General features: G+C 37.3%; 1 long non-coding RNA gene across 3 annotated transcripts; it reads right to left on the minus strand.

The window, feature by feature from the left end:
- Window positions 1–18902: 18902 nt before the first annotated feature.
- Window positions 18903–83371, minus strand: LOC309439545. 3 transcript variants are annotated; one of them, XR_014184025.1, is made up of 8 exons: window positions 83011–83371; window positions 52188–52301; window positions 31949–32175; window positions 22569–22848; window positions 20435–20947; window positions 19695–19762; window positions 19536–19607; window positions 18903–19451 (listed from the first exon to the last, which is right to left on the minus strand). It is a non-coding gene; the product is annotated as an uncharacterized lncRNA (long non-coding RNA). The 3 variants fall into 3 exon arrangements; XR_014184024.1 differs by lacking the exon at window positions 31949–32175; XR_014184023.1 differs by lacking the exons at window positions 22569–22848; window positions 31949–32175.
- Between the last annotated feature and the right edge of the window lie 60808 nt (window positions 83372–144179).

Genomic DNA, 144179 nt, shown 5'->3' on the forward strand with positions numbered 1-144179 from the left:
TAGAATAGTGTATAATATATAACTGTAGTCCCTGCAAAGCCAACAGAGTGCTGTCTTTCTTGGCGTTGAGAAACTTCTTTGGAAAAAAGAGGGACAAGCTGTACAATAACTTACATAAAGTATAGCTTCCCTGAAAATGTTTCAACGGTTTTACTTCAGTTTGGCCTCAGGATAATTTCTTTTAAGCGTGGATGCACTTGTAATTTTTAGAAATTCATGGGACTACTGTGGGTAGACAAAACACAGTAAGTTTCAGGGTTGTTTTCCATGTGGATTATCCATTAATTGTAAAATTCGCATAACACAATTAGGGTTGATTAACTGGTTGATTAGTTATCTTCTAAAGAAGCACGTAAACATCTGGGGAAACAGGTGGTGCCTCTCCTAAATGCATCTGCAAGAAGTGGAAAGCTGCATTGAATGTCTGCCCTGCTTGAATCCAGGGACTTTGTCTTTGGCTGCCTATTAGCATTTTCCTGTAGCTGGTCCCAGCTTCTGCCTCAAATGGGATTTTGTCTGGATCTGGTGGTGTAACTATTTAATATGCCACCCATGTTTCCAATGCCATGGTAAGAGCTCCAATGGTTAAAAGCCTCTTCATAAGAGCTTTTTTAACCCCTAATGGATTAGATTCAAAACAGTTTTAAGTAGATATCAAATTTAGAACATGGACAGACAAACTCAAGAGAAATAAGAGATCCGCAGCCATGTCTCCATAGGGGGGATGGCTGAACGGATATGAAATTAAGCATTGTATCACAAGATATTTTTGTGCATATACATTTACAGTAGTCTCTGGTTTATATATGTATGTTCTGGCAATACGGGTGCAGATGTAGTCTGCCACACAGCTTCCTCTCGTCAGCAAATGTGGGTTTTGAGAGAGATATAACATCATGTTCATAAAGACAGCTTTGCTATAAAGCTGACTCTGGGAGTTTAGGGCACATGTTTGTTTATTAATGGTGTGCTTTGTACTATGTGTATAAAGAAAGGCCATAAAAAAGTCAATTTCTGATTTGTAGCTTGAAATTCAGATCTTTAATAAAGTTTGTTTCTGTGCCAAATAGTTGCTCATAAAGATATATGAGTTTGTGTGCAGCCTAGATAGTCTGAGATTAAACTACTGAAAAGAAGCAAGCTCGACTGCTTTGTTTATTAATGGGCAAAGGCACTGTCTGAAAATTTTACAATAGAAGAGTAGTTCTAGAGAGATAGTAAGGCATCACTGTGGGAGCTGATTGCTCATTATATTTATAGATAAGCACAGAAGCAATGTGTGAAAGATCGCTTTAAGGGGTGAAGTTTTCTAGAGTGTGATATGAAGTACCAGTCATTTCTGAGAGCTCTTGAGAATACAGATTTGGGAATGGGACCCTGTGTTTAATAGCTGTTTAAAAATACCAAGTGATAGTTCTTTCTTTTTAAAGACGCGTTTTTTTGAAGTTATAGCAGCTCTTATTGTGTGAGTGAGGAGTTTCTTAATTAACACCTAACTCTGCATGCCTGATGAGCAATGAGGAACTTGTGAGCTCTTGAATAAAGGTTTATTGGAATGTTGCATAATCAAATTGATAATAATTGATAATAATCAGCCATACCTTGACTTAACTGAATTGATTATTTGATTTACTTTAAATAACGTGCATTTGAGGCATGGTGGGCAGTCCAATAAAGATTTGGCTTCCCACTCAACCAATTCAATACAACACATATTTAAATACTACTTGAAAGCTGGGTATTTTATCTGTGTTTTCACAGGGTCGTTTTCTGTGCTTGGAAAGTTCTTAGACTTATCAAAGAGTAGTAAGGTGGTTGGTTTTTTTTTTAAGAGTAAACCTTATGTAGTATTAAGCATGATTTTGAATCCTCAGACTTTAATTTCCATACTCTATTGAACCTAACATGATTAATTCAACTTATATTAACCTTTTTTTCCTGAATCTTGCATAGCATTAAAATTGCTGTAGCTGACACATAAAAAATTTCCTGTATTTTCTCTTTTCAACTTTGTTTACCATGTGCATTTTCCAGCCGCTTCTTTAAGGGAAGACCATTCAGGAACATCTTTCTCCTCCAATGACATGTTAAAATAGAGGCTTAAGGGTAGTCTATGACACAATTACTTTGTTTCCAAAATTAACATTCTGCATTTCATATTTGCTCTTTTTTTCAATAGATCTGTTATGCGTTTGAAGTTCATAATGATATTGTCTATGTCATGAGGTTGTGTGGCTTCTTGTTGAAAAGCTTTGAGATTGTCTCAGGAACACAAGCTGCCAGTGTTATCACTGTTTGTGGTTTGGGAGCTGACTGGAGGGCCAGCAAACCCAAATGTGCTGAAGCGCTCCTGGTATTACTCATGGGCTGAAATGAAGGTCTTCCAGCAAGGGGCTGCACGACTCCTTCCTTGATTGTGTAGAGGCCATAGCAGACACAGCAAAAATATTCCAGTTTGCAACATACTCTATCAGGTTCTTTTGGTCTCCATTTTGATAAGGTCACCACTTGCTGTGATTCCTTAGTGATGCTGCTTGTATGTGTGTGCGCAAGTTGAAGAAGGTGGCCTGAACAGCAAACTCATGTCTTTAACTTCCCTGCGTGCCCAGGATGTTTGGGTGCTGGCTTGCTCAGTCACTAAGGCAAACTCCCTGCTGAAACCAGTACAGGCATGTTCACTGATTCCTTGGGCCACCCTTATGTCTCAGCAATGAATAAAGTGTTCTAAGATTCAAAATCTTGTTCTGTGTAAGTCTGGACAACTTTATACATACTGTAATGAGATAATATGCAACAAGAATGCATGATAAATTCTCTGTTGCAAACCAGGTTCCAGAAAATTTTCTGATATCCGACTTCTGTCATTTTTTCCACATTGTATTTTCAGAATATGTTAAGGAATTAAGACTGGGTTTGGTTTCTTTTCTTTTGAAGAAAAGTGTGTACTTTGTGTACTTTGCCAAAGAAGCTCTACCTAGAATCCCATGTTCATTTGCTCTTTGATCTTAACACTGCCCCCCTAAAAAAAAATCCACAAAATGCCACAAACCAAACAAACCCACCAACAAGACAAACAAAAAACCCACAAACAACAACAAACAAAACCAAACAAAAACCACAACAAAAACACAACAAGAACCCAAATAAACAAAAAAACCTCACACACAAAACCCAACAAACTACAAGTTACATTAAATTGCAGTCCAGATTTCTAATGCCAGTTCATGTTCTCTTCTGTCTTCTGCTGTGTAGATTTAGTTGTTCTGTGCTCATATGTGCTATCATTTGGGGATTTTCATATCAAAAGCATTCAGATGGAATGTTGAAATGGGTATTACGCATCAAGCAAAAACATTTTCCAGAAGCAGTGAGGAAAGAAGTACCACTGATCTCATTCCAGTTTCTGTTTTTAGAGTAAGGGTAACAGCTCTGGAATGAGACTGAATGGGGTGGTTTTCCCTGTATAATGGAAAGTGAGCAGGTCATCTTGCCAGGTTTCCAGTACCTGAGCAATTGCCTGGGTAGAAAAAAGCAAATAGTGGATTCTCAGATCTAAAATAATGGATTGCGTTTATCCAGATTCTTCTTGTTTACTTTATTATTACTTAGATTTTTCAAAGGTGACTAAGGTAGCAATGTATTCAGTTTTTACTCCTAAAACACTGAAAATCCCAGTCTCAAAAGTAAATTAATAAACTAACAGCAAGTTTTCTGTGTCTCACACAGACCACCGTAGTAGTTGAAATCACCCTGCAAAATATTACTTAATTTGCCAGCTTTCATCATCCCACAGTTGACTTCATTCTTTATCTAATGCAGTAGAACCCTGGTTACCCTCAAATAGCTTTGTGAGACATGTTTCCATGCTGCTGCTTTTGAATGATAAAAGCTTAGCTCTCTCTCGTAAGGACCTTACTTTTTCAAACTTCTTAAAACTGGCAAATGTAGAAACTAAATTAATTTTGGTCAAGCTGCAAGTGAATAAAAATGCTGCTCTATATCACCTTGTACCATGCAACCACCACTCAACCTTGGAGATCCAAAGCAGGATTAACAGATGCTGTGTAGTTTGGACAGGCTTTTCAGATTTTGAATAAAGATTCATACAGGAAGGAGAGACTTGCTTGTCAATATGCCTGGAAATTGTTGGGAGGAAATGGAATGAGTGGTAATGAGAGATCATCGAATGACATATTTTATCCCTGTATTTTCATATTTTGGTTGTCATTGCCTTTCGCATTTTTATTTTAAGCTTCGTTATGAGTAAATACTATTTTTATGGGTACACCAAAAATGCATAGATTCTGGTAATTCCTTGATATGAAGGGAAGTTGAAACATAGCAGAAAATTCTTTCTGCATTGACATCAACTTTTTGATTATGCTTCTGTGCTTTTCTGTAGTGTTTATAAAGCAAACAGACATCTGCTTTCCTTGCCTCAGTTGTAGCCTTGGGATCCAATGAAATAGCTTTTACCATGTGATATTTAATTTGTCCAAGTGATAATAGTGCTGACTTTTTACGTGAATATTGGTTCTTATGCTTTTGGAGGTCCTGCATGACTCTTTGGGTGAAGAAGATACAATCTGGGGTGTCATGGTGGCAACAAGGGGCAAAGCCTACTGCAGTGGAAGGAGTCTAACAGGAGCAAGAAAGTGACTCAGTTCTGTCTCAATTTATTGTGCAGTACGTTCCCTGAAGTGATGGTTTGTCCACCACCAAATTTTTTCTTTGGTGGTGTCTAGAGAAAATTAATATGTACTCTGTCCCCAGACTACCAGTTATGTTTACTACCCATGTCAACATGTATCAAAATCCTAACAAATTTAAAGGTGTTCTTTGCAAAATATAATTGAATACTGCTTAGCAAAAGGCTTTGCAATCTCCCAGTTACATATGTGCATTGAAGTACAGATGTTAAATAAAGCTGGACTTTTTCAGTTCAATGATTGAATTAGTGCATTTGAGAGGAAGAGAGAGGAAATGGTTTCAGGACAAACCAAACCAGATGGGAGAAGGTGGGGGTTAGCTTTCCCATCACTTACTTTTGGGTGAACTCAAATATATGGTCTGAAAATAATATTTTAACTTAGGAATTATTTTATGTGTGTTTAATCTGTATTAAGAAGAGGTTATTCTAGATGAAAAATGTTCCATGGTTTTGCTTTAAAATACTGAAACAAATGCTTCTAAGCTTCCAATTTTTCTCCTGTCTGTTTTGATTCACATTTATTGTGCAATTTGACTGGAAATCACAAAAGTCTTGTTCTTCTGAGCAAATGTATTTTCCGGTTAATTCATTATTTTGTTGTCAGGGGACAGGGAAGTCCAGTTGCTATACTAAATGCTTTGGTTTGTTTATTGCATGTTTAACTGCTGTTATATGTTCCTCAAGACTGTGATCTGAGAGAAGAATGATTTCTTAGCTAAAGTTACACTGAATACCGGGTCTGTCCATATCAAATGACACAAAAAACAAATCTGTCATGCAACCTTATTTTAATTTTCCCTAATGTCTCGTTGGTGAGAACTGAGGGTTTTTTTGCCTCAATGTTCTTTTAAAAAATTTAGTAAGATACCAAATTACTGTACATTGTGTACAGTAATACTAGATTTGGAAGCATTCATTTTTTATTTCAAATAGAATTTTCGATGAGAAGAGAGATGTTAAATCTTTCTGATCAGCAGAAATACCCTCTGTACTTCTAATTTTGAAATCTCACTTGGTTAGATGGTAAAGGTAATACTCACACTTGCTAGTTGATGGAGCTGTTTTGATCCCAGTCATAAAAGTCACCACAGACTGATGCTACATATTACTCCATTTACTAGAGGCTGATGTGTGTAGACAGTTGGAAAGGTGAGTGCTGTGGTTACTGCATCGTTGTGGCTCAAGACATCTATGCTTTTCTAGATGAAAGTAGAACATAAGTTTGCTGGAAGCCAGATTATTTTTTTTTAATGAACTCTTAACATTTGGGGGGGAACAAAACAAAGATGAAGTGTCATTGGGGACAGATCCAGTAACTTTGTATGTAGTAATACCTTTAATTAGACTAACAGAATAAATATTGCACACAGACTCTAGGGATCTCATAAAAGCTTTACCCTGACAAAGAGGAAATTGGTGCAACTGGAGAATATATTCCAACAGGAACTGCAAACTGGAAAGAACAGTATCTCCTCGCTTCTTGTGCATTGATTCTTGCAGCACCTACAGATAAATTTAGCATTCCTTTTATGACCTTTCACCAAAAAAAAGCCTTCCTGTGAACTTGGAAAGTTTAAGAATAAAATTTGTCAGTCAAATGACAAATGTCAGATGACCTTCTGCTATCAGTGTACCTATATCAAGGTGTTTTTTTGTTTTTTTTTTTTTTAATCTTTTGTAAGCGCTGCAGAGACAGGTTATTGGAGCAGAAAAATACCTGAGACTATGCCGTGTCTCTTCTGGGCTGCACTGCCCGAGACACAGAGCTGAAGTTTTTGGGTATGAAGGCTCTGAAGTTAAAGCATAACTGGCTTTTGTTTTCTCTGTTTTCATTGCCATTAAAAAACATGTAACTGGAGTGACAGAGCTCAATGAATAGATGCTTTACACAGCCACCCATTGCAACACCTGCGGGCAGCTGATGTGGCAGCACCACAAACTTCTACCCATGGCACTGGGTGGGACACAGAAACCACTTGTTCAGTTTCAATGTTTTGTAATAGTCAGAAATATACATGTAGTAGGTTGCATTTTCCTCATTCTTAAGTGATTTTTTTTCCACATGTTTCAACCAAAGCGATGCCGGCAAACATTTAGACTGATTTTCTAGCTCAATACTTTGGAAGAAACGATGGCAACGCTACAATCGTACCATGTCATCTTCAGCTTGTGGGGCTGATTTTGATGACCTTACAGTGGTGGGCAGGCACAGTTAGGTAGATTGGGTATTTTCATAATCTGTGACTGTTGATAGTGTCTTGTAGTTTGTGTTTATCTTGAAATAAAAGGCCGATTGGTCAGGCTCCGGAAGAGAAGATAAATGGGATTTTAAAATTGGACTTTTTTTGCATGGTTGTTGCAAATTGAGGACTTCCACTTGAATGCTGATTGTCAGCAAGATGATAAGGGAATTAAGCTACCAAGAGCTCTGAGCTGAACCTTGTGGGTGGACTGAAGAATGTATGCTTGAACTGAGGAACCCCAATAGCCTCTGCTGTGGAACCACTTGCATGACTTACCAGACTGCAGCTTCAAGCTGTGTTCTTTCTGTGCTCTGTTATCGTTTGCATGGCTTGATCCATTAACATTTTTTTTTTTTTTTAATCAGAAAGGTCTCTTTGTCCCTTGAAATTATGAAAACTACTCTTACAAAGAACATATCTTGTAGCAGCCATCAGATCTTTTTCTGACTTTTTTTTTTTTTTTTTTTAACGTTCATCTCCAAATCCAGGTCTTGAAAACATAAAAAACCTATGTAATTTTTACTCAGTAGACACCTCTGAGCCCTGTTGGGTATGAAATACACTTTTTTTTTTTTTAGAATTTCTATTTTAAGTCTTACCTTGAGAGTAAATATCTTAATTTATTCACAAAAATTTCTATTTCAAGTGAAAATTGATGTCTCTATTTTGCTGTTTAATGTTTTAGCTGAAACAGCACCAGTGGTTATTTGCATGAGATACAAGCTAAAACCTTATTAAAAGTAAAAGCTGAGCACCTACTGCAGTACTTAATTCTCTTTTTAGTTTTATTAACAGTTGAGAGCTTTCTTGGTCGGAGAAGTATTTTGATAATCATAAGAAAAAATTCTATATGTGTATAAATAAAACTGGATGATGAAAAGTAGGTCAGTCCTTCAGCCTGGCTTTTAGCTTCATCTTAAAGATTTCTCTCTGCAGTGATTTGCTGATCCACTTATTCTTAATATCATAATCCTTAAATGCATAATCCTCAGTGATAGATAATGATTGCTAACATGTTTGATTTTCCTCATCCAGTGTCAAGAGTGCCAGTGATGCATTTGGTCATGTGTTTCTAAGTGGCTGTCTGTTTCAGAATCTGGTTATTTAAAGGGTATCTAATTTAATTACCAAACAGCAAATACACTGTCTGCAAAAGTCACTGGCCTAGAATGTTGCCTCTAAGCTTTTGAGCATGGCTGGTAGTGGAATGATGTAAAATGACATGAAAGCTGAAGACATAATTGCTCATTGCAAATCTTTTTTTTCAGTAGCTGACATTGTTCTGAAGATGAAAAGTGACAGTTAAATATTTTTGGCAACTTTTCCCTGTAGGAAAGGAACATGCAACCTACTTATTTTTGCTACTGTTAGGGCTGACTCAAAATTATATTCATAAAAAGTTTATTTACTGACACTATGGACTGAATTTTTGAGTGGTCTCTACCCAAGTACTAATTTAGGGCTCTTATAGTCTAGGTATGTAGTCAAGAAAAGTGAGCTGTTAGAGGTTTATCCGCAAAATATCACAAGAGTTATTTCTAGGAACAAATGCTGTGTTTTGGGAGTATCCAAAAAAAATAAAGTGAAGCATCCAAAATTCAGATGCTGCTTCTGAATATCTTGCTGCACAAAACTTAAAAATGCCATCTGGTGACAGCTTTACCTTCTATACGGATTCCATCAGACTGTGTGTGTGTGTTCCCTTTGCTTGCAAATTTACACTTGTAGCTGATGGAAATGATACATATGTGAAAGCTTGGAAAGCAGTTAGTGAGCAACCTTATTTTAGAAAGAGCTGATGAAATGTAGCAGCCAACAATCTGAAAGTGAACATAGAGCCTCAGCACACATTGCAGTTTTCTGTGCTTGTAAATAGAGTCTCTGCTCTCCCTTTAGAACTGTTACAGCTTCAGGTGATAACAAAGGTATGTAAACTGCAGTCAGCTCGGGAACCCACCAGCTTCATCTATGTGCACTGCAGAGACACCAGCTTTATTGCTCAACATGAAAGGAGGGCCTGTTAAAACTGTGGCTCCTGCTGTTATGAGGAAGATAGTGGCACCAGTGCCCTGTGAGCTCAAGCACAGAAAGCTGCTAATGTAATTTTATCGATTTGGGCATCCAAGTCAGAATTTCTTTGTAGATGATTTTGTCAGGGGAACCCTGAGCTAATCTGGCAGAGTCCTCGTGGAAAATGAATGAGACAGGAATACTTCTTCAGGAAAGTATGGCTCCGGTCCCTCATCTCAGTAGAGAAGAACCACTAGCACTAGACAAAATGAGCTGGAACGCTATGCACCTAAGCTCTATCAAAAAAAAAGTGTGCAGGTTTGCATGTCTCACTTTGATTACTCCTCAGCAACGTGCCTGACTAATTAGCAACAGGTACAGTAGTGTCCCCGAGAGATCAGTACAAGGTTTAAAGCAAAAGTCACACTCCCACACAGATAAGTCTGTATAAGGAAGAAGGAAGCCCAATGTTTTGTTGTTTTTGTGGTGGTGTGTGGGTTTTTGTTTTGTTTTTATGGAGTGTTTTAGGTGCCTGACTGCATCCACATGGGATGGATGGTGTAGCAAACAGAGAGAGGGGTAAAAAGGGAGGTATTAATTTTTTTGGTACTTTTTTGTTTTTTTTTTTTTAAATTTACTATTAACCGTCAGTTTTTAGTATTCACTTTGTACAGACCTGTAGTTTGGTTGTCTTACTCTTGATGCATGTGATCTCATTCCAGAAGACACTTCAAGTCAGCAGTTTTAAGCATTTGTACACATACCTGCAATGTCTAAAATTTTGTAGAATATAAGACATCTTTTGTCTAAAGTCAGTACATAGTTCTGGACCAGAGGGGGCTGCACCCCAAATGAAGAAGATCCTGGATATTCTGACAGAGATATTTCAAATGACGTAATGATGTTTTGCCTTTTTTTTTTTTTTTCTCTCAGTTGCAACCAATGAATGGCTCAGTTTTACTAGCTCTGTATCAAAATAATGTGCAATGACGTAAACTGCACAATGTGAAGGGAGAGGGAGGAAACTAGCTGCCATGGCTTCAAGTAGATACACTTGTGCTGTGGGAGCCACTGTCAGATAAAAATACACTGTGAGCTCTTTCCCACCCACATACCTCAAGCTTCATGAAGTGAAGGAGACTGTCATGTGGTGGCAAAGGCCAGATTACCATAGTGTGGGTGTGATGTTTTTGCCCCAGAATACTCTCCTGCCTGTTGTGTTCTGAAGTTCCTTATTGGTACATGCAAAGCAGTAATCTGCACAAATGGAGTATTTAGGCATCCAAGTGCTATGTGTCCAGGGCCACCCACAGATTTTCTGCGGGCGGAAACACTCTCTGTAGGTGGGAACACGTATTTTTCGAGTACGTATTCTTTTGTTTCTCTCTCTGTGTTCCCCCAAGAGTGACATCTACCTCTGATTGCATTTTTATTTAGTGTAAGATGTGCGACTATATTTTTACATTTCTCTTGTGCTTGCCAAATCCTCAGCTTGTACAAATTGGCATAATTCCACTGAAACAGATAGAAGCATGTTGACTGAATCCAGCAGAGAATCTGAGTTCATTAGTTAGTAGGTGATGATCCACATGAACTTGTGGAATTATCTCCTGCAGTTGTTTTGGGGATGTACAGATATCTTCCTGGAGAGGCTACAAAGATTCCTTGAAGATATTCTGTAGGCCACAGCTGGCAGCCGTCTTCAGGTACTGTCTTTTTTCCCTTTCCTGAATGTCTGTCTGAAAGTGCTGTTAGTTTTGCTATCACTCTAGCAGTTTCTGGCCTCTGTAGTCTGCTGGACAGTGGATGCAGTGATTTCATCATGCCTGTCAGTGTGGTAACCAGCAGCATATTGATACCAAGACAGTGAGCTGGATGGCATTTACACGTAAATCTATCATCATGAACTCCAGGCTTATCATGGCTCATTATTTTGTGGCAAACACGGTAATTAGCACAGGGTGTACTTTATGATAATTAGGAATGTTTTACACATCAGATGGTGATGTTGACTTTTGAGGGCAACCACCTGGACTCAACTCTCACTAGCTAAAATTAATATTTTTGTATTTCTATTTGTTTCAGTGTTTCAAAATGCCTATGATAAAATATCTTAACTGTTTAATCGCTAAATAATAGATCCATGCAATCAATTACAGAATCACAGAATGTTAGCTTAATACCATGATTATTTGGATAACTTGCTGTTACTCATAGGTGACAGTGTAGTTTCACAGTATCACACAGTATCACAGTATGTTTGGGATTGGACGGGACCTCAAAAGATCATCTAGTCCAATCCCCCTACTGGAGCAGGAACACCTAGGTGAGGTCACACAGGAACATGTCCAGGCGGGTTTTGAATGTCTCCAGAGAAGGACACTCAACAGCCTCCCTGGGCAGCCTGTTCCAGTGCTCTGTTACCCTCACTGAGAAGAGGTTTTTTCTCAAACTTAAGTGGAACCTCTTGTGTTCCAGCTTGATCCCATTACCCCTTGTCCTATCATTGTTTGTCACCGAGAAGAGCCTGGCTCCGTCCTCGTGGCACTCACCCTTTATATATTTATAAGCATTAATAAGGTCACCCCTCAGTCTCCTCTTCTCCAAACTAAAGAGACCCAGCTCCCTCAGCCTTTCTTCATAAGGGAGGTTCTCCACTCCCTTAATCATCTTTGTTGCCCTACCCTGGACAGTCTCCAGCAGTTCCCTGTCCTTCTTGAACTGAGGAGCCCAGAACTGGACACAATATTCCAGATGGGGTCTCACCAGGGCAGAGCAGAGGGGAAGGAGGACCTCTCTCGATCTACTAACCACCCCCCTTCTAATACAGCCCAGGATGCCATTGGCCTTCCTGGCCACAAGGGCACAGTGCTGGCTCATGGTCATCCTGTTGTCCACCAGGACCCCCAGGTCCCTTCCCCCTACACTGCTCTCTAATTTCCCAACTTGTACTGGAACCTGGGATTGTTCCTGCCCAGATGCAGGACTCTAAACTTTCCCTTGTTAAATTTCATCAGGTTATTCCCCGCCCAACTCTCCGGCCTGTCCAGGTCCCGCTGGATGGCAGCACAGCCTTCTTGGCGTGTCAGCCACTCCTCCCAGCTTAGTGTCATCAGCAAACTTGCTGATAGATGAGGGAATAGAGTGTACTAAATCATTAATGAATATATTGAATAATATTGGCCCCAGCACTGACCCCTGAGGCACTCCACTAGATAGTGGCCTCCAACTAGACTCCGCACCATTGACTACCACTCTCTGGCTTGTCTCCTTAAGCCAGTTTGCAACCCACCTCACTACTCTATTGTCTAGACCACACCTCTTCAACTTAGCTGTGAGGATGCTGTGGGAGACTGTGTCAAAGGCTTTACTGAAGTCAAGGTAGACCACATCCACCGCTCTGCCATCATCCATCCACCTTGTTACATTCTCATAAAAGGCTATGAGGTTGGTCAAGCATGACTTACTCTTGGTAAAGCCATGCTGACTGCCCCTAATAACCCTCTTATCCTTAATATGCCTTGAGATGGCACCAAGGATAAGCTGTTCCATTACTTTTCCAGGGACAGAGGTGAGGCTGACCAGTCTGTAATTACCCAGATCCTCCTTCTTGCCCTTTTTGAAGACTGGAGTCACATTTGCTTTCCTCCAATCCTCGGACACCTCTCCTATTTCCCAAGACTTGGCAAAGATGATGGAGAGCGGTCCAGCAATGACTTCAGCCAGCTCCCTCAGCACCTGTGGATGCATCCCATCTGGACCCATGGATTTATGGATGTCCAGACTATTTAATTGCTCCCTAACCCAGTCCTCATCGACTAAAGCAAACTCCTCCATTGACCTGGCTTCATCCGGGGTCTCAGGGGTACAGGGCTCCCCAGGACAGCCTCCGGCAGAGTAGACAGAGAAAAAGAAGGCATTCAGTAATTCTGCCTTCTCTGTATCTTCTGCCACCAGGGCACTCACCCCATTCATCAGTGGGCCTACGTTGCCTCTGGTATTAGTTTTATCTGCTATGTATTTGAAAAAGTTCTTTTTGCTGTCCTTGACCCCTCTCGCCAGTTGTAATTCTAAGGAGGCCTTGGCTATCCTAGCTGCCTTCCTACATCCTCTAACAGCAGCCTTATATTCCTCCCAAGTGGCCAGCCCCTGCTTCCATGACCTGTAAACTCTCCTCTTCTGCTTGAGCATACCCAACAGATCCCTATTCAACCACACAGGCCTCCTGGCTCCCTTCCTTGACTTCCTACGTGTGGGGATGCTCTGATCCTGAGCGTGGAAGAAGCAATCTCTGAATGCCACCCAGCTATCTTGGGCCCCTTTTCCTTCAAGCAGTCTTGCCCATGGGATTTCCCCCAGCAATTGCTTGAAAAGGCCAAAGTTAGCCCTGCTAAAGTCCAGGGTTGCAATTCTACTTGCTATTCTGTGCCTGCCACACAAGATGCTGAACTCCACCATCTCGTGGTCACTGCAACCCAGGCAGCCCTCAACCTTTACTGCTTCGACCAGACCCTCCTTGTTAGTGAGGATGAGATCCAGCAGTGCACCTCTCCTAGTTGGCTCCTCCACCATCTGCATGAGGAAGTTCTCACCAATGCACTGGAGGAACCTCCTGGACTGTGGCTGGCTGGCTGAATGGTCCTTCCAGCAAACATCAGGGAAGTTAAAATCACCCACAACAACCACGGCCTGTGACTGTGATGCCACTCTCAGCTGCCCATAGAAGGCCTCATCAACTTCCTCAGCCTGATCTGGTGGCCTGTAATAGACGCCCACAACAGTGTCACCCCTGCCAGCCTGCCCCTTAATTCTGACCCATACACTCTCAACTCGCTTGTTGTCTGCTCCTGGGCAGAACTTAGTACATTGTAGTTGCTCTCTCACATTGACCACATTCCAGTCATGTGAACTGTCCCACCATGTTTCTGTAATTGCCACCAGATCATAATCTCCTGACCGAACATAGGATTCTAACTCCTCCTGCTTATTCCCCATGCTGCACGCATTGGTGTACAGGCATTTCAGGGAGCGAGCAGAGCACACCAGTTTCTCCCTAGGGGCATAGGAGGCCACCCGGTCCTCATCAGTTTTAGAATGCAGCTCCACTGGGACAAGCCCAGCTACAACCCCATCCCCCTTCGAGCCTAGTTTAAAGCTCTCCAAATGAGCCCAGCTAATTCCTGCCCCAGCATCCTTTTGCCCCTGCGAGATAAACCTTTCCCGTGTAACACTGTCCGGACTGGGCATAGATAAATAGTTTATGTACTTTGTAGTTTATCTTGAGTGCAAAGTGAAACTTCCACTATCTTAATGGCCAGGTGAAAGTTACTTTCAGCCTCTCTTCCCTCTTTGCCTGAACATCGGTATCCTAGAATTGTGGTATCCAGTCCACTTTAGACTCATATTTCATCACAAACACCTACTGTGACATTTCAAACAGAGAAAAGAATGGTGATTTTAAAAACCCCAAACCAAGTAAAAAAAAGCACAAAACAACCAACAAAAGGCGACACAACAACTTACATCACCAGGTCTCATGATAATCTGTTTTCGAACTTAAAATACATTAAAGCGGCTTTGTTAAAACATCATCAAAAATTTTAGGGCTATCTTGAAAGATGCTGTATCTCATGAAACAGTGAGGAAAGGTTAGAATATGTATCAGGGGTGTATACACCAGCTGCAGAGATAGGCGGCTTATTTCTGATCTACTGTGAAACGTAGACAAAGTTTCTGTTGCAATTTGTGGTTTGTGTGGATTGGAGTTTATGCACCTGAAGCATTCCTTAAATTTTTGGTATTGGTTCAGATCCAAACCTGGGAGAAGGAGACTATTTTTGGTTCCAGTGACAGTGTGAAGGCAGTCTCACAACCAGCAGACATAGAAACTGGCCTGTTCTATCAGTTTTTTGGGAAGAGCTGTATTTGGAAGCTGCACAATTTGAATACTCTCCCTGCTTCCTCCTCAGATCAATACTTCCTAAACTTAAACATAAATGTTATCTTACATAATATTGTCAGACATATTTGTGCATTCAGATTGTGACAATTGGTTGTTATAAAGTGAAGAATCTAACACGGCAACGTAAAATACTGAACTTGTAAATACACTTTGGATGCAGACAGCAGGAGGGGCAGTTAACCATTATGCTTACTATATGAACAAAGAATGAGATGCCATAATGTAAATAGTGCTGTTATTTTACTTCTAATACATTTCTTATTGGACAGCACTGAACTTTTGCATTCCAGAAATTGTTTGCTTAAATTATACAACAGTATCTGCAATATCTCCTAATAGTGACAAACGGCAAATGTTTTAATGGTTCTCTTATGTCTATGCACATTGCAGATGCATCTCATTTATATATGAAAAACTTTTTTTAATTTTTTTTTTTTCTATTGACTCTTTTGCAGTCCGTACTTTTAAAATTAAAATAACGGGGGGAAATGAAATACAGTGACAAGTTTAAATGTTTTTTTTACTAAAACGTGATTGGCTTCTGCTTGTATTCAAAGTTCATTCCTACTATTACATGCTGCCATAGATTTTAAGTTTCATCCTGAAGTTTATCTTTATTTTTATTTTTTTTTTCTCCAGGAGAGAGTAGGAAAAATATTCTCTAAGTTCAAAAACGTGCAAGTGCTGCATTTTAAGGGGATTAAATAATGTATTTCAAACTATGAAAGAATGTGTGTGGACACCAATGTAGCTATGGAATAATGTTAGATAAATTTAAATGTGTTAACTGTATAGTGCCATTACAAATGCTATTTTTGGCTGAAAAGATCAGTGATTGCTTGTAAAATAAGGAGACATTAGACTATTTCAGCTGGCCTTGGCTGGACTGTTTGGAATGTGGTCTGTGTTTCTGGCACTTGCACTTAAGGAGGACGCACAAGAAGGCTAACAGGGAAAAAAAATGAAGACAAAATTATACAAACCTAAATAAAGAAAAGGGCAAGAGATAAGAATTAATGTCACTATGGCTGAATGTCACTATGCAAGTGCTTAAAAAAAGCTATCCTGTAATTCTGGCAAAGTAACAAATATAGACATAAAACAAACAAAACAAAACCAAACAAACAAAAAAGCAAAACAAACAAACAAAAACGAAACAAAAACCAGGGGGCGGTCAGCAAGAAAAACATGGTGTTCACATTAGGGCAAAAGCCACGATTACAGGGTTCTTTTGTGTTTGTTTGTTTTTGTTTGTTTTGTTTTTTGTTTTGTTTCCAGAAAGACATGATAGGAGTCCAAGATCATCTAGATACTGCTTCCAGTTCAACTATAGACTACTTCTATATTTAACTTTTTAACTTACTCTGTGTCACTTCACCATCTGTAAAGCAAGAGATGTTAGTGTGGTAGTGTTAGGCTGTGCCAAAAAGTGAGTCTAACATATTCATCCTGCCACAGCCCTGAATATCACAGACTTTTTTCTATCATAGGAATTCTTTAACTTGTAGTTTTAGAGGTAAAACCAAATGTATTTCTGTACTTCCTAAACAGAAGCTGTAGACTTAATGCAGAAACTGTTGGGTTAGATGTTTTACCCATCTTATGCCAGAAGTCAGGAAAGAAAATGAGCACTTAGAGGTTAAGTAAAGCAAACAAACAACTCCAAACCTTCTAACAAACCCTCAGTACGATCTCTGCTGTCGTCAAGCACAGTATCGCGTGCACTGGGGAACAGCAATTGATGTCTCATGGATTGGAAGTATATTCCTTCTCCTTCTTCTCTGCTGCTGTAAAACTAGTGCTCCTATTATGTCAAGCTCCATCGCATTTACTGCAACTTTGATATGCTTGACCTAAAAACATTGCTGTGAGTGAATTATTTAGAGTGACACTGAGGAGCAATTTTCTAGAATGTCTATATGGCCTGTGGGCATTGCACTGAGTACATATGTATCATATTAAACAAACAAGCACAAACATGAAAATGACCATGAAGCCTTTCAACAGTATTTCACAGCTACTGTTACCAAAATGGGATTGTTCTGTGGCTTTACATCATAAGGAAAGATGTGTGTGAGACATTCTCTTGTGGGGTGTGGAATAACGGTATTGTTTTGCCGGTGAACACTCTGTAAATTACTAATCTGTAGAAGTTGACTTCTAGTTGAGTTGTGTGAAATATTGTGTATCCATACACTAAGAAGTCCTTTTTCTGTCTCTATATGAAAACATAGTGTCACTAAAATCACTGATAAATTTTATACCAGGCACCAATAAAAGTGATCATTGCTGTCGAGTCTGTTTGTCAGAAACCAGTGAAAACTTGCAGTCCAGGTGAAAATATTTGTTGAGTGTGGACTGATGGATCTGTGCCCAGGTCCATACTGGCTGAGGTTTCTGCACCCTGTTCTAGTAGGATATGGATTGTTGCTGTTTAGTATTTAGTGAGTGCATGAAACAAAATTATGATAGAAATAAAACTATGCTAGAAGTAAGGGGAAAACCTGTATTTTGAGGAAAAATACCACCTTAGAAAAGGATATAACTAACTTTATATTTTTCCTGCGCAGGGATCTGTCCTGTCAGTGCTAATCATTCAGATGCTATCAGTTTGCATCAAAAACATATATACAGAACCATTCACGCTCCAGGGTGCTGATACTTTCCATTGTTGCCAAATTCCAGAATCTTCTATTTTGATAAGTATTTTCTCTGTTAAAAAGAAATAACAGAACTATAACATTAATAAATGTATTGCAGAGAGAAGACCTACATTTTTAGTTTCCAGTGAGGAACCTTGATGCATACTCTTGCAAGAACATACTGGCTACAACTTAATTTGAAAGCTTCTCCTTCTATCTAGAATATATACCTTTGAGTCCTGCTCTTAATATGATTTTATCTAACTGCAATATGTAAGCTGGTACTAATTTTTGCAGAAATGAGTAAACTTAAAGATACAAGCTCATCTCTGAACAGTGTTGCTGAGAAATCACACATCCATAGCAACCCTTCCTTTTAATACTTACCTCAGGTTTCTCTGACCACAGTAGTATCCAGGGAGCCACAGACCCCAGGGGTTCTTCTCTAGTAAATATTGCAATGAAAAAAAATAGTTTTCTGGAACATCAATATTAAATAATATCCAAACAATTCCAGGATTTCATTTGTTAGTATGGATATGTCTTTGAGGAACTCATGTTTTGTTTTGGTTTTCCTTTATTCCCTCTCCCTCCCAGCCCAAATATCAGTTTCACTGATATGGTATTGAGGACCTACCTCTTACATACTTGAAATACACTTTTATCATTTAAGTAGACTGGTAACACAAAGCTCAAGATATATTCTCAGATGATAGCTTTGATGCTTCTATCCTGTTTAGTTGCTGCATGGTGAAATCTGGGCGAAACAAGCAAAGTACAGTAAGCGAGGTGACTGTTGTGTAACTGATGTACTGAGGAAACTTTGCAAATAATCAAACTAAACCATTCTTAATGGACACCCCATTGTGAGGAGGGACAATATGAATGCTGTGTGATTACCTAACTTTTGGAAGTAGTTCCTACTCCAGAACACTTAGTTGCACTAAGTCTAAAGGCTGAACTTACCTTGGATGACTGTGTGATGTGAGAAACGTAGACTGGTCCATCTGTGTGTTTGACTCAATTAGCAAAAGGGTTGTAAGGAAATAAGGACAAAGTTGTGAGGTTTTTTATACTTTTATTTTCTTATTACCATCAGAGTGTGACACAGGTACCCAAAGTTTACAGCAATTTTACAGTTTAACTACGGTTCTGTTACTATTACTGGATATACATTTCTCTGCTATCTTTCATCCCTAAAAAAGATAAATGAAATAGTATTTGCTGTCTAATAGTATTTATTTAGGTGTTTAAAACAAGTAATGTAAAATTAATTAACCTTTTATTTAATATAACAATTTATCTATATGTTTGAACTCTGTCTCCCATATGTATTTGTCATGACAAGCACAGAAGATATATTTGAAATATTCTACAACGCTTAGTTAAAATGAGATTTAAATATTTTTTCCTCTTATGCTCAGAGTCCTTAGGAGTGGATACACACAAAGTTCCCCATATTATTGCTTATTTCAACATAAAGAAAGAATAAGAATTTTTATGGCTTCAATGATGCTGAATCCTGGGAGGACAATATTCAAGGAAAAGGCAGTGATTTTTTTTTTTTTTTTACATTTGTCAGCTAAATTAAACACTTAAAAACAAGCAAGCAAAAAGTGAATACCCCAAACTATTTTTTTTACCAGAAAAATGTAGCCTATAAGAAGTGTTTGCTTCTCATTACTGCTTTCAGAGCTGATGTTCCTCTCGATGGCAACTGTAAAATGTGGGGCCACAGTTGCATTCATTGTTCAGTGAGCTTGTCCACATAGTTAAACCCACCGACAGCAATGAATGTTGATTGTGACCTTTTTTTGTAAAGCTTTGCAGGGTGGGGGAGAAGTATCATGTGGTGGTTAGGTTGCTATCTTCGGTGTTAAGGCCTGAAAGCATGAAGTAAGGAGGAGGATGGTTAGCTGGAGGGTACAATCAACGGTCGATGGTTTTCACTTTAATTCCAAACTCACCGACAGCGTTGAATGTTCACTGAAGCAACCACTACAACAGAACTCCATTGACTTGACAGCATCTGAAAATGTCTGAAAGGAGGGGGGGAAATCAACATTGACACAACGATTTTAATCATGCAAACGATGCAACTTCAGTCACTTTTCTCTTACCAACACCAACACCCTTCTCTGCTCGTCCTATTTCTGTCTTCGTGCAAGGAGTTGGCAGTTTTCCAAACTTCTTTCTATGAAAAATAAGATATTTCACTTATTCAGGCTTTAGCAACATAGGTTAGAGGTCCAGGCACAAATGGATTAATTCTGTCTATTATTTCACAAAACTGAACTTCACAGCAAACCAAAACACAAGATCCCATATATGAGCAGAGCTGGCTAAGAGTTTTATGAATTACTGTTGCCAATTACAGATTGTCCAATTGAGTAAAATTTCTTTTGCTGACATGGTTCAATTGGATTTAAACTTGCTTAGGATTGATGAAAACTATATTTTCTTTTAAGAAGACTAAATTTCTCCATTAACATCTTATAGAGAAAGAACGCCTTTCTTCCTTACCGATTGTCATACATGCAGAGCCTGTTATAATAGCTTTCAGGAGGAAAAAAGACAAATGTACATCAAGGCTTGATTACTTAAATTTCTATTAATCTATTTTTTTAGGTGGCAGCATGCTGTCCATATCCAGAACTTGATCATTACACAATAAAGTGCTTATTCTTAAAAATGTCCATAGTAGCACCATTTCCAATCTTCTGAGCCATTCAACTTAATTGTCCTTATTCTTAAAATAAATATTTTTTTAAAATTATACACATCTGTGGGATTTCTATTTTTGTATTGGGGGAAGAGTTCTAGAGGCTGGATCAGAAGGCAAAACATGGTAACCTAGGAATTTTACCTTATTTGCATTTGTGGGCAGAGTTCTGCAGAAGGTCATCTTGCAGCTCAGCTGGTCTGGGTTCTTTTTTGCTAGGTCCACTCTTAGCTTGGTGTATAGAAATGATTGTCTTCTATGAATTGCTGTTTATCTTGTCATTTGGTGAAAGATGTCTTGTACTCTTTTTCATCCAGTTCTGATTATTTTAAAAATCACAATATACCTAAAGGCTGGAGTGTCATTAATATAGCCTGTTGGGGAACTAGACAAGAAAGGAAGCAACTAATTTTCTCCTGTATGGTAGATTAGATGTGTTTTTTATAGGAAAGCCACTGTGGTTATGAATACATCTGAATTCTAATCAAATGTGGCAGTCAACTTTTTTTTTTCCTGATAGAGCAGCATGAGATGTTTTGTCTTAAGCTCCAAAGTTTATTATTTCTTTTTTTTTTTTTTCCCTCCATTTATTTCATTTATTTGTACTTACTTTTTGACAGTTTAATTCCATGGTGTTACAAAAGGAATTCCTCATACCTGCAGGAGTGATGAGAGAATAAGGGTCTCCAACTCAGCAATATTTTGTGCACCTGTTCAACAGGGTCACTCATGTTTGACACCCATCCTATTAAAAGCTGTCTTGCCATACACTCATTTCTTTCATTATTTACTCCTATGCCCTTGTTTTGTGCTTCGATCTAGCGCTTCATGTTTCCATATGGGGTCTTGCCTGGCTGATACCTGGTAGTTATGATGGGCTGCAGGGAAGGAGAGGAGCTATGGAGAGCTTGTGACTGGGTGGATTGCATCTTAGAAGGAATTACTTCCACAGGTTTTCCCTCCCTGGCCCCATAACGGAAAGACCTCAGTTACTTGGTTACTCAGCCTCCGTTGAAACAGGCTGAAACTTGTAAGTACAAAACCACAAAACAGTATTCCTGAACTCCAGCTCTGAACCCTGATGTGTGCAGGTTATGCAGGGTAAAAATGCTTTCATCTTCTCTCATCTGGTTTTAATTAAAAAAAAAAAAAAAATCCCTTAGCAGTCTTAGCTAGCTGTTACAAATGCCAGCTTTATTTTAAGTTTTATTTCAGATCTGCAGGCTTATGTGAACATTCAGATTTGATGTATGTTTTTTTTTTTATTTAAGGTTAGTAGGTCATAAATAAACCAAAGCACTTTTCTTGCTATGAGCAATAGGGTCATGGTGTACATGAAATATCGCTTTAAAAAAATTGGAAGCTAACATGAATTGACAGAGATACGTGAGGAAGTAGTTCGTTGTGTTGCTGTAAAGGCCATAGGGATTTGGACTGCTGGAGCTGCCTGTCTTAGGAATAGATTAGATATCTTGTCTGATGACCTGTACTTAATTTAAGTGACTGCCTTTGCCAGTCCTTCCAGAGGGCAACTGTGTGAAGTAGAGCATCTCATCCTCAGTCTTCAGACCTTTTCCTTCTCTTGATGGCCTGACCTAAATCGAAGATATGGGTGTTGCACTGCACAATTGCTTCAGTGCTATGTGAACTGCATGTTTGGTTCTAATTAGTTAGCCTTTGCATTTTGGCCTTGATTTCTTGAATCAAAAGACTAATGTTCAACTTCATTTTACTGGTTAATACTGGCAACTATTATACAGTACACTCATGTTTAACAGCTGCTTTATGTAAAGCAATAATAAAAGCTCCCTCTCCTTATGTAGAAATAGTGGCTGGAACGGTGAAGTGCTGCTCTGCCCTGCTTGGTGCCCCACCTCTTCCTTTTCTTCCTTCTCCCTCCCCCAAATACTTGATGAAATATAAATAATAGATGTCAGGTCTGGCTTGCAGACTACTTCAAATAGCTGTTTTAGTACTTTAAACAATGTCACTGCTTGTACAGTGGTGAGATCACTTAGGAAAAAATATTTAGGTCAATACAGACGATCTCAGGTTTGGGGAGTTTCTGAAGATTTTAGATAACTTCCCTAATGATGCATTCTAACATTCTATTCAGATTGTACACTGATTAAAATAGCATGTTAACTTATTTATATGGTGGATACTCTGCATTGTTTACAGCATCTTCTTTAGCTGGCATTGAATTGTTACTGGAGTTAAGACCTTTTGAAGGCAAATATCCATTTGTATAAAAGGAAGACAGCAGAACAATACTCACACTGCAAAGTTATCTCATGGATACAGTTGCTGGCTACTTCCACCTCCCACTTGCCCTCTCCCACAGTCTGTCAACAGGCTTCCAGTTATACACTTGGGGACAGGAAGAAATGTAATGCGTGGATGTATTTTTAATTGTGTTGCAAAAGTGAATTCCAGTGGAAGTGTCTAAAAATGGAACTAACACACTTGGGATCAGATTCTCAGCTAGTGTAAACTGACACAGCTCCACTGACGTCAGTGGCATCTGCGTTTACACCAGCTGGCACCTGGATATTCATCTGGAAAAAAAAGTGAAGTAGAATGATCAGTTATCAGTTCTTATCACATTTTCTGGTTTTTGTGTTGTGTGTTCATCTTTTTTATTAAACCTTTCTCCAATGACAAATTTTCATGTTGCATTGACACTTTACCTACAATAAATTAGCAGTAATACTAAGTCTCAGTAAGTATTGACACTGCTGTGCTTCCAAGGGGAATTAAATCCAGCTGACTGTAGTTATTAGAGATTCAATTTATTCTTGGGTGACTTTGAGTTATATACTGAAAGAAAAACCCTGTGCAGCTATCAAGAGGAAGTCCTATTTCTGACAAAATGAAAAGTGTTCATTTCTTCTGTGGACTTAACTGCAAGAACAGAATCCAATTACCTTCATTGTAATCTAAGACTTTCACTGTATTCCAGAAATGCTAACTGCAGTTGTTTCTGTAGTGCGTTGGAGTGTAGCATCAGCTTTTAATTACTAATGCAGTAATTCTAAGGCCAATATTTTTCAAGAAACCCAACTAGACAATCACAATATTTCCATGTTGCCTTCAACCTATGGAAATGTTTCTGTAAACCTCTGCTGGAAAAAAAAAAAAAAAAAAAAAAGATGTTTTAGGGAGTATTTCATGATTTACTGGAATACAGCCATCGCTGGAGAAAAGTAGCAGCTGCATAACGTCTTGAAGCAGTAGGGCATGCAAGCCTGAGACAGGAGGGAGAATTGTGATTGACCTGTTTAAATTCTGCATTCTACAAGGCTGCTTTTTGTACATTATTATATGAAGAAATCTAAAGTTATGCATAATCATCCTTGTTCTTGCTTATGAAATAAACAAGCTTTCTGGCACACCAGAAAGCACTTTTTGAGGTTGAAATAATAACCACAAGTCTGTCTTTTGATTTAAAACAAAAAACAAACGAACAAAACCAACAACAACAAAAACAACAAAAAAACCACACACACACACACACACACAAAAAAAAAAAACCCAACCAACCAAACAAAAAACACCACAAAAAATTTGTTTGACATTCGTCCATCACAGATCAATCTGCAGTTCTTTCAGTCCTATCAGAGTTCTGCTGGCCCAGAAACCAGGACACCTCTAGGTATGCTAGTTCATGTGTTTGTAGCCTTAGCTGACTTCATGTGTTTGTAGCCTTAGCTGACTTTGTTTTTTAGTCCAAAAATTGACAGTGCTCTTGAAATTAAAGCCATCAGATAGCATTATATATTGACAACGCAGGCGATGAGGTGGGATCCTGATTAGCCAAGTTAATTTAGGAACAGAACACATGTGAGGAGCAGCAATAATATTAGTTCAATCAAATATTTGATTGCATTACCAGAAATAATATAATTGCAGAGTTAAAAACTATGCTTTGCCCATTAGAATTTTATCTGATTAGTATTTTGTTAAATTTTTGATATTAAGGACACTTCCTAAACAAAATTTAGTGTAAAAACACCCGAGGCAATATTTGCTTTTTTACTTATTGCCTTAGACTTACTGTACCTTAATAAATATAAATTGTTACTCTTACTTACCAAGTCATAGTTGCATTCATGTGTTCTAAACAGACCTTTATATCTGAGCTACTGAGCCTGACTCTGCAGTTTATTACTTCATTTTGTTAGTCTTTTTTGAAATTGTCAGAGATTTATCAATGTACAGGATTGTGGTACTGGACCTATAAACACTGCTTTGTATTTAAAGCCAAGAAATTGGTGAATAAATTCTAATACTGCCTATAGTTTCCCAGCCCTTTGGATGACAATTCTCTACTCTTTTATACTGGAGCACGTTACTATTTATGGAAGATATGTATATATTTCAGTGTCTATAAATCATATGCAAACATCTGTTCTTTAGATCAGTAGATGGAGTATGGTAACTGCTTTTTTCATTAATATCCATGAAATAATGGTCATCCACTGACATTAAGCTTAAACTTTAATATTTTAGCAAATATTTCAGTAGTTTATAATTTCAGGCAATGTAAGTCAAAACAGTAGAAATTGCAAACACAGTCTGGCATAGAGTTCTGTGTGGCCTGGACCCAAAAAATGTCAAATGGAAGCTGTATGATTGAGGGGTTAAATATTAAGAGCAACACTATCAACTCAGCTAAAACAGAAGAGCTTCTGTTAGTAATTCTACATACTCACTACTGCCTTTGAAGAGCATTTCTTACCCTCCTCCTTCCTGTGATACCCTTAAACAGGCATCCTTTTCTTATTTGATTAATCTAGACTGTATGCAGAGGTCTACATTTTGTCTTAGTAGCATATCTTTCCCATGTGATCCTGCAGGCAAGATTCTAAGACAAATAACTGTGAAGCTGCTCTCAGAAAACATATGGTACCTGTGGAAACCAAGACTGTGTACAAGTTAAAATGCAAGATGTGGGAAAGACAATACTGTATGATACGGTGGGTGCTGGATGGAAAGGCAGAGGATAAGAATGTTCTTATTGTCTTCAACATCTGTTTTAGTATTTTTACATGAAGTGTTATCAGCTATAAGGAGAAGAATATTCAGGATGTATTGTGTTTTCATCAAGCATTTATTTGTTTGTCATATGTACCGAGACCGTGGATTCATTGGTTGTTTTTCAACATCTCCTTGTCTTTGTATTTATTTTATGGGAACACAGATATTTTGACGCTAAAGTTATGTCAGCATAGCCATTCAATTTTCATAGAATTAAACTATTAATGGAGAGTAAAAATACTCTAGATTTCTTAAAGTTATTGAGTCCTATTGTAGTGAAGTGTTAAACAACAGATTGCGGTTCTTTATCTGCAGAAAATGGGCTGATTACTTTTAACTCACCTACTGATCCTCTTGGTTTTTAAAAGGGAAAAAAAGCCAACAAAAACAGAGAAAACAAGAAAGAAAACAAAAAAACCCAAACACAAGTGCTTCAAGATGAATGGGGATCCTCATCTTAAGATTTCTGGAGTATTTCAGTACAGATTGTCTGTTGTCTTTTAGGTTCTTTACAGTGCAATATGAAATACATATATTCAGAAAAGCAAGTTTGGGGCTTTAAAAACTATTGTTTAGTTGGTGCTTTTGATTTTTTGTTATTTTTTAGAAGTTACCAGAAAAGGTTTTGTTTGAGTGCAAGTTAGCTTAGGGATTCTCCATGTGTCTGCATCTCGCTGCCAGAGCAGATTGCAGGAGCAACTGGCTTTAATATCCCATCGCCTTCCTCTTTCTGAGTCACCATGGGAATGGACTGTGAGAATTCCCAAATTCAAATAATTATGGTCCTGCTGCACAAAGTTTCTTTTGATCAAGAGCAAGTCATTTGAACCCTAATGTTTAGTGGGTAATACTTACAGCCTCATAAAAGTGTTGTGATGGCTGATATCTCATAGTCCTTTGAACATGTGAAGTGCTATATAAACAATATAGGGCTATTGCACACAACTCAAGCTATTAGCGTTTGAGGCACACTGCCCCAGGCCCTTAGAGGGGAAATCACATCTTCACTGGAAAAGAGGCACCTTTTTGAATTCTCTGTCTGCTTCCAGATTAAGTATCCGGAGCTTTCTAGGTAGCCAGCAGATATGGAAAAAAAAAAAAAAAAGACTATATCTTTTCAAATACTGTATTTATTATTCATTACTGGATACTAGCTAAAGGTAGACAGCATTCAGTTAGAACTGAGATTCTGAAAATGTAAGGATGGTAAATCATTGCCTGTTTGCATTATTTCCTTTACTGAAATTGTACTTTGGCATTCTTGTGTTTTCTCCTTTGTGAAATTTGTGCATGCAAATCTACTTGTTGCTAATATCTTCAGTATTTTTCATGTGTAATTTGAAACAGATGATTAGGTTTCATCTTTCACCCTAAAAATATCACCATACTTTTCAGAATTTACACTACAAATGCAGCTTGAGAATATGTGAACACTGTGGATTTCTGTGTGTAAGTGTGGGTGAAATCTTGTTCTTAAGATATAAATACAAATTAAGAAGATAGTAGGGGGGCACTTGCTCAACAGTTGACGCAATATCTGTCTGTTAGAGCTGAAGGTACTGCTCAAGTGGGAACAAAGTTTTCATGGCATTGGTGGAAGTGTCTGATTTGCTTTTTTCTGACTCCATCCCATATTCTCTATGCCCTGATAAATGAAGGCTACTGCTTAGGTCTCTCAATACAAGCCTATCATGCAATCACTCCAGTGTCCAGTGTGGGATGGTAGAAAGGCTCATAGCTACCTTCAGGGAGAAGAGGAAATTCCTTGAAATCTTTTTGTGCCAGTCATGGCTCCAGTTTAAAAACAAAAGTATTTGGTCCAGAGCTGCCAAAACATTCTTTTTGCCTTTCGATGGTGTAACTTCTTATTTTCAACAGCAGAGATCATTCTAAAGAATTGAATTTTTTTTCTGGTGTGTGTGTGTTTGCTTGTTTGTTTGTTTTTTATGTTTTTTTTTGTCTTGAGCTAAGATTTTAGGCATGCTAAATGATGTAAACAAGTTTTGGATTTTTTTTCTGTTATCTAGGAACAACCATTCAAAACAAATATGCTATTGACTCAACCCTACAAAGCTCTGAACACAGAATAAGCTCATACTCTGAAGGACTGGGCATGCAGTTTAAATATTTAGCATAGCAAAACCCATTGCGATACAAATTACTTGTACTGGATCCAGTGATTTACAGCACAAATGTGAAGCATAATCCTGTGTAGTCAGGGAGCAAATGTCAGTTTGTTTACTGTTTTCTGTTGGTTTGGCTTTTGTTGATGGTGTTTTTTTTTGTTTTCGTAAAGACCAACACACACAAGCTACTTATTTTCTGCCCTGGCAAAGGTATTTTTAAGTAATATATATTCTAAAGGAAAATAGCCCACAGTAAATGCATAGAAGATTGCAGGAACTGTTATAAAAGCTTTATGAGAAATGGTGCACCCTTAATGTTTTTAATCTGCTTGTATTTTTGAGGTGCTCTCAACATCCTCTTCCCTGTCCCTGTTGAGCTCAGTGGCCCTTTGAAAAGCACTTTGTGCTCCAGTGACCACTTTAAACTTTCTATTGACAAAATTAAACTGGACTCTTCATTTATTTTTCCAACAAAGTGTGAGTTGAAAGTGGTCATTGGCGCAAAAACCTGTGGTGAGAGCAAAGATGATTTTATTGGGAAGGGGGAATGATGTTTGGTGTCCTTTTCTCTGTCCTTCAGTCCCCTTCTCCTGCTAATTTCTTATAACCCTCTTGCTTCCTCACCCCTCCCAGAGTGCTGGGAAACTGCAGCTCCCACATCCCTTCCTGAAGTTTCCCTTTTCCGGCCCCAGAGCACCCAGGTTTCACTTTTTGCAGCCACCTGATGCAGTAAAGAAGGTAGGCCAGGAAACAGAGCCGTGTGTGAAACCTTGACTGAAACTGGTTTGTGAATCCAAATCCTGTCTCTTAAAACAGTGGGGAGACTGACTGGGAGACTGGCAATGAAGTAAATGAGTGAATGGGCTGAGGGAAAGTATGTATAGGCAAAGGAAGTGGGGACTGTTAAACCATTCCTTTTGCTTCACATGTGCTTATGTGTGTTTCAAAAATACATGTGAACACTTATGTAGACACAGTTTAATGTGACGGAAGACAGGGAAATGTCTCTTCCTTTTGGAGATTTAAGGGGATCAGATTTGTAGATCCGTAACATCCAGAAGGCTCAAACATAAAGTGTGTTTTTACACAACTGGGTCTTGTTTTTCTTAAGTATCTAATGCATTTTAACACTCAACCTGTAGTGAATTAATAGTTTTTGGAGTAGGTGGATGGCATTTTATGCAGTCAGCACCTTCTCTGAAAATATCTAGGGATCCACTATTACCACCTCAGTAATCACTCTCAAAAAACAAATCATCATCTGAAACACCATGGGTGACATTGGCTATTCTGAGAAGTTTGGTTTCTGCATCAAATCAGATTTGTAAAACCTTTCTTGTTTAGGTACCTACCAATTTTCTTGCTAAGGGTAATAAAAGAGTTTGAGGTTCACAGATTCAAATTTCTGTGCTGCTTAACAGTGTTCTGTTTGTATTTTTCTTCAGAAAATCTGGATGAAATTCCATTTGATGGGAAGGCTCCATCTTTTAAGTCCTCTGGTAACTCTATACTCTGACCACCTAATGGAGAGACATTATGCTGGCTTTTAGGAGATAGGGTGAATTTCATTCTTGGGGAATATGACCCAGGTGCTAAAAAGCTATATCTGAAAGTGCTAGGTTAAAAGCACAAGTCAGCTAGGTACATAAATATTACATGGCTATATTTTTAATGGGTGCCTGTTGTAGACTTGCTTTGTTTAAAGATCTCAATAACCCTGCTGATTTATTGCGTCTTTTCTAGAAGTATACTGTTAGCAGGAAACTCAGCTGAAGCACTTTCAATCATGTTGGAGGATCATTATACTTTCACTTGAATAACTAATTAGTTGCAAGAAATTAACCACTGCTGTTAAGCACAAAAACACTTCCAAGAAGGGCTTTCATTTTTGTTGTGGAAAATGACCTCAGGCACTTGAGGAGGGGGGCAGAAGGGAGAAATAACGATCCTGCTGTCTTTTAATATAGCTTTTGTTTTCAATTCAACCTGATAACTAGCAGGCAGCATAGCTGTCTGAATAGGGCACTGCTCTTGGACTTGGGATAAATATGTTCTAATCTTGCCAATCCCATGGATCCGATGGCTGACCTCATTCCATTGATTGAAACTGGTTTAAGGTTCCAAATACTGTCCCTTAAGGCTGTGGGAGACAGAATATGAGACTGGGGAAGAAATGAATTGGTAAATAGGATGGAAGGAAGAATATAACATGACCGAAGAAAGGATATAACCAGTCTGTTCATGTCTCTGAAACTTCTTTTTCTTGTTGTGAAATGTGGATCATGTTTAATTGGCGTGTGAGAGTCTAGTCTGAGTGTCTTGCATAAGAGCTCCGGTATTGTCATATGCTGTTCACAGCACTGCTAATATAATGTAAGACACAGTGAAGTGTGGAAGGCAAATGAAGAGCAGCTCAAAAACTCTCTGTTGCTGTTATGTAACAAATACCCTTTCCTAGGGCAAAACCTGGAGGGAAATGGAAGGCATATGGCTTTGGAGATCTAGATTCTTCTCTGAGACGTAAAATCAATTTAATGAGGCGATAACAGAATAACAAATCCTAGTCATGTTGCTTTTTTTTCTTCTGGAACTGCAATTTCACTCCTGCTATTTGAGAAAATATATATGAATATTAAATATATTTTTAAATTCTAAAATAAAAAGTTAGCTTATGATGCATATACAAATTGGTCATCTCCTTTCAGTCTTCTCCTCCTGCTATTGCAGAGGCAGTGAATTCAAGTATTTGAGAAAAAGAGAAATATTGCTCAGTAATGTGAGGCCAAAGGGGAGGGGAAGCTTATTGGTGTTTCTTGCTCTCCCCTTCTTTCTTGCTACCCACACTTGCAAGATCAGAAATTCAAGTCTTCAAAATGTGTATCTGAGTTGTGGTGATACAGAAACACTGGGAATTATTCAGTGCAAAAGGGAGTGGGTTAATGTAGTCATGACAAACTCCTCCTGAATATCAAAAATAAGGGTAGCACTCCATTCCTATAATACTTTTAACACTTTCCCCATGTCCTCAGGCCTTCTTTCCAATGGTTACTCTCAATCACTTGTTTTGAGTACCAGAAGGTTAGGATCAGAATCTCATTCAGCTGTTTATGTTTATACTGAATTACCTGCAAAGTATAAGTGTCATCTGATAGTACTTGCTGGATATGGGGTTGGTTGGTTTGGGGTGTGTTGGTTTTGTTTGTTTGTTCGTTTTTTTTCCAAGTTTGCAACTTATTGCAACATTGAGAATACAGTAGAGAGGAAGGTCATGTCTGACTCTTTTGAGGGAGAGCTTGCATATGTGCCTGCCAGGAAATCTAACTTAATGTGAAAGAAAACAGCAGAGCTGCCTTCTAGAAAGGCGACATGAGCAATGTCGTAACAGCCTCAATCAAACCCATGGTAGCATTTTTCTTGAGGAGCTATGGGGCAGACAATTTCAAATAGGGCATGCTGCCACTGAAACAATTCAACACCAGTATAGGCAGCCAGGAGCTTGTGTGTGTGTGTGCATGTGCTCTTACACATCTGCAAGCCACTCTGCTTTAGGATTGTTGTACGTAAGAGCCCATTAGGAAAAAGGAAGGGAGAAAGGATTAGTGAAAGTTCTTTACTACTTTTTAGAAAATTACCTTCCAGACTTTTAAAACACGTTATCCTTAAACTCCATGCAGGGGATTTCATCAGGACCAAGGGATTTTGAAAAATCCCTTCCCTTGACACCCAGTGGAATTTCTGCTAAAAAATCCAGTGCTTTCTTTGTGCAGCACTGAAAAGGGCAATCTGAGCACAAGAATACCACAAAATGTGTTAAATTTAATGCAATGTACCTTTCAGATGAACACTATGCAATAGCCTAGGATTATTTAGTTCGGTACCTGTGGTTCATGCAAACTATGTAGACATTCATGCTTTGTAGTAACTACAAATGAATAACGTATAACTGAATATAAAACTACTAACAGAAATCCAAGATATAGGCTGTTGACAGATGTCTCAGTTTTCCTTCCCCCTCTATGAATCTGTTCTTTGGTTTGTTCCTATTACTTAATTTTGTTTTACTTGTTCTTCCATTTTGATCTGCAGCTGTTCAATGAGATGAGTCTTTAGATAACAGGTACTGATTTTGACAATACGTTCAAACTTTAGTTTGGACTTCTGCCTACAGTTCAGATTGGGTTCGAGTTCTTACTCAGATCTTAATCTTTAAATTCCTTCCCACTTGGACACTCTTATTTAACCTACATCAAATATTGACTTGCCTGTGTTCAGACATCAGCTGTCCCTATGCTGTGGAAAATATTTGTCCTTCATAGTTTCATAAAATCAAAAGAAGTGGAAAATGTGTAGTAAAAAACCACAAACAAACAAACCAAAACAAAGCAACAACAAGAACAAAAAAACAAAACAAAACAACCCCCCAAAAAAACAAAAAACAAAAGAAAACAAAACCAAAACCAACCAACCAAAATAACCCAACAACAAAGCCCACCTTAAATATCTAGGAAGAAGAGAATGTAAGACTCTTCTGTAAAGGAGAACCTTTGAAATACAATTAGAAAGAACATGCAGCGATGTGTCCCCAGCATTTACACTTCAGTTATTGGATGAAATCACAAGATGCAAAAGCCAATCACGAATTAATCAACAGCAGAACAACTCTAGACCTCTTCACTGAAAAACTGTTTCTATACAGATGGAGTATGTTGAGCCAAGAGACTGGGGGAGAGGCAGAGAAATAGCACTTTAAGTCAATTATAGGAAAAAGCATGTAACTGCTCCATTCTTTCCATCAGGAAACTCATATGTATTAGTTGTGTGTAAATGTAGTTAATTTCCTTTTTCACCAGCTGTGCATTCATGTAGTTGAGAAGATCAAGTAAATGAGAAAGTGGGTTGCATTGGTCGTGCTTTAGAGAACCCTTGCTTTGATTTGGCCTATGTTGAGCAAACCAAATGTGAAGGAATTAGCTCCCAAAGTGTATTCTAGATGATTTCAGACAAACGGAACGTAAGTTTCACTGAGAATTAAAAAGGTTCTGAACTGGCCAAAGTGTGATTGCTCGCCTAGTATAGTCCAGTAAGATTTTTTTCTTTTTTTTTTCCTCTTTCCCCGCCCTTTTGTCCTCTACCGAGGACATAAACCAAGCTTTTTTTGTCTTCCTTTCTGGTTTCCCCAGGTTTAAGTCTGTAAACATGTCTTTATACTGATGAGTAAATATATTTCTGCAAAATTTTACAGTGCACAAACATTCAGAGCTTGTACATCTTGTCAGTTGATTCCACTTCGACATCAAGAAAAAAACATGGCTGCTTTTCTCAAGTGATCATTAGTTTTTCATGCAAAGCTGATGGTGATGAGTTGGAGTTTCTATAGTTCAAGATTCCTTACAAGTGTAGTGAGTGAGTACAAATTCACTTACTATACGATTACAAAGGCTTGTTGGAGTTTTACAGCTCTGAGTAGAAATATGGATAGTTTTATTGGTCAATAAAGATCTGTACTTTGCAGATTACACCATGCTTCATGCAAATTAAGAACCAACAGTCTTTCTTGCATTATGGCTTCTCTGTACCCCAGAATGTTTGATATATGTTAAATGTTTGTCAGGGATGTGTAGTCAGAAGCCGAATGATGAATAATGTCCCTGGCGTTCTGTCCAGGATTTTTTTCACCACTGTCTTTAGAAAAAAATAATGTAGTCTTGGTGCTTAGGACCTACTCTTTCTCATTCTTTGTTGTACTGTTTTGAGCCCTTGTATAGCACTAGTATCAACTATTCAATCAGCATCTTTGAAAAGCACCTACCAGACTGCCAGATTCCTGATGCACAGAAGCTAGATGGTGCCAGAAATCAGTCACTCTGTGCTAAATATTGCTGCTGGCTCCACTCCCTGTCTCTCAGAGTCTGTACAAGTCTAATCTACTTTTCTTCAGTGAAAAGATGGATTTAAAAACACTGTCTGAAGTTGCTGTTACATAACTAATGTCTTGCCATCCTGCATGGGTAAGGAGTTAAACTGGTCTCTGGTCTCAAAGGGTAGCAAGGTCCTATTTTGTTTCCTTTTGGTTTTATGTCACATGGAATGACTTCATGCTCAGGTATCATGGTATTTGTCAATCAGTTCTTGACTTGCCAAGACTTAAGTTTAGTGAATATAGAAATTCTTCTATTTTAAACGAAGTGTTTTGCTGCCAATCACTTCTAAATATCAGCATCAAACTGCCTTGCACATGCACAGAACGTCAATGAGGAGAGTACCAATAAAGCAGTTCAGCTGCCTCCAGCTTTCACCACCCAGATAATGTCTCTACAGAGTTGGCGTACCGAAAATTAAAATGGTGTAATATTAAAACTAAAATCAGAAAAAGTAATGCCAAAGCTAATATGCAAACAGTTCATTTTCACAATTGCAAATGCATTTTAATGGCGTTTCCGTTTTTTATAGGATACAGGGGCCTTCCCAAAAACACTGAGACATGTTTGACTGTATCAGAAAGTGTAGAATGCATTTTCTAATCACACTTAAAATATCCAAATAATTTTAGTAGGCATTTAAAACAATCATCACAAAATTAGTCCAATGTAAACCTGATCAAATTGCGTTATTTTGCTTAAATGTGGTCCACAGCTGGCTAGGGTGCTTAAGTAGCACATACCAGCTAAATTCAAAATCTGAATCCTCAAAACACATTATTCAGTGCTTGTCTTGCTATGGAGGTGCCCAAAACCCTGACCACCAAAATATCTGCCAGATGAGTTCCCCGTTGCCCCGGCCAGGCTGGCGCTGAACTCCCCCCGCAGGAGGGTCCCGCTGGCCTCACTGCAGCGTGTCTTGCACAGCAGGCTGAAAGAACATGTGGTTCCCTTCCCTGTGTGTTCTGCTCCTATGAGCAGTCATTGGAGAAAGTCCTAAAGATGGATATAGTTGCTGTCTCAATTACCAGGCTGTGGCTGAGCATATTCTCTGTTGCCAACTGAATATTTGATTACTCTTTGCAAACTGGGAAAGCTTATTGAGGAGGCATTTGAGAGCATCTCTCAGTTGGAATATCTGCTCATAGGTAGGGAGCGGGTATGGGTTCAAAATCCCATTAGTGAACCTGGAATTAGAATCCAGGTCTTCCATGCCCTGGGTGGGTAATCTCTTCCTTGAGACAGAGGCAGTAAAAGTGTCAGTTTCTTTGTCAGCTGGGTGAGGAGCGTTTTCAGGGTCAGACTGCAGGAAGAGAGTTCCTGGTCATGTCGCTGTAATGATACCAACATAAAACCCAAAGTTTCAAGGCTGCAGCTCTGGACCTCTGACTCTCGCTATTCTTCTGCCTAACTTAGGACCACTCTCTTCAACCTGCTGACTTCTGACAGCCCTCTTATGTGTATAGTTCTTTAAATAATATGCATAGCTGCCTCGATATAAATCTCTATGGATATTTTGGATATAGATGCTTGGAAGATAACTTCAACACTTATTATTTCTATAACTTCAGCCCTTTGGTTTCTCTAACCTCCCTTCCTCTCCCAATTAGGAGATGGATGTAATTATTGTGGGTTTTGGTTTACTCTTTGTAACTAAGAGGCTAATATATTCTTTGCTGGATGTTCTACTTCCTTCTTAGGCCTAACTTGATGTTACTCCTTCTGCCAAAGTGACAGCTCCTGGGTGACATGTGACACAGCAGAGCCAAGATATGGCATGCGCTTTCTCCAGCTGCACCGTTCTCCAGGAAGAGGCTTAGCAGGTAAGCCGGAGTCACAAAGTCTCTCTCACTTATCAAAGGGTTTAGCTTCAGCTGTTAATTCTAGACATCTATTGTGTGAACCCAGTATTTATGCATATGACTTTAATGGCTGAAAATGTCAGCATATGAATCTGAGGGTCTGAGACAGATTTTTACTATGCAAATTAGCTTTTAGCTAAACCGCCCTGAAAGTAAACCTGAGAAGATGAAAGAAAATATTCCTGTGTACCAGACTGCAGAGTTTATTTCTATTTATTACTCTGCCAGTGAGTAGTCAGATGGCCCAGATGAATACAGAAGGCTCATTATGTCTTACAATTCTTTTCTGGATTTAAAAGGATGTGAAACAGCTCTGAGATAAATTTCTTGTGTTAACATTAATACGGAGAACTACTAATGGGAGCATCCTGTAATTTCAATGTAGTTTTTCTCCTGTATGTTTAGGAAAGAAAAAAAAAAAGCTTTGATAACCCTTATTCTGATAACGTTATCATCCACCTTCAATGTATGGGAATCTTTAGCTTTGCTTATCTGCAGAGTTGAACCTTAAAAAGTGCTATTCAGTTTTCTTCTATTCTGAATATGCTAACTAGAGTCTGTCTTAAAAGGGGGGATTTTTCTAGGAAAGGATTTTCCTTTTCAATTGACCTTGGAAGGAGTTAACTGTGTATTTTGAGCTTTCTTATCCATGTTCACCTGCTTGAGTCTGTTGTTAGACTGCTTTATTACTGAAACTTTACGCTTTCTTCTTGTTGTTTATTATTCAGAAGACTGGGAAATTGAAAATAGTCTAATTACTCCTCTCTAGATGCCTTTGGGAATACTTGGAAAACCTAACTGCAAAAATTTGCTGTAGTATGAATCTTGCTGACTTTAATTTGATTTTTTCATTCATTAACTTGAGACAATGAAGGGAAACATTGTTTATGTACAATGAGACTGAGCTTGTGGAAACTTGGAAAATGTGCCTATTCTTGAGAGATAGGGTGTGCAATAGCTTATGAGGTGCAGTTGAAGAGCTGCCACAACTAAGATGGGTGCTGCTTAATACAGGTCTGGTAGAGCTGCTGTTTCTAGTTGAGTTTCTTTTCCCTTTGCCTTCCATGCTGCTTCTCCCACTGCTGCAGCACTGTCCTACATTTTCCCATCATGGGGGAGGAAGAGTTTGTGGGGGAATACTAGTTGGCAACAGAAGCACGCTTCCAGCTGGAGTCTAATGATAACACTCAGAAATATGTTGCTAAAATGCACTGCAAAGAGGGAAAAAGAGAAATAACAGCCTCAGGAGTTATCCTTCTGTAGTGAACTGTGGCAATGTAGATTGCACTGCAAGGGGTTGCAACTGTGACTTCTGACAAGATGGTAATTATAAACTGAAGATAATTCAGTGCACTATTTATATAATTTTTTGTTAAACTTGTCATGGATATTTGCTTGAGGTGTGATTCTATTTGGGTTTGACTTTTTCATCATACTGTATTCACATTGTTTCCCTGTTTTCTTATGTTTGGGGAAAAAAATTGTCTGAAATCTTGTCCTAAATTAGGCAATAGAGATACTCTTTTCAGGACCAGAATACAGGCACAGATGTTTCAATGGGTTTGAGAAATCTTTTTGGGCTTGTGCCTGGCTTTGGTTTCTTTCCCCTGAACAGGGCTCTCCAAATTTCTTTCAAATCAGTTGTAGGTACTCAATAATGAAAAATGATAATGTTTGAACTGCCAGGCACATGATAAAAAATGCGTTTCAAAATTTGCAGCTTAAAAAGAGGTCTCTGGATGAGCTCAGCAAAATAGTTCACAGATTATGCTAATTGACGTTCACTCTAGAGAGTATCTATGGCAAATTGTCTGATTATAAAAATAATTATTAAACCGATATGGAAACTCTTTATTATGGTGGCTTAAATTTTATTCTAATTTGTTTGCAAATCTACAAGAGTATTTAAAAATCCTAGGTATGGTAGCCCTGCTACAAGTGTCTCTAAAGCCTCATGCTTTTGAGTTATAAGCAGTGAAAAGCCCAGAGAGGACAGATATTTCCATTTCCTTGTCCCCTTCAGTCTCATCCCATCTTTGAATATAGGTGCCTGCTATTTGACCATGCAAGGAAATTATTAAATATGTATGGCTGGATTTTTGAATATACAAATTAGGTATTACAGAAAGTTGTGCTACTTTTGTATGCAAGTTGAAAAATGAAAGAAGGCAAGGAATTTATTTAGCAAAACCAGGCAAAAATGTCTGAAATACTTAAAATAAATGAACACATGGATATTTTGTCAGAAAATCTAAAATTTCATCACTATGAACATGAGTAAATGTAAGCAGGTTTGAATAATGGGAGATCTTTGAGACACAAGCATGATAGACTTTTTGATGGTAAAGAGTGAGAAAGGTTTCACAGCGTCATATATTTTGGTCTGTTTGCTGAACCTCCCAGAGCAAAAACTTTCTATGGAGTTGAGAAGCAAATCAAAATATTCTAGCATTGTTTTTTTTTTTTCAAAGGCTCATTTCCACCACCACTCCATAAATAATATCTGTTTGAAAATGTGCAGACTTAGGCATTCAATTTTGTGTCTTTTGATGTAAATATTGAAGACTGCATGCACTGGAGAAAGTAGCATACCTATTTCACTTTGATACATTCTAAATTAAATGATGGATTTGAAAAGGAAGAACATAGGAAAATAAATATATAGCAAGGTGTAAAAATGGAATGTATTTAATCATTAATATCCCTGACAATCATGGATATATGCAGTCTAACTTGAGACTTGTGATTTATAAGAAGGGATACAGAGGGTACAGACCATTCTCATTTGATTTTGGTTTGTATTTAAATGCAGTGCTCTCACTATTCTGTCATAATAACCAGTGAATTTCTATTGATGAGGTCAACAGGGAATATATCAGTAAGTTTAATAATGGACCTGATTTCCCAGTTCAGAGCAGGGTTAGAGAGGAAGGTATTCTAATGTTTCCCCAGTAAGTTCTTTCATTTTTCACCTGAAACACAAATTACAGCCAGCTAGCGGTCAAGCAGGTATTAAACCTTTGCCATCTAATACCACATCTTTTCAAGCAGATGTCTGAAGGGGATATCTAGTATTCTTATCCTTATTTAAAGGCCAGCAATCAAAATCTTTATTGTACTAATTAAAGGAACCAAATACTATGCAGAAGATCTCCAGTTTCTTTTAAATGGATACTTCTGGGGGCTTGTCATCCACTTATAAACGATGAATTGTTCTAGGGGTAGCTTTGGGCTAAACAGTTTGTCTTCAAAGTAGATTCTCAAAAGGGCCTGATGTTACTGTACTCTGCTCTCAATGAAGTTAAATGGATTTTTTTATGCTGACTTTTAGAGTTGAATTCAGGAAAGGCTAATTACTTCTGTGCAAGGAGGATTTTCAGATCAAATCGTCAGAACAAACCATCAGTACTTGGAAGGAATCCAATCCAGGCTGACTGCACCAGCTTCTGAAGAACATTTGGGAAGCAGTTCCAGTGAATTATGTTAATGTAAAAGAAATGAAATATTAGGAAAGCACTGATGAATGTGGTCAGATTAAAATGATGCAAAAGCTAAAGTATCTTCAAAGGATCATCCATGGCTAGATTCAGTGGTCATTAATAAGTCATTTAATACACCATTACATAGTGGTCTAGACTAAATTGAGAGTATTTACTAAGAGTTTCCGTGGGTTAGTATTGGACATATCACAGCTATTTCTTTTTACAAATGAGACCGTAAGTCATGAAAAACAGTTAAATACTATAGCTAAAATGTAGATGTTCTTCCACTTTAGTCACTGGCTGATTACATAAGACTATATGTAGTGTCATTATTAAATAAATGATCAAAGTTTTGTGTCTGGTTATTACTGACATGTCAGTAGAGGCTAGTATCTCAATTCTTGGTGGTATGTAAAAATTGATGGGACGAGGCACCTGGCACAGGGTAATGCCAGGTTTTCCCCTGGTTTGAGCAGGACATTGAACTGGGTGAGGTACTGAGGTCTGTTCCGACCTCACTGATTTCAGAAGTCTCTCCAATTTTGATCATTCTGAGTATACACTGATGAGGCTTGATGGAACTGCTTTAGAGGCACCTCTGTTAATGAAGATATTTCAGACAGCTCAGGACTTTTAAGTAGCTCTATTTCTGCATGGTTTTATCTGCTGTTGGAGAATAACTTGTATATCCAAAGGGTGATCTGGCCTTCTGTTTGAAAGGTCAAGAATAATAGATATACCTTTTAGAGTATTGACACTTTAGAAAAAAAATATTTGGGATCTTCATATGTATGTGTAACTTCCTCCAATGTCTATAGTGTGGTGGAGTTTTTTGTTGTAGTGGTTTGACTGTGAGAAGGAATGAGTGAATAGCTGGGGGAAGTTTTGTTTTACTTTGATACTCTGCTATCCAGTGTCAAATCACAGGGGCTTTGGATGATATTTTAAATGGTGTGCAGGGGGGGAAATATTGTAAAAGACATCACATTGGAGAGGAAATATAAAATTAATACAATGAAAAAAAATAAATAAATGAAGTCACTCTTAAAATATAAAATACTCTTTTCATTTAGGAAAAAAAAATAAAATAATTTCAACATCTCAAAAGGTGTAGGCTGATTTTTCTTCTAACCAATGGAAACAGTTTTAGAAGTTTAGCTGAGCTGTTGAATCTATTCAGTTGTCCTAGATAATCTTGGCAAGTTCAGAACATGCTCAAAAAACTTCATGGATTCCTGACACTTAGCTCTTCTGAGTTGAGACTATGTCTTTAATAAACAAAAATCACTGTTATTTTGCATGTGGCATTAGAAATGAGAAATAAACCAATACAGAATACAATTAAACAACTGTAGTTTAATAATGTTGTGGGGTTTTTTTTTTAGTGTGAAAAGTTTGAAACACTAACTGGAGGATTTGAGTGTTCAGACTGATGAACTGCACATAATTTACATTGCAGAAAATAGGAAACCATGAAATCCTGAAAATTCTTCCTTAGACAAATGAATTCTTTCATCTTAAGTGGAACTAGCTGTTTGAGGGCTGCAAGCAGCAGACAAGCTTATAGAGGCAGACCCCGCAGAAAAGCAGTTTTGTGACCTTGAAACAGATTTCTTCGGGCTTTTGAGATGAAAAAAAAAAAGTTTATAATCTGGACTAAAAATCTGGATTGGGTACCCAGCTCTATTTGTGACTTCATATGACTACTTCAAATTCTGCAAAACAGTGTTTCAGTACATCTGGAATATTTTACATAAAGTGGAAATGAAAAATACCTAATATTAAAAAAAAAAAAAATCCAGCCTGATCTAGTTTAGAAGCTAGTTTGTTTAAAGCACATTATTTCTATCTGACTCCCTAGCCACTTCTGTATTTTCATTTTAAGTTCTCCATTAATGTTTTTTATTTGTCTCTCTATTATTTGTACCTCTAAAAATTTTGTTGGTGTAAATGGGAGTCTTGGCCATGTGATAAATGAAGTATTGCAGCAATCTGAGTAAGAAATTTCAGTGGAGTCTAAAGATAGACTCATCTCTTTTATCTGTTCTTTGGCAGAGAAGAGAGTGATTGACGAGAAGTACAGTATATGAAAGAACAGTTAAAACACAGACACACTGACATTATAATAAAGTGTCTCATTGGGTGATGTGGGTGTTTTGACTATATGGCTGCAGCAGGTCTGTAATTTAAGTGCCATTAATGTCAGAAAAAGCAAAAGCGTGGAGACAGAAATACTGTAAAATCTCTGGGCCTGTACTTACAATGCAGATAAAATAGCCCTTTGAACTTGTGGTGCCAAATGTTGTCCAAAGTTACCATTCTTTCATGAGGAAAGCAGTTTTTGTTTTGGTGAGGTTTTGTTTCTTCCCCCCTTACCAGCACAGACAGACATTTTCTGTTTAGGTCACTTGGCTCGTGTCACTGCAAAGGTCCCAGGCAAAGGGAGGCTGCTGGTGTTTTGCCTCACTCATGTCCCGTTCACACATTCGGTACAGAACTCGCTATTGTGAATAGTCATGACTATGTTTTCTTTGTGCTCATTGGCTTTTGAATATGCTTCTTTATATTTTTACTGAAGTAGCACACAGAACTAATTCCACCAGAAGCTGTTGGTGTTCAGCTGTAACAGAGTTACACATAGTCCTGTGACTGCATCCCCGTTATAATATCACATTTGTTTCCACTCGGCTGTTGTAATGTTCTCTGCCTTTCAGACTTGTTGTCCTTTCCCTTGCTCTCCTTTTTTCTTTTTCTTTCTTTACCCCCGTTCGAAATTATAACTGACTTTGTTTTGCTTATTGAACTTAACTATGGGTAAGCACATGTTTCCGTACCCTCACAGAAGCCGAACGTTTAATGCACCTTAGTGTAACGTGTGCTCTAATTGTTTGCCAAGTTGGAGTGAGTCTTTCCAGAAACAGTTCCTGATCTTTGAGAACCTTGCAAAATGTGTACAATATGTTAATTGTGAAGATTTTTTTAAGCATGTATTTCAAAAGAGGAGAAGAAATGCTGTGTGATTGAAACTTGTTTAAAGTGCTCTGCCCTTTATAGCAGGAGACTGTTGTAATAGTTACATTATTTCTTTACACTGATAGAATGCAAACAAAAGAATGAAGCCTTTGTAAATTGCGTGTAGAGGGTTTTTTTTTTCCTTTAAACTCGTTCTTTGTATATCTCTCTGATACTATACCACGTATATACTAGGTATGTCTAGTTTTGGCTAAGTGCGTGGGATCCTTTCAAAATATTCATGCAGTGTTTACAAAGTTTAAATCCTGCTTCTGTTCCATGAATAAATAAAAAATAAATAGTAATAGCAGCTAAAGGAATAAGTAGGGGGTTTAAGAAAAGCTCTCTTTATAGTATGAGCTTCATATTCTAAACGTGGTGTGTGCATGTAGGCATGTCTTCCCTCACTTAAAACCAAATCGTACCTAAAATTCTCTGCTACAAAATATGACATGGATCTGCTTTATATTCAAGGTAAAAAGAAGAAAAATAAAGCTGCTGCATTAGTTTAGAGACTTTGGATCTTAGAAGAAGTCAATTATTGAGAATCGCCTTTCTCTGGTATCTTTCATGTGTAGCTACAGCTACTTCTTTTGAGCAGGGTCTTTCAAATCTGTGAAATGGCTTTCTACTGATCCTGTGCATTCATATAACAACTCGGATTCTTCCAAAATCTAGTACTAGGAGGTGCAAAATAAATCATGACTGCTTTGGTTTTAGAAGGAATCTTGATCAGAGCAGTCAATAAAATGTAACAAGGTACATTGGCCAAATGAAAGCAATTGTCTCTGTTAAATAACAGCCTTTTGAATATTAGTCAAGTAAGATTTCACTTAAATCACTATGCATGGCTGCTACAGTCTGTGATTTTTAGTTTTGGCAAGGGGCAAATGTAGTTCTTCAAAGAAGTATTTAGTGGCTCTAAATAAAGTTTCTTTGTTGGGCAGCCCAAGAATTTTAACTAGAAATTATATCTATAATTTATAAATTTCAGGTTATTTTTTCTCAACTTCTATCAGCAAATGCAACAGATATAACTTTGGAGTATGTTGGGGATCTGCACCATTTCCAGCTTCTGTCTTGCAGAGATCATTGTTTTCTTTCTTATTGTTTGGAAGTGTCAGGAGTAAATTACAGAAATTCTGTGTCTTGGGGTATAAGAAAACCTGTCTTCCCTTGGTTTCCTCTTCCTGTATTTGTTGCTAGTTTCTTCTGTAACTGTCCTGCCAATTGACTAATACCTCACTTTTTCTTACAATTTGTCTTTCTGCTTGAGAGTACAACAGAAATCACTCAAGCAGAAATGATAACTTTATTTTCCATTCCTACTGTACATTTTTTCCTTGCTATCTCAAAGGAATCATTACTTAAGAAATCCTTTGGCTTAGTGTGACTACACTTTCTCAGTATGGCTAGTCATGGTGATTAAAGCAACTTACTGTGTACCCAGTATTGAAAAGAACACTCGTACAAATGACTAGAGGCCTCTGACTTTGTGTGTTGAACTTTGCAAATTCAGTGTTTTGCAAACAGATTGTGTGTCTCTGTCCACGTGAATCAGGTTTTATCATGTCCTAGTCACACAGATGTGCAACCTACAGGTGTGAATTTGGGGTAAACTTTTGTTTCATTAGTTTCTATGATGCCTTTCTATGAGAGATAAAAAATGACAGGAAATGCCTTTCCTGTAAATGTAGAATTTACGTATGTCAGTTGCTGAAAGTAGTGTTGAAGGGGACTGTCTGCAGACTTTTGAAAAATAATTGTTGCTTTCTTAGCACTCTTGTCACAAAAGCTTGGCCTATCAGGCTATGAATTCTTTCTCCCTCTTGCCACCCATAGAAAACTAGAATTTACCTAGAGCTTAATTAGCTGCGCTGGAATCTCCTTCAAGTTAGTGGCGGTGTTTGAAAGAATAGTAAAAGTCGGGGAGAGCTTAGGACTATTGTGACAGCTGCTCATAAACCACATTGCTAATACCTGTGAGGAGTCACAGAAATTGAAAGAAAGGCCTATTTTTTTAATATTATAGCTATAATCTTCAGGTCTTTAAATTGCAATATGTTGTAGTAGGAAATTTAGGGGAAGTGCCAGAAAAATCACCTTCCCACACTTACTTTGCCATAATATTCTTCATAATGCTCAAAGGGATGGAGCATAAGTATCAGGTGATTTTTAAGAACAGAAGAAACTTTGAATAGGATATTTCAGAAATGATCATATATTTGCCCATATTAAGTTATTAACATATTTGAAACTATCAGCTTGAATAGCACGGAAGCAGTATTCTGATTTCTTTGTAAATTGTGCCCTCAAGATTGGAAAATATATAATTCATTAAGATGGACTGATATTGATATCTTAACTGTAGCATTATTACTGATACTGCTTCAAAGACTCTGAATGGAAGAATGGTCTTTAAAGTAATATTGCATTTCCTGTTCTGTACTCTAAAAACTGTTGTAACAGCATAATCAGCAGAAAAATTAATCAGTTGCTGAAAAAAGTGGAAAAATAAATATGAAGAAACCAAAAAGCTGAAGGATTAACAATTTAGTTAAGAGCATTTGGAAATGATAAGATGGTTTACATGTATTTCACACAGAACACACAGATAGTATTTTGAGTAGCATCTAGTGCTGGGGGAATCTGTGAAGCCAAATAAGCAGTAATGTAATATTTAGTGAGCCACAGTCCTGTGATTTACCTGCACAGAAAAGAAAACTGTATAAAGATGTGCATGGATGTTGCAAAAAGCTGGGGAAGGTATGAGAGCCATTATGGTAAGAAGTTAATCTGACCTGGGTTCGTTTACCTCATATGGATCAAGGTTGCAAATTGTCACTTCCCTGTCATATAACAGAGTTCGGCCAAAGGAAAATTAGGGTTTTTTTCCATGCACTTGTTGCCACAAAGCATCTATAAGGAAAATATAAAACTAAAGCACAACTTGAGAGAAGTAATGGCTAGTGTTTTCTCAACCTGTTTTTTAAATAAGATCAGGACATGAGTTAGTGATAAAACTCTTCTTATTGGATGGTTTGGTACTTAAGAAATAATTACTGAAATGAAAGGGAACTATTCCTCATGCTCAACTGGATTTTAAATATAGCGTGGACATGCATAATTTCTCTTTGTCACACAAGCTTATTATGCACTCAGATAACTTTTTCCTAATAAATGCATTGTATACAAGGATCTTTTTCAGTAACTAAAATGATTGTTACTTTTCTGCCAAAAGCCTAGGGTATATTCTGTACCAATTAAAACCCCGAGGAGAGCACAGATCACTTCCTGGTGCAGTGATGCAGCCCCAGTTCCCCTCAGGAGAGCACAGTTCCAGATGTTCCCATTTTGCTCTATGGAGTGGTGCTGTAACTGTTGGACAGCAAGGATGTGATTTGGCTCCATGAAAATGTTCTATCTGTTGAAATACTTTCACTGTGGCTGTAGTGATCTGTATATACGCCATGAAGGAAAATATATTATGGACTGCAGTCTTTTAAAAGCATTCATACTGCTCAAGTGAGTGCAAGAAGTGCTTAGATTTGAGGATATAATAATGGCATTTCAAATCCCATGTAAGAGGGGAATTAGTATCTAAAGTTGCATATAAGGCAACCTAGCCAATGATTTGAACCTGTCATTCATAGAATCATTTAGGTTGGAGAAGACCTTTAAGATCACAGAATTCAAGAGTTAATCTAACATTGCCAAGTCCACCACTAAATCATGTCCTTAAGCAGCATGTCTACACATCTTTTAAGTACCTCCAGGGATGGTGACTCAACCACTTCCCTGGGCAGCCTGTTCTAGTGCATGAAATAAACCTTTTGGTGAAGAAATTTTTCCGAATATCCAATTTAAACTTCACCTGGTGCAACTTGAGACCATTCCCTCTTGTCCTCTCACTTGCTACTTGGGAGGACAGGCTGACACCCTCCTCACTACAACTTCTTTTCAGGCAGTTGTAGAGAGCAACCAGGTCTCCCCTTGGCCTCCTCTTCTGCAACTAAAAAACTTCCAGTTCCCTCAGATGGTCCTTGTACAGCTTGTTCTCTAGACCCCTCACCATGCTACTTGTATGATTATAGTGTATATATAGAGGGGAAGAAGAAAAACCTATCTATGGAAGTGTTTCTAGGTGTTCATCTCTAGTGTTTCTCTCACTGTTTCATAGGGCTGTTTTTATAGGACACTAAAAGCTTAATATAGCTTGGATTCAGTGAAAACAAAGAATGGGAGAAAAACTTCAGTTGTGTTTTTTCTCATCTTTGTGGTATTGTTTCAGAATAAGTTCTACTTGGCTGTGGGACAAACAGAATGTGCGGGGTCCCTGTAACCAGCCCCCTCTTTCTCCTTGGTGTAGTGGAATGGCTGCATCTCATGTGGCCCTTTGACAGCTGTAGGTATCTCTCCAGAATCTTAAAATGTAAGCTGTGCTTAAAAGGACGATGCTGGGGGGGGGGAAAAAAAATCATTGAACAGCAAAGAAATAAGTGAGTTATCTTCCACTACCTGATGTGAGATTCCTTCAAAGTAGAAAGAATACCAAATGGGGATGTGCATTGTGTAATATTGAAATTATAGGTTGGCCCAGTGTGTTTCTTCCACACAGCAACCTTCTGAGGCTTGTGGTCTTCTGTAAAATGCAAACTTGAGAGAAAGTGACCCTATCACAACTATTTACTAATACAAAGAAGTGTCCTAAGAAAATTGCTGTTCACAAGAATAACAACAGATTAGATTGTATTTAACAAAGCAGTAGAACTGACATGTTTCTATTAAAAAAAAAAAAAAAAAAAGTAACAGAAATGAAAGCAGAACACCTAACAACGGCCTGAAGGAAAAGCCCCTTTGTTAGTGTTCAAGCACCAGAGAATACTTGGCCTGTTTTGAACAGCAGTGTTTTTATAACATGCTTTTGTTGGATCGCAATCTTGTCTCTCTTCTCTGTTTGATCTAAAAGTCCAACTGTGTTAATTTAACAAATTAATGTAATGCATTAAGCTTGTAATATGATTAAAGGTGTTACTAGAACTTTCTATAAAGAATGTTTTTATCCTCATTCTGTTAGGAATTTTTCCCTGCAATTGCAGATATACACAGAACTGTAACTACATCTGGTTGAAAATTTAATCTTTTTTTTTCTCTTTTTTTTCTTTTTTTTTTTTTCCTGTGGGGAAAACACAAATTGTTTTGAAGAAATATATATTTTTCAATGGACATTTTTCCTGGGAAGGCATTGTGCATGAGAAGAATAAAAAATACCCCTTGCTGCCCCAGAATTGTCGATAGCGTGGTGTGTTTGCTGTGTCTCCAGAATGTCGTAGCTCTGTTTTTGTTGGAGAAGGGCCTGGAAACCTGGGTTTCCAATACTCTGTGTGAATGATTGGACTACTATTTATCTGGAAAGCAATCATGCTGCCTGGGCTTTCTCCTCCTCTCTCCTTTGTTATGACCTCCTTTCCCGAAAATAAAATGAAAATAATTTAGACTCACTTCTCTTTAGTCTAACACAGAAAAAAAAGAAAATTCAAAATCTATTTTTATGTGAGAAAGATATTATTTTCTAATCAGTCTTAACTGTAATGCTTCGATCTGTTGTTCATGTTGTCTAGTAAAGAAAATAACAATATAGAGTTTGCCCTTAGCAATGAAGTGGAACTGTCTGTGTATGGAGAGAAAGGTGCCATATCTGTGGCTGAAGAGCTCTGGAGCAATGGAAAATCATTGCATTCATTTCACTCAGTCTTGCAAAGAAGCATCTTGCCGTCTGTGCACTTGTGTATGTACTTAATATTTTGTGTTATTTGTGCATAGTGAAAGCTAGAGCTAATGTTGACGGCTAGAGGGCTGCTTTAAAAAAATACAAAACCAAAAAAAAAAACCAAACCAAAACCAAAATCCATGACACACACACAAAAAGTGGGGAAAACCAAATCATCTTCATAAGGCCAAAGTGACTCTTTATGGGATAATAAAAGATAATTAGTCTGACCCTCTCTTCCATTCATACAAAAACATGCAAAACCTTAGCTTCATTTTATTGTTGACTATTATGGCATCTCTTTTGAAGAACAAATTCTAACTGAAATCAGTAAAGTGTCTTTCAAAAAGTTCAGCATACATGCTAAGATATTGCAGATTATTTTTATGTACTTGAACACAACTATGTCTTCTTTAAAAAAAAAAAAAAAAAGCTTCTATGAGTGTGGAAAGAAAGGTGATGATCGCATCATGCTCCCATAGGATGCACCTCATTTTTAGTACTTGTTTTAATATTCATCACTGAAATAAGTTTTTGGGTGTGCTTCTGAATCATTACTTTGCAAAAAGAAACAGACATTGCCCCACACCTCCAGACGGTTTTCCACCTTGCTTAAAGGTTGGTGCAGTTCTACTTCATTCTTTAGCAAATATCATTTTTAATTAGACTCTTCATTCCAGATAGATGCTCTTCATTTTTAATTCAAGGGAACATGAGGAGTTAGAATTGGCGTATGTTAGATCTCTTTGAAATATTTCAGTCTGTCTTTAAAAACTTACAGGGTTGTAACTTTCTCTTGAAAGGCTGCTGTGGCATTCAGATATTTGTTGGCTGGACTTGAAAGTATGCTTTGGACACTGTTGAGAAAAATCCAGTGCCCCATAAGTGCAATACACAATGAAAGGAAGTAATGCTCACAACCTTTTGTGTATGGATTGCTGCAGACTGCTTTTTCTCTTAATGCTTGCTGTTGGCTGACCTGGAGAAAAGGTAGTTTCTACATTTTATTCCAGTTATCTATGTGAAATTCTTCATTTCGTGTCCTTTTTGGTTTTGCTTTGACCTGCTTTTACAGTCTTTAGTGGTGCCTGTTTAACGTGTGCAGTGAACAGCTGCACCGCTGACTTCCTGCAGATGTTGGGAGCCAGTGTGAGTTTGTAACTGCCTCTGTGATGTTCCACCATGGAAGCCTTGATTTAGGAAAAAGAAAAATCATATTCTCTCATGGATGTCTTCAAATGTCCTGATCTAGAGAAAAACAGTGTGCTATTTTCTGGCACACTCTGTACTGAGCTGTTTGGGATGGTTTTCTTCTGTGGCTCCTAAAGGCATCAGATAAAGTCTGCAGCCATCCAGTAACTGCATGTTCCAAGTTCCTTTTCATATCTACAGCAATCCTGTTAATGTTACCTCTTTTAAAGCTCTTTGTTAGTAAATATCATCAGATAAAAGGCTATGTACTCTGGATTTCTGCTCTGTAAAAGTCCATTAAGTAAACACAGTGTTACCAGCTGTCTTCTGAGCCTAGTTTTACTGAGAGTTTTAGTGTGCTGTTAACAGCTACATGGCTTTTTTGATTTCTTGATTTGAAAGGCAATTTTGCCTATCAGATCACCTTTGTTTTCCTGATTCCTTCATGTACGAACTTGCCTAAAAGAAGAGCCATCTCTAACTCTATTTTCTATATTGTGAGTTCAAAATACCTATTAATCTGATAATAATTTTAGAAAGTGACCATGGCACTGTTATTTTGTATCTGTACTTTAGTATAAGAATTTCATAGATTTAAGATTCCTAATTGAATTTCTTTTCAAGATAAATTTCAGAAAGACAACCCTTAAGCAGACCTGTATCAGTGTGCTTATATGAGATCTTAGCTGGTGATTAGGGCCCCACCTGAAGCGGGGAGTTAAACTGTAGTGGCAATCTTTCACTATGCAGTTGTTTCCAGGACCTGATATCTTTGTATAGGTTTCAGCTGGGTTTCATGTTCTAGCTCTGGAAAAGCATTTTCTGTGGCACATCCTAGTTTGTCTCGTTTCTCTCATCTCTACCATCAAATTCCTATATCATAGGTATATGCGCCTAATGTTGCCAAGTTTGAGTCAGAAATGTAATTAGTGCTCTACGCAGATTTTTTAGAAACTGAGATTGAAAAAGAAACAAATAACAAAATCAGCGCTGCTAGTCAAGAGTTGCAATGAGGTTTTTTTTTCCAGGGGAAAGAATAGTCACAGTAAATCCAGGGCTCATTGATCCTCTTCTCTGTGCTGGTGCATAGCATTCTCTTTTTCTCCTTTCCTTATGCCCCCCCAAAATATCTTGGCTGCAGGCCCCTCCAGTTTAGGGGGAATTCAAAATATGAAGATTGAATCTTCACTCTTTAACTTTATAGTGCTTTTTCTTGCTAAGATAGAATGGAAACCATAAACTAATGGTAAATGTCAACTAACTGCTAGACTTGAAAGAACCAGCAGCTGGCTTCTGCTTATGCAGCAGAGAAACTATGTGGGAGGGAATGTAAAGAACCTCCTCAAATACCCACTCCAATGGTGGGGGGGGTGGGGAGAGACTGTGCTGAATATGAGTTTTAACCTTTAGAATTCTTTTGCTGTTCTCTCATTCATAGACTTGTATGAAAATGCAAAAATAATTGGTTTGTTTCAGGTAAAGGCATCAGACAAAGGTCCCATGACACCTAAAATTAATTTCTGATAAGAAAAGGGGCACTTAATTTGTCTGTATAAATTTTGTGTCTGTTAAAGATTTATTATGAATCTCATAAATGTTTTTTGAAATGTATTTAATGAATAATTACTTTCAACGAGCTTGAGTGTGCCTCAAATCGGATGCAATGTTTCAATGCAGCAACATTATTAACATCGTTAGAGTAGTATTGAAATGGCAGCTCTTAAAAAATGCATCTACCACAAATCTGAAATGATGGGTTTGAGTACAAATAAACAGAGGGGAAATAGATTGGGTGATGTTCATTCATGTGATGCATAAACTGAGATAAAAAATAGTCCACAGATTTATATTAATATAAATTGAGACAAATTCTAGGTTGGTAATGCTGTTTGACCTAAAAGCTGTCTAAGCAAAGCAACTAATGTTTCTTCTATTTCTAGACAGCAGGAAGTCCATACCTGCTGTCAAGGAAGACAAAGGGTTGGTTTGGAGTGTGGTGGTGTGGTTTATTGTTGTTTGTTTCTAGTAACTTATTTTTGCAATAATTGTTAGATCCTCATCACATCTGATATAGAAAACAATACATAGCTTAAGTTCATGGCACAGTGATTTTTAACTTATTGTAAAAAGGTTCAGGGGAAACAGACTAGAAACTAAAGAGAAAAGTTTTTGTCTGAAAATAGTCACTTACAAGACACTTAACTAAGGTATCTTCAAAATGTGGTGGCTGTCTGTCTGGTTTTTAATTGACGAACTTTCTGTATCTGGATACTGGTTTTACTGGGCTGATGAAACTGCTTTCAAGGAATAGTAAATATCATTCAGTATGGGAAGATTGTTTTTACATGTTTGAGGAACAACTCCCAAATGTGGGGGGAAAAAGAAAAAAAAAAAAAAAAATAGAACTCTGCAACTCTGTTATTTCACCTGCTCTTCTTTTAGAAATGTCCTTTCTTGTTTGCTGACAACTCCCACTATGGAGCACTTGTCCCTGGTCCTGGGAATTGCTGTTAACTCCCCAAGATGGGGGTGGGAAATTAGAACTGGTGAGCAAGGGCTGGAAGGGTACCAGCTGGAGGATATTTGTGACAGATAAGAATAACAGGAAGAGAGAGGAAAAAAAGAAATGGTCAGCGCTTCTGCCTTTTTAAAAGTGAGGTGCAGATGACTTGCTGTGATGTTTTTGCAATGTCTTGTTTCCAGACTGCTGGCTTAGTCAGCCACGTCTTTAATTTGCCCAGTCTATAACAACTACTTCTGTTGCTACCACAGAAAGAGAAATTATAGTTTTCAAGCCTTCATTTCATCCCTCTTACCTATAATCCTCAAGTTCCAGTCTGTCTGACCACTTGACTAGGCTTTTTTAATTAGCAGATCTTTTTGGGAGCCTTTAAATATGTTTTGCTTATACAGAAACACTAAATAGGCTTGGAAACTCTTGATGAGATGAAAAACATCCTGCTGGGAGTATAAAATGGCACATAGTGCCTAGAATAATGATTTCTATAATTGAGATTTTCATGTGCTGTATTAGGAGGCATCATTTACCTGAGGTCCTGTTCTTAGAAAAAAAAAAAAAGCTTAGCCGTTTAAAAACTCATCTGTTTAATTCAGTCTCTACACTGTGGTGGTGTTTATTTTGAAGAAGGCTTATGGGCTTGGCATGAAAGCCACAAAGAACCTGAGATGAAAACTACTATTCAAATATTTCTGTGCAATCTGTGGCTCAGATACACTTATTTGATTTGCCCAAATGAGGCAGGTGGAGTTTCATAATGATATTTTCCTTGTACCTAAGACCACTGTGCTGCCTGATCATTTGGCTGAGGTGGCACATTGTTAATGAAGTGCTAATAAGCAGCATAATCTGGGAAGGTATACTCTTCTGTAGAAGGTAGTAGAAGGTAGTAGCTTTCACCATTGCAAGCATCTGAAACCAGCTTATTTTAATCAATTACTAATTGTATGGCACAACCAGCTAATGTCTGGGAGGTACCTTGGAGACCCGATAACATGTTTCGTTGACTTCTGGGTAACCGACACAGAAGATGTTGGTCAAATTGCCCTCCTTTCACTTCATTTGCTGGTCTGCAGCTCTGTGGTGATTTGTCTAGAAGACAAAGAAATAAAAGATTTTCTGTTATAGCTTAGTATATGCTCAGTAGATCAGCCAATAATTGGAAAAAATTGCCAGTGTCACTGTAGAGGTCTGAGTGGTTTTGTACTAATTCTTTCATTTGGATTTTTCAGATGAAATATGTTGTGCTTCAAGCTAGCTCCGAGTGAAATTAGATTATTCAGAATATTAAACTGAGACACAATGCTGTGAATAAGCCTTATATTTTCAATAATTTAAGCTTCATAAATACATATGTCTGTGGTGTTTCGTTTCATGCTGTTCTGGTTTGCTGTTCTTGTGAGATTATTCAGACATATAAAACAATCCAAATTTCCCAGAAAATAAGCTCTAGGATTACTCTCAGTGTTGCAGATAAGTGTCGATAAGATCCTTCTCTGAAAACTCAAATATTAAACCTGTGCACATCAGTCTCTTTCTGTAGTGTAGCTTTGAATTAATTTTCTATCTTAAAGAAAAACAATCCCATTTAAATACTCAAATACAGGTCTTAGGTAATAGTCTGTTCCCTGTTGGTACCATGCACCAATCCTGATGAAATCTGCAAAAATCCTTCAGTTTTTCAATAGCTCTTAAAATTGTTCCATCCTTAGCCTGCAATGTCCAAAGACACTCGAGGAACTACATAAATCACCATGCCCTGTCCCCAAGGTGCAGTGGGTTAGGTGATGGGATTCCCGAAGCCTTCAAAATTCTTGGCATTTGGGATTGAAAATGCCAGGACTCAGGTAACAAATATTTGAGTCCCTTCTTTTAAACCCACTTTATTAAAACTTATTCATCTGAATAAGCTTAGTACCAATTAAGTATGGTATATTAAATCTAAAAAGAAATATTTTCAAATCTACTCTATTCAGTGGTCTAATGATTACTTTTCAAAGAACTCATGGTCTGCAAAATACTGTAATTATACAAGATATGCTTAAGAAGAATGGTCCTTAGCGGTAATTTTCATGTAGTTTCATGGAAGACATTTTGAGAATTTCCAATCCATCTTGTTCACACAGAATCACAGTACGTTAGGGATTGGAAAGGACCTCGAAAGATCATCTAGTCCAGTCCCCCTGCCGGAGCAGGAACACCTAAATGAGGTTACACAGGATGGTGTCCAGGTGAGTTTTGAATGTCTCCAGAGAAGGAGACTCCACAAGCTCCCTGGGCAGCCTCTTCCAGTGTCTGTCACCCTTACTGAGAAGAAGTTTCTTCTCATATTTAAGTGGAACCTCCTATGTTCCAGTTTGTACCCATTGCCCCTTGTCCTATCATTGGTTGCCACTGAGAAGAGCCTGGCTCTCTCCTCCTGACACTCACCCTTTACATATTTATAAACATTAATGACATCACCCCTCAGTCTCCTCTTCTCCAAACTAAAGAGACCCAGCTTCCTCAGCCTTTCCTCATAAGGGAGGTGCTCCACTACCTTAATCATCTTTGTTGCCCTGCGCTGGACTCTCTCCAGCAGTTCCCTGTCCTTCTTGAACTGAGGGGCCCAGAACTGGACACAATATTCCAGATGCCATCTCACCAGGGCGGAGTAGAGAGGAAGGAGAACCTCTCTCGATCTACTAACCACCCCCGCTTCTAATACACCCCAGGATGCCATTGGCCTTCCTGACCACAAGGGCACGGTGCTGGCTCATGGTCATCCTGCTGTGCACCAGCATCCCCAGGTCCCTTTTCCCTACAGTGCTCTCTAACAGGTCGTTCCTCAACTTGTACTGGAACCTGGGGTTGTTCCTGCCCAGATGCAAGACTCTACCCTTGCCCTTGTTATATTTAATTGAATTTTTCCCTGCCCAACTCTCCCTGTCCAGGTCTCGCTGGATGGCAGCACAGCCTTCTGGTGTGTCAGCCACTGACAGTGCACTCTATTCCCTCATCCAAATCGTTGATGAATATATTGAATAGTACTGGTTCTAGTACCAACCCCAGAGGCACTGCACTAGATACAGGCCCCCAAGTAGAGTCTGCCCCATTGACCACAACTCTCTGGCTTCTTTCCTTCATCTATACCTTCTCCATTATGATTAATAGAGGAACATGTAAGTTTGAATTCTTTGAATAGCTTTGAAAAATCTCACATTTGTTATTTGTCTGTTTATAGGACATGAGAAAAAAACCCTGACATCCCTCAGGGAATTAAAGCATAGGGCTTTAATTACATAATGTCCATTAATGCTAATAAATTAAATGCTGAAGACCTATGCTCTACCAGTGCCAACTAAAGCATAAGTCTCCTTGTTTTCAAACCTGGTGCCTGGACATGCAGTCATTAAAATGTAGTGGGTTGCAATGACAGGCATTAGACAAAGATGCAAGATTTCATTTTGAGTTTCAACAGCTTTCATAGGTTAAAATAATTCTAGGATTTGATCTTGAAGTAATCTTTAAAAGCATTCAAATAGGGATAGTGTCAACTGAGTGAGGGAACAGGCCACTATATATGTGAAATCAAGTGACAATATTTTTCAACTGCTGCAGTGTTTCTATAATCTGATATGACTTGAGTTTTCTCTCAAAAGATTGCTTTGTAATGTTAGTCTGAAGAATGAGTTTACCAGCTGTATAAGATAAAGCATGTTTGTAACTCCTTATTCACAAATCCTGTTCTTATTTCATTCTCTGCTCTGTATCTGTCACCTAGTCAGTAACTGTAGACCTTTTATTATTATTATTATTATTTTTAAATACAGTTGTACTGTTAGTCCTTCTGGAATTTGACTCCAGAACTAGGTCTTCTGTTGCAATACTTCTGGAAATCAGACAATCAAATCACTCTTGATCTACATGTTGAAGTGCAGCAGTTCTACTTTCTGTGGGTGGAGTACATGGGAAGGTTGGGATTTGCTTTATAAAAATTGGAAGGAAAAAAAAGTATCAGTAAGAGGATCAAATTGGCAGATGTAGACTTTTTTCACATCTCTGTAGTGAGCCAACATTTAGTATACCTTTATGCTAACACAACAAAAATGTGATAGAGGTTTGGTCTGGTCAAGAATGGAGACCAAATAGGAATAGCTGTGCATGAGGAGGATGGCATTTTATCAGAGCAGATGAGAGGATTTTGTGGCAGCAGGAACATGAGATGAGGAGAGGCTAAGTGATAGTTGGATGGTAAAACGCATAAAAAGAATATAAAGCATTTAGATACTGTCTGGCTATGAAGACCTAAAAAATGTCTGGTCTTAGCAAGTGGGAGGATAGTGGGATCAGACAAAGGAATGTGAAGAAATTTAATGAAATACAAATTTAATGAAAAAGTCAACTTGTAACTAAGTGTATAATATTAAATGTTCGTTCTTGTGTTCCTTGTCCTTCACCTCAGGTGTAAAAAGGAAAACAGGGTTGTTTCTCAGCACAATCTTTGTTTTTTTCTTATATTGTTCTTGACTATCCCAATCCCTGTATAGTAATTATCAGTGTTGATCTCGTGACGTGGTTTTAGTAGTTACTCAAAGGATTACCAACCCTTTCTTTCCGAAGCCCATCAGCAGAGCAGGCTCCAGGAGCAGACAGAAGGGAAGGGCGAGGGCTGGTGGGCAGCTCGCGTGCTCGGAGTGAGATCCATGCCGCAGCCTCGTGGCCTGGGGAGCTGCCCTGCTGCTCTGCCTGCCCACCATGCTCTCCTCCTCTAGAGAGCTCTCGGCACTTGTGTTTTATCCTCGATTGCAAACCTATTAATTCAGGGCATCGATCACTTTTGTAGTATTTTTGTTATGTAATGTTTCTTATGTCTCTTTTTTATACTGCATCAGTGTTTCTGCTGAAAGGCTTTGGCTGAATTAGAGGGGCTCTGCCACCAGATATGTAGAAACAGCCTCACATAAGAGAGAAAAAAGGGCTATTATAAAGCAGAGAGTTTGTAAGAATGCTGTATATTGGTGAGCGTTTTGAAAACCTTACTGATGACTAAGCCTCCATTTTACACCTCTGCTTCCCAGTTCCCAGTCTGGTGGGAGCTCATGTTATTTTTAACAGCAGCTACTTTTGCCACTGAGTCCTAATGGACTGGAATCACTCTGAATAATTCATATTTTTTAATCTTATATGCTGTTGTTGTAAATATTCTTTTTTATTTTTAAATTAATGAGAAACTTGGATTGTCTCACATCTTCCCACAATCAGTTTCACTTTTTCCCAATTTTCTGACCAGTTTCAAAGAGAAATCTTGTTCTCCCTATTCCTTCCACTCTGTTTGCCTGCGTTCACCTCGCTCCTGCTCTCCCTGCTCACAGGCAGACCCGTTCCAGCTCAGTGATGGGTGCCAGTCATGATAACATAACAAGCCAAAAGTAGTAAACTTGCTATGAAAAGCTTGCAAACTTGGAAGTGCTTAGGTGCCAGGGTTTTAAACTCATTGCAACTTTATTAATGACACCCTGGGGGAAGAATCTTTTAATAGTAAACACATTCAAACAGATTTGAGCTGAAAAAGCTGGATTTACTTTGCTTTGGTTGCATGTGTACTACAACATTATCAGGAGATGATTTAGAGCAACAGTGGTGAACTCTTAGCGTGGATCGTGTTGAACTGAAGGTTCTCTATGACTGAAAATGTTTTTTTTTCCAGCCTTAGGGAAGCTTCCTCCCTCCCACCCCTTGTAGCACTTCGCAGTTTAAAAAGAGCCATATGTTAAACAGCATTTGTTGAGCTTACTGAATAATCAAATATTATTTCATTTTTTCTTGAAACATTCATTCCTACTCTGCTTTTGAAACAACACACGTGCTAGTGTGTGATTCTTCTCCCTGGTAGTTTCTACATGAAATCTCTTTTCCCTGAGAAAATGGAATCTTTGTGTCTTTGTCTCCTCACTAGCTTTCAGGCATGTCGAGGCACTGGAGAGGAGGGGCCTTGCGCTCATTTGTCAGCTTCTCTTGCATCTGTAATTTTTGTCCACTCAGCAGTACTGGAGGGGCTTAGAAAGGGGGGAGAGCTCGTAGCTGTTGAAAGTTAAACTCTTGAAATAATTGCTGGACTGTAACAGTTTGGGAAAGGGGTGTGTAGGGGAGAAACTACCAATGTTTCAGCTAAACACAGCTTTAGGTTTAAGGTTTTAGCAACTCTCCATTTGATGTAATTGCATGCCTTTCCCCCATATACCTGTACAGCCAATGGTAACTGCGTTTATAGGCTTGTTTATTGTGTGTTGATAAACTGGCTTTTTTTTTTTTTTTTTTTTGCTGGTGTTCAAGAGCTGGTTCTTTCCAATCACCAGCTTAATTTGAAACATTTCAAGTAATCTCTAACTTTTGTCCTAATCCTCTGCTGCAATCTTCCTTCTCAGACCTTGCGCTTTCATCTCCTTGTATAATGTAACCAAACAGAAATCTGTTAATTTTTTTCTTATTAGAGGACAGATCTCTTCATACTAAAGAAAGAGTTTTTCGTCTTCAGCTTTTTATGGAATATTAATGTTGATCTCTCCTCTTCGTTTCAGTAGGCTATTTAAGCTTGGGGCTCATACTGTGAGCCGTTAATTAATCAGTGTGACAGATGAAAAAAGTATCCAACTATGAAAGAAAACCTAAGTTCGGTGACTAACAATAAGGATGGGAACCTGAGTGATTGAAAGGATTTCTTTTCTTTTGTGAATGTGTGATAAGGAGTCTTAAGCTGTTTGAGGTAACGATGTTTTTTTGCTCAGTTTGTGTCTTTGCACAAACATTAAAGGGCTCATCAATATTTGTCTTGAAAAGTCTAGACAGGAGTTAAAAGAACCTCTCCTGCAGTTTGAAGAGATCCTGTTTCCCATAATTAATAACAGGAAGCAAGTAAATAAGGCTTTACTGACAAATGAAACTGCAACAGTACATGTACCCAGAAACATTAGCTCCTAGCTGAGAAATGTAACTGAGGTCTGTTGGGTTTAGTGTACAGGAAAAGATTGCTGTGGAAATGCATTAGAGCTTTGCTCAAGTCTAATTTGGTTATGCGATAGCATTCTGAAAGTCCAAAAGTAACGATAATGAATTTTAATTATTGAGAGTGATTCCTGACCTTTGTTTACATCTGTGTTATAGACTAAGAACTCTTCCCCCATCATTATTTGAAACTCTTTGAACTCAAAAGGAGATTTTCATGTTTACTTAAAAGCTACCAGAAAGCATTTCAGACATTTCCTGGAACAAACTGTGTGTATATATATTTTAGGAAGATAAGAAATGAAAGGAAACTTGAGGAAAAGCTTTTAATTTTCTTCTCTTCTGAAGATAGTATTTTCCCTTCAAAGATACTTTTTCAGAAAGTAGTTGGAACCCTTTTCTCCCCCTCCTCAGATCCTCTTGTTAAAATCAGTTAAACAACAAAAGGGGAGGTAGATCCTCATCTCTTCTGTACAAGTGTAAAACCAGAGCAGTGCTATTTATCTCACTGAGCTGTTAAGATCATTTCAGTAACTCCACATTGCAATGACAAAAATTCAGTCTTGCCCTTGCCTGCCATACTTATGACTTTCTTTAGTTTTTGGGCTACAAGGAGGGGAGGTTGAAGGGGGTGAAATAGGAAGAGGTGGTTAGGAGGGGGTGGTTGTTTTCCTGGGGAACAGCAATGACTGAGTATTCAGAAGCACTGGAAAGCACATTTAACTCCTTGTTTGTGGGGGACCTTAAGTCTGAGCTTGTTGAATTATGGGTTCATCATGGGCATGTCAACTATATGATACAACTGTATAATACAGACTGCATGTCATCTTAGTGCTGGCCTTGAAAAGAAAAGTGAATTTGTTTCACTGATTCATAGATATACTAGACAGTAAATTCCTACTTCAGCTGTTTAATTTACAGTTAACTACTATTTTTTTTCCCCTGTAGAAAGCTCTACAGCTCATCTACTAAAAATGACAAGATAGGCCAAAATAACCCTATTTGTAGAGCTAATGTTTTTCCCTTTTCTGTACATTTTAGAAGATTAACAGCCGTTGCTGTACAGGAGCATGGTGATGAATACTAAATAGTCCGTCCATAAGGCATTTTGGAAGGAATTCAGTAAATTCAAAGATATCCTGACATTGTAGCCCATAACTTCATTTATTTTTTCCACTGACTATGAAAGCACTATGCATAGTAGCACTATGAAAGCAAGAGACTATATCCAAAGAGAAGAAACAGTATTTACAATACCTTGTCAGGTTAAAATGTTTAGTGTCTGATGTGCTTTTATTGTTCACTGAGTAAATGAGAGATTTGAGCATGTCATCCTAACTTTAAGTACAGGCTTTTTCTGTTTAACTCAATGACATTATATATTTTCATAGTTCATAATTGGACTTCTGTTATTTTCTAAATGCATTTCCCTGCCCTGCTGAGTACTGAGCTCTGTCCCATTGAATCATGCACGCCAGTATCCAACTAGACTTACAGCTCTTAAAAGCGACAGTTTATGGAAAATGGTGCTACTTGACACAAGTTCTTGGGTTCTTACTGCAAATAAATATCTCTGATGTCACTTCAAATGACTATAGTAATAGGAAAAAGTCAGAAAGACAACTGATGAAGGTCTTCTTTCAGGGTGACTGTAAGTTATTATGTCAAGTTTTTTTGCTAGCTCAGAAATGTAATAACTAGTTGGCTCCTGAGAGACGTTTTTAGTGCACAAGGTGCATTTTCTGTACTACAAACGAAAGTCACGTTACACAGCAAAGCTTTGAAGAAAATTGTGTGAATTTTTCATTTATTTGGGACCCTTGAAAATCAGGAGTTTATATGTTGCACATGATAAATCTAGGGTTACAAATTTCTCTAATCAAAAATAAAACAATATACAAGACTCTTTAATAAACAATTTGAGTATCTTCAATTGCATATCCCGAAGAGAACTTTACATGTGAAGCCTAATCTTTGTATTCAGCTTTTGATGTGTATTTTGCATAACTAAGGGAGAAATTTTCATGTTTAGGGTACTTCTTTTAGAAAGAAAGGTGATCCATCAGTGGACAGTTTGAATTCTCCGAATTGTCAGATTATACATTACTGGTATTGTGTGTACTGGTACATGGAGATTAATGAAATACATATTTCAGAGGGATTAACAAGTATAGTAAATAATAGAATACTGTAAAATAAGGTTACTGATATAGACCCAGTTTAATCTAAAAGATGCTAATATGAAAAACTACAGTCCTAACAGGGCTGGCTATTGGTAGCAGAATTCTGTTATCTTAAACCTTATAGGTACATAGTTGCCAAATGAAACTCTCTTGATAACTAGTAGTTTCCAGGATATTATCTAGATTTCCTGTTTATATTATGTGGCATTGGAAGTATATTCTTGTGCCTTTTTCCAAAAGAATGAAGACTGTTTTTAATAGGGTATTATCCAAAACCCACTCTGTTGAGGTTGTAAGGTTCAAAGTAACTGTAGGTACCCTGATAATGTCACACCTTTTAACACCATTTTTCTTTTTACCTTCTAGGATTTTCAGTTACTTTGAGCATATTTTACTTTGTGTGCATTTGGGATTAGACCTGATGCATTCCTTCTCCAGTATTTTAAAATATTTTCGATTATCTAATTTACTTAAGGGTAAAGAGAAGTTTATTTCTGATTCAGTTGTAGGCTCCTTATATGAAATCTTACTAGAATAAAAAGGAAGGAAAATGCATTTGCATTCAACTTCAAAGTTTCTAATTACATTCCAGACTATTATGTAAGTATTCTAAGGGTTTATTCTTATAGTGCTTCACATTAGGGTAGGAACTGTTTTGCAAATCCCTCACAGTTGGTTTTTCAAATCAACTCACAGAAGCTGAGCTGCTCTGCTTATTTCTTTCAAGCAAAACCCTAATTTTGGCACACAATTTTAAAAAGGTATTCCCATTCATCCTTCTTTTAAAGGAAATAATAATTGTATAGTTGAAAATACTGTAAATTACTGTGAACATGTGAAAGTAGACACATAGAGATGGATTATGCCATTGTTCTAAATGCTGATTCTGAAAGGACAGACTTTTGCTTTACATACAACAATAATTTAAAAACAAAAGTAAAATTTCTTGCAATACCAATTTCAACCATCAGAGACTCAAACTTCCATGCACGACAGTCAATCAGAGGAGACAGTACTCCTACAGTAAGAAATTGCATCTTTTTTTGACAGCACAGTAAGGGAATGCCTGCTGCTATTATGTCTTCAGGCCCTGTTTTAAGCTCAGACTCATCAAATCAATGTGTATGACGTTCGTACTCCTTTAAATACAACTTCCTGTATTTTACTGAAAAGCCAGGAGATGGGAATATGAGATGATGAAACTGTTTTTTTGTTTGTTTGCTTAAAAGTTTTCATAAAGCTTTTTATAACTAACTTGGTTTCCTTCTGTCCAGGAGCATTATTTCTCCAAGGTAACCTAAACATAATGTGACCTATTAAAGAAGTGGATTTTTTGTTTTTATAGTAAAGCATCTAGGAAGGCAGGATAAAGGTCAAGGATATTTTCCTCTTCCACTGTGGTGGGGTTTTTGTTGTTGTTTGTTTGTTTTGGGTTTTTTTTTGTTGTTTTGTTTTTGGTTTTTGTCATTGTAATTAGCCAGTTTGTTTGATTTTTAATTTTGCATCTTTTCTTAGCTTGCATACTTGACACAGATGCAGTAGAAGCCTTCATTGATGATACAGGAAGGGATTTTTGGTAAATAAGAAAACCACAGACTTGACCCCTTTTTTTTTTCTTTTTTTTTTTTTTTTGCCAGGGTCTGTATGATATTTCTTCATTCAGTAAAGTTAATACAGCAAGTGGGACTGGTATGGGAACTTGTTTCATGAGTACATTAATCATAGCCTTCAACAAGAAATTTTGAGTAAATAATTTTCTTTGCAGTGTGTCAAGTAATATTTTGGTGCATGTAGTGAGTCTTGCTCTGGGTAGTAGGGTATAGAATACCTTCATTTTACTAATTAAATTAGCGTATATAGACATGACCATGTAAATGCTCCATGCCTTCAAGTTAGGACATGAAATACTTTTCAACAGTTCAACTCCATCTTGCTTAACTTTCAGAATTTAATTCTGCTCTTCCTCTGCAATTAGGTCAAAAAGGTGACAACCAAAAACTTATGGGGGCATATGTTATTGTAAACTGAGTCTTGAATTGTTGAAAGAATTTGGTCTTTGGTTCTGTTCCTCCATCACATTTCGCTCCGATGATGGTGGCAGAACAATGCACACCCTGGCAAATGTCACTGCCACTGCAGATACTATAGTAGTGATGTTCGCTCATTGAAGTGGTTTAAACAGTTCATTTTAATTATTTTAAACAGGAAAAAAAGCTTTAAATAATTCTGTATTAATAAAAACCAGTGTACCTCATGACACTGAGTTCTGACATTACTGGAGTGTTCTATGGCTGTAGACAAAATTTCTTTCTGCAAACACAAGTGGTTTTTGGTGAACTGAGACCTGCCCTGTGTTCCTTTTGTTACTTTATTTGATTTGCTGTTAATAACTTTTTCCTTCTTAAATACATACCTATGTATATTTTTAGTCATTATTTCTTTAAAACTCCTATACTGGTCCTTCTACCTTAAAATGCATACAGAACCTTGTATAAAAATCAATGTAATAAAAAGCAAAAAAAAAACCCAACCAACCAAACAAAAACCAAAGAAACACCTAGATTACTAGAATGATTTGAAGTATATAAAAAAGTAGAATGTATTCAAGTTATACTGATTTTTTTTTTTCCTCCTAAAAAAAAACCCTGAAGACATCTAACCTTCACAAGACACCTATGAAATTGAATTTGAGGCCAGAAGAAATTTTAGTTAATCTCCACCTTTTATTCCTAAGCACATTGTCATATATTTGACTTGCACTTGATAGAGGAAGATATATATTTGTTAAATATTTACATTGTTCTCTCTTAATCATGGAAACCTTTCTAATTTTATGGGGTTTTGTCTTTGTAAAGAAATAACTATATTATTTGTTGGACAATATTCATTTTTATGATACTCTAATAAACAACTATCATTTTTTATCTTCTGAGGCAACTTTCTAGTGTTAAAAAACATGAAAATGAGTTCAGTACATGATTCACAGTAAGAAATTTCTTTTAAGGGATTTGTCTTAAGTATTAGCTCAAAATACACACAAGTTTTGTACTTGCTAGAATTTTTTATTCATTTCACACCTCAAACAGATCAATCTTTACTGATCCTCTCAAGCATTTCCCTTTTTTTTTTTTTTCCTAAGCACATGCCTACCCCTCTTAAACAGATACAAAATGGCAGGTGAAGGCTGTGCTAATAGCTGGGCTGTTCTGTCAAATTCCTGTAAACCTGGGCGTTTTCTGGGTGAGAGGTCCCCTGCAATGCCTGACATACAAACAGCACAATCCTGTAACTGCCATAATTTTAGTAACTGTTGAAGATGCTTTTCAGCAAGACTAGCACCTCTAAGCCTTGTTATCTATAATACTATGGTGAATGTTTTAAAGACTCCAGAAAAGGTTATTGAGTGCCCTTTGTTGGCTATGTGTTTGCTTGTCTCTGGTCATAAGCAGAGACTGAGAAGATCTTTACCTTCTCTGGTTTGTTCCAGGTATCATCTATGTTGTGACCATAGAATCTTCTGGCAGTAAAAGAATTATATTAATACGGAGACAACTCTGTCATTCCTTTTCCTCTTGCCCTCAAAATTACACTAATCAAAGTCCGAAAGTCATCCTTCACATCCCCTGAATAAATTTGCATACTGCTTAAAAAGTGCAATATTTCAAAATACCTAAAAAGTGGATTTGGTTCTGTGACATGATAGTTCTATTATTAAAATTAACTGCTTTCTCTGGAGGACTGGTTAGGGCATTTTTTATGTTATATTTACTGGTGTTTCTGGATATTTATTTGAAAAGTTGGCGTGTTTGTCCAAAATGGATGACAAGCTTTTTTTACTAGAAATTATGCAGTAAGTATTGTTGCACGTAGGATTTCTCACAGAAGTTCCTCACAAGCTTGGCACTTAGTTCTGTCTTGGGTGGTTAATTACACCAAGCAACTTTGAGGTAGTTCTGATCCATTCTATTAAATGCTGAATAGTTGTTGTTATTATGCTTGTATGAGGGTGAGATAGAGTAAGATGACTCAATATGTTGAATACATGTGACCACTGAATGCTAGATTGCTAAATTGTTTTAAGACCTTCACATATAGAAATTAATCACTGTGTACCATTCACTGCTATTTTTTAACTGGCAAACTGATAAATATTTCCTGACCACAGGTAAGCAGAAAACTTACTTTTTCCAGCCCACAAAACACTGAGTTCAAAACTAGTTCTGTTCTGCACTAAAACCAATTCTGTTCTGCACCAAATTTCAGTGAAATTTAGGAAGAATGAAGAGATCTGTCTAGAATAGTCTATTTGCTGTTGAATGGGAAACAGCTATTTTGGAGTCAATGTGTCTGGTTTTGACTATAAATTCCCTTTTAATCCTTAGAAATGTTTTCCACAGGAGTTGTCTTTATATATGTTACAACCACACATGAAGTTTAACTTCATGAATCACCATCTTCTAGCTTGACAGAAAAGCTGATATTCAAAAACTGCACTACTTGTGAATTAGGAAGCGAACACGAAGTGAAATCTTCTTACATTTTTGGTGAGAAGTGGCATTTGATCCTTGAGGCAAACAACTTCAACCTACATGACACATCACATTACTAGCAAGTGCACCGGCAAGGCTATAAGATGAAATGCCATTTTCTGTTAAGTTAAAAGTAGGACACATTTTTTCCATTTCTGAAGGTTCTATCACTTCATATAGTTGCTTTTGAAAATGCAAAATGGCAGTGGTCCTGTACAGAAGTAATGTATGAATTACAGAAAAGCAGCTTATGCTGAGTAGTGTGGCACCAGAAGATGCCAAGCATTTTATGAGGAGCAAATGCAGCACAGTCGTGAGCAGATTACAGAGCCCACCAAATTTAGTTACGACAAGTCTCTAATTCTTAACTAGAGAGAAGGATTAATAACATATAATTATGGTTATATTTTTATTTTAGCAGGCTTAACAAATATGGTGATCTTGTAGATGGTCAAGATGCTTACTTGGTTTGTTTTAGTTTTGTTAACTTCATGTGTTTTATCAGTATTCCGATCTAGATTACTACTGCCAAGTGTTGAAGGTGATATACAACTGTATGTATGATATACCCTATAAAACCGCCTAGGTTTTTTTTGTTACTGAACAGCAGTGTCCCCAAAATAGTCTCAATTTGCTTTGTTTTATGGTAGAACGAATAAAGGGAAAATAATCTTAATATACTTTCTCTCACAGTCAGATAGTCAGGCAGTCAGATAAAAAGCAAAGAGGAGTTTCATCATTCTGGATCTGGAACAGGAGCCCAGATGAACCTGGGTCTCCTGCTGGCTTCACCAGTAACTTGCTCTTTCCTTCCCCGAAAAAGAGGAAAACTAAGCTTTATAAAAATATTTCAATCAACACTAATAGGTTTTGTTTATTAGATATTTTAATGAAATTCCAGTGTCTATGTTGAAATTGTGTTCTGCATATGAATAAAAAAAGTAAAAGGTAATGGAATGAATCAAGAGGATTTTGTTCTTTGTTCTATAGTTCAAAAAATTGCTTCACTGTAACATTTTTTTGCTGCTGTTTCAATAGCTTGGGCACAATTTTATTTTCAAGAGTTTGAATCAGTGGAAGAAGAGAAACAAAGTAAAAACAAGAAATAAGATGTAGTGAGGAATGTAACTTTAGCTCACAAAAGCTTTTGCTTATAATAATAAAGACTGGAGTTGTAATTAGCTTTTTTTGGAGTGTTTTTCACTCCAGCTGCACTAGACAATACTCTGACTTGTAGTTAATACATACAGACATATCTACTTATTTTCCTTTGCATCGCAGCACATGTACTTCCCTAATTGGCAGCTTGCCATTTAAATGTGGAAAACAATATTGTACTAGCAAGAGGGAGAGACTGAGATTTCCAATGTCTGCAGTGCACAAATATATTAATTACATTAATGAAGAAAGAAGATATTTAAGATATTTCAGTTTGAATTTAGTTATTTGGATCATAAAGTGCTTAGAGCTACAAATAATCAAGTTCCAGTTAGCACTTTGACTGCCCATGCAAGGTTTACTAGTTAGTTTCAGTTGACAGTGGTGGCTCTATGTAGATATCTAGCAAGAATATGTACATTCAGTAAAGCAAATTATTCTTCTCTTAATGCTGAAACTTAAACTGGTGAGATACACCTCTCTCCCAAATGCCAAATAAAATAGTGAAGACATTCTATTTTTTAATAAAGTTAACATCATAGGTAGAAGCAAGATGACTGAATACAATCATTAATATCCCACACTTTCTCACAAATCGGAGAACAACTGGTGTAGTAACGGGAGTTCTCTCAGGCACTGTATTACTGCCCTCTGACGTGGATGTATTGCTAATCTTTTTGAGGATTATTTGGCACCAAGTTTGTGTTGTCTACCTTGGCCAGCATGGTCTAACTTGCAGTAAATCACCTGAATGAATTCTGTCTCCCTTGGAAACTCTTGCTACATCTTAAGTGACACCGATCATTAGTAGAACCAACTAATTCTAGATCTTGTCTGAGAAGTCAAACATTTCCACTATAAAAAGTCAATTTGCACATAAAGCTTATATGGAACCAAAAATATTTAACTAAATTCTAGAAGTCAGGATTTTTTTTCAGTTATTCTTTTTAAACAAGGGTCCTGCACGTGTTTCTTGTCTTAAAGCCACAGAAATCCAAAATCTTTTTAAAAGTGCTTTCAGGTAGTCTCAGTTTAGGACTTCAGTTTCCTGAAGTCCCTTTTTCTGTTTAGTGCATAACAAGTGTTTATAGTCATTCGGGTGTTTCAGATGATGGAGTGAGGTACCTAACATTTTCTGTTAATAATTACAGACAGAAAAGTATTGTGTATTTTGGACTCTGTGCCTGCCAACATAAGGAACTGAATGAGTAAATTTTGAGTACTCAAAAGCAATGCCTTTCTAGACAGAGTATTTGAATTAGACAGACTTCGGAGACTTTCTGACATAGGCTGTCTGCAATAGCTTGCATAAATCTGTGCTGAATGAATACTCAAGGACAATTATTTGAAAAGAGTTGATAGAAGTACTGCCAAATGAAACAAATGATTCTTTATTAGTTCTGCAAACCCAAGGTGGACATCAATGAAACTTAGTCACTAATATATTAATGATATCATTAGAATGATAGGAACAGTGGGGTGCTACATTAAAAAAAGCAAAGTTTGATCGTCTCTATTCCAATCTTACATTTAATAGTTCTTATCATTAATTAGGGTGTTCACTACCTTGCCTGCTGTAAGCAGCTAGAGGCGACACTATTGAGTCCTTATAATTCACTGGTTTAACCATCTATATGATCTCCATAGGTTTAAATAAAATCTCCAACTGATACAGCTAACCTTAAGCCCAGCTTTGCTGTGAACTGATTAGGTTCCTCCTGCAAGGAACTCATTCACTTCCAGAATGTAAGCTGGAGCACATTTCTTCCTCCTTTGCTCCTTTTGTTTCCAAATACAGCAGCCCTGATCCTCTAGATAGGTTTTGTCAACTGAAACAACACAGCAGGTAAACAAATTTTCCAGGCAATGAAGTGATCTTTTAAGCATCATCAGTAGCCTCTTAAATTCTTTTGATTCAGGTGTTGGTGTGAAAATCCTGATGTCATATGCTTTTCTGGCCCACTTTTATCTAACTGCACCCTGGGAGCTGGCTGGTAAATATGGTAACACTAAAGAGTGAACACATTTCAACAGAGTTCAGAAGAAGTCAAATGGTGTAATTTAATCTCCTTTATCAGTCCCCCAGTTCCCCCGAATTCTCTTTGTCTGTTCTTATCAGCCAAATCTATAAAGTCTCGTTATACAGCTCTGATTCTGACTAGTCCCTCTTCCTGGTCCAGTTCCAGAGATTTCTGATGGGAAAACAAATCTTGAAGAATCTTAACTCCGAAAAATAAAATGGGACTTGAGATTCAGCAACCTGATTTTTAAAATGATATGATCACCCATATGTAAATTTTAAATCATGTTTGCCCTGCTTTGTTTTATGTTTATCTCCAAATCTCTGTATTTACTTCTCCATCTTCTTGCCTAGCAGGTAAAATCCATTCACTTTGCCAAGTGCTCAAATGAAGAAATCTATTTTATTAGACAGCTAAAAGGACAGCTAGCAAATACTTAAAATAACTCCTTACATTTGAAGTTTCTATGATTCTCTTTCAGCCTGAAACCAGTTCTATTAACTTTTCACAACAAGCCGCTTACTGAATATTTGCTTCTACTAGCAATCCTTTAATAAATACAGGAAATACCTGTTAGTCAGTGTTACAGGACAGTGGGTGAATCATACTTGTGAAGAAATAAATGTAAAAAGTGTTTGAATAAGAAATGTTATTAACTGGCATTTGAATTTTCATTCAAGAGGAGTGAGAGAAATGAGATGTTCTTTCGGCATCAATGAGACAGATTAGTGCTGCTCTCTTGTAGAAAAAGCTTACTCACCATTTGTTTTGAGGAGATACTTTGTAGGTTTTTGTTAATCTCAGTGAAAGGTGAAGTTACCAGCTCTGGAAGGCAAAGATGCCCAACTTCCATTTGCCTCATGGCAAATTTGCACATTCATTTTTAAACAATATGGAAGCAATTTGAGGATGAAAATGAGTGTTCTTGTGAAAAAGTCTGTTTTAATGTTTCTTTTCACCGCCATGTTTAGGAAATGTGTTCTTGATTTATCAAGATAGGTATTATGACAGCTAAGAAAATGAATGGCACTGTAGGAGGGCGTCATTGTCTGCTTGTCTTTCTTAGAGCAGGATAAAATGTGAGACTTTTCTGAGGCTATGGGAAATAAGTTTTCAGTACATTAAATGTTTTGACTTTTAACTAGAAGGTTGAGTTCTGCAGTGCCACCATCTTTTAAAGATTAAGTCCACATGGCACTATATGGAATACAATATCCATTGTTCATAATTCTTGAATAACTTGGAATCATGTGTTAACATGATGAAACCAGATGGGATGTTCAAACACCAAACTCCATTCAGTCCTAGCCAGATGTCTTTCTTGGAGGATGGGGGAGGGATCCTCCAAATAGCAATGTCAAAAAAGATAACAACAGTCAAATTTTGAGCAATTGATACAAGTGATAAATACGTGCTATTGGCTATTCAGTAATTGTTTATCTGCTTTTAGGTGAGCTTGGTCTGATTTAATCTTCTCGCTTCAGATGTAGATGTATCATCTGATCCAAAATGTGTGCGTGGTTTTATTTTGTTTTGTGATTTTTGTTTTGGTGGGTTTGGTTTTTTTTCGTTTTGTTTTTCCTCCTTCCACAACTGAAGTAAGACGAAAATTAACTTAGCAAGTACAGTGGGAGATACAGGGTTTGCTTTTGTGGCTTAACTAGCATCTTACAAAGAAAATAAAATGGGAAAAGAGGGCAGTAGAGAACGAAGTAGGTGAGTTGAAAGTAAGCTGTAGAATTAAAAAAAAATGCTGAGCAGTCACTCAGAAAGGTTGTATCTCTAAGTTAGATTAACTAATGTTTCTATAATGACCCAGCTATATGTGTAGCTATGTTTGCATTAAAATGCATGGCTATCTTCTCAGTCTTAAAAACCAAACCAAACCAAAAACTTTTCAGTTATGCTACCTTTGGCCCTTACACAAATTCCAGTACAGTGGGCTTGCAGCAGTGTGGAGAGACTGTAAATATGTTTAGACAGCTGGTACAGTTTGAGGCCTTTTTAAGGAAATGGAAAACAATACAGAAGTTCTTAATTCAGAAATATTCTCATATAATGAGAAATGGCCAATGTGTTTCAATGCAGAAGGCCTTTTTCAGTGAATCTTATTGCTTGTCACAAAGTATGAGTGTTCAAACAGAACAATTGAGGAGCAGGTCTTCTCCCCCACGTTTCTCTTTTATGCTACGTTAACCTCACTTATTTTACATTTCTACAGTAGAAGAAATGCCAGCCAAGTTTCGTTTCTAAATTTAAAGATACTGGATGATAGATCTTTGGCAAGGAGGGATGCACAATTCTAGTCTTCCTTATGCTAGCCACCTCTTGTTGTAGAGAAAAGGAGAAAAAGGAGCACAAAGTTCTTAGTGATCTTGTAGCCAAAGGCCACAACCCCATCTCCCATAAAATTCTCAAATTTTATTGAATGTCTGTTCTCCCTTTGCAATGTCCAAAACCACACAGTGAATCCTGAGGGCATCCAGCAGGAAATCATTGCTGTCTATACTGTGTAAATCCCAAAGAATGGAAGAAAAGGACAGGACATGGGCACCGTGTAGTGCTGTGTTCAGCAGAGACCCATTGAAGGACAACAGAGTAGAGAGCTAGGTCTCAATGCAATGAAAAGTTTGTGAATTCCGCCAAGTCCCTCTGGTGATTTTAGAGGCCGTGATGTTCTCATGATCTGTGTATGCAAGGGATCAGTCTCCTTCTCCCGGGGATGTTCCATGTGTCTTGGAAACACGTGATGGAGTCCTAACCCATGGAATCCTGCTGGGATGATGCTTAGTGTGATCCCCTGGGCTAGTTGCTACAAAGCGACCTGCATGGGTACAGATGTGTTGTCATCTCCCTTGAGGAACCAAGTCCAGCAGTTATGCGATCAAGAAATATGTTGGTGAACTTGATGCACATTCAATGTTAGTACCTGTTTCCTTTGACATATTTCTTAAAGTTCAGGAATTTTCATATCCTACAAATTTAAACAAAAAAACCCTGCAAAACTGCAAAAAAAAACCTGCTTAATTCTTCTTTGAAAAAGACATGAGCTTTATTTAGCTTTTTAAGTAACTCAGGTTTCACTTCACTAATGTGGCAAACAGATTACTTTTTATTTTTGTTTTTTTTTTTTTCTTTTTTTTTCATGGAAAGGTTCTTAATTAAGTTACCTAAATTTTGCCACTGAACCTGAAAAATTCAGCTAGAATACCGATGCTGATAGAATAGTCATGATGAATGACTCTCTAAATTACATTACGTAAACTTTGTATCCCGAATATAGGTACAAAACTGACAGAAGATATTGGCTAGCAGGATCTTTTTTTCTCTTTTGTTTAAATGATGTTTTCTAGAGTTGGAATAAGGATTTAACCATAAAACAGTAAAACTTAGTAAAAATAAACAGATAAAACTGAAAAATAAAGTATGAGTCATAAATGAGATGAGGAAAGAGGAAGCTGGGATTTAGAAACAAAATGTCAGATGAATCCCACAGATTGAAGTAACAAAGTCCCATATTTTGACGCAGTGAAATTTCATGAGACAATGTTTGCTTTACTGAACTATTTTGCATTTTGAGGGAATTTATCTCTAATATTGCAAATAGAAAAATTATGAAAGAGAGACTAACCAGATTGCAAGCTGATTATTTATTGGAAATTTCCACCAATAATGAAAATGCAGATTTTGAAGTCCTAATGATTCTTGTACCAATTTAATAAGAACATTTATGTATCTTTGAAAATGAACTGCCCCACAAAAAGGCAGAATGAAATAAATAAAGATATTATCCTATCTAGAGTAACTTTTCATATTTACGGCAACCAGATACAGTTTTTAAATCTTTAGGTCTTACATGCTCTTTGTAGAGGAATACAGGAATTCAGGGCAGCGTGGTTCCAAGCAGCAGGTTGGATGGGGGTAGGAGAGCTGGGTGCAAAGCTGTTCACCAGTGAATGGATTTCATGAGGGGAATCTGAGCTCTGATCCTGACTGTGCACAGGATCTGGAAGGAAGGATTTATTCTCTTCCATGTCTGAGATACACTAGGAAGTCGTTTACTGGAAAACAACTGGTTTTAAGTGTTATGCAAGACTGAAGTATTATATAAGAATTACTGAAGGAGACACCTGTGGGTGTTTTTGTTTTGTTTTTTTGGTTTTTTTTGGGGGGGTGTTTTTTTTTTTTAATGGCTTTTTTTAACTGACATGGAAAATAACTTAAAAACCAAACACAAAGATGACTTGCTTTAATTTCAGTTCTTCAGGTAAAATGCATATTGAAGGCATTAAGAGTGATCATAAGTTAAAGCATGAGGGAAATACATGTTCACAGAAAAAGCAGATTCAATGGACAATTTCCTGTCCATTTTAGGTGCACTTATTTCATGTAGAAGGGACTAAGCAATGAATGAATAAATGAATTTTTTTAAACATTTTTTTTTTTTAAAAAAGGAGAATGAATCAAGACAAGAAGAATAGTGTCATACCTCTATCATGCTATTTTTTCTGAAGATTTGGTATGGTGTGCAGTAGTTGGAACAAATCAGTTTAGAATTTATGGAACATAGGTTTTATATGAGTTTTCTCTGAAAAGACATGATTTTGATGTTCCATAATTGCAGAAGTCTAAATGAATTTATATTTTTGGTTATCTATCTTTTTCTCTACTTGAATTGGAAACTTGACTAATTTCAGTTTTACTCACTTCTGTACTTGCAAATCATTGTAAAATCAGTACTTTACAAACGTTACAAGAAAAATTACTTCAATTTATTTCAAATCCAACTCTTCAGACCTATGTGTTTCCTTCACAGAAACAATGTCTGTTTTCAGTCTAGAGAAGTGGTTGAATTCTCAGCTGTGCAAAAAAATACAATTATGACAAGTACACTTGACCTTCAGTGAAATTAAGGCAAGTACCACCTGCACTAAACATGTCTTGTAAACAGTGTCAGGAGCAAAGGGATACAGTCCAGCTAGAAATCAAATCCAGTTGCATAGCTTACTACAACAAGAACATTTCAGGTTGCTTTAAAGTTTTGACTTCTAATTGTACGCTAGTCTTAAACAAGGAGTGTTGATGAGTTGTTAGCAGCTGCACTGTGAACAGGAGCAGTCTTTGTGCTGAGATAAAGCTGCCTGGCTCTAGAAATAGTCTGTCATGCAATAAACAACTTTTCATTTTTTTCCCCCTTGATTCTCTTGTAGCCCAAACGTTACAAATGAAATCAAAGAACATAAGAAAACTGTTACATGGCACTTCCCAGAATATTTTGATTCCTTGATCTGTGCCTGCTTCTAGAGTAACCTAGCGTTATTAATAGTATGATCCATGAAGTAAAAGGTTGTTTTGTGTTTGGTGTTTGTGTGTTTGGTTGGTTTTTAAAGAAAAAAATTTCAAATCTGAGCCCCTTAAAACTATCTAGATAATGAAGATGGCCTAAATTAATTTGCATATAAATATCATAGGGAAACTGCAAAATGCTCTTTTAGAAAGACACAGTATACTGCAGGCTGCTTGCCATATCTGAAAGACAATGAAGTAAAATAAATGCTTTTGTCCAGATCCAAACATCTCTGTCATGGAAGTTCCCTCAATGTAAACCCTCATCAGACCTCTTTTTATGCAGGCATCACCTTGAAGTAATGCTGGACCTAGAAGAAGCATTATCATGGGTTGTTTTGGCCTAGACAGTTCTGGCTAGTAAGATTCTCCACAAAGACCACCTGCCGCTATTCTCCTCTTAAAGCAATCCTTTTCCTATTTTCTATCAGCTTAATGAACATTTCACAGCATAGTTCAGAGAGGAAGGTCTCTGGGTGAAGTCAGTTAGTTATTTAAAGACTTTAAATACCTAGATCATAAATTCAGAATTTTTTTTTTATTATTTTTAGGCATAGTTAGCTGGTATAGATCACAAAGTGCAGAAAACATGTATTGGACAGGATTGCATTCCCAGTAGGTTTTATACCGCAGTTGTACTGAGTGTATTTTAGTACATGGTATCATAAGGTGGAAAATTTATGCATCTTAAATGCCAGGTTCACATCTGAAGAAGCCATCAGTCCTGTAGCATAATACGAGTGGGGAAAATGGTTCCTTGCCCACAGGGCAGGCAACACCCATGGTAGGCTTTTTGGAAACAAGACAAAATCTGCAGTGGTCTTGAAGATGGTGGTACCCAGCTTATACTTTCTCCCCAGCAAAGTCAAATTGCAAGCCTCTAAAATCGACCATCTAGCGAATACAAGACATAGATTAACAAATATTACATACGTGTGTACCGTCTTTTATATTATCTGTATCACTGACAACTGTAGAATTTATAGCATCTCACATTTAATATACATTTTACTACACTCCTGAAACTGAAATTATACAGACTTTGTCGTTTAGCTCTTTTTATTATTAGTCCATAAAATTGTTGTGTTTTTCTTTAAAATTTATATCAGTCCAAATATAATTAATAAGTGTACAAGAAATCAATTTATTTCTGAGGAAAATCAGCTGAAGTGCCTGGGCTGTATTGTAGCAATGGGTTCTGGTTTTGTCTTCCATTTCCATAGCAAAGAGAATTAATTTGAGAGAGATCAATAGCTTTGCCAGCATACATTCCATACTCCTGCTATAATTCACAGTGCTGGGGAACACACAACATGAGTTTAAGCTTAATCTTGTATCTTGTATAGAATTATGCAAATAGAATACCCTTACAAAGAGGCTTTTGTTTTTATTAATTTAACACAGTAATAACTAATAAGGAAAAATGTGGAAAACAAATCGTGTGTATTTAGGACAAAAAAGCCACTTAGCCTTGATATTGGGTGTGTGTAATGGATGTTGTTGTGCGAAAGACTCTGTGCACTGTGCAGCGTGTGAAACCTGCACAAACGCTGCGATACTGTCAGCACTCACACAAATGCTGCACCTGGAGCAGGGAGGAGTGAGGAGGGCAAAGGTCAGCCCTGAGCATTAAGACACTGACTAAACAGACTTTACACTCGGTGAAAAGTCCAGACAACCCCTGCAGTGTCATCTTATAACTTTGGTTTTCTTCTTTTCAGGACATAGTAATCCATAAATACACTCAAGTCACCAGCAGCTTAGCTCTTCCCCCGCTTCTCCCCCTTTGTAACTCTCTTTTCATTTTTAATTCTTACATAAAGATCTGAAATTTTAACCCTTTCTATGCTTGAAAGCAGTAGTGCAAACTCGATGTATGCATAAGACGCCCTGGGAAATTATCAGATTTTTATTTCTAAAAAAAGGCAGTTATCAAACCCTGTAGACAACTTAAATGCATCCTTTTTTCTGAAGCTTCTTAACCAGAGACTATGTAAAATATTTCATGGTATGGAGTATAAGATTTGTTTTTACAGCTTCTTCTGCACTTATTTGTTTGGATAGATTAAACCAGTCTTAACTGGGGTGCTGCAAGAAGACAATCATCTTGCTTACCACTGTTGTTTCATTTTTTGGTGTGTGTCTGTTTGTTTGTTTTTAGTCAAACAAACAAAATTCCACCCTCATAGATTATTTCTTTAAACTGGAAAAAATGTAGAGGTAAAACACAAAGGGGTGTTTGTACTTTTATCATACAGTTAAGTCTTTCAGTTTTGCATCTATTATGCTTACTAGCTGAAATCATGAGACCAAACTGATTTTAATAATTGTATCTGATCCCATTATCCACATCCCATAGCTTAAGAGACTGGATAGACTCCTAATATAGTCTGGAGCCTTGACAGTAAAAATAGGCTGGTGAAATACAGCCCATCAATTGCATGTAACTGTGCACATTTTGCTGACTTCCTCTCTTCGTTCAGAGCACTGCACAGGGCTGTACTTCCATGCAGGATATTTCCCTTTTGCCTGCTTCTCGCTACCCCAACCCCTCTGCAAACCCACTGAGGTGACCAGCAGATCTGCCGTGTTGTCTCTTTCTTAATTAATTTTTACAGCTCCTGAACAGCACTGACAAAAGATAGCTGAAAGTCTGAGTATTTTTTTCATACTGTGCATTACTATAGTTTAATAGAAACATTCAGCAGAAAAACATTGCTTTTTCTTTCACACAGAGATCCCTTGTATTTGGTCATGAGGGAAAACAAAGTTTTCAGTGCCATGTGTGCGACACCATTTCAGTCAGTCACAAAATGGCGGCCTGAAAAAAAATCTGTGGAATCTCCTGATCCTCTTCAGACCCACTGATTTCTGTTCTTGTGCAGCAATTTTTAGAGTTGCTGCCCAAGGGTTTTCTAACCCGGTTTCTTCAGTGGTGGGAATCAAAGAATTGTCAACAGAAACAGAAAGGTGAAACTGGGAGCACAATTTAATGATGGCCAGTGAAGGAGGCAGAAGCCAGCAAAGGTATTTACTTCTCATGGCAAAGGATTCCATAGACATTAAAGTCCTATTTCAACAGAGTGATATAAGCATGTGCTGAAATTTGAGCATGGAAGTGGTTTGCTACGTCACCTTCAAGCCTCAGAAGTAAGAATGTGCTCAACACTATTACAAGATCAGATCCTTTGTGTGCAAATACTGGATCAGTAAATGTCTAGGGCTGAGGGCTGGTACTCCTTGGCACGCAGTGCGGCGTTCCAGCCCGCAGGTAGTGCCGCTGGTACCACCGGACAGTCTGTTAAATCAGCCATTACTCTACAGGAGAAAGCGTTTTAGAGCTAGGCCTTGCATGACAGCACTTTATGGTGAATATAGAGCATCATTACAGACAGAGTAGAGTCTTCTGTTTATCCTACATTCTGGTGTTTTGTTGCATGTTAGCAAAAAGTAAAAAGTGAATGTTCAAGTACATTAAATACTTAAGAAAATTAAGCTAGAACTGAACCTCTTGAGGAACAGGTTTTGTACAGTTACAAAGTTTCTTGTCTAGTTACAGAAATACCACACCAGAAATGACTTGATTTAATAACAACAACCGAAAAAAAGATTATTGTTCTGTCTGGAATTTTATATTTTTTTCAAGCATCTGAGGTGTCTTCAGCACCTTTTGCTGTGGTATCTTAATGCCAACCTTGCAATAGTAATCACCAATCCAAAACTTAGAATGTTGCTAATATGATGTAGATGAGAAGCCAGGCAGTTAAATTATTTCCCCAAGGCTACAAAGCATTTTGCTGGAGAGTTGAAACCAGACCTTTTACCACGTCTGCCTGGCCAGTCCTAAAGTCTGTGCTTTGTTTTATGTTCTCAGGCATGTTTCTTCACGCACATGTTCCTTGGACTGCATGCTTGACATATAGCAAAGACCATGCTGCCCACTGCCTTTTCTCCTGGATTGTTTTTCACCTTACATTTTAAAAGTGTTTGGGGTTTTAATGAAAACCTGGTTCAGCTGAAGAAAATAATTTGAAACTACTTTCATAATCATTTTTCAGAAATTGTTTTTCCAGAGCTGTTTGGTTGTTTCTTGATACAAGCTTGTAGTGATAATCTGAAACAATTAGCCACTCAGCCATAATATTAAACTAAACACTGAATACTGAAAATAGCAAAGGGAATTTGTACAAAATACTACAGGAGTAATAAATTTGTTGCTTATTTTTTTGTGTGGAGAAAAAAAACCCACAAAAATACAGAAAACACCACTAACAAAACAAACAACCCCACACACCAACCAACCAAACTTGCTCTGTATTGCTTTCAACTGATCTTCCTCCTGCTTTCCTTTTTCTTCTAAGGGATTCATTTTACCCTCTTACCTTATCCATGGGTTATGCAAACGTATGGGTAGGACCTCATGCATATTTTGCATATTCTACTTGCTAAATCTCAATAAATATTGTTATATTACTCCACAGATATCTCACTAAATCCAAACAAAACAGTAGGTAAGACTGGAATGATGTCATCTGTGTGCATATTTCTGTAGATAATGTTTGTGTGTGATACATACACTATTTACAATTTGTACTTCGCATGTAGATCACACAGTCACAAGCGAGACTGTGATCATCAACCCACGTAGTGCGGGTGGAGTGTGTGTGTGTAAAATCTATGTAGGCAAATTAATAGCAATTGAAGATTAGAGGTGTTTTAAGGATGAGCATTTTGGACAGTGGAAATTTATATTTTTCTGACATTTTTAATTTGAGAAGTATAATACTCACATTTTCTGACTTCACAAGAAAAGGCAAAGCAGTTTGTGTTTTAATTCACTGACACCTTTCCTTCTATTTTTTTTTTTTTTCTTTCCACTCTCTGCTTGAGGGTTTTTATTTCTTTCTCTTAAATATTTGGCAGTGAAATGAGTCCAAGTACCTGTTTGTCTGGTGTGTGGTAGACACATATTCCTTGTTGCACGGATTTGCAAAAGAGGAACTTGCAATGATTTTTGCCTGAACACAACTAGATTTGCTGTTGTACAAATAGTATAAATTAAATATTCTTAATTATTTTAGCTTATGCTAGAAAAGATTCAGGACAAAGGAGAGATTGATGCAGTGTGCCTTACAATGGCCCTACTGATTTCTCTACTGGCCCTTCCTCTGCACATGGTCAATTAGAATTGAAAATCCTGTGCTGATTTCATTCGCTGGAATTTTTAAGCAGGTCAGGAAGAAAGATGTTATTGAAAGGAAAAGTCTCATCTAAATAAGAAAAGAACACGTGGCCATCTGGTCTAACTGTACCATGCTGAAAGTCATTTTGGCTCAGTTGTAGTTTGGTCTTTGCAACAGTTTGCCAAAATATCAAACAGAAATCTGTTTACATTAAAACACTCTTATGCTTTTTATCTACAAAAACGCAATGCACAGTTCTCTTTCTATCTGTAATGCATGAGCTCATTTGACCCCCTTACCTTATAGAGACTGTCTATGTTTCTGGTAGGCTCTCAGGTTACTTCTACTATGTAAAGTCATAAGTGAAACAACCAATATTTTGAGAGTTTTGGAAGTAATCCGAGCACTTTATTCTTATGACAAAACCTTACACTTCTGCTTAAACTAGGAAAGGCTCAAACAAGTAGATGCAGCACAGGAAGCATGGGGGGGAGAGAGGAGAGTTTAAAAAGAGAAATTAGAACTTGAAGTTTCTGCGAGTAACACCGTGGAGTTTGCACAACTAATTGGAGGCCATAGGCTAAGAGATGAGCTGTAACAGACACCTAATTTTTAAGGAGTAGACTCAAATGTATGAGCTTCTGTGGTTGCTTTGTTTCAGCATCAACTATTTATAAGTTTAAAGGGAAAAAAAAAAAAAACAACAAAAAAAACAAAAAAACACACACACAAAAACCAACAACCCACAGGTCAGAATTTTTGATATTTAGGTAAATAAACTCTGTGTGTAAAAAGCTAAAGCACATAACTCCAAGTCTCAGGAGCCTGGACAACAGCAGCTGGAGGATAATGCCATACATGCATAAGGCTGGGCAGATCTACCTATTTCAGTCAGAGCTGCTGAATGCCAACACCCACAAAAACCAAGAGAACCTACTGGGAGAAGGGGAGAGTGGTGAACTGAACATGGAAGCAAGGGCCCTGTATTCATATGGTCAGGTTTAATGCTCAACTCTTATGTGATTAGTCATTACTTTTACATTGACAAACAATATAGAAATTGCTGGTTGTAATGTCCCTTTTAATACAAGGTAGCGTGTAGATCACTTCTGAAGTTTAAAGGAATTGATTTGTGTAGGATTTCAGTCTTTAGAAAATGGATAGAACTATGATTGCTTGTTGTCATTACCTTAATAAAATAAAAGTCAGCATTTCAAAATGTAGCTGCAGGCACTACTTTGAATTACATTTGTGAACCATAAACGGCAAAAATTATTTTTTAAGCATAATATGCCAGGAACAGTAGAAAAGAAAGTAGCACTTCTAATATTAGTGAAGTTATGTATATACATACACATGCAATTTACAAGTATATACTTCTCATATATGACCATTGTGTTGAGATAGCTTGTCTATTTAATCTCAGGTATATAAAACATTCCTTCAGAGAAGTGTTGAACACCTTGTTTTTAAAGTACAAGAATCCAGATCTGACCACAGCTTTCAATCTATTCTCTTTATTTATCTGTAATCTCTTTTCTAGAATCTTTACCTTGCCTGTGGATATTGTTGCCACTGCATGCAACCTTTTGTTTGTATGTCTCTGCTGCTATTTGAAAAGGAAGTTATTTTTAAGACTAAATTTATGGGACATGTATGCTGAATTCTTTCTTTTTTAATAGTGTTTATTAGAATTATTAGAGAAAAATGCTAAAGAAAGTCCTATCTTTCTATTAAGGATACCTGTTAGTGTGACTGAAATATAGTTTAAGCCTTTTCAAGGAGTGAATTAAAAGCAGTGTACATGTGCGCATAAAAATGTATTTTCTTTTAAGTCTGTTTCACACAAAGTCCATACAGAAAAGCAGAAATTAATCACCATTTGTATCATACCATATTTGTAGCAGAAGACAATGCAATTCCAAAGAACTTTTACAAAATATGTCCGCAGAGCTTACATTTAAAAAATAAATAGAATTAATGCTTTGAATCTCCCTTTTCCCTGGATGTGTCTGCAAACCCAACCCACAGCCACACCAAACGGAGGGTGACTATTTTGGGGAGCACTGCATTCCCAAGACCAACTTTCTGGCAGAGTGACACGGGGTCCGGCAGCGTTTCCCTGAGCTGTGGCAGCAGGGAGGCCAGGGCTGGCGGGGCCATCGAGCTGCAATGGTCCCGGCCATGCTCCCCACGGCGCCTGAACACAACCCACTCCACAGCATTTCGCTGCTGCCTCCTCTAAAACTGCCTGGGAGGTGTTGCTAATCTCTCCAAAGCCGAGTATGTTAGTATATTTCAGTTTGACTGCCTTTTAAATGGAGGTCTCTGCACACTGCTGTTTGCCTTTATGTAGTATATTGCACACCTATAAAACATCGTTACATGGTATTTGAGAGATACACGGTAATTACGCAACCGATGCATGAACTTAAAATACGGCATTGACTGTAAAGCTTAAGTAGAAACCACTGTAAAAAGGGAAACAGCAGATGCCCCTAGTTACATTGTGTTGGAAAGTGTGTGTGCGTATGCCTGTGTTTTGTACAATAACACGTGTACACATTTACAAAGTTTCTTATTTCGTATTTTTTGTGAATCACAATGAAGTTGAAACCGAGCCTGGCCAACAAACGGAGGAAAGGCTTGCGTTTGTCTTTAATCTTTTTGCAGCAGGGTTCAGACTTCTGTCTGATCTGCACATAGCAGAGCAAGGGGCTTGCCGTGCCTTGCGTGCAGGCTCCTTGATTGTGGAAGGGAAAAAAAATCTGGCTGGAATCCAGACAGGCGAGCGCAGCGCTCTGTTGATCATTATGTCTAGCCTTCAGGTGTCTCGGCTCACAGTGGGCGGCGGTGGGGGAGGGGGAGATAACAGGAGGGCAGACAAAGAATAAAATGGTGAATTAAAAAAAAAAAAAAAGTAAAAAATTCGCGTCAAATCCTTTTTTAAAAAATGCGTCTTTTAACATTCCTTTCACTGCAGTGGGAGCAAGCAAACATCTGTCCAGGAAGATTTATTTAAGCCATAATTAGTAGCGTCTGGAGTCTTTCAACAATTTCTCCTTATTGCACACTTATTTCTTTTCTTTTTTTTTTTTTTTTTTTTTTTTTGGTTAAAAGGAGCCTGCTCATCTTTCACTCAGAAACTGTTTTCACTTCATGCTTTAGTAGAGATCCAGCCCAGCCAGGACCGAGTCAGATTTCTATTGTCTTTGCTTTTTCCCTTCTGATTGTAGTTTTCAGAATCTAACTTTTGGTAGGAGAGGGTGGTGGAAAGGAGTGTGCAGGCAGGGGGGAAAGATCTTAATAAAGGTCTTATGAATGTGGAGGGAAGCGGGGGGAAAAAAAAAAAAAGAAAAGGAAAGAAAAGAAAAATATACAGATCAGTTCTTCTTATTATGCAGTTATCCATTTGGGTTCAATTTCTTTACTGGAGAAGAAGAAGAAGAAGGGGAAAAAAAAAAAAAAAAAGCAAAAAAAAAAAAAAAGCTCTGCTTTGTCTGTTGCTTCTGTTTGAGAACTCTCATAAATCTTGCCCAGAAAGCAACTTGGGCTTAAGGAGATCTGGCCAGCAAAGCTCTTGGAAGCAATTGCAATGTCTCTTGCTATGGATATTCTCTTCTTTCTGCCCCCTTGGTCCCCGCTGCCCCCTCCACCCCGACCTCCTGACGTTGTGCTGCCAAGAGCCCCACACCCTTTCCCACCCCGCCAGGAATCTGAGTGCAAGCTGCAATCTCGGGGTAGTTAAAGTTGCTTATCGAAAAGCCTCTCCTCGTGCTGAGCCAGTCCAGATATTGCACTAGCTGTGTTTTTTCAGTCCAGCCATAACCCTTTTCCAGCACTCCCCCCCTTGGCTCGCCTCTCCCCCTCCCCCCTGGAAGGGGTGGGATGGGAACCTTGCTCGACTTCATTGTTCCAAATGTAAGAGCTATTTGCCCCAAAGTGTCTTCGCTGTCTTTCATAGCTAATTATAATAACTGTCAGATGTCTGGAAAGTCTGGGCTGCCCTTGCTGGCGGAGTTAAAGTTTGCCTTTATTTTCTTCCCCTTGGGGACAGATCAGGCCTGATTAGACACAGGGTACAAATAAAAGTGAACAACGTACATGTGTAGGGCTTTTTGTCTTTGTTTTTCTTTATGAACAAAGCAGCGTGCTGGCTATGTCAGGAGGCAGTGTGGCATGCAGCGTGCGTGCAGCCACTGCCCTGGAGGAGAACTCTTTTTTTTTTTCTTTTTCTTTAAGCATGCAAAAAATATTTTTGAATTTGAGTAGCGCTTTAGATAGTTGTTCATCTCATGAGAAAAAATAACCATTGATTTAGTGCACGTAGCATTTTGACAGTCTTAAGGGATTTGCATTTCTGTGTGAAAATAAAAATAAATAGACCCCATACTCACAGTTTTGTTGTGCTGTGCAGGTCACCGTCTCCTTCTGCAGAAGCAAGGAGGGTCGCAGGATGTCAAGGGTGCAGAATCCCAGTTTAATTCAGGAGAAATATATAAATGTGCTTCCTGAAGTCGCCTGGAAGTCAGCCACTTCTGCTCAGACATCCCATTGCTGCTCTGCACACTATACTATCTGCAGTTCTGAATTGAACTAAATACTGCCCATGTGAAAGACGGGGGAAACACAGTCATGTGGGACACACAAATCCACTCTATTGGCTCCGAAGGCACAACTTCAGCATTCTTGCATTTCCACCATTGGTTAACAGTTCAAGCTGAACGAGTCTAGGTCCTCCTAGTGAGTCCGTTTTCCCTTTATGTGTGGAAGAATGACTGTAGGATTTTACAGTGACAGGATTAGTTAAGAAAGGGACTGAAGTCATCCCTTTGACTGAAGCTTGTGGGTGGGGATTGGAAGCTGTGCTTTTCTCAAGTCAACGTTTTTCCTTTTTCTGCCTGCGTTCTGTGTGTCAGGAAATGCTCGCAGTTCACTTGGGCAGCACAGAGAAACTGAAGTGACTTTCTTCAGGTTCAGAGATAGGGACCTGACTTTTAGAGTAACACAGTGTTACAGAAAGTACAATGATTTTTACGGGAATAACTCTATTCTGACTGGCTAAAGTGTGGTTGTTTTTTGTATATGTGTGTATATATATATTTTTTATTATTATTATTTTTTTTTTCTTTTTAAGCCCAGAAAGGGCTATGTTAGGATCATCTGGTTTGAGTTTTTGCATCATAGAAGTCAGACAAATGAATCCAGCAGCTCCAAAGCCTAGACTAATAATTTGAGTGACAAGAGAAAATAGATTTTACAGAACTATTAGATCTCTGAAAAAATATTATGATGTGGTCATAATAATATTTTGAAAGAAGCAACGAGTTACATAAAATCTAAAATTGCTGATAGTGGGTCATTTTGAGAATAATGAAACTATAAAGGTTAAATAGGAGTGAAGAAGATTGACTATTCCCAATTTGGTGTTCTGTCATTTGCCTGATTTAGTTATGCCAGCATGAGCAGTAATTTGAAACGGTACTCAGTCGTGTGTGACATACTTCTCCAATTAACCCTTATTAAAAAGACCTTTCCCAAATCCCATGTGCATGTTTTCCTAGAACCACAGAAAGTAGAGGTATGACAGATTTGTCAGGGTTTGTGTCTGTCCTCCTCTCTGGTCAAGTTTGTTTCCTCTTCTGTTTCCAGGCAGTGCCTAATATACTTCTAAACACCCTGAACGTGTGGCTCCTGTTGGTAGATTGTTGAGTTTAGGGCCTAATTTAGTAGCTGAAGAGCTTAACTATTCTTGGAAATTTATCAGAATAATTATTCTGGAACAGTAAAATCATTATACGCCTCTGGTATGGGCAAGCCAAGCACAGGCAGACTTGCACTGCTGGCGTTTGTACTGTGTACAAGCTCCCATTCAGCAGCTTATGCCTGGCTCTGGGTGTTGGGACATCTTTTTGTCTTTACCAGTCAGGCTTGTTCAGACCACCTTAAAACAATGCTGCTTCCTCTTTGGAGTTCACCCTCTTAAGCTATATATAGAGTTTTATCATCACCTCACTGACCACCCTTGTCATCGCTTAGCTGAACACCATAGACTAGGTGTAGCTGCATAAGATATGGGAACGTTCCTCTGCAGCCTATGACCTGCTAGCACTGCAGCAAATCAATATGTGATCACTTGATATGTGAGCAGGAAAAATTAGATTTTAAAAATGTACTTACACACCTGACAAACATGATTTCAAAGAAGATGAATACACTATATATTCTTTTCTGAGTTAAGAAGGCTTTGTAGGGCCTTCTTTGCTTCTAAGTGCTAAGAAGATGCAGAGCATTTATTTTTCTTTAGCACACTCACTTCAAAATAATGTTTAGTAGTAATACATAAAAGATGGGGTTTGGTGGTGGTTTTTGTTTTGTGGTTTTTGTGGGGTTTTTTGTGTGTGTGTGTTTGTTTGTTGTTTGGTTGGTTGGTTTTGGGTTTTTTTTGTTTGTTTGGTTTTTTGGGTGTTTTTTTTTTTTTAAGTCTTCATAAAGAAAGGTAGTTGTCTGGTTTGGATAAAATAAGGCTATAGCAGTAGCATCAAAACTTTCTCTCCTCCCTCCAGAAATGTCTTCAGCTCCACTAGGCTTCCCACATCTGGACTCCAGAACACTAAGGGGAGAGAACTGAAAACCCTGGGAGACGTTTTCTTTTTTTCACAGTGCTGGTGGTCTTCATAATTTTGGTTACTTTTTTTGTTGTTGTTTAATTCATTTAAAGTGGGAAGAAATACTAATAAAAGAAACCTTACTCCAGAGAGCAGTAAAGTCTTCGGTTTTAAGACCAGTACATGGTTTTGTCTCAAATACGTCTATTTCATTAATGTCAGTTTCTGATTTGAAAATGTTGAAAAGCTATTTAAAGAGAGGGACCAAACATCTGAATTAATGTAGTATTGTTTAGCTCTTTCCTCAAACAAATCATTAGTGAATTTCAGGAAAACTTAGGGAATGTGGAGCAATGATTATTTACCTGCACTTCTTAAGCCATGAATCAAAGACTTAGGTGATATAAGCACACAGTTTTGTGACTCCTAGTATTTCAGAGACCAAATTAATACTTAGCATTACTGTTGTCTGCAGAGAGAAAACAGCATCTTTACATGTATTCATGTGTTTCAATGGACATCTTATTTTCCATATAATTTCTATTGAAAACAAATCAAAATGAATATTTAGCTACATCAGGTTCATTCTCCTTTGAATAATAGATTCTTCTTTCTCCGTTATTGGTTACTAGAGGAGAATTCATAACTGCAAGAGCCAAAGAATGAGAACATCATAAAATTACCGCAGTGTGGTAACATTACTTTGCAAACACTGTCATTGTGATGACACTTAAGACTTGAGACAAGTCATTGTTGCATGAATGGGGCTGTCAGAGGCTGGAGGCCATACTGTTACCGTCCTCTGTGATTCCCTCCATTGACATATGGGGCTTCTATTTCTGGGTTTGGGTTAGAGTTTTTGGGATTTCCCCTCCTCCCCCCAATTTAGCAAAGACACAACTCCTGCCTAACAGAAGTCCTGTTCCTAAGAATTTTCACTGTCCCTAGGAAAGAAAAGAGATGACTGAAGTAAGTTAGAAATGGTAGTCACTAAAATAGCCCTTTTTCATTCTTTGACAGTATTAGGGAGCATATGGTGTGAGGGGGGGAAGAGTAGGATGGCCTTGATCCTCTCATACGGGGTGTGTTCCCAAACAACGAAACAGCTACAGATTTTTTTCTCTTGTGTAAATCTAAGCTCAGTGACTGTCTGGAGGAAAGAGGAGATTTGCCCCTTGGCTTCTTTTAGCAATGTGTGCTATATGTAGAAAGACAAGAATAAAAACGTCGGACAAGTTCGTTTCAGAAACGCTTAAAATAAAGGCACTTAAGCAGTTTCTGTGTTGATATGTTGTATTATATAAATGGATACTTCTGAAAACATTTTAACTGTTTCCTTAGAAAATCCAATTCAGTTCTATTGCATGTGATGTAGATTTCATGTTGCCCAGCACTTATAAGCCTTTCCACTTTTCTTTCTGTGGAAAATAATTGAACTTTACTGTATAGGCTGTGTATTTGCTTGCAACTCTGCCAGAGAATTCTTGCTGTTCCATACACCTTTGCTTTTTATAATTCAGCAGTAGGTGGTATCTGCTAAAGTTTAAATCTTATATTAGTCACTGCTCATAAAATCCCTGAATCTTGGTAACACATAGGAAAAGAAGAAATCAGTAAAAAAACCCAGAACATACTGAAGAAGCTGGAAAAAGGCAGAGAAGCAGTAAAGTCATTGCAAATCTTTGAGGGCAGGCAAGTGGAAAAGGGACATCCAAAAGCCATTTCACAGAGAAGAATGACCAGAGCCCAGACACAGGCACAATCATTTGCAGTGTATGCACATGTTCTGGAAATGCTTTTATAGCCTAGTTAAGAACAGCCCTAAACTAACACGAGGAGTTTTGCAAATGCATCTGATACAGGAGGGCTGTGAAGGAAGGTTTGTTCTCATCTCCTGCAGCAGGAGGGGCAAAACTTGCTGAAATGCTGTCTGAGCGTCACCTGCGCTGTACATGAACCAGCTGGACAGGCTGCAGTGTCTACCATTTACATTAAAAAAAAAAAAAAAAATCACCAGCAAAGCTGTTTAATAGTGTTACTGATTTCTTGGGTTTATGTCTTGTTTGTGTTTGTTTGATTTTTTTCTTTGTGGTTTGTTGGGGTGTATTTTGCTTCTGTGTTTCCTCCCCAAAGTCTTCTCTCATTCTCCTGGCTCCTCTAGCTATTTCTGTAGGTAAAGTAAATGAAACCACATGAGATATTGGAAAGATTTTCAGAAGGCAGAGAGGAATTTTGTATCCCATTACTAGTGAAAGTCAGAAAAAGTGATTCTGGTTTTCTCTGCAGGCCTTCTTTCTGTTTAGGGTCAAGTTTGGTGGCTAGCTTACATAATCTAGTTGCAATTTAACCACAACAAATACCATCAGTATGTTCTTGACCTGTATGTACTGAAATTTATGCATACTTTGAGCTATTAGTTCTTTCATGTTTATAAGCCTGATTTTGTTACAGGATTGTTGGTGAGGAATTCAGAGCTTATCAATATCTCATAAAAATGAACTGATAAGCTGAGGAAAATTTAGCTAATAGATTATAAAATTTTTACAAGGTTTATACAAATGAAAATTAAAATAATCTGTTAATAACCATATTTGTAGGAGAGAATTTCTAGATAAAATAGAACATTATGTAAACAGTGGGTTGCTAACTGTGGTGTTCAGATGGAACTGAGTGATACAAACATTTTAAAGCTTGGCTATATTTAGGGTGCCATAGAATTATGACACCCAGAAAGATTTGATCAACAAAGCTAGAATCAACCATGTTTTTAAACTGATATGCATCAAGTTTGAAATATACAAAATCACCTGCAACCATTAAGGTACCATTGAAATGAAAGATATGTAAACAATTTTTATACCCCACCTGCATATTGCAGAAAGTCTGGTGATTTCTTTTTTTTTTCTTTTTTCTTTTTTTTCTGGTCAATTTCCTCAATTTTTGTTGAATTTCCTCACGTTTTTATCCCTTTTCTTTAGCCGCTTATTCCCATAACTCCTTTCAGTATAAATAAATTATTTTCCCTGAAACTCAGTGGGTCCAATTTTCATCAAAAAAAGGAAGGGTTTTGTATGGACAGTCTGACTTGGTGACCATAACAGGTCTTTTTCCCTCAGATTACTCTTACAAGGTTATAGAGTTTTTTTCTGGCTTCAGGTAAGTTCTTTCCTGTCCAGTTAACCCAAAATAATATATAAACATAAATACTTTATAAATTATCTACCAAACTGGCATTTTATATTGTAATTTCCTTCTGCTGTAAGATATTCTATTGCTTTCAAAATTTGAAATAAATCAAAATTTTGTGCAATCCAGTATTTAGTGAAGAATGATAGTATTTAGCAGTTCGCATTTCAAATGTAGAAGTCTTTTAATGTAAAAGTCATAAGTGGTCTAACTTTGATTTTATTTTTATTGAATATATAATTCCCTGAGATAAGTCATCTCTCTTTTCACAGAGGAAATAGATTAATACTTGAGTATTTCACACCATATGTAGCAAAATTAAAGGGAGCTTTCCCTCCATTTTCCAACCCCTACAGCACGGTCTGCAACAGAAGTGCGATGTTATCAGTGAGATTAAAGCATCGTAAGGAAATAAGCTATTAGCAGTTGCAACATCTTTTTTCCAGTAAAAATATATTAAAGTTAAAATATATTAAACCTTTTTTTCAAAGTGACATATTGTTTAGGGACCAATGTAATAAATCTTGGAGATTATTTTTGCAATAATTTTGTGCTAAAGAGATCTCCCATTTTTTTCTTCAGTAGGTAGTTTGCCCCATTTCTGTTCCAATTTTGGGTGGTCTTAAACCAGGACAGTTTCAAAAGGATTTTTTTTAAAAAAAACATCTGCCCTCCACATTTTACTCTTTAATGAAATAGTTTATTTCGTTCTTTTCTTAAAGGGAGTTAATAGTGTATAAAAGCAATAATAACATCATAGTTTTCTTTGCAAGAAGCCAGACCTGTTACTTTAAGGATGGGCAATTTTCCTCTGGTAGCTTATGAAAATTTAAATTAAAGAGATTTAATAATTTAAGCAGCATAGGTTAGTGAATGAATGTTGAAGAACAGAGGGGTTTAAAATTGCTAGCAAAACACTAGACATTTCAGAGAATATAGTTCAATACTGCCTTCAGGCACTGATCCTTGCTAGGTGCGTGCAGGGGAGAGATGCTTTCAGAAACAGATTATTATAGAGTTGAATAGAACTGCTACTCTAGTCATGACATTTTATCTTTGGTTATATCATTTATTAAATATTCTATATTGATTAATAAATTTCTTATACAATAAAGACCAAAGAATTTTGATCTACTTAAAAACAAGGTGTTGGCAGAGGAGACAACACTGCGGGGCGGCAGAGGGGAGGAGGTCAATGCAAACTGCAATTGTTCAGGTAATTGCAGTCACCACAGAATGTGCACATATTTGTCTGATTCTTGTAAGAGAATAAAATCTTACCATGAGTGCTCCTAAATGTCCTTCTACTTTAAGTAATCTCTATCCTATCAGGGGGTGGGGGGCGGGGTTTGGTTGTGGGCTATTTTGTTCGTTGGTGGTTGTTGTTTTGGTTTTTTTTCTTTTTTGTTGTTTTGGTCTGGGTTGGTTTGTTTGTTTGTTTTTGGTTTGGTTTGGGTTTTTTTGTATACAGCCATCATGATGGTGTCTAAGTATCCTGTTACTGCATCCCTCCTCTTTCTTTTGTTCCTTTCCACTGTGTAATTGTGGACCTCATTTGTGGTATATCACAATCTAAACTAGAGGTTTTTTGCTTGAGGGACCTTGACTGAGATCCTGACCTTAGTGAAATAGGAAGGAGAGTGGGTTTCAGTGTCTTAAGTGGCATCAGAATTTCACCTCTGCCTTTTTTGAGGACACCTCTGGACAAAGGGAACAAATAAGAATGAAGTGCTTGAGTATTAAGCCAATTATCTCTTTTAATTAGGAAATGTATAGGGAACCCTTAAACTGAAGAAAGGGTAAAATCTGTTGAATAAATTACTCACAGTAAATAGTGCACCCAGCTCTAGTTCTGACAGAGATGAAGCTGCAGTGGCATCAAAGTGTCTGCTATTACAGAGTGTTGCTCTGACACAGATGTCAAATGACAAATCAACATGAGGTGAGCAGATGAGTCTTATTCCCTGCCTTGCTCAGCTGGAGAGATCGCTAAGGGTGGTCAAACAGGCTCCAACGATGCTCTTAGAGCATTCTTTAGCTGTAAAAGATAAATAAAACTGGCCAGGAGGTAACTTCTATAATTCCTTAAAGCTGCTTTGCAGATATTACAAAGGGTAGAGTACAAATAGCTTGGGAGCTTTTTACCACAGCATGGAGGGAGGGAAATCAGTAAAACCTTGTGGCCTCCTCCTCTAAGACTGAGAAGGACCTGAAATTTAAAACAGTTTTTTCTACTGGTGAAATGGGTGTTTTTATAAAGGAGTTCAGCTGTGATTCATTTAATCAGTACTGAATTTACCTCCATATTCTTTGCTGGTCTCTGGTGAGGTATCTTTGAAAGTAGATAACAGCAATGAAAATTGCTGAAGATGTTCTAAATAGTGATTCAAACTCTGTTCTGGGGATGATGTCCTGACTGTTCATTTTTTGCAAATGCCATGAAAATCATCATTTCCTTTGGACTTCTGTTCCCTTGTGCAATTCCTGTACCACCTGCTGAGTAACTCTATCTTCTTAGCCCATTTTCCATAAAATTGAGTGCTTAATCAGGGAAAACCAAAACCATTGGACAAAAGGCTGTTTAAATGCTTCCTCAGGACAGGCATGTAGGAAAGGGCCTCATTCATAATATTCATCATCCATGTAGGACTTTGGTAGAAGTATTTAAGCATATGCTGTGAAAACAGCCCTGTCTACGTGCAGAACCTGCCGTGGCAGCTGGGGGACATGGAGACGGGCAGCAGTAGCTCCAGCTCTGTAGCCACAGAGAGGAAATTTCAGGAATCAAATAGGATGCCTCTCTGGCCATCAAGCTGTCATTCATGCATTTTAAATTGCATGCCACTGATAAAGGCTAATTTTGGCTGAAGTAATCTTCACAGCACCAGATTTTACTTTGGGTAATAAGACAAACTGTTATAAAAAAAAAATAGATTATTCCACTCATTAAAAAAAAATAAATACAAAAGTGAAAATGATTACTTTTCCTCATTTTTTGTCCCTCCTTCTGTGAGACAGCACTTCCTTTACAGTCTTTGTCTTGAATTTAACTTTTCAAGGCATAATTTAAAATTTGTATAATTTTGTATCAGATTCCTGGCATTCTTGCAATGCTTTTTTAGAAACTCTGTGCAGTGAAGTTGAAATGCAGTTTACAATCCTTTGACATAGTGAAAATCCTTATTTTGCAGTGGCGCATTTTCACGAAGTAAAGATTATAATTAATGTATACGATATCTTGGCTAAATTTCTGTAGCTTTTTAATACCACTAAGCTACAATTTCTGTAAACTAGTATCTTCCACAAAAGTAGAATTATACTGAAGGTGAATCTATGATCCTGTAAAAAAATGTACATCATAGACAAACAATTCATGTAGAAATATGTGCTTGTTCCTTTGAGAGAGGTGAATAGATAAACTGTCCAAGGTACAGGGAAATAGAGCATGGATAATGCGGGTTTGAGATATTCTGTTGCTTAAGTGATGCATTAAATCAATATTCTGCAAAGCTTTTTCTTGTTATTTACTTGGCTGCTGTCACAATTCACCATTTAGGTCATCGTCCTTTTTAAAAAATATTTTTTCCTGTGGCCTAATTTAACTTTATCTAAATACTTCAATTCCTCAAGTAATGAAAATTCTTCAAATGCTAAAGTCACAGCACTATTTCAATGACAATATTTATACTGAAATTCTTTACTTGGTTAATGGGCTAAGGGAAGACTTGACTTTCAAGTGAATTATTAGTTAATCTGCATGAAAATCTACTACTACACATGAATAACAAAAATAATAAAAAAATTGTGTTAATAATTTAATAAAAAGGGGAAATTCTTTAATAAAGTTCTGAAAGTACTAAAAAGAAAGACAAGTGTTCTTTCTTCAGATATTGTCATTTTAACATATATCTGTATAAATGGAATCGCAGCATTTGCTGCTTCTCAGCCGTCAAAATCCCGACTCAGAAGCAATGATGGAGCTGATGAGTGCGTTGTTGTCAGAGCAGCCCAAGGTGTGCGCTCCGTGGTGATGTGAGGGTGCCCCAGGGAAATCCTCATCCTCCCCTCCTTCAGACGGCGCGGTAAGAGCCGCAGAACTTCAGCACCCTGGAGGGATTTCGTTTGTCAAAGAAATAGGCACATCCTGGATCATGAATCACTCTTGTGCTAAGGTTTTACTGAGCTTCAGATAACAAAATCATTTTAAACCAAGCAATTTATACAATTATTTTTTTTCCTTTCATCAAGATTCAAAAGGGTAAGATCACTTGCTTCCTTTTGTAAACTGTCTCAATGGTATATCATCTACACAGTGCTGTTTGTGAGATATCGTTTACGTAGCATGTGATTAGTCACAGTGCCTACACAGGTGTGTGCTAAGTCTGCACTTCAGTTTTAGATGTTTCTGTACTTTTTTGAAGAATTTTTGAAGGAATTATAATTATGAGTGTTGGACACAGGGCTGTGCTGGGTTTTTCTTTCCTTTCTTAGCAGTTTATTTTAACTAGACTAAGAAACAGTGTTTCCACAGAGAATTTCCACTTCCGTGTTAGAGTACTTTAGAAATATGAGTGTTCAAAAGGTGATGAAAACAGTCAATAAAATGCAAGGGTTTTGGTAAAGGAGACTGCAAAGATTAGGATTAATCATTTAAGGAAGCAGAAGAATTAAAATGGGTCATGAGGAAAAAAATTGCAAGGTACTGAAGCTTGCAGAGGAGAGAGATTGGGAATGTCTGTTCCTTGTCTCTCTCACAAGGGATGAGAGAGGTCTGCAGCCTAGTCTGAAGACAGAAAAATCAAATTCTTTTCATAAGAAGGAAGTACTTTTTCACACCATGTGTGATAAAATTGTGGAACTCACTGGCAAGATTACTAAGGCTAGACCTTGTTTCTTAATTACTGTATGGATACGGACTGTTTTGATGACCTTCCATTTTTTCTTCATTTGTACTCTCTCCCAACCCCATGAAATTTTTTTAATCTGTTTCTATGTGGGATTCTGTTCGTTTGTTTGTTTTTCTCATGTGCACTTTCCAGTTTCTGGGAACTGAATGCAAAACAAAACATCTACTGTCTTGTTACCTACTTTTCTTCAAATTGCAGAATCTTTTTAAGAAAATACACAGATAGGGCAGCATAGTTATGTTTCACCAGTACTCTGAAAGGTTGTTACATGGTCATTTAGAAAATAAGCATTATTCACAAACAGGCTATGAAAAAATACGGTGGATGTTGTCAATGCTGATTAGACAAAAATGGTTTTGGTGGTGTGTAGAAATTCCCTAAAGAAAGCTGCTACTTCTTCTTTTTTTTTTTTTTTTTTTTTTTTTTCTTTTTTTTTTTTTTTTTTTTTGTTCTTGATGTCAGGTGAAAAGAGACACAAATCTGTTTAGCAGAATTTCAAGTATGTAAGCCATTGCACTCAGTGAGCTTAATGGTAAAAGAACTTAAAACTGTCTGGGGTAAATTAAGCTGGTTTTCAGATTAATAAGGTAATGAAGAAATATTACTGAATAAATGAAAGTGGCAAGACCTTCATTTTTTTTCCACCTATAGGAAAAAGATTGTATACCTTTCATAATCTGTTAATGATTTTGTGAAAGTATTATGTTTTTATTGAGGAATGCTGTATGCAGTGAGGCATGTAGTATGACTGTCAAAAGCAGTGGAAACTCCATTTTGTAACTAGACAAAACAGCTAAACTGCATGAAGCAATCCGCTTTGTAATCAAAGTTGTTGTAGAATAGGTATTATGGCTGCTCAAAAATATAGGCAAACTGAATGTCGTGTCAAACCCAAAGCTTTTACTATATTCTTAGTGGGCTAAGAGTGCAAGAGGATGTCATCGCTGACGTGGAACAAAATACACCAAGAAAAAAAAATGATGGAATAGCTGAACTGATGAGAAGAAGAAGTTCCAATGAACCAAAAATTCACTAAATCCAAAAATGTAAAGTGCTGACCCCCGTTGACCTCAACAAGTTGTTAATTAGCAGAGGATTAACACCCTTTTCATGTGGTGGCAATCACTAGAAAATAATGTGCATACATCAAAGAACTTTAGGGTCTAACAAAAGATTAAACACAAAGATTCTGTGGATTATAAAAGTGGAATCTGAAAGGGGCACTACACTGTCCAGTTTGCAATTTTGAACAAATGAACAATACCTTAGAAAATAAGATATTTTGGGAAGAAGAACTCAAATAATAGAAATTCACTTAAAAAAAAAAAAAAAACAAAAAACAAACAAACAAAAAAAACCCACAACTTATTTCTATTGCATTCATTTCTGAATTCAGTGTCTTCAATGTTAACGCTTTACAACAAGAGTTATTACAGTAAAATCTGGACACATTTTAAAATATCGCCAATTTGTTCCAAGGTAGCCAATAAGGAAATATTTTTTCTTAAATTAATTTTCCAAAAGGGCTTCAGAAGGTTTCATTCCCATTTTAAATGACTATGGATACCAGGTTGTTCAGTATTTTCATAAAACCATGACCTGAGATGAACACTATAAAACAAGCACACAAACAAAACCCAGCATCCCCCTATTATTTTCACTATATTTTGAGCTTGGAAAGGCTGATGAGGGTCAGATTGTGTATTGTGTCAGAGGACCTGTGAGGAGCAGCAGCACCCTGCAGCATGTGGGTGCTGGGATGCCGAGAGGACACCATGAGGCCACAGAGGTGGGGAGAGCCCCAGGCTGGCACGGCCACCAGCCGGGGCAGCGCAGCCTCAGCGGGGCAGCCACTTCGAGCTCCCGGCCATGGTGGGGGCAGATGGGTCATGCCCAGGAGCCCCCGGTACAGCTGTGACCTGAAGAAGAACAAACTGAGGAGCCCTTGTCAGTGTTAGTTGGGCCATTGGCTGGGTCCCAGCAGTCAGAAGCTTTAATCACAGTGCATTTCTGTTTAGGCTGACAAGGATCGAAACCACACCAGTGAACACAAGCAGAAATAAGCCACTGTTGAGACCTCTGTAATGACCACAACTTTGTAAATGTGTTTCTAATAGTTTTGAATGCAATGCAATTTCAATCAAAGATGTATTGCTTTCTCTAAAAGGGTCGGTTAGTCGTTAGTTCTGAATATGTGGCTAGTATTCTGAATGTGCAAAATAGAATAGATTTCCTTTCAAGATGCATACAATACTTTCTAATTCAGATCTGCAGTAAGTTCCTAACTTGTTTTCTGATTTGGACTGTGGAGGCTCTGTGGGTGCTGCCTGTGCACTGTGCCGCTTTGCAGATGACCATCAGGGAGCAGAGGAAGGGCCATGTCCCTCCTGGGCAGTTCTGTGTCACCACCTGGCTGGCAGTGAGGCTGCACACCTCAGCTCAGTGGAGAATGTGAAGAAACTGAAACCCTGTACATGTAGCTCTTATAATTGCCAATGTCAGACACTTCTGGATGTCAGCTGTCCACTGGGGAGATGTACTCATAGCCTTGGCCTCACCCAAGCTTGTGATTTGCAGCTTGATGAGCACTCTTCTCTTGTAAAGATCCTCTTTAATTTCACTATCCAGACAAATGTGAGCCATGAAAAAAATGAAACCTGGTGTGTCTAATCGCTTGTAGGTAGTGAGTTCTGCAGGTTGGTTAAATGTTATAAAAATGTATCTCCCTCTTTGTAACTCAAAGAGGTAACTTTTGTAACTTCATTTTTTTTTTTTTTCTGAAGTGCACTATTTCTGCTTTGTAGGGTGATAAATGCCTATTAGAGCATTTCTTGCTGTTTATTTTTACTTCATTCGTGTCCACTTTCATCTTACTCGCGTCCTTTTGTTCTTTCTGCACTATGAATTTGGCATATTTAAGTCTTCACAATGGACAGATCATGGAGTAATTTATATAGTGAGGGGGAGTCATGATGATTCCAACTGTGATTTTCAGTGCTGCATTCATAGCTGCATTCACCAGAAGGAGAGCCCTTCCTTCTACTCTCATATTTAAGGCCAGTCTTGCAGGGCTGAAAACTGAGATAATTATTTTTCAGATAAACTGAGTGAATCAGACCTGGAAGTTTCTAAAAGATAGTAAACAGGAAACTGTGCAACTTTTAGACTCATTTCTTCACAGAGCCACAATTGAAGCACAATTTCTGTTGTGAATTTGATCTCCTAATACTTGTGGCAGATTCTGTGTTTCCAAGGGGATTTTACGTTATTAATTACAGTCCAATTCTGACGAGGACATGTTCTACTGGTGTGATTGGTTTGTCTCTCTCCCCTGTTCAACTATTAAATAAGCCTCCTGTTAACACATAGGTCAACAAAAATATGCTATTTAATGTTGCCTGGTTAATTCTCTCATTATTGAAACATTACTTGATTCAGCATCAGACTTCATACGTTAATAGTGAAAAAATATTTAATAGTGAAAAAAGAAAACTAAAAGATCCAGTCATCTTAAGAGGAAATTAACATAATGTGCTCTAATAATACGTAACCATATATGAGAAAAGGTATTGGTAGCCTATGTAACCAATACTAACAGGCACTAGTATAAGTCTTTTTTCTTCAGGTAACTAGGAAGTTAGTTCAGAAAGGGTTTCTATATGTCAACCAAAAGCATGACTGTGTTTGATTCTCTGTTATGGTTGTTTCAGTATTCTGATGGAATACTGCCTGTCAGTTATCGCTCTTCTTAATGAGATAAATGTTCCAAAGTAAATTTTTGGAGGGCCAGATTTAAATTGCGCTTCCAGAAAATCTCCCATAAGCAACTTTGACATTTGCTTTCTGCAAGCGTTCATGCTAACAGAGTTGATTATTTGAATACTGTTGGAAAGCAAGTCGATTCAAATACCTATTCATATAAGGTGTTGCTCTTTCAGATCTAGGAACTGCACCTAGGGAGAGATATTGGGTTAGACCTTCAGCTGCACAGCTGTAACTCTTTCTAGCAAAGCCTGTGTTAGTCCACAGCAGATTAAGCCTCCCTCTTTTCTTTTTCTTTTCTTTTCTTTTCTTTTCTTTTCTTTTCTTTTCTTTTCTTTTCTTTTCTTTTCTTTTCTTTTCTTTTCTTTTCTTTTCTTCTCTTCTCTTCTCTTCTCTTCTCTTCTCTTCTCTTCTCTTCTCTTCTCTTCTCTTCTCTTCTCTTCTCTTCTCTTCTCTTCTTTTCTTTCTTTTATCTAAGACAATGGTTCCACAAATACCTTTATCTACTCAAGTCCTGCCTCACTGAAGGGCAGCATTACCCTTTCCAGTAGAAATATATAACCATGGATGGGAGAGGTAGGACTTTTGCTAGCATGGTTTTAGATTGGTGTAAATCAACCAATCACACCCTAAACTATGACAGAGAGAAAAAGCAAGAACAAAATCAGACAATTTTTTTGCATATGATTTTCTACCACTTAAACTCTTAAGTCTGCATGAATGTTTCATCAGAGTTCTCATACCTTTCTCAAAACTTGATAAGATTATTTTTCACTCTTTAAAGGTCACAAATGATATCTTTTGTTGACAATAACTAAGACTCAGAAGTGCTGTCTAAAAATACTTGAAGCCAATGTACGAATTTTTACAAGATTCACATTCTGGGAACGTAGTGCCTATTTCAGTATTTATTGTTTGTTTTCAATCCTTTCTGTTAACAAACTCAGTGAAGTTTGCTGCAATAACAGAAATCCACAGGCGCTGAGGCATGCACTACTTGGAATTAGAACAACGATGGTGGCCACAAACACGCTCATAGGTTCTGCTGGTTGTCCTTTTTCTTTGAGCATCCGATCAGATATGGCAGTTGTATGAAACAACATGTGCTGACGGGATGTGAAATGCTTATCATAGTCAATAAGAATACATAATAAAAGCATTAATAAGTGTATGGCACTGAAGTTACTGAGAAATGTATGTTTAGCTCAATTACAAGACTGTGAATCAATTCAGGGTTTTTTCTTGAAGGCATTTGTTTTCATAATTTTGCATTTTCTTTTCCTGTAAAGGAGTATGGAGGGAGTGAAGAAGCTGATTTCCTTGTTTTTCGGAAGTTGAGTTTGTCATGGAAGCTTAGTGGATGGACAGAAATCAAAATGTGGGGAAGACATTGGTGTATAATCATCTTACTTTTCTGCTGCTCCTGCTAATTCCAAACTTAGCCCCTGCTTATCACATGGTGGGAGCTATTCTTGTTATTATTTTCCTTAATATTGTTCATGTTCAGAGTTAGGTTAGCACTGCACATCCAATTTATCACAAACTCAGTATGGAAAAGCCATATGGTGATCAAGGCTGGGAATTATGCCCCAAGTTTCACACTAAGTGCACTTATATGGTCTTATGGCTACTTACACTTGGTGCCCATCTGTTGGGATGGCAGGGGGCCCACTGCTAAGTTGGCCAGACAGTTGCCCTTGAGGATAGTTGCCAGACAATGTTTGAGCTTCAGTGGGCAACATAGCAATGGAAAAAACATCGGGTTTGCTAAAACTGCCTCCTTATACCAACAATGGCTTCTAACACATGCTTTAATTTCTACTTCAGACAGAAAATATATGAAATAAAAATGTGACAATGATGATTTCTGTCCCTTGCAGTGGTACAGGTTATATTGAAGTGAGCAGATGTAAAAATCATCAAGAAAAAATGTTTTGAGTCAGACTGCAGCAGGTTAAAATGACGAATGTTCATTTCACATCAAATAGGAAAGTAGACTGGTGTAATATGTCAGTGGAAAAACTAAAGATGCAAGTTCTAAATATGCTTCAGGAATTTAGCACTCAGCTGCAGAGACAAAAGATTGTATGGTTCGAGTTGATATCCACCATTCAGAAGACGGGATGGTCTTTGCTAGTTTCAAACAACCAAACATTTTGCTTCATCATAAAGCTAAGGAATTAAAGTATTTGGAAAATATAAAATCCTTGAAGCTTTGCAATCTAAAACAAGTTTGTACATTGAAGACAGTGTATGAAAATAAAGGGAGAGAAATATAATAAGGAAAAAAAGGTATACATAATACAGCAAATGAATTTTGCAGGTTATAAAAGTAGAGATTAAGCTAAGAAAAGAGGAAGGAGGAATTGGGCAGCACAGAGTAGGTATCAGGAGACAGAAGAAGTGAAAAAGCAGGCAGGTTTGTTTATTTCCATTAAAAAAAAAATACATTGTAGTCAAAATCTTAGCTATAACCTAGGAATTGACTACATTGAAGACAAAAGCAGACAGTCATGACTTCAGGATGGAGAGAGAAAACATAAGCAGGAAAAAGGGTTCAATCTAAGAAAGAAAAATAAGCTTTCATGTGAAGGGAAGCTGGGGGTGGGGGGGAGAAGAAACAAACAAACAAAAAACTACAAAAACCCACATACAGGTGGTTGCATTTGAAGTTCAGCTCTTCCATAGAGTTGTGTGGATTAGGTCTTAGTAGGTCTAAAGCCTTGATTGCTTGACAGTGCAGCTGAGAAAAAAAATCCTGCTGCTCTGGGTCTGGACAGTTCTTCGGCATCTGAAAGGTCTGCTCTGTCAGAATATGATCTCTGCCCATACAGGTGATTATTTATTGCTCTAATAACACTGCTTTCTGTACCTGTAGCTTTCCAAGGGGCTTTATATTCTCATTTGAAAAATCAAGTTAAGCAGAAATGCATGTTACTGAAAAATACCAATAACTTGACACTTAAACTTCTCATGGGAGTTGAACAGTTTTGATGGAGATTGTATTGGAAGAGATCTTTGTGTCCAGATGGACAAAACTAATTAAGAACACAGTTTGGTCAGAACAATTGCCTATGACGGAGAAGGTTGCGTGCCAGGTCTTGTTATACCTTACCTGATTCATTCCAGAAAATGTTGGTTTCCTACATGTCAGGCAAGTGCTCTGGTTCTCTGGATTTTCTGGAGGAAAATGATCATCTTCTCCATTGTCTCGTTTCATCTTGAAAGGGATCACTGGAATGGGATATTTTGAAAAAGAAAAACTTCCCGGGTCACAGGATGAAGGCGCCATTTTCTCTGAAGCTTTAATGAGGAACAGGAAATTACTGACTCTAGGATGTGGTTTCCCACCCCAGAAATGTCCAGTGGGTGAAGGTGGTTGTAGATCCGTTGTCGAAAGTCCCATTGGATAACAAAGAGGAAGGTCTAATTTCTGCTACAAACATTGGTTACTGGCTTGACCCTCTCCAGTCTGCAAGGGGACATCATTCCCTGTTGCACTAGTTGTGTAAAGAAATTATTGAATCATAATTCTTGTTAGTGAATCTGGTCACTCTTCTGCCCTGTTTCTAATATTAATTTAATAAATAGGTATGGTGTTTTTTCAAATGATCACAAAAGATACTATTGTTTTTCTGGGAGATTAGATCAAACATGCTAAATGATAATGGAACCACTGATGCAAACCAGTAATTTTTCTTAGAATCATATTTTTGCAAGGACCCATCACTGTAAATAAGTTTGGTTGTATTGTGTTGACTTCATGCCATTCTGTTGCAATCATAAGATGAAGAGGTTAAAAATGAGGTTCTAGAATCTTTATTATGTGTTTCGGCTGTATAACATTCACAAAGTGAAATTATCTAGATTCATATTGACTTTCTAGGAGACTTTTCAGATGTGAACAGAAATGTTAATTTGATTTTTAGGTTGGCCTAACATCTAAGATTAAACCCGGTTATATGCAGTTCGTTCTGGACCTGACCTGTAGCAAAAACTTTTGTGTTTTAAGTTTCCCTGAAATAATTTAAACACAGTACCTATTAGTAACCAGATGTAATTTAAGCAAAATGCTTTCAGTTTTAACAGATGGGCTTTTCAAAAGAAACTGTATGAAACTAGTTTATTTTGAGTGTTTTGTTCCTGGAGGGACAGCATTTTATTTAATCATCGTAGCTCTTATTTGCATATTGTGTTTCATTTGTTTCATGACCACATTAATTAGAAGAAAAGACTATCTTGCTGTACATGACATTTCAGTTCCTGAATGAACAAGGACATGAGCTTCAGGCAAGTTGCATTAATTTGGTCTGTACAGAAATTAATAACAACTGTACTTCAAACTTTCCCCTCAAAAATAATAATTTGAATATTCATACATTAGAAAAGGCTATTCCTGACCTGTGGCCAAGAGTTTATTTAGTTGGCTTATTCACAGGAAAACATTTTATGTTGACAATGCATTACATGAATGATTTTTGAAAACATGAGCAGAGCACACTGTTCTTACAAAGGCTGGATAACAAATTTGTTTCCTAGGTGCTTGATTATGACCTGAGAGGCTACTCTTGATCTGGAAAAGGAAATGTCAGGTGTCAATTTCTAGAGAAGTTCTTGATATTAAAAAAATGTACTTCCTAATGAAAATCCCAAATGTCAGATTGTGGATCATTTAATGACCTCAAGAAAAGAAATTAAGGAGGAATGTTGATGTAATTAATTTTGAGGCCAGAAGATAACTATATGAAATTTAACCTAGTATATTGCTACTGAAAATGTTCCAAGACTATCTTTTGGAAATATGTCCAATCTTGAAGTGAGGATTCAGGAAGGAGTCCCTGTTAAAGTTACTATACTAGAAAAGTACAACATTATAGGGAGATGTGCTATTAGTAACACTTTTATACCATCCTTGCAGAGGACATTCAGATGGGTAGTTGAAAAAAAAAAAATCTGCTTGGTATTAGAGAAGAAATTTCATCATATATACTTAATTTCTGGGAGGTGGACTTTTAAATCTCGGAAGTTTCATTAGGCACTCTTGATAAGCAAAGCATGCTCAGAGACCATCGCTTCAACGAGAAACTTCCAGTACTCTATAAAGCCATGTTGACACAAACATTTTTCTTTGAAGATACTGCAGTCTCATGCTTTCTGTTGGAGGAGAAAATCCTTTTCCGCTCCACCTTTCCTGGAGTGCTTTATATTTGCAGACTGCATACCTTTTCAGATCAAGGAGAACTATAGCTGTCCTTGTACCTGAGGCTTTTAGATTGTTTGGCTGGAACTAGGACTGATTGTCCTGCCCTAAACTTCACAAGGTTGCTAATTCTCAGGAACTTTACATTAAAAAACCGTCATTTTTGAAGTCATGGTGACTACTGTATAAAAATAAATAAAAATACATTGGATTTAGAAGCTATTCTATATCATAGTTCTGCTTTTGGCATGGGGAAATTTTGTAGCATGTGTCTAAGTTTTTATTTTATTTATGGTATATTCTTTTTGCCATTTGCTTTTGTAAATGTTCAAGAATTTCAACTATATTCCTACAGTGACAATGTCTTTCTGAGAACCATCTCAGAAAACAATTTCATTTTGACACTGACTTTTCACTTTGACTTTTCACTGACATTTCCTTTTTTTCCCGTATTTTGCTTTTACCTTATTTTTCTCCCAGTTCAGTGATTCTAGACCTATTTCCAGCTGAACCTTAGGGTTTTGACTTTCAGATGAATTGCGGGGGAACTGCTAGACTCTCAAATAGAGAATGAACTGAGGCAGAGAAAAAGGGATGCCAACTTTTTACACTCCTCAGTGTACCTTTTCACTATCTAAGCTGAAGACAAAATGTCCACAAACTGATGATGATAATAATTTTAAAAGTCATATCCCATTTCATGTTCATTACAACAATAATTTCTCAAAATAAACTAGACAAGTAATTGTCCAAAGTAGTACAGAAGATTAGGTTTGTTTGGCAATAATGGTCCATCTTATTCCCTTGATTTTATCTATACAATCAGAAAGAAGGGTGCCAGGTTATGGCAGCTCTGATGAGGACAAAGTGTGATCTGTGGCTTGAAATATTTCCTGGGCAGCCCACAGAGAAGCCTCAGACATTTGCAGCCATCTGCTTCAGCACTGAAGTCAATGATATTGTATCTGCTTTTGCAACAGTTGCATGAATTCCCTTCATTTTACCTATATACTTTTTTTTTTTTTTTTAATTCCAAGTTTCCACATACTTTTCTTGCAGATAATTAAACAGCTTACAAATCCAGTCTAATAAAACAATTGTATCAGGTTTTGCACCTAGTCTGTCTAGGATTCCTATTTAATCTTAGAAAATGAAATATATTGTAGTAGCCATTATGTTGTTAATGCAAGCAAATTATGTTTAAGGAAGCGGGGGTACCCCAGCAAATCTCCTTTTATTCTGCAGCTCTTTACTCGCTTGTGTTTTGTTAATTTTTGAGTGCTGCTCATAAAGCCAGGAAAGCAGTAAAGTCTTTGAAAAGCATGAAATAAATTCTGTTCAGTGAGTGGGTAATTGTTCAAGGTCATCTGTTCGTTGTCTTTGTCTTGATTGTTTGAATTAGTAGCTAATAATGGGGCTGAACCGTGAATGAATTATTATCCATAGGGCATATTTTGGGGAGTGTCAGGAAATATTACAGGGTAATTAAGGTTATCCAATAGCAAGGCTGTGTTACCAGCAGATGTCTAGTAATTACTATGTTTAAAAAGTGTGGGGATTAAACTAAGATTATAGCTTTTATATTGTCTGCCTTTACAAGTCATATTTGGAATTTATTCAGTTTTTTCTGCTGCCCTTTTCCTTTTGTTCTGATTCTGTCACTTAAATTCCAACTTAAACACAGGCCTTTCCTGGTGAATTAAAATAAACATCAGCAGATGGTACGCAGTGCATGTGTATACAAAATAGCAGTGTGGTTATTGAGGGCTACAAAGATAACTGCATTGATAAATACTTAGTGCTACTGTTTATTTGTTAACAAGTTCTCATTCCATTCTAGGGCTTGAACATTAGGCTTTTTAGGTCCTAAAATAGTGCAAAAATGAGTTTTTTGAAAAATTTTTCAACAGTAGAAGAGTATTTAATATAACAGGACAGCTAATTTTTTCATTTAATTTTAATTTGTTGAGTTGGTCATCTTCAGGCAAAACCAAAAGCCCTGAGTTCAAAGTTCTGCTGTTATTACTGACCCAGAGCTGGCTTAGTGCTACCAGAGGCCATGGAAGGGGAAGCATTTGTTTAGCCTGCGATCCAGCAAATTTGATTTTAGCAGATGGGCTGAAGGGAGATAATGTAATGGACAAGTATCTGTGGCATCTGGAATGTCTGGATTTAGCACAGTTGACTGGCACTGGGGTGGGGGGGTGGCACAGAAGCTGTCTGTGCAGAGTGAGCCTTAGAGGTAACGAGAAACCTCTCAGAAAAGGGTGATGACTGGGAAGAAACTGTCAGGATCTGGAGGGTTTGCAGCCGTAAAAGAGGAAAAGTGGGAGGTCTGAAAAATGGAGGAGAGGTACAAAAGGAATGAGACAGGAAAGGGAAATCTGGACAGCAGTGAGTGAAGGCTTCCGAGCAAATGTGCATGTGCTTTCTGGGAACTGTGAAGAGGAGCACACTGGCATCTTGGTTTTTTCCTTATGAATAATTTCAAAATAATTTCCAAACACAATTGAAATAAAAAGTTCACTTTGCAAATTGTAGGCAAAATATTTTGATTCTGCCTCTCCATTCCTTTGCGTCCTTTTTCATCTGACTAGCATTAAGCACGGCGAGCTTTTTATTCCTTTATTTTGCACTCCGCTGGCATTGCAAGAGGGGATTACACAGAAGCACTATGGATTTGAAAGTCTAGCTACTGTGTTAGTGATTTTTTTTTTCTTTTAATTTTTTAAAATTTATTTATTGGTATGAGTCTAGCAGCAGGTGAATTAGTCTATGGCCAATGTTGCTAGTTGTTGCAGTCCAAGCCTCTGCTCACTCTACTTGGCTTCTGTAGCCATCTTATTCTCACTTGAAGAAATTCAAAATCAAAGCTGAAATATGCTCAGAATCAAAGCTAGATCTTCTTGTATTTAAAATTAACTGGAATCCAAATTGATTTTGTTTGGAATTAATTAAAAAAAAAAAAGTTATGACTTATTCACTTATTAACCCACATAGAAATTAACATTTCTGGTGCAGAAGCTGAGAACATGGAAGGGGAGGGACAGGGAAGGAGGGAAGGGCAGAAACAACCACCAGAATGTTTAGCGTTTGTGCAGCTAAAGGTGAAATACAAGGTGTCTATGAATGTCTCTGTGGTTATTCTGAGTATAAGTCCATATTCATCTATATGTATTACAACAGGATTTTCATCTGTTTAGATTTTCTGAGTTTAAAAAAATGTGGGACTCTCATCAAATCAATTAAGAAATTCAATAGCTATTAGTCCCTTCAGTGAAATACTGTAATGTCTCTTGTTTGTATTCCAAGTCATTAATATCCATATGTTAACATGATAAATGGCAAAAGCTGATGTAAAATGCTCCTAGCTTTATAAAAGACATCCATCTTTCTTGGTTGTCCAGTTATTACCATACAAATGGCTGAGCTAGAGCATCTTTGAACTTAATGAGAGTATTTTTACTGACCTCATTGTACTTTGGATCCAAATAGAAAGCTGCTCAATTTTTCTTTTAGCAAGTTATGAGTTTTCTTTAAAGAAAGTAAGATTGACATTTTGTTTGATGGAATTACTTAGAATACAGAAGTGAAAAAAGCAAAAGTTCAAACACCTAATCTTAACCTTTTGATCTGATTGTAAATTAACAGCCACTGAATTAGCAAAAGCCACTGTAGCTTTTATAGTATTGTTTTTGTATAGTCAGAAAAGAGGCTTAATGGAAAAGCTATATTTTACCCTAAAGCTTTTCTTTCACGTTTTAATGAAAAGAAACACCAATGATCACATTTTCCTATGCTGAGTTTATTGTTGCAGCAATAATGCTTTTACTGAAATCTCAACACTTACCAAAAGTAAGCACAGGCAGTAACACACAGGGCACTGCGTTACTCAAGAGTGTGCTAGTAATGACCGTGGTTACCTCAGAGAAGAAAAGCAGTGTCTGCAAGTTCACGAGCCTCTTGGATACAAGAAAGGGGATAAAACCAGAGCAGTCATTAATAATGAAGAATAGCCAATGTAATGAAGATCTGTCATGTGTGAGATCTAGACAGATCCAGTAAAGGTGGAAACCACAGCTGTAGCCGTGGTCTGATTTTAAAACATCCACAGATTTCCTTAACCTTAATCAACTTGAGGCAAAGCCCTGCTTTTGCTTACTTTTGAAGAATGGTCTGTGTGCTTCTCTAAAGCAGGAAATCTCCCACACTTGGAGTAATGTTCAACAACCTTCAACAAATTTAAGGAAAAAAACAAAAACAAAAACAAAAAGAAAATTCTACTTTTGTGATTGGAGGCCTTGTTGAGACCTCAGAAGATGAGCAAAGGACTAAGGCAGGCTTAACGGCAAAAGTTAGATTAATTAATGAGGTATTTTAGGGACTGTGCAGAACATCCTTGTTTTAAAATGTGTGCATATGTTTCTATTGGCATGAGATGTTTTACTTTTCACATTGATGCTGTTATGCAGAAGATCGTAAAGGGGTTTTGAACATTTATTCTTTTTTTTTTCTTTTCACCAAAAACTGAATAAAGAGCACAGAAGAAGATCTACAAAGTCAATGCTTTGCCTTATGATTCAGAGAAGGAAGAAAGACCATTTTTTTTAGGCATTCCCCCTGTCCCCATTGAATTCTCAAGTGCTGTAAAAGGTTGATATGTAACAGATGTAAAAAAAAAAATTAAAGGTTCAGAAATTAGGGATGCTAGTAGACAGAAAAAGATTTTTTAATATTACTATTTTTGAAGCATTCGTTAAAGAAATGGGAGAACTTTGAACACTTTGTGTTTTCGTTATAATTCTCAGAACATAAATATTTTAAAGCTGTAATTTTGAGTGGATGATTACCAATGACATTCTTTGATTTAAACCTGAAATGTTTTTAAAATTACCTTAACACACATAAAATTAACTGCGTATGGAAATCGATGAAGGAGAATCTGTATGTGCTTAACTCTGGAAGTAAATAGGATTGCTCACGTACAAGATATTAAAAGTGTTGGTGTATTTGCATGACCAGAGTTGTAGAGAGAGCAAAGTTGCGCTGAAGTCCTCAGTTTGCCAAGCCAAGGTTTTTAGGATTGTAAAAGGTGTCTTTTCTGGGTAAGCATGTGTCCTAAATTGATGTTCGCACACCTAGCCGTGTACCCTGGCAAGTTCAGGCTGCTCCCCTGCAGCTGAGTCTGCCCAGGCGGGCAGCAGCACACAGCACTGCTGGCAGGGGTAGTGACCTGGGAATCCATAGGGAGATGGATCTAGAGGTATTCTGACTTCAGTGTCAAGGAAAATGTGAAAGAATAGCTGATTTGCTCTAAGAAAACAATGACCTTTTGGAAAAGTAAATCTTTTCAGACTTCTAGCTTTAAAAAGGACACTTTTAGTTCAAAACTGTCCATAATCAAAATGTTTTAATAAAGGTTAGTTTATTTGCAAATCACATAAAATATTCTATTACAGTTTGGCCTAAATCTATTATTACTTAAAAGTTTTTGGTTTGGCCACTCAATTGGGAGACCCATTTTTCACAGATTTCGATTCTCAATTTCATCGCTTGGAATTTGAGGCTGTAACTTTTCCTCTGAGATGAGAATTGTGAAAACTGTACAGAATGTGTGGCAACTCCTCATCAGAGTCTAAAACTTTGTGAACTCTGAGGAAAAACTTCTTGGTGTGAAAGCCTGTAACATTAACTGCTTTTACTTTGAACACCTTTTGGATAACTAAATCTTAAATCTGATGTATATTAAGCATTCTTGTGGACATTTGTTTTTTATCAATCAAGAATGCATGCTCCAACATAAAATCTTAAAAGGAGAGGAAATAGTTCCCTGCAGTTTCTTCAAATCCCTTTTCTATAGATCCTTAAAAATATCCAGCCTAAAGATTGATTTCTTTTGTAACTTCAAATGTTAGTTGTTATAGCTGGGAGAAGAAATAATTTTGTGTTTATTTTTGGTATACAATAGCCTCATCTGGCTCTGGATTTAACAAGAAAGATGGCTGGTGTTTATTTTTAACACATTAAATCAAAAAGGACATACAAATGGTCATTTCTTAAAACACGATTTGCCAAACTCTTAAAAAGAAAAGGGTAATTTAGAAGGGTATCCTGTGACAGGAAGTGACAAGCTGCCGTCACCAGGGCACGGGCTGGGCTGCGGTGCTGGGACCAGGCCCGAGCTGTTGACTCAGGGGAGAGACGCCTGCGCAGAGAAAGCCACACTTTGTTCAACCACCGGACAGTCTGAGGGCTCGGGGAGGGGCCAAGGGGTTACACTGAGCCCGCCAGAGCCATCAGGCTTTAAAATAGCATGTGTGGCCTTGTTCAGTGAAAATAAAGAGTGCTGTGGCTATAAAAAGCAAAGTAAACGACCAGTTGACTGCCTCATTTATGCCATACACATCTTTGAAGCCTGAATTTGCTATTTTAGAAAAACATATGGTAGGTTTGAAAAGAAAACCCAGGTTGTTGGGCTTCAGGTTTTTTTTATTATGTGAACCAAAAAGTCATTTTGCACTGAAGAAGCAAAAATCCTCACCTTTAATGTAGTTATATTAGTGAACACAAGTGTGTGCTACCTTTTAAAATTCCATTGGTAACATTATTTAGTATTTAATATTTAAGTGCCATTCATCAATTTAAATGTGACTGTCATATTAACTTGTAACTATAAAAAGGAACTTCACTGGTCCACAGAAGTGTGAAGATCTAAATGTCCATACTACAAGTCTTTCTAGTTGTCAAAATTTTCTCTTATAGATCCAGGTTTCAGATAAATACAATTTATCTTTTGAATATTAACCTTTGTCAGACCTAAGCCACGTGCAAAATCATTAATGCACCTTTTGTTTTATAGGATTATTGAAAGAAAAAAAAAATAAAAATAAATTGTAAATAACAGGAAAATAAAAGTAGGCATCTTATCCTAAATATGTAATACCTGTACTGAAAGACAAGTCTCATATAAGCTAGAGATACCTCTGAATTTTCTGGAACAGTAATGCTTAAAATATGGTTATCTTATTTTACTAACTTTTTAAAAAAAATTCTGTTCTTAAACCTTTATCCAAATATTATCTAACATGAGGAGGATCCTTTTGTTTTCTTTCTGTCTTACCAACAGTGGAGCTCAGAAAACCCAGGACACTTTTAAAGCCTTTTTAGAAGACCTAATTTTATTCATCCAATGTAGAAAGCATATTGCTTGCTCTATTTTGGTTCAAACCTGTTATTTAGAAGTATCAGGACTTCAGCTCTTCCAAACTCTCTTCTCACACTGACTCCCCTGGAAACTCGTTGTCTTTGAAAGATCGTTTCTTTGGGTTCTTTGGGCATTTCAGCTCTTCATTCAGATCTCTAGTGAGCTTTCATGATTAGGAGTAGTAATCAATGTTCTTTAAGCTACGCAATTTATTTACCTTTGGTTTCCATTAGAAAAGGGACCAACTATTAGAGACATAATTGTTTTGTACATGTTAATTTTTTTTTACAGTGAAAATCATTAATGATTATGGCAGGTCCAGGCAATTTGATAATGTCATCAGGTTTTCCCCTTTTTATGCTTCTGTACCCCTTCTTGAATACAATAAAAATGACAATTCCAAGGGTTCTTGTTCTTTATCCCTTTTTTCCACTGCAGCTCAACTACAATCCTCTCTCCCTTCTTCTAAGGGTTATCCTCCCTACCAAAAGTGCTTTCTAATGCTCATAAATTGTTTATCAAAATATGTTTATTATTTGGGGAGCATTAGAGTTGTTTGGGAGCATTTCCTTGTCTGTCTCAATCATCAGGTGTTCTGTGCAAGCAATTGGTGTGTGCTGTTGGAATTAGGATGGTCGGCTAATTTGTGATGGTGCTTCTGTTCTTTAAGTGGATAAGTACTCATGTTGCAAATATTTTTGCCTGAACTTGAGTGCTTTCCTTGAATTCTTACACATGTGCCCTTGAACTTGCCTTCCATAACCATTTGGTCTTATATGCTCACAGACACTTTAATGGAACTGATTGCCAAGGGGACATGGATGCGATGTAGGAAGATCATTTTTTTTAAAAAAAACAACACCTAAGTATTGAGTTATTGAGAACATTCAACTGAGTTCATTCCTCTCAAGTAGTCACATCTAAAGTAAGGGGTGGTTAAAATTAATTTATAGAGTTGAGATAACGTTGTTGAGGATACTATTTGTTTTTCTTCTATGGCTACTCTCGATATCTCCTTTCTTCTTCTCCTAACAAAACTTGCTTTTATATCTCAGGCAATATTTTTTTTTTTTAAAAAAAGGAAATTTGTTTGGATGTTGCTTCAATGCAATGTGGTAACCTGAATGTTCATGACTGAAGGAAGTATATACATCTGTTATTCAGTTTACAATATCTGTCTTATGGCATCAAATCAATAAGGCTGAATGTCTCACCTAGGAAATCAGTAAACAAACATACAGGTGTTCGTCCCACTGTGCAGATTCATAAGGAAATATTTTTATCATTGGAAGTCCATTTCCAGTGTCTTTAACTGTGACATAAGATAGAGTGAGTTGTATTTCAGAGCTTGCAGGTCTGAGAGTTTTTCTCAGCCACGCTCAGAAGCGGAGAGCATGGTGCTGTCGGGGTTCCTGGAGTGGGAGCTGTGGCAGAGCTGTGTGTACACGAGGTGCTGAGCCCCAGGTGCAAGTATTGCGGGTGGGTGGTGGGAGTGCAGATGCAGCAGGTCTTGGGCTGGGGAGAAAGAGAGAGGAGCCGGCCTAAGGAATAGACTAATGTCAGCTGTTTCATAGGGGGCTAGATGTAGTCACATAGAATGACTATGCCTTGCTAAATAAGTCAGGCTCATATGAGAGCATAATCCAGCATTTAGTAGCTGAGGAAGATGATCTCCATCCGTGTTTGTGCAGTTTCACAAAAATGAAATAGAATATCTTATTTTCTCATGTCAGTGATCTGTGACAGCCTTTCTCTGCCTTTTCTCTCTATTATTAAAAAAGGAGGGAAGAGAAGTTTTTGGAGATCTGCAAGCTAATAAATGTCTGGTTATTGCAAGCTAGAAGAGTACAATGGGAAAACTATCATTGTGTGACTTACACACTTCACTAGCATCTGTTGATAGCTAACGGTGGAGGTAGGCCTGATAGTAGGACACTTCAGCGTCCTCCAGGAGGATTGTTTTACCTGCTTATAAACAGACCTGGCCCAGAGTAAAATGAAATGGCTAGTGCAGTAGGGGAGTTGTTTTCTCCAGCTTAGTACTGGAAGGGGCCTTCCAGGTCATAACATTCAGCCAGGTGCTGTTCCAGGTCTAGAGGGCTGGGAGAGGTGAAATTTTGCAATAGCTGAAAAAGAGGAAGAGAAGCCTGCACTTTGGGGGATTCCCCGCAGTAGAACAGAAAACCGAATATGGGAGGAGAAGATGATGAATTGACCGAGTTGTCAGTGGAGATGATTTCCACTGTAGGGCTGGGCACACAAGCTAATGAAGCCAGAGGGAAAAGAAGCCAAAACCACCACCACCACATTCTGGAACACTTTCTGTATTTTAATAAAGAATGTGGAAAGATTTCTACTATTCCAGAGGTCATTCCCCAGCAATAAGGATGCTGAAACAAGGCACTGTGTATTGCAATTCTTTTTTCTTTATTTTTTTTCTTTTTTTTTTTTTTTCTTTTAATTCCTGGGCCAGTGTCCCTTTTGTTTTGGAAACCTTTGGGAGGCCTGTCTCTGTTTTACAATTTCATGTACTTAAAGAGGTGTTGCTAAATCAGACAGCCCACAGTGCTAGAGCACTAGAAGCTTAGCTTTCTGCCTGCCAAGTGTTGAAGTCCCACGCTGTGGGCAGGTGACAGATTTGCTCTGAGACCATGCCAGAAAGGGGAAGACTGAGGCCACTACCTGACTATAGCGGAGGAAGATGAGGAGGATATGGGGTGACAGAACAGCACCCAAGCACATCTTTTCATTTAGTGTCCCATGGGGGCTTCTCTCTTAAGGCTGGATAACAAGAGAAAACAGCTTGGTATTTGTTAGACAAGGTGGGATCTGTGGTTCACCAAATGTTACACAAAAACTGATGAATCATAGATGATGTGTGTGTATTGACATTTTCTCACCTATAAATACTGTTATTGCCTCACGAGAGACAAACTTTTTTTAATTCTAACACTAGACGGTCCTTTCTGGCTTTATGATCTGTCTTATAGACTCGGTAAGCTCTCCCTCAAGTCCCTGTAAGATGATATAAACCAACAGTGCTAACTTCAAAGGTGCTTTATTGAGTATGATCAAGGAACCTCTAATGTCAATACAAGGGGCGTTCATTTTGCAGCTGGTTGGCAGCCAGCCAGTTGCTATGCAGTTATGGAGCTCCTTTATGTTGAAGTGGCTTTAGAAGTGTGCTGAAAAACACTGATGGAAGGCCCACAGCTCTAGACTGTACAGGAAAGGGATTGCTTGTGTAATATAAAAGTAATATTTTTTTGGTTTACGTTTAAAAGGGAGAGAAAGGAAAGAAAAAAGAGGAGGAAAATAAAAAGGCAACTATGTATTTTGTCAGCTGTATATGCCAACCTGGTGACCAGTGCGAATCAGCTAAATGTTACCAGCAACCTCTTGTCCCACCAAAGATGAAAAAAATTAGGTAGAAAACTTGATGTAAAATATATAGTAGAATAGCACAAACTTTTGTAAGCCTCCTTAGGAATTTTGTGCCTCTGGATTTGAGTTCTTCTTGTGGTGACAGACAGTAACATGAGACATTTCAGTCCTGCCTTGATTCACACATACAGTGAGGGCTGAAAATAGCAGCTGCCAGTGCGAATGGCCAAAGGTTGAATAATTCAACTGTAAATTATGCATTCAAAGGAAGCTTAATGGCAAGTTATTTTGTAATTTCTCCCATTTATGTCCTAGTAGAGACTAGGCTTATGAGATGTATTAGCACCTGTACCGTGGGTAGCTGCACACCTTGTTTATGGATGTTCCTTCTGGTACCATTTGGACAAATCATCTTAAAACTGTAGGGGTATTGTCAGGCATCTTCTAGTGGTGTCGAAGGTGTGGAGCTGTCTGCAGGCTGGTTTGGTGAGACAGCTGAAAGACAAACAGTCAACTTTTCTCTCTGCCAGGAGATTTTAGAGAAGTGCAACAGCATTACTACCTACAGTGTAGGCGGATTATTTTTTACTCGGTTTGCTGTGTGAATGGATGCTATTCAAGTTACTGTGTTGCCTCCTTGGATTGTATAGGTTCATTTTTTTCTTTACAGAAAATGTCTGCACCTCGGTCTCTGTTAATTCTTCATCATGTGAACAGTAAAGTCCAGCCCTCCCCCTCCCTGCTTTCTGAGTCCAAAACCAAAAAAACACCAGTTAAGGCTTCAAGCTACCTTTAAGTGAATGAGATAAGACTCCATTGGTCTGGCATGTTATCAGCTGATGTTCTTGTTAGCCATGAAAGCAGGGATAAATTGTGAACAACACAGTGCATAGGGCAGTGAATGAGGCCTGAAAAGGAGTGTCAGTGAAAGCTCCTCATCTGATTGCAGTTGCTGGCACAGAAACGAGAAAAGGTTGATTTACGTTCTTATAACCTTAATGTGTTGTATATGAAGGTTGTTTACAAAATCTAAAGTCTATTTTAATATTGCAAAATGAATTTATGCCCAGTCTGGAGATGCAGAATGAGAGCTAGATTCACTGCTCTGAGGATGTGTGCTGTGGCATATCATGAGCGAGAGGAAGAGGGTACGGGTGTTTCGGTGCACATTTTCTCATGGAGGGAGAGAGAGAGAGTGTGATAGCTAACGAGCCAGTGTTTGGTGTTCGCACTGACAAATATATGCATATTTGTGTATGAGACATTTCCAAGCAAGGTCTTAGTGAATGTATAAAAATAAACAATCAAATTCTTCTGGTCTGATAAGGGCATAAAATACTTATAATGTTGAATGTGCGTGTTTAAGACTGATTCTCAATTTGATACAACTGTATGGTTTCTACAACAAAATGATGAGTTGTTTCTAATTTTAGTGCTTTACAGGTTCGTTGTTTTAAAAATGAAACTGAAATGTATAAAATGGTTATTTCTTCAAAAATTTAGTTGATGCACTGTTTAATTAAAATGTAGTAATTTTAAGATTTTTGCAAGAAAAAGTCTTTATGGTCTTTTAAAGCTGGTAAATGTTCTCATTATAAAATAAAGTTTCTGTTTAAAGCAAAAGATTTAAATAAGTTCTTAGTGTCTACATGAAAACTTTAATTTTAATTTAGGTCATATCCATAGCTTTAGTTAATGAAAAAATACAAAACTAGCAAATACTAATTAGCTGCTTTTTTGAGAGTAGTTAATGCAGAAATCAGATGGATTTTCGCAATAGAAAAGTTCTGTATCAGTTCTACTAAACTTCTCATCTGAATTTCTTGCATAAAAACAATAAATGAGATGTTTTATGAATTAGAAAAGTGGAAAGAAAACATAGCCACAGGATGAACTTGTCTGGTGTTTTAACACAAGCATTACAGTAGCTGAAAAAATCTTTACATCCTACTAAAATATTGTAATTATGTATTGGAAGCAGAAGTACATCTCTTTTCACTAAATGATGTAAAAACATTACTGATAATAGTCTTCAGATTTTTGCATCACAAAAATTCTAGTGCAAAATACAAACCTGGGATTTCAGAATTTTTCTTTGAGAAACCCTCCTAAATAAGTAGAGGAAATAAAAATAGTCACCTGCTTATTGTCTTTACACCATTTTTGTGAGATATTCTGGGTACTGTTCTTTCTTTCCTCCTACAGTAAGTTCTTTAGTTCTTTCTGTCTTACGAGCTCTCCCAAGTCAGTATCCAACACACCTTTCTGACCCGCTGTCAGCAGCCACGCAAGCCCAAATGGTTCTTATGCTTAGATCATAAAAAGCTTTCCAAGAATTAAATTAGTTGTGACTTTCTGCTGAGATTTGAGCTGTTCAAGCAACATTTGGGCTTGTCCTCTTTATGAATTCTATTCTTTATTTTTCCTGTATTCCTGTGATACGGAACCTCTTATGAAAATGGAATTAATAAATTTGAATCTGTGATGTAGCCAAACTGAAGTTGCAGCATCTCATTCTAATGTTAAGATGTATTACTTTGAAAGTTTTGCTGCACTATACATTAAAAACCCCTGAAAACTAGCACATTTAGTAATATTAGTGACGTAACAACGTTATCCGTCTTCTTATTAATGCATTTTTTAATGCGTATGTTGTTTGCATTTTTTTCCTGTGTGTGGTTTTGTTTTTGTTTTTTGTTCATTTGTTTTTGTTTTGTTTTGTTGGAGGGAGAGTTGTTGTGTTTAAGTGGTGGCATAAACATGCTTTAATCAAGTGATGCCAATAAACATGAACTGATTAGAGAGCCCTTTTCCCCTTTGGGTCTGTAGGAGCCACAGAGACCAACCTGAGTAGTTCTCCCGGCTGCCTCACAAACTGCAGCTGAGGTGCTGGGCTGGGCATGTGTTTTAGTGCCAGAGCATTGGGCTGTTTGGATGTAGGTTCATGGGCCACATGATTTTCTCTAAATCCTGATAATTCACTTTGCTTTCTTCTTCATGAATGCCTTAGAACTGACCTTTCTTGATAACAGGAATTTCTTTTTAATCTAAATTTAACCTTGTCTTATTAATTTGAGTGAGTGAAATACTCTGGTTGTGAAGAGCCTGCTATTTTCAACTGGAAAAAAAGTTTTAAAATAGGTATTTTATTGTTTCTTTTCCCTTTGACTGCAGACAGTATCCATACTACTCAGTAAATGCTTCTTGAGTACTTTTCAACTTTATTCCCTACAGACTATCTACCTGCATGTTTTGATTTAAATAAAAGTGGGGGGGGGGGTGGCAGGGGCAGGGAATCCTTAGCATTCTGTACAGAAACTGGGTTGTATTTTTGTTAGAGGCAGGTCTAAAAACAGGTGGCAGTTTAGAATTTTTGAATCATGTCATCATCTTTTATCCTAAATTAAGCTTGGACATGCTTCATGAAATAGCACTCTGTATGAACAGTCACCAGACTGTCGCGTACAGGCTCTGCAGCAGCCTTTGTTCTTTTCTTTATAACAGACAAGTAAACTGGATGTGTGTGAGAGAGTGTACAATATTTGTAACAATTTAGAGTCTATGTCAGTATTAAAGCATACTAATTTGGTGGGCTCTTACGATACTCTCAGTTACTATCTAAGGAAACACCAGTTATCTAAATATTTCACTGCAATTTAGAATAAATACGTAGGTGAAAGTTTTACCCTGATAAGGTTAAAATATACTTTTGTTAACGCAGCATGAGTTTAAAAAGTCGATTGGGTGGATCTCCAGAGTCTTCTGGAAAATGAAGCAAACATTAAATTTCCCAGAAATGTTAGCATATGTCCGTCAGCAGATAGCAGGTCTTGGAAAAAAAAAACAGAGCTTTCATGTGTTTTGCTGGTTTTAAGAAAGATTTACTTTCTAAAGCTTCTTGTAATTCAAAACAATATGGTATAATTCAGAACAGTGGGCTTTATTGTGTTAACTTTTTGTTTTATAGCAGTTATATTACATGGAACAAGGTCACTTATGTTTTCTTGCTGTGGAGTTTTCAGTAAAGACCGTTGTGTTCTTAGTAAGGGAAAGATTACGCACCAATCATTTTGGTCACGTCTGCTGCCTGCGTACCTTCAGGACTGGTTTGGTTTATTTTCTTTAAACAAGAATTGTACACCTAATTTTAAGTTCTTTGAGATACTATCTCCTTCAACAGCCTGGTGTGTAGATATTTGTAAACCTTCTCGCAAACGAATCTTTTTTTTTATTTTTTTTTTTCGAAAAGGTGGAAGTGGTAAGAAACCGTTAAACCGGTGGTTAAGAAGGTAGGTGTCTGTGGGTATTGATGGGAAATAGTCGTTAGAGGAAAGCTGCATCACCACACAGGAAGAAGCATAAAACTCTTGAAAGCATTTTCTCCAGCTGTTGCGGAAGGGAAATTTAGACAGTAGAACTTGAAAGCCACAGATCTTATACCTCATTTCTAGCTGAGAGAGTCCTTCCAGAAAAAGGACTGATTAGCTGCACTCGTTTACAGCTCCCACAAAGGCTCAGCGTTTTCACAAAAAAACCTGTGTTTAACAGTAGGGAAATAATAAATTGTGAATGCGCAATCAAATTCATGCAGGATGGCCTTCAAGCTTTGAAAAGAAATCACAGAATGTGAAAGCAAAATAGTGGATCTTTGATTTCTTGAAACAGCGTATACTGCCTTCATTTGTTACTGACCTGTTTGCCAGTAAATAAAAGGCAGCATAAGTTCTACAAAAATGACATTTTAAACCATTTATGACTGTAAGTAACTCCTCTTCACCCAGTCATATGATTTCTTTACTCTTTCATCTATTATATTTTGCATTAAGGGCTGGGCAAGGTTTCCCTTGCAGTTATCTGCAAGGGCTGTGAGCTGACAGTTCAAGTTCCTCTTTCTCTTCCACTCACCTTAGTCTGCCTCAAAAACTAGAGACTATTTTTCCTGTATGACTGCCCAGTGCTTCGCCATTAAGTAACTTCTACACTTATTTCACATGACATATTGTTGGTAGCTATTCTGCTTCTAAAAGATTGCCCACTAGCACCCTCAGAATAAATATTTGCAGCTTTTCTTTGAAGTGTGTATTTGGAGACAAAGCAGACCAGCATGCGCTTTAAGCCAATGTTTTTCTTTCAAGTAAGATTTAAGGGAAGCAATATGATAGTTCATAAGAGTAGTACATGATTCACTTAACCGATGGCATGTTCTATAGTCCTGCTTCTGTTACTGAGCTGTTACATCATCATAGGCAAGATATTTCATGTCTGCTTTTGTCCTTTCCAAGGCAAGGGTGGTCACTAATTTTTTTTTTTGGCCTGTATATTTTGAAGCTGAATTCAGTAAATTATGGACAAGACTTGCAGTCCTAGCTTTGGTCATCATTCTTCAGAATGCAAAAAGAGTTTCTCCAGTAACAACTTAGAGTGACATTCTTCTGTAAAGAAGAGCCTGTCTCTTCCTGTCTCCTATGTAAAAGCCATGTCCTGTTCTTCTCGGGTCTCTTGAACACACAGGAGAGCTTTCCAGTGACAGCAAAACTGAGCTTCACTTAGGGTGGCGTGTTTGTAGAGGCATTTTGAAGCAAAAAAGTAGTGCAAAAATGTTCTCCAAAAACTAGTTAACTGTCCTTTATGGTTTATAGCAATCTCAAATATTAAACAGAATTGGACTTTTTTTTTTTTTTCATGCTCCTTATGTACAGAAAACTTCAGGTTTCTCTATGTGTTGTGTATTTCCATATCTTAATTTATAATAGTTGGTTTTAAGATACTTGCGACATCTTGTATTGATGCATGTTTCTAATTTAACAGGCATAGATTTTATTTAGGAGTAATCTGTATGCTAGTAGTAATCTGCTTAATTTCATATGCCAAAGGCTGACAAAAAAGGTAGAGACATGATGGTTCACACCTACTGAGAGGTGCAAAGTTGCGCAGTGTGCTAGAGCCAGGAGTTGTGCGACGTAACTGAGAAGGGGAAACAGTGCCAGACAGAAAGGATTATTTTGATCATCTTTGGAGTTCAGGATGTCAAGACAGTAATAGACAGGAGCCTTACAGGAAATTTTCTTTGCAAATAATCCATGGTTTTATTGTAGATTACTTTGGTCATTCCCAAATACGATCATAGGTAAGTGATGCGCATGTGGGTTTTAGACAACATTGATTTTACAGGGATATTGTTCATTAAGGTGGGAGACCATGCTGCAATTGTTCAGAAAAAGACTCCTGAAGGGTGACAGCAATCCAAAGAACTTTGTCACAATTAGGCAAAACTGAGCAGCTCTGTATCGGCTGAAGAGAAGGACCCCAGGCTGAGAGAAAGGAGGACACAGTATACAGTCCACGGTTCTTTTCCATGATATCTAACCTCTGCAAGAAAAATCTTGGGAAAAGAAGCAACTTTTCTACTCTGTGAGCAACCCCAGAACTCTAAAAATACATAGATGATGCATTTGGTATGCATTAGCTTGACTTTAATGTCCTGACCTAGAAATTCTGTCTCATACTGACAGTCTGCGTTCTATGTGAAGTAAAAAAGTGATGAGGGTAGTATACACCTACCGTAGCACAGATCTATTTGATACCAAGAGCTGAATCGACTGTGCTGTCTTTACTGGAAATCCTACTTAATGTTTTGCTTGTGTTAATATTTCCATGTGCTGATCCTCTTGGGTAACACCTCAAAGTACTCGTATTTCATCACTAAAAAGTTTTAGTCTCATTGAAAATTGTTGGGATTTGAATTTTTGAGGTTGGCTGTTTTGTTTTCAAGTTCCACTAATTAGGACATCAGAGCAATATATAAAACAAGGGTTTTACCTTCTTTGGGCAGATAACCGAAAATATGTAGTCTGAAACATGGGAAACAAGGCATGACTCTCTTGTGTGCCACAGATGCCTATGTCATGTCGAGCAAGTCATTTAATATTTCTGTTCCTCACATCTCCACTAATGAAAGGAAAATCGTGGTATTTCTCTCCTTGGAAATGTTACCTTGCAGAGGCTACTGTATTTATGCTTGCATGCAAAATATCTTTGGTCACCTCATTTGCCAGACACCCTGTTTCCACATGTTGTGGCAGTATTATAACTTTAGAGAAGAGAGCCAAGTCAAGGACCCCACATAAGTGGGTGCATCAGGTACTACTTCTGTTCTTAAAGGGTAATCTGAGAAATAGTTTAGAGGCAATGAATTGCTGTGCTGTTAATGTTTCAAATCCTCTAATTTAACTGCTAAAAGAAAAAAAGTACCAAGATTTTTTCCACTTACTTTCACAGTGGGGATGGGATTGAAGATGTTGTCCTTTTGTGTCTATGTGCTTCATACGTGAGTACGATGAAGCACTGGAGATGTATATTCTTATAAGAGCAGATGGTATATGTCCATAGTTCATGCAGCCCATGAAAGCCAAAAAACTTCTGAAACGTTTCCAAGAATAATGACTTGTTCCCCAAGACAAACTTATTCAGGATGCAGTTACCAGACAGAATTCAACGTTCTCTATTAAGAGAAGCTGTTTGAGCAAGGGCAGTTATTACATGCTATGACATTTTGAAAATGAAATTGATGGATCCTTCTCACGTCTGGAGGAGACACTAATGGAAACTCTTGTGAATGTGCTGAGACCATTTGAACAAGCCACTAGAGAGCGAACTGCTGAAACAGCAGAGTTAAACCAAGTCATACCACCAGTTCGTGTTCTGTGATTATTGATGCATGATTCCTCTTCTCCCCACCACCCCACAGTCATCCAACAAGGAATCTTATTTGTTGCCAAAACATTTGGGGGAGAGAAAAAAGATGGTGCAAACTATTTAAAATATTCTTTGGACTTAGAAAAAAAGGCTTCAGTTTTATAGAAGCTTCTAAATCCCTTTCTTTGAAAAATTCAGTGGAAAGTTTGTGTCAGGTAACAAAACTGTTAAGTGATCAAAGATATCTAAAGACTTATGTAACATTCATATTCCTTTGGCTACCACTATTTTATAAATTCTTTGTCCTTTGCCTTTGCTAACTCATTGAGTCCAACGTAAAGCAAAAATCAGATATTCATCTGCTGGGATTTCAAATAAACCATCTGGCTAACTGATGTGATAATTAAGTGTCTTGAATTCCATCCCACTAATTTGTTACTTAAAACAACAATTACAACATTTTAGTAGTTGAAGTTTTTAATTTTTTTTTTTTTTTTAAATTCTGTCCAGGTCATGTTTAAATCTCAGAGTCTGAGTAGCTAGGCTGGCAGGCAGACTGTTCAGTTTGAACTGCTGATACTCATTTGCTAAAGTCACTTCAGATAGCATTAAAGAACTGGTTAATTAGTCTTAAAAAAAAAAAGAAAAAGGAAAAAAAGAAAAAAAAAAACATAAAAAGGCCTGTTTTAGGAAGTAGTTCTGTTTCTGCACTTGTATTTATTTCACTGAATGGATAAGATAAAGAGTTTTCTTGTTACATTGTTTGCAAACTGTTTATGAACTGTCTGTGCAGTGCAGTTTGTTTTGTGTTTTTTCCCTGTTCACGTGTGGATCTATTGGAAAATACACACTACTTACTAATACCCTAAGTGTTTCCAGCACAAATGGTGAAATTTTGAAGGATTCAATTTATTTTAATTAAAAATATAGCTATATAAATATTATGGAGTAATAATGTAGAGCGCTGGAGCAAAGGTTGGGCCAGCTCTATGCTAGAAGATAAGTCTGCAGCATTGGGCTGTGGCTGATGTCACCAGCATGTCCTCTCACACAGCCCACTGTGAACACAGCGCAAACTGCTCCTCTCAGCACTCTGGTGGAACAGCTGGAGAGGAGCTGAGCCACTGAAAAGTGCTGGCATCCACCAAGAATGCTAACAAACTTAGTGGAGAAACTTGTGGTATAGTGTTACCTGAAAAAATAATCTCTTCATATCTTCTACTAATTTTTCACTAGTACAAAAAGTGCTTTAAGTTCTATGGAAATCACAGAAATTATACATGGTGTTAATAAAGTGTTAGCTAATGTGTTATTTCTGTGTGTGTAAGACCTAGGGACGGTTTCTTTTTAGCTGACACATCTTAGGGAATAAAATGAAAGAGGTATCTGATATGTAATTCTGATTTTTATAGGTGCTGGCTTGAAATACTCTACTGTTAATCACCAGAGTATTTCTGATCATTACAGCTGTGAGGAGGTGTACACAAGAATCTGCCATAGCTAAAGAAGGGAAAGTCTGTAAAAAGGTTATCAGCATCTCTATTTAAACCAGTGATATTGCAAGGTGCTGTGAGTTAGCCTTGCTTTGAGCAGGGGACTGGACCAGACGATCTTCAGACCTCCTTTCCAAACTACACCATTCTATGTCAAAAGTATTTTAACTAAACATTTTCCTGTCCAAAAGCCTTGGTTACTTGAAAACAGAATTCCCTAGAGGAAACTCTTGACTTCGGTGAAAGTTCTGCTGGAAATGAGGAGGAGACAACAGAGAAGCCCAAAATACCCACATATCTGGGTTAATTACCTGACATGTGGTTACACAAGTTCAGGTCTAAGCTTTGATCCCAACGTAAGTGAACCGATTCTATTAATCTTCCCATGTTTTTAATTGATTGTGAAAGGTCTGTTCTATTTTGATGTGTAGTAAAACCAAATTATGGAACATCAAATAATGCTGTAAACACAGTAATTTCTGGTTTCTTGCCAGCCATACTCAACTGGACCTATGTCATCCAATTGTTTCCTTTTCTCTCTAGACTATAATAGAGAATTACTTATTGATATTTCTTGTAAATTATGTCTTTCTCATTAGGAATGTCTATTAGTTTCTTCAACATATGTTCATAAGAGATACATATGTATTTATTCTTCCATAATGATTTTAGGAAGATTAACTCTTATCATTCATTCAAAGCTGGGAAGGGGGGGTGTGGTCCAAAGAGCATAGAATAAATATTGTAGTGATCTGGCTGGTTTACAGTCTGAACTAAAAATATAAAAATCTACCAGAATTTCAAAAATAAGGGTAAATATGTTTCCTTTCTGTGGGTGGATATCCATATGGTAAGAAAAGGTATGAAAATCTCATATGTTTCATTCTTTAGCTATAATAAAGTAGAAGAAGAATAGGCAGGGCCAAGCAAATTTAAAACAAAAACTTTTCTAGGGAAAAGCCAAATATTTAAACCTTCCACATCATAATTGAATGCCCAAACTAAAGATATCTATTCAATCGACTTCTTTTGTAGCCTAATAAATATTTAAGGTCAGGAGACATATGTAGCTCACCGCTTGACTCGCAACAAATGAGACCAATGATCTCACTCGGCATTGGATAAAACAAGGGAGCAGCTGCCTGCCAGAAAAATAGCTGCAGTTCTTCCTGGTGCGGGGAACGTAACTCTGAATAAATGATGATGAGACAGTGTCTCTCAGAAGTCAGGTGGAAAAAAATTAGGAAGTATTATCTAGGAGAAACGCCATGTTACAATTTACAGTCTAGACCTAAACTGAATAATTATCATATGGTGTTAATACACATTTTGCTATTCTATGGAGCAGATCTGGGATTTAACATCTTGAGATCAACTTAATCTAAAACATATGTGTTTTCTTTTATTTCACATGTGTGTTCTGCATTTCCCTTTTTCCAAGAGCTAGGACCAGCATGATAATATGCTGTCATTGTTGTGATATAGCTACAGAAACAATATGGGACCTACAATAAAATATGTGTACTCCATTTTATGGGTTTTATTTTGTAGCATACACTAGTGTTTCTATTAAGATTAGAAAATGAAAATTCCCTATTGGGCATGGAAAGCATTTGCACCCCTCCCTCACAAAAAAAAACCACCACAACAACCCTTTAGTAACTTAACTGAATATTTACTAGAATTTGCAGCAAAGGTTGATGCAGTATGAAATGATAAAACCTCAAAGTGTGTCTGTCTTTTACCATGGGAAGGCTGTGAAGGAGGATTCTGTCACAAAGTTTGGAATCACTTAGATATTTGTGGGTCTTTGTGTCTGGATCTATTTAAATCTAGCATTTTGAGACAAAGGACTGAAAGACTTTTTCAAATAAAAGGATAATTTATAGCATTAGTTTATCAAAGTGGAATCAAAATACATATTTAACTTGAAAAGTATTTCATGTAAAGATGTCATTTCCTTTCAGTACTAGAATATAAGTATATCCTATAATATTGTCTTTAGTTATGCAGAGCTACACTACAGCATAGTACAAAACAAATTAAAGTCCCTGTCATAACAATGTGGTGTATGCAATTCTAGCAGAATTGTTTGTCCAACACAATTTTCTTTCTAGTCAGAAAACCCCTAACTGCCATGATGAAACTGTCTTTTCTGGCAAAAGAAGTTCCCTTGATCAGTGCTACATCCCCACAAGGGATTTTCTTTTGTCTTGTTTGGTCATAAGGTTGTCTTACTGTGTGAAACTAGTTCAGTGTGGTAAATGAAGTCTCAGATGAAAACTGATTATGTAGCACAGTGTCTCTTCTTAATGCATTGTTTCCTTTTGCTGGAGCCTCTGTTTTTAAATAAGTGAATACGGAGAGTACATTTGAATTATAAATAGCCTGAAAAGGAAAATCCAGAAAAGACACTTTCTATCTTTTTTAACATCCATCAAACATCTTTTATGTCTTAACCATTGCATTTTCATGGAGACTCCTCTTTACACTTGTGAGAATTCAAGGGAATTTATGGGGTGTAGTTGAGCACGCTCACTGATGCTGGGAAGTAATAACAGAAGTTATCTAAAACAAACCTTCTATTTGACCTAATCTACAGTTTCCTTCAGTCTTCAGAAGACTGCAAACATAAAATTCTCTTTCGTGATAACAGTCACGTAACAAGCCTGGGAAGGGCATTAAATTCTACTGTATAATTAATGTCAGACATACAGTCTCTGTGCTGCTATTCTAAATGGAACAGTAAAGAGTTGGAAAAAGAAGTAAAGCCTGGTATCACCCTGCACAAACCGAATAAAGGAGAAGTTTCAGTTCCTGGTTAGAGCAGAAGAATGAAAGGTATGGGAAGACACTAGGGGGTCACCTGCTCTGCTACGTGACAGGGTCACCTTGTATGCTGCTCAGCATTGACCAAACACATGGTGGGGCAGAGGGGCAGCTTTGCAGCCTCATCTTCACTAGCATGTGAAATATTTCATGGGAGAAACGTGCAACACTGCCAACTATTTTCTCATCCTTTATTTTTGAAGTTATACCTGATATCGAGGCAGGGGTTTGATTCTAGATTGTGTAGATCAAGCTAGACAAGTAGATCAAACATGTTTTCCCTGCATGGAAAATGAGGGAGGAGCATATTTGACTGTAGTAGTCATGAAGAAGTCTGACAGTTTTTGCTCTGCTTTTTGCGTGGACTCTTCCAAAATGAGGTACAAGTCAGGTAGAAGCTGACTCTTATGCATTGTTTGGGATTTCCCACCCACTAGATAATGAGATGTTAAAAAGCTGTGTGTGGCTTCAAAGATTTTAAGAAATGGAAAAATAGCAAATAGTTTTTTGGTTTGGCTTTTTTTTTTTTTCCTTGTGCTGAAAATTCTGGTGGTTTTTTGGTTGTTTTTTTTGTTTGTTTGTTTGTTTTTTTGTGTGTAAATTGAAATGAATATTGGCCTCAAGGACATTGTTTTCTGAAACTTTTCGGCATCTAAAATGGAAATCCTTACGTAGCCTGCACACTGTGCAGCTGACACGGCCTCTGCTGAAAGAATAGTACACAGCGTGTACATTGTTTATCAGTAGTATATGTACAGGGATTAATTAAACCCCTAAGCAATATTTGCCAAATAAGTAATTTGTGCTGTGTTCCTAGACTATTAGTTGTTAACCAGAGGAATGGGTTCTTCACAACACAGTTTCAAAAGCTACACTCAAAATCTTTTCAGAAACATTCTTAATATACAAAACTTCACAGACCACTAGCAAAGCTGCAATTTACTCTTTTGTAATGGTGCCACCCAAACTGAATTTCTTTGGCCACTGTGTTGCATGATGTGTGAACATACAGTTGTATTATTCACTGGACAGATATTTGGATTTTATTAAGCAAATGGTCTTGGCAATGCAGAAATGTATGTTGTAAAGATGGAGCAAAAATTGTGGTTAAGTATACAAAGAGTGCAGGTAGCAAGGAAATGTCAGATCAGTATTGTTTCTTCTGGCCAACTATTAAAACGTACAAGCTTAATTTTTTTTTTGCCATTATACTGTCATGTGACTTGAAAACATTCCATACTAGAAGATTACTAACATTGTATTATTTTATCTATAAATGTGTTTGTCAGCATCTTTGCTCTCTAAAACTAAACAGACAGGAAACTGAATGTCTGGTCTACCCATGGTGTGTTTCTATAACAAATAGAAAAGTCTGCAATCTAATTTGTATTTTTTTTGTCTCCTGTATTCAGGGTCTATGTCCAAACTACTCCTCCTTTTAGAAGGCAGCATAAATCTATCCCATGCAAATATTTCATTTATATTGTTACGAGAAAAGCAACAAAAATTAATCTTAGTTATTCTGAGTAAACACTGTGTTTTAGCAAAAGAAAACAGTACAAGACAGAAACATAAACAGGGAGAATAGAATAGTGCTTTAATATCTATGTGGTTTATCTTGCTGAGAAGCTAGGGAAAGCTTGATTCCTGTGATCCATTTACAAATATTTAAAACCTTTCTAACTTCTAAACTTATCCAACTTTAAAACCTTTATAACTTTTCAGCTATTCAAAACTTAGAGGGAACTGCCTTGGCAGAGACTGAATAATTTATGTGATGGGATTCTGTCTTCGATTTCTGTGCTTTGCAAGATATACATGTAATGTTATGAAATGTAGCTCTTCATTTTAAAAATGTTGTTTTACATTGATTAATAAGGCATTTTCAGCCATTGTTTTTAAGTTATCTGTTTAAATAGAGTGAGTTGTTTGAGAGCTGGGGTTTTTTTGTTGATGTTTTGTTTTGTTTTTTTAAAGCTTGAGTTTGCTCATGACTTGTCTCTGAGGAGAACTGCTGTGCAGGAGGAAAAAAAAAATGAAAATGGGTCTATAGATGGTCCCACCAAAACAAAACAAGAAAAGCAATGAAAAATTGAGAACTTTTTTTTTCTTGTTACTAGAGTGGGTTAATGATTTACAGGTTAGAAACCTGAGCATGAGAAGGACCAAGTGGGCTGTCAAACCGACAATTCCAGGAGAGCCCTGGGGATGTCTGCTGCTTCTCCTTCCAGAGGCTGCACAGCACTTCTCATACCCTGTAACAAGCTAAAACCACGACAAAAGATCTATGGTCACAATTATAATGTGCCCCAGGAAGAAGGCAGGAGACCTCAGAAGCTTTATTGGTATCACAGGACACCGCAGTAGCAGGGAGATTGCTAAGGGAAAGTTCCAGGGGAGCCTGAGATGGAAGGCAGGGTCTGTACTAGTGGGGAGACCCCTGGCCAAGGCTCTTCTGCCAGGCAGCCCTCTGGGGAAATGCCTTCCTGGCTGCAAGCCGGCCATCTGTAAGTGCTTGAGCCAAGCATCACACAAGTTTCAGAGATTTTTATATCAGCCAAAGCATTCTATTTCTAGCTTACAGCTACATGTTTCCTCAGAAAAATACCCCAGAAGTTAGGTAATATATCACCTTGGGCAAGTGGTGGGAAAGAGCAGGCGATGGAAAGAAAAGCTGCTAGATCCTGCAGCAATCAGGTTGCTGAAGCAACGTGGAATACAAGCTTAACACAAATGTCCTTTTGAACCATCTTGTCACCACCCTAACAGGGCATATTGAAAATCTGTGTGGTTTTAGAGAAGTGCTCTGTGTCTGCAGAGAGCTGCCTCTCCTGTGCTCTGCACCCCTTCCCTCTGAGCAGTTAGGTCAGACACAGGAGGCTCTCTGGATTTCAGTCTCTGTGTTCGTGAGGTGTGGGACTAGAAAGAAATGCAGGAAGGGTACTTCTCCTGTGCTTTGGTGATGATCAAAGTCAATCCACATCTAACATCAGCAGCTGGCTTCTGTTATGGTTGAAAGAAAAAACAGAATTCAAGAACACTTGTATCATTAGGACAGTCTCCTTGTTAAATATTTCCCAAAACACTCTTGCAATAAAAATCTAAAAATAAATGTTAACTGCAAATTTGAGATATTTAATTAAGTATTTTATTTTGTGACAGCAGCCCGTTTCAGAATAAATAATGCTTGACTGAATCAATTATCAAGGTGGTGATTAATCATACATATGTTAATAGTATTACCATGTTTTAAGTGATACTTCATTGAAACTAGTATCTGTTACCCTGACTTGGGTCTTTGTAAGATACTCTGGACTTTAAGGAAACATATGGTAAGGTCATATATTAGGCCTTTATTAACAACACCTTTGTAGCATTAACACTGAAGTTGAGCCCCTTTTTATACCTGACACTTGTCATTCTTATTTCTCTGTTACACCTTAAAACACATGGTAATAAGAACACGAGCAGCCCAGCTCTCCTCATAGAGCGTGTTCTTCTCCTCTACCTGCATAGACCTGAGCAGAAGAAAAGCATATTGTGTTTTACTCCTTTCTTCCCAAAACAGAGGTAGTTTGAATCTAAAAATATTAGATGCGTCTTTATTGTCAAATCAAAACCTGTTTATTAACCGATGAGTGGTTGATACATGTCTATAGATGCCTAGTTCTCATTGCTTCAGATATTAAATTAAATGATCAGTCAATTCCCATAAATGATGTAAAGAATTTGATATAAGCTGAAATAAGTTAAATGCCTGATAAGTTGCATAGACAACTTACTTTCTGCCTAAGATTTTCAAAAAGGCTTAATTTCAGTTTCTGATGGATGGTGGTGTTGTTCTATCCAATTGTCTTTATCCCAGTCTTCTATAAACCATAGCACTTGTGTATTTTTTAGCAGAAGACTAAGACAGAAGTTTCCATGTGTATTTTCAGAGAGTGAATGTGATTTGGCAGCCTGAAAACTTTGAATGAAGCTAACTTACCAGTAATGTTCCTCTGCCTGAAGGGGATAGAGCATCCTGCAGAAGCACGAAGGGGAACATGCCTAATGTGGTGTCTGACAGAGGGTGATGGCGTTGCTAGATAAAGGAGTTGCTCCTTTACTCAAATTGGTTCAGTTCTGTGTTTCAGTGTGGGGTTCCCAGGCTTTAATCCTCTTGGCTCCCATATGAATTGCTATATAACTCAGTGGTTTTACACTTAGACAGGAATTTTTTTATCATTGTCTTAAACAATTAACCTTTCAGTGGCAGAAGGAAAAGATCACTAGTACCATTCTGTAATCCTTGTCTTAAATAATATTATGTCCTCTCCACACCAGATCACAATCAATGTAAGCCCAAGACCCCAAAAAGTTGGCTCTGAATCCAGCCTTTCCCAATGTGAGAAGTTCTCTCCATCCTGGATTTCAGCTCACCCATTGTAACAACAAAGGCCAAATGCTAAGATTTTAAAGGGACTGGACGCAAACATTGCCCATCTCTTGTTGTACAATAGGCTGTGACTGCTTTCCAGTTCTAAAGGTAGTGATTCTTGAGCTGTGACAGAAATAGCTTTGGAGCACAGTTATAGCTGGCATAGATCTAGTGTGGTTCTGTGCATTTTTATAGGATTTAGATATGTTGCCATATTTGAAGCTATGCCATCAAGAATGTGGCTTACCCTAACAAGTTCTATGAACAACAGAGTGCAGTTTTATGGACTCTGTAAATGTAACGGATCTACATCCCACATCACTAAACTCCTTCTGCTCTCATTTTGCATTTCTGTTCACTTTCCCTGCTTCATATATTGTTATCTCTGGTCCCTTTGCTATGCTTCCAGGTATCTCCATGTTGCAGACTTGCTGAGCTGAAAATAATTCTACAGAATTATTAATACATTTGTTAACTATGGGCACAGCGTGAATGATAGTATAGGTTTAATTCTTAAAAATTTTAAAAGCGCATAAAGACCAAACAAACCTGAAATATACTTAAATTTTTTGCAGGGTATTTATTTGCTTTTTCCCCACAACCTTTGAGGGCATTGCAGTGCATTCAGATCTTAAATTATAATGGCATTGAGTAGATGTATCAGAGTTGGGAAAGCTGATAATATTGGAAAACTAATAAGCACAGAGTTGTGTCTGGCACCTAACAGCAATGGCTGATTTAAAGTAAATGTCTATGTGCTTGCTGGGGGTGGTATTAAAGCACATAACTTCTCTCCCTTTATTGGAAGGAATAAGGAAGCTTTGGTGTAAAAGCACTGATACTTTTTCAGCCTCAGTAAAATTTTACAAAGCTTTTGTGTACTTTAATATAGCCATAAACCAATGGAAGTTTATACCATATCTTAAGTTTGTATACTTTATTTCAGATTTGAGTGATGTTCTGGAAACCCTCAAGCTTTCTGCAGAAAGTTGACTTGGGTTTCTTATGCAGGAACACTTTTCCAATCAGCCTTACAGTAGACTTTTGGATCTCTGACTAAAAGTGGACAAGGAAAATCTTTTTATTTCCTGTCTAAGCCTATTCATTTCATGTATGAAACAAGACACTGTTGTTTTGGGTTTTTTTTTCAAAGGTGGTAAATGCTAGCAATGTCAGTTAAGACTAAAGGAGCAGCAAGTATGAAATGAGTTGAGTAATACTAGGAATAAAATTGGACATAGGTCTTTATGAAAAAAAAAGAGAAGATATTCTATGGAAATGTTCTTCACTGCCACTACAGAAACAAAAAAAATGCTTTACTCTTTTTTTTTCTCTTTTCTCCTTAAGGATTTGTGATTATAATTTCTTTCTCTGATACCTAAATTTAGTTTTGAATCAAGTACAGTAGCTCAATATAACACCATGCATTGAGATCCACATTGAATTTCACATGACAGGCTTTACATTTGCTGAAGGCTTGGGGGCTTTAGTTTTAACAGTCATCTCACTCACATTTAGGTTGAACACAGTTTGATGCACGTCTAGGAAATATGTGTTTTCCCCACACAGGGGATGATTCAAGTCTACAGCTGTCGAAAACAGTATGTGGGACCTAATTCATGAATAAGCTGTCAGTTACTATGTTCCCACAATAAAAGCAAATTAGAATCATAAAAGGAAATTGGCATGAAACATAAGATGAGAGTTTAATGATATATTTTTAAAACACATTAGTATTAAATTTGGGTGAAGATTCACCTTAAAAATTGGGATACACACCCCTGCCTCAACTTGTATTATATTACTTGGATCTCTATAAAGTGCACCATGAATGTAGAGTTCTACACATTATTAACCTTTAAAATATAATAATTCGTCTACAATCCTGTGAAAACAGCTATAATGAGGAAAACATGTATTAACCTAATCATGCTGTTCTCCCTGAATTTGTGTTATCAATCATGTAAGAAAAGTACTAAGAAATATGAGGTAAGGAGGTTACCCTTTCATAGCTAAAATGAAAATTCGGAAGAAACCCAACAAACCTTTCTGAAATTGTCTGAAGTTTTCTCCTAAGGCTGGGGAAAAACATCAAACACTGATGGTACTTTATAGATTTTATTATTTCACCTTTCTGTGTGCAGGACTTTTTGCTCATTTGGCCATAATACAGTGTTATGCATTGATTTACAGAAGTTTACTGACATAACATTTCAGATGCTCAAGTGACATTTCTAGTTGTTTTCCAAGCATGAAGTCCTTATTGGTATGGAAGTGCTGGTGCACTGAAGTATTTTGTAAGCTATTTTTTGATCCAATTGTATGTGTTAGCACCCAAACAGTAGAAATTATTATATGTATTATTCAGATAAATATGAACCAGAGATAGATATATACACATAATATACAACTAATTAAGGTAGTACTTGCTGAAAAGTAAGTACTGGTAACAATTTTATGCTTTATTTCTAAATCTTTGTCTGATCTATATTCACGGTTCCCCCACTTCTCTTCTTTCTATGTCTACTTGAATAAAAATCTCCACCCTTATCTTACACACAGAGAAAACTCGCTTTCCCTGAAGGCCTCTTCCAGCCAGAGCTTCAGAGGTGCAAAGATGGCTCCTCATTCTCTGAACATACCTTTCTCTTTTATGCTCAAAGTTTGTTTGACATCCCAATGAGATGACAAGTACGCATGCAGTAACACATGTGCTTAGGTTGCTGCTGGCTCAAATCTCAAGAGATGTATGTGCCCCAATTTATACCAACTGTTGGGTTAGAACAGTTAAATACTACTCTGATAGTTATTAGTGGAACGTAAGAATTACAGTGCAAGATCGTCCGGCTGGTAGAAACAGGTGCAGTCCATAATGATCTATTTTTTGTATGGGAAAGCTCCATCTGTAGCCATTCCTAAATATCATGTGTTGTACAGGGATTATTGTGTGGCGTAGTTATTTAAAATCATAAATTGCAGCATTTAAAATTAAATTCCAACAAGCTTGTGTATTTCAGAAATGAGTATTTCCATACTGTATGTGAAGTACCTGTCATCACATGTTGCCAGTGTTCCATTTGTTAAAGACCACTGGCATGCAAGCTGTATGCCTTGAAACATCCATCAAACAAGAGCTTTAGTAAATGGAATATCATTGCTACAAACAAGACCAAGGAATTGTTTCAGACAATTAAAGCTGCACCACACAATAGACACTTCGTGTATGTAACTTCACTTCCAGTTCGGTTGTTTGTGTGTACAGATCACTCAAGTGTTCTTATCTAGTTCTGTCCAAGCTTGTTCTGACAAGTAGGAATAGTGGTGGTTTGTTCTGCGGCAGTCACTCCTTCTGACAATGCAAAGAATTAGTCTTTTGTCAGCACATACCAAGCGCAACAAAGGCGCCGTTCTGGTCTGCACAGCCCAACTTGGGGGCTGCTTTTCAGCAGAACTGGTCACTACATTTCCCAGTTGTGAAAACTTATCACTGCTACTGTGGCTGGAGCTGCATTTGTTTTTTTTCTCATGTGCTCAGTGCCAAAAAGGCTCACAGTTTAAGTTGTTGCTATTTCAGCAGAGCTCATTTTATTGTTATAAATGTTGTTGGCTTTTAAAGACTTACATGCCTAACTTTCTGGGTATACATAGTCACACTCATTTTTATTTGACGTTTAGGGGAAATGTCATATCATTTTCTGAAACTTTTTGAAATACTTGGCATAACCATAGTTTATTCTCAGTTCTCAAAACCTCTCTAATTTATATTTTAGTAGTCAAAAAGAGAATTACAGGGAAGTGACATTCAATTATAGTAACAGTTATTGAAATTTATTTTTGTGTATTCTATTTTAATCAGCTTTAGCATAATACTTATTTACATTTTTTTAAATTGCATGGATAAATATTTTATATCTAAATTGAGATTATAAATTTTAATTCTTTAGATTGCTATTATTGTACTGCTATGTGCTCCTATATCAGAATATGACCTTACCTCATTTGTGTTATGTAAACATTGAGTGATTTTACTTATAGGTGTATGAAATTTCCTCTTTCTGTGGAAGTCTTAAGCCCTTTTGAAAGATCTTGCTATAGCTCATGAATGACTGTTGGTTATAACACTCATATTATGTGGGAAACTGTTTATGGAATAATGTGTGTTTAAAAAAAGTGAATAGCGATAATGGTCCCCTGAATTCTTTAAATCAGTAATTCCTATAATGATTGGAAGGTATGAAATGTAAAAATATACAGGAAATCAGACAGGCAATGCAGTTATACAGGAAAGAAGAATGAATCAGTTTTGATGGAACTTTTTTCAGTTATAAAATACATTTTAGCAGTAAGTCAATATTTTTATTTCACATCTATGTCGTCATTTCATTTTTAGTTGTATTATATTCATATCCCAAAAATGACTGCTACTGTTGTTAAAAATCTAGTTTCAATAATATATTAAAATGTAGTGTATTGATATTTCTTTCCCGAGCAAAATTCTAAAATCCTGACTTATCAAACTTTGTCTTCAGTATGAATAAGATTGAAGGGACCAAATTCACTTAATAGATAGAGAACTCTTTTTCCCCTTTCTAAAAATGGAAATTTAAAAAAAAAAAAAATTTTTATCAAAATATTTTCTTTCATTGGAATTTTAAGTATCATTTAGACCTACATAAGTTAATATATTTTTAGATGGAGACAAAATAATTTAGAAATGTTTAATGGCCCTTTATCTTATGAGACTTTTCTTAACAATATGGGTATATTGGAGGTGTAGAGGGATTCTGGGTAGAGAATGATGTGGCTTACAGGAAGGACATCACTGTTTATTTTTTGTGTTTTTGAGTTTTTAATTAGACTGCTTTTTGGGTCAGAGAATATATCTAAGTTCACATTCCCCAGAATTATGTCACAACTTCATAGCTGTTATCAGTGATTCAGTAGTAATGACAGTGAGCTGGTATGGAAGATGGTCAAGGAGTATCTGGTGTCCCTTCACGCTTATTACTAGAAAACATCATTTCTGACCTCCAACACCTACATCCTCTGTGTGGCTCTGAAGAGAGAATATGCAGTAGTTACCTTTGCACCAGTGAACTTTTCATAATTTCAAACATCATCTTTGCTCCGCTACTGTAGCCGTTGTCTCCAAAATGGTCTCTTTGAGCTCAGTCCTCAAGTGCTGAACATTATATTGCTTGTATTGTATTCCAGAATTGGATTGAAAAATAAAAATTATGTTGGAACCTCTCCAAGCTCTTTTCAGTGCATCAGAAAATTATAATTTTCTTTTAGCATCAATATTTCAGTTGATCAAATGGATTGAAGTTAATTCTTCCGTCTGGTGAAGGGACATGATCAATCCCTCTCAGAGCTATTGCTTCCACTATCTGCTTCTTAGAGAACACTACCTTTGAAATACGGAATGTAATGGAATGAGAAAGTTCCTGTCTTTAACTGAAGTTTTGATTTTGGCTTACCAAAAGCTTTTCTATGAACTCAGTCAATTTTACTTTTACTTTGATGAGCTATTTAAGTTACATCTAGTTGTGGAGTTGATTCTTCTAGGCCAGGAGGTGTACTTAGGATTTGAAGATCTCCAGAGGTTAAAATAGCCCCCTTGTTTCACGCCTTCAGTGGAGGCTCTAAAATCAGTGCTAATTCAGAGAGAGAAATGCTCCCCTGCAAAAAGCGGTCATCTTTTTTCTAAAAAAGAACTTCATTAGAACTTGCAAAATGGCATTGCATCAACTCTGCTCCTTTCTTGTTAGACTTCCTCCTAAGAGAGATTTCTCCCAAAACTTTCATCCTTCTCTCCTCTGGCGTTGCATGTACAGTCAAGAAGGACCTTATGAGCTTAATGACCTCGGTGTGACCCAGCTGCAGTACAAAGGTGATCAGTCACCTTGTCAAAGGTGTCAGTCATGCAGCTGCATCTCATTAATGTAAGGACCTTGCTATAGCACAAAGATGAGCAGGCTGGGCAGATGCTTTGGAGCTCAGACTGTGGTGATTGTTGTCAGGGCTTCTAGAGGCTGCAGGCTTGTAGTAGTTAGAGATGAACAAGGGGAGCATGGGCTGCCTGGGCATTTCCTGAAGCTTGATTTCATATGTATACAAGTTTTGGTCTTAATGATGGGGGCTGAGGAAAGGATATTTAGCAGTGCTATATTATCTGCTGCCCAGGCGGATGGTGAGTAGATTCCAAATGGATGTAAATGATCTGTTTTTTCCTTTGATGTGCCTTCACTGAACACAAAGCATAGATAAAAGGCTCTCTACAGTTTATTATAAAATTACTAGGCAAAATTAGAAACCCTCAGGACATACTCAGATGCTTCAAAATTTGCCAAGTATGTTTAACTGTTCTGTCTCCCTTTACATCAGTGTAAGCTGCAAGCAAATCAAGGGCCTCCATTTTCCTCTTACATGACAGAAGTGGTGCTCTCTGAGTGAGGATCACGTGACTTCAGGACAACAGGATTACATCTTTTGCTTTGTTACCTTTATGTAGACACAAAACATGCTTCTTCCTTCTTGCTACATTGCATTTTTATTTCTTGTGCCTTCTCTCTGACTTTCACATCTGCTTTAGTGAATGGTTTCAGGTCAATACAGAGTTTTCCAGCTGGTGAGTTAGCAATGGAAAGGTTGTTTTTAAAACATAGTTTCAGACCATTTACTGGGGGAAAGGTTCATTCATGTTTACAGAAGATGGTATTTGGTGAAACGGGACAGAGAAATCCTTAAGATGTTCAGACAACCAAAAATTTCCAAGAGAGAAGAGGAAAAGAGGCCACTGATTTTCTATAGGAAATTTAGTATCAATCACTGAGTCCTTCCCTCCACAAGTTAAAATATGATCATTGACTTGCACTTATTTAATTTAACCTGTCTTCACATGGTGAATGTAATAGAGCTTTCTGAAAGATGGTCTATCATAAGCCAACCACATGTAGTAAACAGGCTGTATTGTGTGGAAGATCAAAGGCAGAAACACATTTTCCCACTTGGAAGCTTATGCCCCTATCCCACCATTGTGAATGGTGGTTACAGGCTCAGGGCATGGGGAGAGGAGCAGAGGAGACACCTGCTAGTCCTCAAGCGTGCAGGTTCAGATCATAATGCTGGATATATGTTAGCAGCATGTTTGTCTTGAGGTAGCTGTGCACCAAGACAAGGGTCTGTATTTCTGATATAAGAATGATGAAAACATACTGTAATTAGTAGAAAGTGTTATGAAATAAAACAAAACATTTAGGTGTTCCTGCTCTGGCAGGGGGATTGGACTGGATGATCTTTCGAGGTCCCTTCCAATCCCTAACATTCTGTGATTCTGTGTGATTCTGTGATTTAGCCCTTTTGTTTTTCAGGCATGGTGATTACTAGAATGCAGTCCTGGGACTTGAATTTTTTGTCTTCTTTTCGTGATTGGCACTTTATTTATGATAAGCTGAACCAAAATGTTTGACCTGCCTTGCTCCCCTAGTTTATCAGATTGCACCACCACTAATGGGGAAGTTAAATTTGAGAGAGAATAATTGCATTAATTGGCCACTTACAAGGCTTTTTGTCATAGTGGTCACAAAGATTTATGATGTATTTTATTAGAATTAGAGTTTATATGCAATCTGACAAAGTCTGAAAACCGAGGATACAAACATTTGTCTAAATCTTTCATAATACTCCTGTGCAAAGTAAACACATCATATGGCCATGCTTTTAATTAAAGTGACCGTTCCCCAGTCCTATATGTCCTTCCTTACTTAAAAATGCATCTGTCGTATTCATCTCACTATAAAAACTGTGATTCCCATGAATTTTTCTATCCTACAAGCTTAGTCCATATGTCTTGACTGGTTAAGGAACAACACGTGGCAGGATGCATGATGTTTCAATTAAATAATATGAGCATATTAATTATCTACAAGAAAAGTCAACACTCTGGAGTGTGCATTTGCTAACATTACATCCTGTTTTCTTTTTTTTCTCATTTTTCTTAGCATTTAATTAATTATTGTGTTTACTTTTAATAAGAGGCTTACTGAAATTTGGTTGCAGCAAATCAATTGTTTTTCATATGGAATACTTTTTTAATGAAATAGAAATTTTATTATTTAAAATCCAGACTCTTTGTGGTTGTGGTTAAGACATTTTATTTTAATAAGGTAAACTTTGCATTTTTTTCAAATGCAGGGTTATTCCTGGTCATATTTTTAATTGCACTGTTTCTAGTAGACCATTTGTACAGGCTACTTGGTTTTGTTCCTTCATTTTGAATACAAGAGCAGATACTTGACAGGAGTCTTTAGCCTAGAATAAGATAAGGCTGTTGTTATTTAGCTCTTTTATTATGTGGTAAAGTTTTTATCCATTCCAGAAAGACTTAGTTGACTCCTAAAGAAATAGTAATCTATGATAACAGCTCTGTTCCTGGTGATTTTGTGGGCTCCTCTGAGATATAACAAGTAGCTTTTTATATTTCGTTCTGCCTCTATACAGTCCATGAGCTGTTGTAGAGGGCTGTCCTGTTCTGAAGTGTCATCAGACTGATAGGCAGAAAGACAGAAAAAACACTGACTCAAAGAGACAGTTGCTGCTGATGTCCTGAGACACTAACTCCCATTACCTGAGAAAGGTGATGCCAGTTCTTCCTGGCTGTGCTGTGGGATTGGGCCAGTAGCTACATGTGCTGCAGTGCTGGGAGAAGTTTCACTGCACAGGTGTGAGGCATTTTGACTCCTGTCTAACTGCATAGCAAAAAAATTTATTCATTTGTTGTACATGCCTCTGGAAAAAATGTCAGTTTACACTGTGCTTGGTGTGGGAATTGCCCAAAAACCAACACTGAGGCACACAATCTAGCACCATCATCTTACTAGGGCTCTACATCCAACAATCCTCCTGAAAGCACAGGGGAATTTTTCTTTCTCCAATGGCTGCAGAAATAACCTACTATCACCACCCTGTCTCCCAGAAGTGAAGCCTCGTTGTGTTCACATTACAGTTCATATCCTTCTGCTTCTTTGCCTGACTATTTTTGACTTCTACAAGGCCACAGAATCAATGTGACCTCTGATTTTTCCAGCCAAGCAACAGTTCTGGGGATAAGAGCCCTCCCTCAAACCCCACCTCTGACCACCGGCCCCGGCAGCTCTGGCACAGCGACAGAGGCTCTGGCGAGCCTGAGCCACGTGCCTTCCCTCTGCCTTACGGTGGAGATAAAACCAGATGAACCTCTCTGTGTACCAGCTCCTGTTTTGTCTGATTTCATTCCTACACCTGCTGATATTTTTGTCAGCTCAATGGATTCCTTATGTGAGCTTACCTGAATCTTCAGTCCTTATACAATTGTGCAGTAAGAAACAGATCATTGACTCTGATTGTACAGGGATAGAAGAGATTTTGCTCTTGGGGCTATGCATGACCTTTTTATTCAGTTTGTGACTTAAAAATATATTTGCTCTTAAAAACCTGGCTTTAATTTTGACTTAAAGAAGGAGATATCAGTGTGGCAAAGCTCACCTTTGTCTTCTAAATGTGAGGTAGGAAGTCCCTTCATTGCTCTGACTGGTTTTGGAGTGTCTTGATACTTCTATTTCAGTTCATGGCTGACTACACGAGGACATGAAACAGAAGGAGAGATTGCTTTCAGTAGTTCATCTGCTGGTGGTTTGGGTGCATGTTTGCTTATACTGTAATGAACTGTCTTGAGGCAAGTCATGTTTTAAGTTAAGGGCTGGAAATGATACAGATTTTTGACAGATAATCACATTTCTGAAACCTCCTACAGAAAACTGTAGTGGAAATTTTATCTGAGCAGATTCCCTGCCTGTTACTTAATGATATTTGTTTAATTCAAAGATTCCCCATCATGGGCCATTGAGAATGCTGGTATTTATTGGGATGTCTTTGACAATAACACAGATAAAATGCTATCTAGTGACTTTGTCTGTGCTTGGGGAATACAAATTCCTTGGATAGACTTCTGCTCTGTTGTATCCATTTTTCTTATTACATGCTGTCATCACAAACCACTGTACTGCTGCATCTTGTTCAGACATCAGAGTCACAGGAACCGTGCAGCTTGGCCTCTGGTTTCAGTATATGTTTACTCAAATTTGTAGCTTTGGGACCCTGTTATAAACATATCAGCAACATTTTACAAGAAATTTTTAACTATCTATTATGTGATTATGTTGCCTGTTAGTGAATAAAACAAATTCAAAGGCCCTGAAGACCTGCTAGCTTGTGCTCATGGTACAAAGTTCACACCATTGTTACTCAAAGTAAAGGAGTGGTCCTGGGGTGGAATGCGGAGCTACACACCGTGTTTGAGGGTGGCACATACTCAGTTGTTTGGAAGGAAAGATGTTTACTTGCAGAGGAGAAGAAAAAAAAAAACAAAGCCAGACTTCTGTTATGTTCTTAGTATTTGTGACATACTCAGCTAAATATCGGATCTATCTGGATGATTTACAAGATGACTGAAAACCAGATGTAAAAAAAGAAAAAAAATTTGCAATTATAGTATTTTAAAAGGGTTTGAAATACTGTTAGCACTAGAAAAGTGGCATTTCCAGAAGATGCAGTGATTTAATATTTCTCTTAAAAAAGTCCTCTTATTGAGTGTCAGCTACAGTCTGATTTCTCCAATAGAAACCATAATTATTATATTGTCAGATGAATTTATTTGGGTTGCACTGAAATATATTTGTTTGGAATATCACTGTCCAGTTGTATTTGGACAACAGTAAATATTTAGACATTACCTTTGAGTGAAAGAAGTTTCAATTTGAATGTGTTTATTATTAGATACATCATATACAAGGCACAATGACATGAGCTCTATTTCAGACAAATAGGTAAAAATTGAAAAAAAAAAATTCAATCCCTTTCATGCTACATCTAGTTAATAATTGTTTTTTCTTATTATTCTTACAGCCCCTCAAGCAAATCAGGCCAGGATTCTGTCTGATGTGCATTTGTTTGTATTTAAGACATTAACCTAAGAAATTACTGTGATAGAGGATCATATTTCAAAACTATGAATGTATTCCAGCTTTGTGAATCAAAGACCTTCTGACAGAGCTTTTACTTGTCAAAATAAAATATGCATTTTCACATTTCTATCTGCATAACCTGATGTATATCCTCTTCCAACCCGTATTTAAAATGTCAATTGCCTAACACAAATGGAGAACATCCATATAAAAAAGACTGTGTACGTGTTTTGAATTGTTATGTGGTTTTTACATTAAAAATTCATATGTTAAAAAGAGGACTTAACAATTTTTATTTGGTCTTGGTATTGAAAATCACAAGTATTTCTTAAATACTGAAAGCTTCACTAATTCTTTAACTGCAGCAAACTTTACTGCTCTGTTGACAAGTTTGTGTTCTATCAGCATTGCACTTCTCTCCTGTTTAGGGTTCTCTATGAGCATATCGTGCAGAAGATAAATTGAACAAGATGATCACAGGTCATTGATAGCCACATAAGTCTGTCATCATGCTTTATATTTCAAAGACTTTATGAAACAGTGTTATGGCTGTGATTTTTCTCAATTCCAGAAAGTTGTTTTAACCAAAGGGCTGTTATTATCTTGAATTAGTGTATTTTGGGCTCTCATGAGTCTCTTGTCTTCAGCTACAGAGTTTTGAGGAGATTTATCCCTTCTAAAGAAATATTCTAAGGCCTGTTCCTTCAGAAGATCACACACATGTACACAGCAAACCAATCAGAGAGGCCTAGGAGAAAAATCAGAGTATTTTAGATTAAATACCAATGATGTATTAGTATTCATTTCAGCCAACCTGTAAGTCTGACTAATTTGGTGGAAAGCACAGCGTAGACAAATTTAACAGCTATAACACTGGGCAGGACCCTTTTAGATAAGGAAAAAAAGTCCTTAAAATCCTAAAATACCTTGCCAGCACTTGAATAGAGGGGAATCAGATGATTATTTCTCTGCATGCAACGTATTATTTACCAGCCTGAGAGTTTATGTCTTGTTTGTCAAAATGCCAGCAGCCAGGTCAGCTCTGTGTACCACGACAAAGCACAGAGGGATGTCAGGTCCTTGCTCAGAAAGCTGCCAGTGGCAGCCTCGGCCAGGAACTGGCCTGTTCCCAGCACAGGGTCTGCGGTTACGGGGGGACCATGAGCCAGGTCAGGATCTTCTCCCCGTCCCTGCTGACAGGCCTACTGCACAGCCCCTCACAGAACTCACCCTGCCACTACTCCAAGGAATATTTTTTGTTGGGATAACATGTTTTGTTTATTTGCCAAGGAATATATTTGATCAAAGATCTCAGGGCTTATCTGTCTCCATATTTTTGTCGTTGATTCTACGGTGTCTGTATTTTCTAGGTCACTTACACATTATGCTTAAATATGAGCATGTCAAAGAAATGTATTCACTAATGTATGTTTAATGTGAATGCATCTGAACTATTATTCAAACAATGAATATTTCCTACTCCTTAATATGTTCTACTCAACTCTGAAAATTAACATCTCTTATTTTTATATTGTCCATAACACTGAATACTAACAGAAGATATAATAGATTAAAAAACAACTCATAAGATTGACAGTTGAGCCTTATACTCTGATGCATGTTTTTCACTAATTAACCCATTTTAGTTGTTTTGTATCCCAAGATGCTCTGTATTCATCATTTATATGCTCTATTTAACTCTTTTCAGGCAGAAGACAATATGAATATATACACGCAATCTCCTGCTTATGTTGCCCTAGTGAATTGCTCATTGTTTGATGAATGGAAATCAATTATTGTAACCGAATAGAAAATTCTTGTTCTCTTGCTTAAAAAAAAATAAAATAAATAAAAATAGCACATTTTCCAGGACATGGTGCTCCTAAAGTTGATGGGCTGACTCTGTATGAAACACATACTGAAATTGCCATTTGTTTAAAAAAGAGGTTTTCAAAATTGTCATGGGGCTAATACCTATGATACACTGAAATATTGTAACATTCCTAAACAACAGACCTTGCCAAAACATTGATGTTTCCTGTGTATTGTTTCCCCAGAATCTCTGAATGCATTTACATGACTGGAAAGCTGTTTTAGCAAAAATGTTTGAACCTGAAGTGTGATTCATATTCCAACAGACTGATTTGGTAAGTAGATGTTATTTCTTTTGCATAATTCAGTAAGATAAAATGGAAGAATTTTTGTTGGCATTATCTGGATTTTTCAGACTAAATAGAGTGTTCCTATATGATTTTTTCCTTTCACACCTGGAGAACAGAATGTTACTGACATCCAGAACTGTAATGATTTAGCTGTGCTAGCTATCTCTGGCAATGAATGTTTGCCATAATTCTTCATAAAGTGAATAACATTTTTAATGCTCCAGAGGTCTGAATGCTTTGTTCTCAAGAAACCAGTGTATACATCCTTAATGCAGATTTGAAAAATCTCAGCCTACCTGTGTAATAACACACAGTTTCACATTTGACAAAACACTTTATTAAGTGAGTAACATGTAATCTCCAAACATTTGGCTTTTCTTTTCATCAAGATGTTTATCTGTGATTGTATTTTCTGGTATGGGTTTCTTCTGATTAGATGGACAAACGATGAATTCTCTCTTAATGCCTAACAGTAAGATGTCAGAAAAGGGGCAAGGGAAGAGTTCATGGTGCTTATGGAAACCATGGACTTGTATGCTACAATGTTTTGAAAAATGCATTTTAAAAATCTAAAGTCATGCAAGAGTAAACTCCATTCTGTGGTGCATCATAAATATCTGTACCATCCACTTTTACTATCGAGTACATGCTGGTTTTTTGTTGTGTTTTTGGGTTTTGTTGTTTTTATTATTATTATTGTTTTGTTCCATAACAACATGAGGTGTTACATTGTGCTTATGATATCACACTGACTTTTAACCTGACAGACATTTCCTGAAGGGACTAATATTAAAAGCTGGTACAGCAAATAGGAAGGTTCGTAATATTACACTCAAGTACAGAAATCCTTGAAAGTTGCAAAAATATATTATTACATATGATTCCAGAGTTGTGTTTGAAAGGTTCAATACACTCCATGATTTTAGAGATGATACCTATGCAGAATGATTGACTTGAGTATTGAGAAGTTTTAAATGGAGGATTAAATTAAGTGGAATATTCAAGTATGGTTTGTGATTTTATCTTTGAGCTGCAGACTGGTTTAGGCTGTGTGCAAAACCATGCTTTCTCCTCTTTCCTTATACGTATGAGGTGAAAATATTATCATTATATAGTTTATTGCACTAAAAATGAGTTCTAATTAGATTTCTGTTTCCATCAAAGCCTATCCTAAAGCTCCTGTTAGAAAAAACCTGGCAGATTTACTTTACTAAAAGTGCAGAGCAAGAAATAAATCAAGTAAAATATGATTCAAAGCCTATAAGCAGGTGGGTGAGAATTGTAAAACACCTTTATTTAAAAATATGTATTGAAAATGGATATTTAGGAGGAAGAACCCTGTGGCTGGAGCAGAAATTAAAATAATTCCCAAAGCAAGCACAGACATGAAACTTCAAAAGACAAATTTGAGGCTGACTGGAAATGGGAGCAGCTTCTGTTTGGAGCAAGTAATTATCTTTTAGGATTTTACCTCACATTTATGAATTCACTGGTACCAAATTTAGCTTAGAGCACAAGTCCTTCCTTCATTACTACACTCTTTCTATTTCTGTACATGAATTACATATTTTGACACAACATCATGCAGTGAATGTTTTTAATATGTTGTTTGGCAACTTTACATTAATTTTCTAAATTTTGTAATCATCAATGTATTAAAATCTTTGTCTGATTATTTTAAAGAAAATTTCTCTCTATAATATTGTCAATAAT

Source organism: Streptopelia decaocto, assembly GCF_964273445.1.
Source record: "Streptopelia decaocto genome assembly, chromosome: 5".
NCBI lineage: Eukaryota > Metazoa > Chordata > Aves > Columbiformes > Columbidae > Streptopelia > Streptopelia decaocto.